Source organism: Elephas maximus, chromosome 20 (assembly GCF_024166365.1).
Source record: "Elephas maximus indicus isolate mEleMax1 chromosome 20, mEleMax1 primary haplotype, whole genome shotgun sequence".
Classification (NCBI taxonomy): Eukaryota; Metazoa; Chordata; class Mammalia; order Proboscidea; family Elephantidae; genus Elephas; species Elephas maximus.
The window spans coordinates 53,987,747-54,091,574 of NC_064838.1; the positions used below are offsets into that span (position 1 = coordinate 53,987,747).

The following is a 103,828-nucleotide window of genomic DNA, read 5'->3' on the forward strand; positions in this document are numbered from 1 at the left end:
GAAGGACTACTATTATTCTACATGGTTGTTGTTGTTGTGTGCTGTTGAGTCAATTCTGATTCATAGTGACTCTACAGGACAGAGTAGAACTGCCCCACAGGCTGGTGAGTTCTAACCTCCGACCTTCTGGTTAGCAGCTGAGCACTTAACCGTTGCATCACCAGGGCTCCTTATCCTAACTTCACAGGTTAGGAAATGGAGACTTGGATAGCCTGTCAGTTGCCAAGGTCCCAGCCAGGAAGTGGTGGGGCTGGAATGAGGATCCATTTGGAGCCTACGCTAGATGTGCATGATAGTCACCAGACACTACCGAAGTTGACATAAACACCCTGTTGCACATGGAGGAAACACAGCAAGGACCACCATAATGCAGACAGGGGGGCCATCCTTGTCTCAGGCAGTCCAGCAAGTCTAGGCAGCTTAGCTCAAATGACAGATGTAAGGTCAGGAGAAAACACCAGGAAGTGGGGTCCCTGCATTTCCTGCATTACACATTCCATCCCAGAGTTTGGGAGGATCAGCTCAAAGTGCAAAGGGGAAGGCCTAGCCAGAGTCCTGAGCCCTCCTCCCCAGAGTGATGGACACAGCTCTGGTCTGTCTGTCAGTCAGGCTTGTCTATCAGAGTTCACTGGGATCCCTGGATTATGTGAGGTCACTTTAAAACTGCTGACATTTCATTTGATATAGTATCATTATCATCATTAGGAAAATTAAATGGGTTTGTAAAATGGGTCCAAGCTTACTCAAGCTTATTTTTACACAGTCATGATCCATGAAGCCACAGATAGTTTGGCATATAGTCTGGGTCTTCTAGGCAATTATTCTCCATCAGGAAAGCACAGGCTCCTCTGAGGAGCTATTTGGAAGAGCATCCTAGCAGTGTGCAAACAGTAACATCTGTAAAAGTGAGAGAATGGAAAAGTAATTTGGTAAACTCTCAGACAAATGCGGAGACAACCTGCAGCCCCTGATCTAGACAGTTCCTGGGAGGCACAGCTCCAGGCCTCTCAAAATTTCAACTCTTCTCCATCCTTAAAGTCACTGTCCCAGGCCTGCTAATACGGCCTCCTAGCGAGCTGCAGGCCAGCCTGGACACCCCTTCACCTTTCCCGGTCCACCTTGGTCCTGTGCCGTGGGACCAGGCGTCAGTCTGAATCCCCAAAGGTTTACACCACCATTTGGATAAGTCCTCACTCCCTGGCTGGCCTTGGGGACTGTCGCAATCCCTCCCCACCGCCTGTCACCCTCTAACTCTCCGTCCTTTCACGACCTTGCGCCTCTGAACACCCTTATTTCTTCGCCTTTCCAGCTCCTGCGCACCCTCTGAGGCCACACGCGGATGGCCCCTTTCTGAGGCCTGCTCCCACGACCCCGTCGCTGCGGCACTGAGTCTACCGGGAAAGCCCCAACTCTCGAGCTCTCCAGGGGAGAGTGCGCCGCAGACTCCAAGGCACTGCTGCGCACTGCCCCGCGATTTCTTCTCAGGGCTGGAGCCCTGCTATTCCCACCCCGCGGAACGCTCCATCCGCTGAGCCCCGCCGTGAGCTTCCACCGGCCGCTTCGACCCCGGCGGGCGCATGCGCGGACACCAGCGGCTGTTTCCCGACGACCTCGCGGCTAGCGCGTGGACAAACATCCTTTCGAGCTGGCGGGAGCGCGCGGGGTTGTGGGGCGGGGCGGGCGTGTGCGGGGAAGGGGCGCGTGAGCCGCGCATGCGCAGCGGGAGGGGGTGGCGCGAGCCGAGCTGGGAGATGGCGGCGGCGGCGGCGGCGGCGCGGAGCTTGTGAGCAGCCGCCCGGGAGCCGCCGGCCCGGGTCCAGCGCCACCCGGACACCGCCTGCCCGCCCACCCACCATGGGCAACGAGGCCAGCCTAGAGGGCGGCATTGGCGACGGGGCGCTACCGCCCGGAGGCGCTGGCTCCAGCCCCGGCCCCGGCCCGGGCCCCGGCACAGGGAAGCCGCCTTCAGCACCAGCCGGCGGCGGACAGCTCCCCGCGGCGGGCGCGGCGCGGGCGACGGCCGGACCCCCAGGTCCCGGCCCCGGCCCTGGCCCAGGCAGGTAAGCGCGCGTCCTGACGCCCGGGGGGCCGGGAGCTGCAGCCTGAGACTGGGGCCCCGCAGCCCCACCATCTAATGTGGAGAGCGAGGTCTAACGTTCGGCTGCACTTTGAACCCTACCTATTCGGCTTGAGCCGGGTGGCCGCTGGAAGCGGCCCTCGGTTTCCAGCCGCCCCGCTTTGGCGAGGCAGGATGGCAAGTGCAGGGTCAGTCAGGGCCTGCAGACCGTGATTCCATCACGAACCCCAAATTCGCGTCCCCCCAACGCCTGGCAGGACCACTCAGGAGGGGCTTATGTAACCTCAGTTTGGTGCTCAGCACTGGGTAGCAGTGGAATGGAAAATGTTCTCCCGTGTCTGCTGGTGTTTGCATGTGTCCATTGTGTTGGGCCAAGGAAAGAGTACAATGGGAGTGGCTGTCAGGGAAGATAAGTGTCACTGCTAGGAACCAGAAATAAGGAAACAGTTGAACCGTGGACTTGGTCATGCGCTTTCCCTGGGCACTTAGTGGCTATAATCATCTTTGTAGGAAGGAAAAATGCCCACTGGACACCAAAAGGTACTTATTTAGACCTAGCAATATTGACAGGGTTATATCCTTTCACCAAGGCTTAGTGAAATGCTTTGGGGTGAAGGAAAAATGCTATTGAGTGATGTAGCACCAAATATTTTCCTGTTGCCTTATGATTTAGATTATGACCTCAGTCCATTGAAAAAGCTGAAACCCACATGGAATGCCTTAAACAGAACATATCTTATCAAATACTGTGTAACTGCTTATTTAAAATGTATGCCAACAGAGATCCTGCAAAACAATCAAATGGCAATGAATGCAGTGGAGGGAAATGCCGATATATTATAAATCAGTAGACCAAAAACTCAGGAAAGCTACCAAGAGACATCAAGATAAAATGGAAGGCATCATTTTTACACCAAATGAGCCTGGGGAGTAGCAAAACTGGGTGGTGGGTGGGTGGGGGAGGGCTGCTTCTGGCTCCATGTGAATCTGCTGATATATGCTGCTGTGGCTTTTCTGTGTGGGAGCACATAGCCTGTGAGAGAAGATAATTTTTTATTCTTCAGCTGACCACCTGTGTCTCATGTGTTTATCTCTTCAGGAGTCATTTCTTAGACAACTAACAGTAGTGATGGTCTCTTCGTAGCATGATACCTGCTGCAGACAGGCTGGCCTCTGAGCATCCCTTCTAGAGATGAGATTTGTCCATTTTATGTTAGCTATTACACTTTTTTTTTTTATTACACTAGTGCAGTTGGTAGCACACAGCTCTTCGTACTGCAAACACTGTCCATTTTGCTGCGTGTTGAGCTGCTGTTTGGGTTTTAGCTTGAGGGAGGCTCACCCAGGCTTTAGTACTGTCCCTCCAAAGGAAAGCGTCTACAGCTGAATGGGAGAGTGCTTTGGTATTGGGAGTTCTCTGTATGGGGGAATTTGGCATTTCTCTTCCTGTAGTCAAACAGGCTGCTTTGCTGGTGGTTTATCTGATGTTGCAGAGTCAAGCATATGAAATTTTGGAAAGATTTCGGCAGCTCAGAGGGACAGAAAGGAGGCTGGTGTCTACTGCTCATATTCCCTTTTAGTGTTTACTTCCTACCCTATGTGTGATTGCCACAAGGCAGACCCACAAACTGCTGCGGGTAAGGGGAACCATGGGATCCTGCTGGCCTTAGTAGTCACAGAATCTCTCACCTAGCTGTGGGAAAGGCTTGCGCATGGGCCTGTGGTGCTGAGGTCCAGTGGCTTTCCGGCTCAGGGGGGATGGTCTGGTTATTTATCACCAAAGCTCAGAACTGGGGACCCTTAGGAGGTGGGATTTACTCTTCTAGTTGTTATTCGGCTTCTTCCAGCACCGCAGCTGAGTAGCACCTCCATGGTCTGTCTCTCCCTCGGCATCAGAACAGCTTCTACTTCCTCCCACCAGAGCATCTCAGGTACCTGATGCCAAATTTAGCATGTTCTGAGATACTGCTGAACAGTTTGGCTCATTGATGGAGAAAAAGCCCTGGGCATGTGCTTCTGGGGATTCAGGAAAGATCATTGGCAAAGGGTTCTGTTTTTTTCAAGCAAGCTTGTGAATTTTGAGGCAATTAGAAACCTCTTAGAGGTGGGTGAGGGCCAGGTAAGGGGGAGATCATTATATTAAACTCAGAAGGGAAACAGAACTGAGGTTCTGGAGGAGTTGAATCCTGGATCTTTCCTGTTGCAGTAATACCCCTTGTCACCCCAGGCTGTTAGTCTTTTCATCCTCATACTGAGCTGACTTGGACTTTCTGAGGGAGCCACTCCAGCATTTGCAGCTAAAGAGCCTGACTCAAATTCCATGAGTAGCAGCCTTGCCACACCCATAATGCTGCCTTTCATATCATTTGAATGGGATGGAGCTTTGGACATCAGAAAGTCCCCTCAAAGTAGGGCTTTCTGGCTCTGGTTTCAGGGTCTCCATTTAGGTATGCTGTGCCTTTCCCAAGGAGTGTCAAATGGGCGGGGGGAGAGGCCGAACCCTAGCTCAAGCTCTGTTCTCCAAGCTGTATGCCCTAATGTGGGTTGCATCCTCCTAGAGGGAGGGATGGCTTTCATTTGTTTACTCATTCATTCACTTATTTTTATGGAGGTATGCATCCCTGTGGTGTCATTTCACATGTTCCTCTATCCCATATTTTTCCTGTAAAATGAGGGTTGTATACAGAGGCTATTCTGATTCACATTCCATTCTTTTGGCAAAGAAACTCTAGCTTTTTAAAAAAGGGTTTGTTAAGGGGATCAGGCATGGGGAGACTGGGAGTTCGGTGACTGTAGAGCCAGGCTTTGGACTAGTTTGGGAATCAAAGAAAGATGTAATGGATCACTCTTCTGTACTTTTTCTAAAGGTCTCCATCCTCTGAGTAGGGTTGTTCTGAGGTTAGGAAGGGAAGTTTCAGAGGCCCCTGCGTTATGCCTTTTCCCCCGAGTTTGGAGCCTTCTCCGGATGTGAATAAGCAACTGCTAGGAGATAGGATTTGGGGGCTTCAGTGAATCCTCTCCCTTCTCCTAGGTCCTGCATGCCTGATTAGGGCCTTTTCCCCTTGTTAGTAATGGGAGTAGGGAGGGGCAAACCCTGCTATATGTTGACTAATTGAGGGGAGTCTGTTCCTGGAGCCCGTGGGTCATGTGCAGTAAGTGGGGGCTGACTGCGGAGGTAGGTCGGCAAAACTGTCATAGCAGTCGTAACTACCATTACTAGGTACCTGCTTCATCACAGGCACTCTGCTAGGTGTTTTACACACGAATTCATCACTCTCCCTGCCTGGCCATGCAGCTCCTGTAGGCCTGGTTTGTCCTTACTTGTCCTTCCCGTTTGGGGACTTACTTTTTTAAATGATAAATGGAGCTGAGACCTGAATTCCTGCAGCAAGGGCTGAGTATCACTTTAGGACATGAGGCCCTTTGGTAAATTGGGACTTGGTAGACAATACAGCTGTTAGGGCTTCTGCCCCAGACTTCTCATTTGGGGCATGTCGTGCTGGTATTGATACTGCATTCTCAGGACTTGCTCAGGCTCTTTCCTGCAGAGTGCTCTGCCATCTCCATTCATCACCACAGTGGTAGAAGCTATAGCTGGGGAATGAATTGAGACCCTGCCCTTGGGACCTTGCCTGTGATAGGGAAGGTGGAATTCTGATGTTCCTTCCTTGAAGATTGGGCCTCTGGTGGTGTCTCTTGCCCCCTGGCATATTCCTAGCCCATTTGTTTTGCACTTTAGGTTCTGGTCAGCTGTACCTATGGGGATGGAGCTGGGAGCATGCCCCCTGACTCATCTGGGCTGTGCCTTGGGCCCTGAGGCTGGTCACAGGGCTGCTCTGATCTTTTATGGGTATCTGGGATCCTGCAGGGAGGCTTGCTTTGGTAGAGGGTCCTTACTTGTATCCCTACTTCTTTCTAACAAGAGGGTCATGTGGCGGCACATTGGTAGCTTCCACGGAACTCAGCGTTGCCCCTGGGATCAAATTCAGAACTGCTTGGAAAGGCCCGGGTTTCTGTTCATCAGGGACAGATGAAGAAGAGATTTTCTTTGAGAGGAAGTGGAAGGGTTGGCTTCTGGGGCTTGGTTCCAAATGTTAAGGAGATCAAAGAGCTTCAGCAGCTTGTCCGGGAGCTCCCATCCAGGACTGTCCCCTACACCCAGAGAAGCCCAGGCTCTCCAATGCCACTGGCTTGAGGAGAGAGCTGTCTATCCCAGGAATGCTGGAAGAACCATTAAGGTATTTGAGTGTTTGGAAGGAAGGGGAGCAAGGAAATTTCCTGGTAGTCACACTGATACATTCATGCCTACTGGTAGGTAATGAGGGTCATCTGCACTTTTTTTTATATGGGAGTGGTTGTAAGAGATTTCTGCAGTTAAATTCTACTTAAAGTAGAAAGATTGTTAAGTGACACTTTATCCATGCATTCAGGAAACCCTTTGCTCAGCGCTTACTGGATACCTATCCCTGGGCAAAATGTGATGAGGAACAAAGGAAGGAGCACAAAATAGGGTCTGCCCTTGAGGGGCTCACAGTCTGGTGGGAGAGAAAGAGACACTTGTCCAGATCCTCTTCCTTATATTAGAGTTTGTTCGTGCCTTCTCTTTGTCTCATAGAGTTAGGATAAATGACAGCATGATTAAAAGAGGTTGTATTATTTCATATTCTAAAATAGTGAGTATATATTTGTATGGTGTTTTACAGCTTACAAAACACATTCACAATGTTAACTTATTCTACTGGGAGCTCCAAAGGCCTAAGATGAGAGATTTGGAAGAGCAGCCAACTAGCCGACTGTAGCAAACTGAAATGCTGTACACTGAGCACAGCTGGAGAACCGCATTACTTCCCTGCCTCCCGCTCTGTGAAGATGGAAAATTTAGCAAGAGGATGGCAGGGCTTTGAGAAGGGAAAGGAATCAGGAAGTAGGACATTGGAGGAAAGGGCAGGATGGGGTGGGTTGGGGGATGATGAATACAGTGCAAGCATCCTGGGTAAGGTCAGAAACCCAGGTCTTAATCCTAACATTGCCCGAAATTGGCTGTGTATATTAGCCAAGTCCTCATTTTTTTATCTGTAAAATGAGAGGTTTAACTAGATGATCTAGAAAGTTCCCTCCACCTTTTACAGATTATTTCTGTAAGATGGGTAAAAAGGAAAGGCGATGCTTCCCATTTTTATTCAGCTGGATTGAGACTAGGAAACAAGGTCATGAGTCAAAAATACAACACGAAGCCTTTAGATTAGTTAGAAAAGAGGATTGCACTTCCATAGTGCTCTGGATCTTTCCGAGTGGACAAGATGACCACACAATCAAGCCTGGAGCTGGGAGAGGGGCTGGTTGGCACCCTACCTCTGGACTGCTCCTGCTAGGGAGAGGCTCTCATAAGGCTGCTGGCCTTCTTGTGCTGGGCTGACTGGCTGGCTGGTAAGGCTCCCACCTGGGCCTGCAGAGCCTGCTGCAGGCTCCCTGCTCTCAGCCGTGCTCAGGGCTTCTCTTCTGAGAGTTGTTCCACCTACATCCCACAGATGCTCTGGCAGCAGCCAGTATGCCCATGATTTCCAGGGAAGCTAGGGGCTGGCAAATACTTCATGATGGGGGAGGGTGGGGAGTGGAAAGGGCTGGCTTGAAAGAGGCTTTATTTCCGGCCCTTCTACTTGTTCCTCCTGTAAAGTTGGACAGACTCCTTCACTTGTTGAGTGAAGTGCTGGACGTGGTGCTCTCTGCAGCTTTTTCCACAGTTCTGTGGGTTCTGCAGGCTCAGAGTAGGCCTCCTCCAACGTCAGGGTCTGGCATGTGAGGCCTCTTCTTCAGGAGCATGGTTAGGCTCTGGTATTGGTATGCTTGCTCTGTCTGGCTTTATTTTGAGCATGTAATAGAGTTGCTATGAGTCGGAATCGACTCTACAGCAACGGGTTTGATTTTTTTGGAATTTGACCCCTAAATGGGTGCCAGAATGTCTGCTTTCACATTCCCTGCAGTCAGGAGCTTTGCCTTGGTGTGAACGCCTTAGTGGTTGGTGACCTTCAGTCCCTCCCAGAGAGGTGACTCCACTATTGGAAAGTTCTTCCTTCTTTCTATTTGTCTGAAATGAGTTTACTTATACCTCTTATCTTTTGGTCCTGACTCTGCCCCCTGGCCTTGCCTACTTATCTGCTCACAGGTTTAGCAGGTGCTCACTGTGCCTGCTATGTGCCGGGACTAAGGTTGCCTATGCCCTCACCTCCTCAACCTCGATCTTCTTTTCTGGACCTGAAATCTCTAGCTCCCAGGGCTGTGATGTGATTCTGGGACCCTTTACATTCCTGGGCTGCCCTGCCCAAGGCTGTCAGTATCCTAAGGACAGAGGCTCAGAGAACAGAGCCTAGGGCTCAGCATGTCACTCAGAGTATGAGTGATGTGGTCTGAAGGATGAAGGAACTTCACTTCTGCAGCCTGAGAACACCTTCCTACCCCTTTCTTAGAGCTCTCACACTTGTCTCACCTCATGCTGGGCATGTCAGCACGAAGGCTGGGGTCCCTTCCATCATGGGCTTGTGTACCCTCTGTGTAAATCCATGGGGATGGCATAGGCCTCTGCAGTGTCTTCCCTGGTTGTACTCGGAGATCCTTTCCAAGCTGATAAGACCTTTTTGGATGCTGACTCTTTCTCCTGATGTCCTGACTCCCTTCCAAGAAATTTAGGAGTTAGAAATGAGGAAAATCTTCATCCCAGATTGGGACTGAGATTTGTGGAAAGAGGGCAGAGAGCAAAAGAGCTTTAGTTTATTCATTTATTCAGCCTACTGTATGATAGGCACTGTGCTCGGAGCTGGGGTTGCAGCAGTGAATAAAACAAGCAAAGATCCTTACCTTCATGGTGCTCACATTCTACTGAGGGGAGACAGACAATAAAAAAACAAGTGAAACACATAGGATGTCAGATGAGAATAAGTACTAGGGAGAAACATAAAGCAGGGATGGCCTCTAAGGAATGCTGGGAGAGGGGAGTACCTGTTCTAAATGGAGTGGTCAGGCAAGTCTTCACTAATACCTGACATTTGAGCAGGGACCTGAAGAGGCAAGGGAGGGGCCCTGTGGATGTTTTGAAGAAGAACATTCTAGACACAGGAAACAGCTAGTGCAGATGTTGGCGGGGGCGGGGGGGTACAGACAGGAAGTAGGCCAGCGTGGCTGTAGTGCATGAATGAGATGAAAAGGTAGGAGATAAGGTCAGAAAATGAATGGAGAGCTCCCATGAAGGGCTCTGCTGGCCATGGTAATAACTTTGGCTTTTACTGTAAGTGAGATGGAAATTCGACAGTTTTGAGCAGAGGAGTGACATAGTCTGAAACAGGGAGACCAGTTAGGAGGTGAAGGTGGCTTTGTCTAGGGCAAGAGTGGAGTGATGGGAAGTGATTAAGTTCTGGATTTGTTCTGAAGATAGCGCCACAAGATTTGCTGGTGGGTTGGATGTGGGGTATGAGAATCAGGGCCATTAAGGATACCAAAAGGATACCGTCAAGGAATTAACTTTTCTTCCTACAAAAGGTGACAATGTGGAGGGTAATGCTGATCTACATCTCTGTAGAGGACAGACCGGAAGCAGATTTTAAAATTTATCTGGAAGAAGAGGTACCTCTAGGGCGGTGGGTCATTCCCAGAACTGTTGAACTGGGGGTAAGAACTAGGGCAGTGTGCTTATTTCAGGAACCATGCTGTGTGGCCTTCTTCTTCTCCTTTGGCTGGGTGAGCCTGTTTTCCAAACCCATGTATTTAACCTTGAGTGTCCAGTGTTGAACTCTCAAGGCCAAGGCCTTGCCAGCTCAGGTTTGGGACGGTGCTAGCTAAGATCAGTGGGAGAGGCAGGGCTGGATTGAAGAAGCAACCACCCCTTGCACACCAGCCATAGCAGCTCCTGTGTACTGCAGAGGAAACCCCTGTTTAGGCCTGTCTTTTTCTGGTGGGTCATGTTGTGCAGGCCTCTCCTGGGGGCACTGTTGGCCTTTGGCTCTGTAGGGTAAATGTTCTCAGGAGAAGCAAGTGCTCTGCGGATGAAAATTTCAAACACATATAAAAGAAGAAAGGATAATATAATGAACTCCCTCACTCAGCTTCAACAGTGATCATCCTTTTGCCAACTTGTTTCATCTATAATCTTCAAAAAACATTTTTTTTTTTTTTTGCCAGAGTGTTTTCAGTACAATCCAAACATTATTTCACTCATAAATACTTTAGGATGTACCTCTAATAGCTAAAAAAGGTTTTTTTTTTTTTAAAATTGAATCCAGTGACATTGTCATAGCCAGCAAAGTTAACTCTAATTTTTTAATATAACCTAATATAACCAGTCAGTGTTCAGTTTTCCTTGATTGTCTTAAAAGTGACTTTTTAGAGTTGTTTTTTTTTTCAAATCAGGAATCAAACAAGGTCCGCACATTGTATTTGGTTGATATGTTCTCTAAGTCTTTGACTCTAACGGTCCCCTTGCTGCTTTTCTTCCCATGCCATTTATTTGATGAAGAAATCAGGACATTTGTCCTGAGACTATCTCCCATTTTGGTTTTGGCCAAATTCTTCCTCATGGTGTTATTTTACTTGTTCTGTAGTCCCTGTTCATAGTTCTTGCAAACTGTTGGTTAGATCTAAATCAGAATAGATTCAGGTTCAGTCTTTTTTGGCAGGAATACTTTGTTGGTGGTGTTGTGTACTTTCTATTGCATCCCTGAAGGAGGCACTTGTCCCACTTCAGTGATGAAAAGAGTGATCAGGGGACTCAGGTATTATCAGTCTGATTTATCCATTATGAAGTACTCATCAAAAAAAAAAAATTTTTTTTTTTTTTTTGCTTGATAGTGTTAGTATTCAATGATGATTCTTGCCTAGATCCATTATTTCATTAAGGGTTGCAGAATTAACTGAAATTCTTCTATAAAGAAAATTTTATATCATTTGATTAACATGGAATTGTTTGTATAAAAAAGTGGGATAAATTCTTCCCCCGTTATTTATCAATTTTTAAAATAATGAGCTGAGCACCCTTGTTTTGTTTTCATATCGTTATGAGTTCACAGATGTAAACATATTTGATATATTTTAGTCCACTGCAGTTATTCTTTTTTGACGCTGAAATTGTTCCATTTTTGGCTAGTGGTAGCTCCTTGAGGAGGAGTCCCTACATGGCGTAATGGTTAAAGCATTGGGCTACTGACCAAACAGATGGCAGTTCAAACCCACTCAAAAAATGCCTCAGAAGTAAGGCAATCGATTTCTGAAAGGTCACAGCCTTGAAAACTCTATAGAACAATTCTTCTCTGAAACACATAGAGTTGCGATGAGTCAGAATTGACTCAACAGCAAGAAGAACAACAGCATCTTCGGGTTAGTTCCTGCACCCTTTTGACAGGATTCTAGTAGTTTTTAAAATAACTTTATACTTTTTGGCACAACAGTTGTCCCAGTTTCATCTTGTACATTTCCTGCCACAGACTGGAAATCAGCCATTTCTCCATGGAGCCCTGGCTCTTTTTAGTAGGAGATATGTTTGGAGACCACAATCTGGGCATGAGGGATGCTCATTGCTACTGGGATGTCATTGTTTATGTGCCCTTTATTGTATAGATGTGTGAAATATATGTATTTTTAAAAAATAATTTTTATTGTGCTTTAAGTGAAAGTTTACAAATCAAGTCAGTCTCTCACACAAAAACCCATATACACCTTGCTACACACTCCCAATCACTCTCCCCCTAATGAGACAGCCCACTCTCTCCCTCCATTCTCTCTTTTCATGTCCATTTCGCCAGCATCTAATCCCCTCCACCCTCTCATCTCCCCTCCAGGCAGGAGATGCCAACATAGTCTCAAGTGTCCACCTGATCCAAGAAGCTTACTCCTCACCAGCATCCCTCTCCAACCCATTGTCCAGTCCAATCCATGTCTGAAGAGTTGGCTTCGGGAATGTTTCCTGTCCTGGGCCAACAGAAGATCTGGGGGCCATGACCACCGGGGTCCTTCTAGTCTCAGTCAGACCATTAAGTCTGGTCTTTTTATGAGAATTTGGGGTCTGCATCCCACTGCTCTCCTGCTCCCTCAGGGGTTCTTTGTTGTGTTCCCTGTCAGGGCAGTCATCGGTTGTAGCCGGGCGCCATCTAGTTCTTCTGGTCTCAGGATGATGTAATCGCTGGTTCATGTGGCCCTTTCTGTCTCTTGGGCTCTCAATTGCCTTGTGTCCTTGGTGTTGTTCATTCTCCTTTGGTCCAGGTGGATTGAGACCAATTGATGCACCTTAGATGGCTGCTTGCTAGCGTTTAAGACCCCAGACGCCACTCTTCAAAGTGGGATGCAGAATGTTTTCTTCATAGATTTTATTATGCCAATTGACTTAAATGTCCCCTGAAACCATGGTCCCCATACCCCTGTCCCTGCTACGCTGGCCTTCGAAGCATTCAGTTTATTCAGGAAATTTCTTTGCTTTTGGTTTAGTCCAGCTGACCTCCCCTGTATTGTGTACTGTCTTTCCCTTCACCTAAAGTAGTTCTTATCTACTATGTAATTAGTGAATACCCCTCTCCCACCCTCCCTCCCTCCCCCCTCTTGTAACCACAAAAGGATGTTTTCTTCTCAGTTTAAACTGTTTCTCAAGTTCTTATAATAGTGGTCTTATACAATATTTGTTCTTTTGCAACTGACTGATTTCACTCAGCATAATGCCTTCCAGGTTCTTCCATGTTATGAAATGTTTCACAGATTCCTCACTGTTCTTTATCAATGAGTAGTGAAATATATGTACTTTTTGAAAGATAAAAATAGATCGTAAGTTCATACTGATATTTCCAAGTAGATTCCTATAGATGGGTTTTTACTTGATTTCCTTGGTTTCAGTTCTCTCTTTTCTCACATGGGGTCTCCATGAGTTGGAATCTACTAGATGGCAACTAACAACATCTCTTAAACGAAAAAAAACTCAGCTCTTAAAACGTTGGCATTATTGCCTATATGTGTTATTCTAGAGTGTGTGTATATATACCTGTGTGTGTATATATACCTATGTGTATGTGTATAGGAGCCCTGGTGGTGCAGTGGTTAAGCACTCAGCTGTTAATCAGAATATCAGTGGTTCAAACCAACCAGCCACTCCACAGGAGAAAGATGTGGCAGTCTGCTTCTGTAAAGATTTATAGCCTGAAAACCCTTTGGGGCAGTTTTACTCTGTCCTTACAGGGTCACTATGAGTTGGAATCGATTCGACAACAATGAGTTTGGTTTTGGTTTTGGTTTTGGGTGTGTGTGTATGTAAATATAGATATATGTATCTGTTTTTGTTTCAAAGTAACAAATAGATATTTTTGCTAACAATAGTACTTCTAAGTGTAGTTTAAGATTTCCTTGTGGTTCTTTTTGTCCTTAGGTTGTATCTTTCTAAGAATGTTTAGTCAAAGTTCTATGTGTTTTAGAATTATTAGAGATGATTCTTCTCCATGAGGTTATGCCATTAAGAGGATATAAAATTAGACTTTTTTCCCCCAGTTTGTGTTCAAATTGTAAGGCTTGCTTTTTGATCAGTTATTTTTGCCACCATCACACTGCACAATAAATCAGCCAAAACTCAGTTGCTTCAAACAGCTTTTTTTTTATTCTTATTCACATGTCTGCATGCTGGCTAGAATTCACTGATCTAGGCCGGGCTCAACCAGGCTGGGCTCTAGACTGTTGATGGGTCCAGGTCTGCCCGGCACATCTCTCATCCCCCTTAGACCAGCTGGCTAGCTGGGGCATGTTCTTCTGGTGGTGATGACAGGCATACAAGGGTGCATGCCTAGTCACAAAAATACATTTCAAGTCTTTGTCTATAACACATCTGCTAACATTACTTTGGTCAAAGCAATTCATGGCTAAGCCCAAAGTTAAGGGTTGGTGTTGCAGTTACTGTGGCTGTATATCACATTACCGCAAAACCTAGTGGTATAAAACAACCACTGTTTTGCTCACGGATTCTGTAGGTCAGGAATTCAGGCAGACAGAGATGACATACTTCCACTCCACAATGTCTGGAGCTTCAGGTGGAAGACTTGAAGACCTTTAGACTAGAATCATCTGAAGGTTCACTCACATGTGGCAGTTGTCTCTGACAACAGTTGATGCTGACTCTTAGCCGGGAGCCTCAGTGCCTCTCCAGGTGATCTCTCCACATGGGCTAGTTTGGGCTTCCTCACAACATGTTGGTTGGGCTCCAAGGGAGAATGTCCTGAAAGGGGAGACAGAGAGAGAGAGTGAGCCAGGTGGGGGCTGTACCATCTTTTATGACCTCAAAAGACATGCAGTGTCGCTTGCAGTGTCACTTTTGCCACATTCTGTTCATTGAGGTAGTTGCAAAGTCCAAAAAGTTCTGCCCAGGTTTCAGAAGAGGGTACATGGATTCCATCTTTTCGTTAATGGTAATGTTCAGGCTCTGGTAATGGCAGAGTGTATTTTCCAAATCCTGCTGAGACCGTTTTTGGAAAATACACTCTGCCACAGCTGGGAAAATGTAACTCTACCTCCATTGGGAAGAACTGTGAAGTCACCTGAGAAAGGGTGGCAATCCACAGAAGGTAAAGAGTTGAGAACAATAATGCCATCTTACCTACATGTGAAGATTGTTGAAATGGCACATGTTTTGTTACATATATATTTACCACAATTAAAAAAAAAATGCTATCTCCCATACCTTTTTATTTAAATTTTTAAGTATGGAAAACTTATATGTGATTCCAAAGAGAAAACATTAAGTTATACTGAGAGAAGTCTACTTCTGTCTTGTTCCCTCTACTTTATTCTCTCAAAAAATTTCTTTAATAAAAAAAAAATTTCTTTAATCAAAATTTTCCTTTTTTTTAAAATATATATTTTCAATATATATTTGTTTATCTGTCTTTTTTTTTTTTGCTTTTCTAGTACTTTTTTTTTTATTGTGCTTTAAGTGAAAGTTTGCAAAATCAAGTCAGTCTCTCATACAAAAACTTATACACACCTTGCTATGTACTCCTAGCTGCTTGCCCCCTAATGAGACAGCACAGCCCTCCTTTCCACCCTGTATTCCCCATGACCACTTCAACCAGCTCCTGTCCCCTACTTCCTTCTCATCTTGCCTTCAGACAGGAGCTGCCCACATAGTCTCATGTGTCTACTTGAGACAAGGAGCTCATTCCTCACCAGTATCATTTACTGTCTTATAGTCCAGTCCAATCCCTGTTTGAAGAGTTGGCTTCAGGAATGGTTACAGTCTTGGGCCAACAGACGATCTGGGGACCATGACCTCTGGGGTCCCTCTAGTCTCAGTCAAACCATTAAGTCTCATCTTTTTACGAGTACCGGTCTTTTTAATATAAAAGGCAGCAGACTCTAAAAGCTGTTTTGTACTTCTTTTTTTTTTTTTTCCACCACGTGAGAGGTTGGATGGGGGTGGGAGAATTGGGAGAGAGAGGGAGCAGAGATGGGAGTGGTGAAAAATGTTCAACTTCTGAATTTATTCTGAAAGTAGAGCCAGCAGGATTGCTGAAGGGTTGGCTGTAGAGAGTTAAGAAAGAAAGGAGTCAGGGATGGAGTGAGTGTAAGATCAGAAGTTTGTTTTTGGACAAGTTGCATTTCAGAGGCATCCAAGCGAGATGTTAGATATTCAAGTCAGGGCTGGAAAAATAAAGTAGCACTTCACCTGCAAGTGCTTTAATATTAATGACACCTGGTTCCTACAAGTGCCTTGAGAAAGAGAGAAGGAAGAGGAGAAAATTGAGGCAATACTGGGGTTACAAGAAGTGGAAATCAGGTACATGCAATTCAATAAACATTTATCTTATCAAATGCTAGAAATGAAAGCACTCAGCATGAGACCTGGCAATAAATGCCTATTAGTTTGTGCCAGGTTCTGTGTTGAGGACTGAGGCTATAAAGGCAAACAATGTAGATTAGCATTCCTAGTGCCTACCATAGAGCAGGCAAGTTTGAATGATACCTGATTAAAGGCGTGGTTCCTGCCCTCTGGGAGCTCTAACCCACTGTATTCCAGCCTCTGCGTCTTCATACACAGATTCTAAAATAGATACCTGACTTGGGGTTCAGAATGGAAAGTTTACAACTAGTCAGGACTGAAGCCCAGGCCACCAGAGGCCACCAGAAACAATAGAGCACACCCCTCACTATGGGAAGAGTCATCACTTTGCCTCTTTTGGCCCTCTGCTCCTATTCATGAAACTCTAGAAAGCCTTGCCAAGGATGTTAGCCTTGAGCTGGAGTAACAGTGGGGTGGGACAGGGTCCTCTTGGCAGATTTTGGGGGTTAAGAAGGGGCAGGAGGAAGAAGCTCTAGGCGAGGAGCCGCTGCTCTGGCGTTGTGATCTCCTGATGGGCAGCAGGCGTAGAGGTGCCATAATTTGACTCTGGGATGTGTACTTTTCTGGGCCCAGGGCTCAGGATACAGGCTGTAGCACATGGGGCTGGCTGGCTCAGGAGCCAGGAGAATAGAGGAGTTTACCAATGACCAAGCATTTGTCCAACTTCCCTCCTGTGCTGAGGGCACTTTTGCAGATGACATTGCTTAGTGCTGATTGCCTAGCAGTCTGAAATATACCACCTAGTGAGCAGGGTCAAAGGGGCTGTCCTGCCACGGCACTTTCGGAAAGCCGGAGAGCTGTGACACAGTCCGAGCCCTTGGGAGGAAGGGAGGAAGGGAGTAGACAGAACAGGGCGGCTTGCTGCGGATGCTCCCAACTTTATGGAGGAGTTCTACTCTGGGATCACTATGAGTCGGAAGCAACTCAATGGCAGCGGGTTAGTGGCTAATGACATTAAGTATCTTTTCATGTGCTTGCTGCCCATTTGTATTTCTTCTTTGGCGAATGTCTGTTCAAGTCCTTTGCCCGTTTTTAAATTGGATTGTTGATCTTTTTGTTGTAAATTGTAGGAATTCTTGTTTACAATAGCAAAAAGATGGAAGCAACCAAGTTGCCCATCAATGGATGAATGGATAAATAAATTATGGTATAATCATACAATGGAATACTATACAATGATTAAGAACAATGATAAATCTGTGAAACATCTCATAACTTAGAGCAATCTGGAAGGCATTATGCTGAGTGAAATTAGTCAGTTGCAAAAAGACAAATATTGTATGAGACCACTATTATAAGAACTCTAGATAAAGTTTAAACACAGAAGTAAACATTCTTTGATGGTTACGAGGGCGAGGAAGGAGGGAGGGGAATCTTAACTAACTAGTAAAAAAAAAAAAAAACTAGTAGACAAGAATTAATTTAGGTGATGGGAAGGGCAACACACAGCACAGGGAAAGTCAGCACAACTGTACTAAATCAAAAGCAAAGAAGTTTCCAGAATACAACAAAATGCTTTGAAGGCCAGAGTAGCAGGGATGGAGGTCTGGGGACCATGGTTTCAGGGGACAATCTAGGTCAATCGGCATAACAAAATGTATTAAGAAAACGTTCTGCATCCCACTTTGGTGAGAGCCCTCTGTGGTCTTAAGCGCTAGCATGCGCCCATCTAAGATGCATCAATTGGTCTGAACCTACCTGGAGCAAAGGAAAATGAAGAACACAAAAGATATATGGTAAAGATGAGCCTAAGAGACAGAAAGGGCCATGTAAACAAGAGACTCCGTCATCCTGAGACTGGAAGAACTAGGTGGTGCCCGGCTACCACCGATCGCTGCCCTGTCAGGGAACACAACAGAGAATCCCTGATGGAGCAGGAGAACAGTGGGATGCAGATCTCAAATTCTCATAAAAAGACCAGGCTTAATGGTCTGACTGAGACCGGAGGGACTCTGACGGTCGTGGTCCTCAGACCCTTTGTTAGCCCAAGATTGGAACCATTCCCAAAGCCAACTCTCCAGACAGGAATTGGACTGGACTATAAGACAGTAAATGATAAGGGTGAGGAGTGAGCTTCTTGGCTCAAGCAGACACATAAGACTACGTGGGCACCTCCTGTCTGGTGGCGAAATGAGAAGGAAAAGGGGGACAGGAGCTGGTTGAATGGACACGGGGAATACAGGATGAAGAGGAAGAATGTGCTGTCTCATTAGGAGGAGAGCAGCTAGGAGTGCATAGCAAGGTGTGTATAACTTTTTGTATGAGAGACTGACTTGATTTATAAACTTTCACCTAAAGCACAATAAATAAATAAATGCAAAAAATTGTAGGAGTTCTTTATATAATCTGGATGTTAAACTCTTACCAGATAAATGCTTCCCTCAAAATTTTTTCCCTATTTGTAGGTTGTCTTTTGACTTTCTTGATAAAATCCTTTGATGAACAAAAATTTTTAATTTTGATCAAGTTCCATTTATCTGTCTCATCTTTTGATGCTTGTGGTTTTGATGTCATATCTAAGAATCCATTGTAAGTCCTGAAGCAACACCCCCATGTTTTTCTCTAAGCGTTATATGGTTTTAGTTCTTATATTTAGGTCCCTGATCCATTTTGAGTTGGTTTTTGTATATGGTGTGATTTCTGTATTCTTGACCTCCATGCTTTCTGTTTGTTTTTCTGCAACCTGGTGATTCCAGCTTTTCCAGGCTGCCTGGTAGGACTCTCTCTTCACTCACAGCTCACATGTCCCAGCCCCTACTTTCCTTTTTCTCCCCATTGCAGATTTCCAGGAGGAGAGACTCTGAGAGATTCAGCATGGGCCAGAGGCCAAAACCAGCTCTGACCCACTGTGCAGCTGGGGCTGCATCATACAGAATCTCTGCAAGGCCCCTCTGCAGAACTGGGGGTGGTCTGTACATTCTCTAGGCAGATGCCCCAAAAGGTAGCCTCTAAAGTTGGCCATTTTATTCTACTTGGATCAACAATCAATGCCCATGGAAGCAACAGTAAAAAAAAATCAAATAATGTATTGCATTGGGCAAATCTGCTGCAAAAGACCTCTCTAAAGTTTTAAAAAGCAAAGATGTCACTTTGATGATTAAGGTGGGCCTGACTCAAGCCATGGTGTTTTCAGTCACCTCGTATGCATGTGAAAACTGGACAAGGAAAAAGGAAGACAGAAGAGGTGATGCATTCAATTTGTGGTGTTGGCAAATAATATTGAATGTACTGTGGACTGCCGAAAGAATGAACAAATCAGTATTAAAAGAAGTATAATCGGAATGCTCCTTAGAAGGAAGGATGAAGAAACTTTGCCTTGCTTACTTTGGACGTGTCATCAGGAAGGACTAATAGCTGGAAAAAGATAACACATTTGGTAAAGTAGAGGGTCAGCAAAAATGAAGGAAACCCTTGAGATGGATTGCCATGATAGCCACAACAATGGACTCAAACATGCCAATGAACAAGAAGATGGTACAGGACCAGGCAATATTTTGTTCAGTTATATGTAAGGTCACCAGGAGCTGGAGATGACTCAATGGCTACTAACAACAAAGTTGGGCAGGAAAGACTAAGATGGGAGGATATGAGCTTGGGGAAAATTCTGACAGGTGAATTCATCTTCCCTATTAGTTCTTCTCAGTACAAATCTACCAGGTACTCTGTGGAAACCCTGTGGGGCAGTTCTACTCTGTCCTTTAGGGTAGCTATGAGTTGGAATCAATTCGATGGCAACTGGTTTGGTTTGATTTTTGTATCCATTTTTCTTTCCCTTTCCCTCTTTCCTCCTCCACTCACAAGGCAGCATTGACCCAAAGCCACCTTCCCAGCTGTTTATTTTGCAGTGATCTGTTCATTCTTTTCTAGTCTGACCTCCAAGGGTCTCAAGGCTTTCAGTTCCTGTTTGTTCTCTGAGCTCAGCCCTGCTTCACAGTTGAACTTACAGGGCTCATCTTGGTCTCTGCTTTCATAGACAGTGGGATTGTGGTGCTCTTGCCAGTCCCTTTTAATGGTTGGGGTCAACTTTCGTTTTTATGACCTCCTCGGATCCCTCAGAGGCAGGTGTGGAAGAGAGGAGGAGGGTCAGTGGACAGGCCGCCTCTGCTAGGTGCCTCTCTTGGGGATAGCTCTCAGGCAGACTTAGGGTGGCCACCAGGCTCATGAAAACTTGTCCATTCTCTCTTTCCTAGGTCCTGTGCCAGGCTGTGGGATATAGTGAGCAAAACAGGCACAGTCTTTTTCTTGAGGAGCTAAGGGCCTAGTGGAGGGGTCACACAGTCACACACAAATTGAAATGCTGTTGAAGGACTTGGACCAGAAGCCATGAGAACTAGGGCCCTCAGGAAGTGATGCCAGGGTGGGGAGATGGGAGGAAAGTCTAAGGGGTGAGTAGGAGTCAAGGAAGCAGGTGAGTGGAAAGGCAAGGTGTCCGAGCCTTCTAGGCAGGAGAAGCCACTCATGCAAAGACCCTGAAGTTCATGTTCAAAGAAGCAGAAGGTTCCTTTTCAGTGGAAGGTGAATCAGAAGCATGGATGGGAGTAAAAAGAGTGTGTTCTGGCAGTAGTGCATATGGCCTGTTTCTAGCCAGGACATCTCCCTGCTGCTGTTGCTGGGATTGTTTTTCAGATGGAGTCTGCTTCCTGCATCTCTCTGGCCACTCCTTGCTCTTTCCTCTGGTCTCTAATAGGAGCTCACTGCCTCTGCCCAGTTCTGGGTTGTTTGTCCAGCTAGCCGCCCCTGCCATCATGGGAGTACACTAGAAAGCTGCCCCCTGAGGAGAGGTAAAGAGGTGGTAGCATTGCTTTTTTTTTTTTTTTGTAATTTTTATTGTGGTGAAATATATGTAACAAAACATCATTTCAGACATTTTTGCACATACAATTCAGTGACATTAATTACATTCACCATGTGCAGTAATCATCACTATCCATTTCCTAATTTTTTCATTTCCCTTAACAAAAACTCTGTACCCCTTAAAGCAGTGCCCCCCTCCCCCCCCCACCTTAGTATTACTTTTTAAGACACGTTTTCAAATGCACAGTCAAGTTCCAGTCTTTCTCCCAGGATTGGAGGCACCGTCAGGTTGGCTGCTGACCAGTCATAATCCCCCCTGTAAGTGGAAAGCTCACTGTCCACCCTTAGAGGTCATCTGCAGGATCCCTGTGGTTGGCCGGTGTGTGAAAATGCCCCTTTAAAACCTCTTCCGTGTTCAGCCTTTGTGGCTTTATCTTATACTCTGGAAACCTGGTATCCAGGTGAGACTGAGAAGGCCAGGTGAGCTAGGGTTAATGCCAGGGCATGTGCCCCAAAGAGTGGCTATCTTTGCCTGTGACTGATGCCTTAGTCCAAAAGCTTGGTGCTGGAGTAGAAGCAGGGTGAGATTTGCTCCCTCCTTTTCTCATGGCAGAGCATTGCTGAGCAGCTATCAACAGCACCTGGAGCTAGCTTCCTTATCAGCTGAGGTTTAGACTTCTCAAGGGCTGGAGCTCTGTCTCACCGTTCAAGGAACACAGCGAAGGAGTGAGGCTCAGAATCGGCCACAGTGAATCGTAGTCTCCCTGTGAAGAAGCCTTGGCAGAGGGTGGGACCCAGGTGTTTCTCCTGGAGCTGGGGGCTTGGTCTGGTCTGTCCTGCTGGGGACTCCCCTAAGGATGTTGCCAACTCCTCCTTCCTGGGCAGAGTATGCAGTAAGGGGCACCCTGGAATGAACCCAGTGGTCTTCACTGGTCACATCAGCCTGGGCCGGAGCTTGTAGACTTCCGTTGCCAGTTTGGCTGCAGAAGAAGCCCCTTGAAACCCCACCAGCACATTCCATACCCTTGGGAAACCAAGAACCTTCTTCTTCAGACAGACGCAATGGAGACCCGCAGACCGACCACATTGATCTGGCTGAGCTCACAAAGGGAGGAGAGACATGGAGGGGAGGGAATGGAGGTGAATTGGAGGGTGGGAGCAGGAAAGCCTATAAGTGGTGATTTCCCTCAGGTGACTGTGACACCACTGACCACGGGGATAACTGTGTGGTTGCTCAGCATGACTGAGGCATGGGGAGCAAGTTTATTACGTTCTTATCCCAGACCAGAGGGCAGGTCACAATGGGGCCTTGGCCTCCTGAGTGCCCAGTGGGGAGGGACATGCTGGGGGCACCAAGAATGGTGATGGACACTCAGCAGTGACTTTGGGAAGGAAACTTGCCTGGGTGGGACTCTTGCCCCTCTTTGGGTTCTGCACCCCACTTTTCAGCGATCTTAGCTGAGCAGGACCCTCACTGCCAGTTGGTTTGTTCTTTGTTTTTATTCCCGTGCTTTTTTTTTACGTTCCTTTTTTATGTTACTCTCCTGAATTCTAAGTTTTTACTATGTTGATGAGATTTTTCCTGGAATCTTTGTTGTTGTTAGAAAATTAAAAAAAAAATTATAAATGGAAGACATGAACACATTCTTGATGTAAATATTTAAATAATTTAGTCATAAACTGAATAAAACTCCTGCTTGGCCTTCCTCTGCCAGCATTATTACTTATATGTGCATCCTTCTAAGATTTTTCTCCATGTGGTAACATCTATGCATCTACTATGTATGTACACACACATACTTTTTTAAAGAAATGGGATCATGCTGAATATATTGCTTTGCAGCCTCCTTTTTTTCACCCTCCCACTTCTTAGAGATTCAGAAGTTCTGGCCCTAGATAACTTGTTTTTACCTCCTCCCTCCCTGAATCGATGCCATCTGTGGTGGCTTCAGGGGACTGTTGGCTACTGTTGGGTTCCAGGCCTGTCTCCATGCAAGCTTCTAGACCCTCTGTCCTAGCTAGATACCTACCTGTTTGAGGATAACAGGAACTACAATAGCACCCTGCATGGGTAGGATAGCAACCTTGTCGTTGAGGCTTTACCTCTGGACTTCAGAGAGCTGTCAGGGCCTTGTCCCTCTTTCTGGCTAGGGCCATCTCCTGAATGCAGAGGACTCTGGGAGATTCCTGGGTTGTGGTTTATTATTCATTTTGCTTTATTCACACCTTCTGTAGCCTGCTTTGCTCAGATTCACAATCATCTGAGCAGAAGACTGCTTGCAGAGGTTCCCTGGGAGCAGGGCCACGTTCGGTGTGAGAAATCACCTGCAGCTGGCATCTTGCCTTTCCCCTTGGTGCCCATGGCACCCTGCATTAGTACACTCTGCCTATGCCCCCTCAAAGACTCAGGCCCAAGTGTGAAGGAGGGTAGTCCTCATCTCCCTAGGTCTCTTCCCCTTTAAGAGCTTTGGTATTTGGAATTTTTTTCTAGTGCATCCCACCTCTACCTTGGATCAGACGTCCTCTCCAGGGTATCGTAGTGCTTGGGGTTATTCATTCATTAAACAAATATTTAAGTAGCTACTTAAATGGCAAGCACTGTTTAGGCAGTCCTTAGTGTTGTCTACTGAGTGCATCCTGCTCTCAAATTTCTTCTGTTTTTCTGGTTTCCCCACTGCTCGTGGGAGGCTTCTGCCTCTAGGTTTGCCCCAGGATCATGAATTCTGAATTTCTAACCAATCAAATCTCAAAAATTGTCCCTGCCTTTTAACTCAAATTCTATCCTATTAGGAACATTTTCATCTTCTATGAAATGCCAAATAGCCAGGAGGTATGTTTCCTAGAAACTGGCCCTCTTGGTGTGTTTCTGAGGAAGCGCTTAGTTTTATAGAGTTGGTAGTGTAAGAGCAAGGAGCCCTGGTGGTGCAATGGCTAAGCACTTGGCTGCTAACCACAAGGCTGGTGGTTCAAACTCACCTAGCAGCTCCGTGGGAGAAAGGCCTGGTTATCTGCTACTGTAAAGATTTAAAAAACCCATTACCATTGAGTTGATTCCAACTCATAGCGAACCGATAGGACAGAGTAGAACTGCGCCATAGGGTTTCCGAGACTAAATTTTTTCAGAACCAGGCTGCTATGTCTTCTCCCATGGAGTGACTGGTAGGTTCGAACCACCAACCTTTTGGTTAGCAGTCAAGCGCTTAACCACTGTGCCACCAGGGCTCCTCCCATAAAGATTAGAGCCTAGAAAACCCTATGGGGCAGTTCTACTCTGTCACATGGAGTCACTATGAGTTGGAGTTGACTCAACGGTTCCTAACAGCAGTGTGAGAGCAGGGCTTGGGTGTCGTAAGTTCCAAGGCCAGGTCCTAGCATTATTGCCTCCTGTCCTGATGACCTTAGGCTGCTTTGTTTCTTTCATTTTCAGTTTTCTATAGGAAAAGATGGAAATGGTAATATTATTTGCCCTGCATAGCTGTTAGATTAAATTACGTAAAGGGAGAGCCTGGCAAATAGAGTGAGCTGAGAACATAGTAGCTGCTGGGGTGGTGGTGTTACCATTCTGACTCCCAGGAACATAAGGGATGGAAATCATTACCTGTTTCATCAGCCAAAATTTTATTTTCCTTTTGTAATCACTTTTTATCTTCTAATATTGTGAATGCTTAATACATTAGTACACTGGTACATTCTTAGAAATTAGAAATAAATGTTGCATATTTGAAGGGTACAGGCTCATATATTCCTTTTTTTTAACATCCTTTGGAGATGTAATTCACGTCACACAATTCACCCATTTAACTATTCAGTGGTTTTTAGTATATTTGGAATTGTACAGCCAACACTACAGTCTAAGTTTAGTTTCATCACCCAAAAAAACCCTGTATCCATTAGCAGTCACTTCTCATGCTTCCTCGGCCTCCGGGCCTAGGCAACCATTTATCTATCTTTATAGATTTGCCTACTCTGGACATTTCATATAAATGGAATCATCCAATTTGTGGTCTTTCGTGACTGGCTTCTTTCACTTACATGTTTTCAAGTTTCATCCATGATCTAGCATGTAATAGTACTTCATTCCTTTTTTTGATTGGATCATAATCCATTGTATGGATAGATACCACATTTTATTTATCCATTCATCAGTTGATAGACATTTGCCTTGTCTCCACTTTTTGGCTTTGCCTATTATGAATTATGCTGTGGAGCAAATTCAGTGACGAAAATGGCACTACCACCAGGGCTCTCGGCTCTGTTTGCAAGCTCTAGCTTTGGCTTCACACTCCACCTTTTTTGCTAAGACATGGAACCATAAAGTGGCACTGACGGAGGTACTAATCTCAGAGACCAACTGCAAAGAAACCACGCTCTTACCAAAATCTCTTTAGCCTTCCCATCACTCGCACCATCTCCATGAAGTCGTGGAAAGGAAAGCAGAGCCCACTGGGCACTGCCGTTCCCATGAGCAAAACTAAGTCTCCTTAACTTCTGTAGACCCTTGGGAGGAAAATCTCATGTGTGATGTTCAGGCAGTTTTTACGATTGCTACCTGCAGTGCAGACTACCTCTTCTGTCCCTCCAATTTTCCTGGCCATACTTCCAGGTCACCTCTCCCTGGCTGGCTTTTCCCTGGAGCCCAGGGCCCTCCCTACCTCCCTTCCTCTTGTCATGGGGTCAGTGCCAGAATTTTCCTGACAAACCTCAGCAATCTTCAACAGCTCTTCTGCTGCTTTTAGACTCAAGTTCAAAGCCTTTAGCTTGCCATTCTAAGCCCTCTACCACCTGACCTGACCACCCCACTCAACCTCAGCTCCAGAGAGCCCTCGGTTCAGCCCTCTCTTCATCTAGACTGGCCTCCTCAGAGCTCCTGCATGCTCTACAAGCTCTCCTGCTTTCACTGTCTTCCTTGCCTACGGCGCCATCCCCTAACCACTCCCTCAGGCCCTGCCACCATCCCAGGCCAGTTCTTCAAAGCCCAGAATCTTGGATCCCCAATTCCTCCTCCTGAACTAGCACAGCTGTCGTTGTCAGCACCGTCTACCCACCATTTAACCTGCAATTCATACATTACATCCCAAGTGACTTGGTGCTGGGCTCCTTGCTTCCCACTGAGGTTTCTTCTGACTCCTGGAGTGCAGAGGGCCTCCCCCTGTGCAGTCCCCTGCAGCAGGCCAGGGTCTAAGCATAGCGTAGGCCTACCTCGGTGTTTATCTGGGCAAGCAAATTCAAGGTGTCTTGCTTCTCTTTACTTCACTGGGAAAATCCTTGAAAGCACAGTCAATGCTACCCACCCCAGAAAATTCTTAGAATAAGGTTATGCACATAGTAAATACAAACTGATGAGGAAGAAAAATGTTTGGCTTTATACTAATTAGTTACAGTATAATTAAAAACAAATGGGGTCAAGACTTCCAGAGTGCGCTTAATTGGAGAAAATTATAAAGAACAATCATTTAAAGTCTCTGCAAATTGACCTAAGGGTATACAGCAAATAGAGAAACCTTCACTCAAGGAATTCTACTGAATCTCGTTAAGAACAGAGAGTCTGTGGTGTTTGAACCACAACTTGCTCAGAATTGCTGGTTCCCATGATAACCTGTGTTTAACATTTTGAAGAACTGCCAGCCTGTCTTCCAAAGTTACTGCACCATTTTACATTCCCACCAGCAGTGAATTCCAGTTTCTGCACATCCCTCGCCAACACTTGTCATTGTCTTTCTTTTTGATTGTAGCCATTCTAATGAATGTAAGTGGTATTTCCTTGCGGTTTTGATTTACATTTCCCTAATGACTAATGATGTTAAGCCTAATTCCATGTGCTTATTGGATATTCAAAAATATATCTTCTTCAGCAAAATATCTATTTAAATCCATCATCCTTTTTTTAAAACTAGGCTTTTTTTTTTAGTACTGAGTTACAAAAGTTCTTTATATCTTCTGGATGATAGACACTAATCAAATATATGATTTACAAATGTTTTCTCCTATTCTGTGGGTTGTCTTTTCACTTCCTTGATGATACGTTTGTAGCACAAAAGTTTTTAATTTTGACCTAGTCCAGTTTATCTATTTTGTCTTTTCTTGTTTGTGCTTTTGATTTCATATCTAAGAAACTGTTGCCTAGCTCAAGGTCCTGATGATTTACTCTTTTTTTTTTTTTTTCCTAAGAGTTTCATAGTTTTAGCTCTTACATTTAGAAGTGGTGAGAGCAGATATCCTTGTCTTGTTCCTAATCTTAGGTGAAAGTATTCAATATTTCTCCATTAAGTATGGTGTTAGAGGTGGGTTTTTCTTAGACGTCCTTTATCAGGTTGAAGAAGTTCCCTTCTATTCTTAGTTTGTTGAGTGTTTTTATCACGAAAATGTGTCCAGTGCTTTTTCTTGATCTATTGTGATGATTGTTTTTTTCTCCATTATTCTATTAATGTGATACATTGTATTAATTGATTTTTAGATGTTAAAACAACTTTGTAGTCCTGTGATAAATGCCACTTGGTTATTGTGTCAAATTCTTTCTATATGTTGCTGGATTCAGTTTGTTAGCATTTTGTTGAGAATTTTTGCATCCGTATTTGTAAGAGATATTGGTCTGTAGTTCCCTTGTGATGTCTTTGTCAATTTTTGGCATTGGAATAATACTGGTCTAATAGAATGAGTTAGAAGTGCTTCCTCCTCTGTTTTTTTGGTAGGGTTTTTGAAGGATTGATATAAATTCTTCTTCAAACGTTTGGTAGAAGTCATCTGGACCTGGGCTTTTCTTCGTTAGAAGTTTTAAGATTACTAATTCAGTCCCTTTACTTGCTACAGGTCTATTTCTGTTTTCTATTTTTTCCTGAGTCAGTTTTGGTAGTTTGTGTGTTTCTAGGAATTTGTCCATTTCATCTAAATTATCTAATTTGTTGGCATACAGTTGTTCATAGTATTCTCTTACAATTCCTTTTAAAAATTTTCTTTAAGACCAGTAGTAATCTCTGTTAGGGTTAAACAAGATAATAAAGTGTCTTGCACAGAGCCTGTGATTTAGTAAGCTCTCAGTAAATACAAGCCCATCATCATCATCAGTCGTCTCATCCAGTCAGAATTCTGAAGCAGCCACAGACTTGACCTTGGTTGCACAAACATGATAGAGCCCTTACAGGCTAAAAGACTAGAATCATGCTGTAAGAAAAAGGAAAACCAGGAAAGAAGGAAGGAAGGGAGAAAAGACAAAAAAGCAGATACCCTAGTAATTCAGGCAGACTTTGCTGAATTTTTCTCTTTAGTGCTTTTAATTTAAAATAACATTTATGTTTCATTAATTTGTCTTTATTCTCTTTATAGTTACAACTCTACTGTGTACTCATTTGCCATTTAACCATTTTCATCCCACTTGGTCATGGTCTGTAATCCTTTTAATATGTTGCTGAATTTAGTTTATAGCATTTTGTTGAGAATTTTTGGATCTGTATTTGTAAGGACTGTTGATAGGTAGTTTTCTTTTTTTGTGGTATCTTTATCTGGCTTTGGTATCATGATAATGTTGGCCTCATAGAACAAGTTAGAAAGTTCTCTTCTTTTATTTTTGGTTAAGTTTGAGATAGATTGGTGTTAATTCTTCTTTAAATGTTTGGTAAAATACACCAGTGAAGCCATCTGATCTTGGACTTTTCTTTGTTGGGAGATATTTGATTACTGATTCATTCTCTTCACTTGTTACAGGTCTGTTGAGATTTTCTGTTTATTCTTGAGTCAATTTAGGTTATTTGTGTGTTTCTAGGTATTTGTCCGTTTTATCTCGGTTGTCTAATTTATTGACATGCAGTTGTTCATATTATTCTCTTATGAATTTTTTTTTACTTCTGTAGAGTCAATAATAATGTCCACATTTTCATTTCTGCTTGTAGTTATTTGTGTCTTTTCTTTTTTCTTGTCAGTTTAGCTAAATGCTTGTAAATTTTATCAGTCTTTTCAAAGATCCAACGTTTGGTTTTGTTGATTTTATCTATTGTTTTTCTCTTCCCGTTTCATTTATTCCTGCTATAACCTTTATTGGAGCCCTGGTGGCAGAGTGGTTAAGAGATTATAATTTTCTTCCTCCTGATAGCTTTAAGGTTAGTTTGTTCTTCTTTTTCTAGTCTCAGGGTGTAAAGTTAGGTTATCGATTTGAGATCTTTCTTCTTTTAGTGTAGGTGTTTACAGCTATAAATCTCCCTGTGAGCGCTGCCTTCATGGGCTGCTACCAGTTGAAGATAGACATAATGAGTGCGGTGTGGGAGAAAACTAAAGATTTTCCACCATTTAGTTGTCGTCTTTTTCTTTATTTGGTGTTCACTTAGTTGATGTAACCCTTTGACTGGTTTCCAAAGAATTACCTACATAGTTACCTTTACTGGGAGTCTTTTGTGTGTGTGTGTGTGTATAGATTGCAATTACTTTGTGGTGTCACTTGCTTTCAGCCTGAAGAACTTCCTTTATTATTTCTTGTAAGGCAAGGATGCTATCAATGAATTTTTTCTTCTTTTGTTTACCTGGGAATATCTTCATTTTGACTTCATTTAAAAAAATTATCTATTTTTACAGATATTTTAAAGCTCACTTTATATTTGTTATTAAAAAGATCATTGGCTCTGATAAGGTGGGGAATCAAAGACAGAGAGTAACGTTATGAAATGATGAAATATCAATGCATTTCTTAATCATAGTTTTTAAAAAATGCAAAGCCAATGGAGTAGAATAATTTGAGACATATTTGATATATTTTTAGTTGAACTAATTGTAGATTTACATGCAGTTGTGAAAAATAATAGAGATTTCTTATACATTCTTCCCAGTTTCCCCAGTTGTGATGTTTTCCAAAACTATTGTATCACAACCAAGATACCGACATTGATATAAACCACAGCCAATCTTATTCAGATTTCCCTAGTTTTACTCATTTGTGTGTACACTTATTACGTTGTATACAGTGTTATCACCTTGTAGGTTTATGTATTCACTATCACAGTCAAGATACGGAACAGTTCCAACTATAAGAATCCCTCGTGTTGCCCTTTTATAACCGCCCCCCTACCCCGCTGCCTCCATCTCATTCCTCCCCTCTAGCCCATCCTGAACCCCTGGCAACCACTGATCTGTTCTCCATTTAAAAAATTTTGTCATCTCAAAATGTTATGTATGTAAAATCATACCGTATGTAACCGTTTGGAATTGGCTTTTTTTCACTTACTGTCTGGTAGAAAAATTCCTCCCAGTTTATTCTTCTTTGACAAGATTATTTTAGTATTGTATATGCCTTTTCAGATAAATTTTAGGTTTGTCTATGTTTGTAAAAAAAAACTCTGCTGGAATTCCAATAGGAATCGCATTAAACATCTAGTGCTGCTATAACAGAAATACCACAGGTGGGTGGCTTTAACAGAAATTTATTCTCTCGCACTCTAGGAGGCTAAAAGTTCAAATTTAGGGTGTCAGGTCCAGAGGAAGCTCTTTTGTCTCTGTCAGCTTTGGGGAAAGGTCCTTATCAGTCTTCCCCTGGTCTATGAACTTCTCAGTGCAGGGACCCGGGTCCAAAGGACACGCTCTTCTCCTGGTTCTTCATTCTTGGTGGCATGAGGTCCCTCTCCTCTTTGCTTGGGTCCTGCTTCATTAACATAACTGCCTCTAATCCTGCCTCATTAACATCACAGAGGTAGGATTTACAACATAGAAAAATCGTATCAGATCACAAAATGGTGAGTCACACAATACTGGGAATCATGGCCTAGCCAAGTTGATACACATTTTGGGGGGACCACAATTCAATCTATAACAACCTATGATACAATAGTTGACATACTTTCTATGTGAAGTCTTCCAGTCTATGAAAATAGTATGCCTTTCCATTTATTGACATAGATCTTCTTTGATTTCCATCTGCACTTTAAATTTTTTGGCATACAGATCCTCTAAATGTCTTTTACTTTTATTCGTATTTCATTTTCTTTGGAGTGATCGTAAGTGGTATCTATTGTATTTTTCATTTGGATTTCTGCATGTTTCTTGTTACTATATAGAAATGTGATTGATTTTTACGTATTAATTTTATATTCTGCGACCTTGCTGAACTCAATAGTTCTAGGGATGTTGTTTTGTAGATTCATTGGGATTTTCCTCACAGATAATCATGTCATTTGCAAGTATATACCTTTTTATCTCTTCTTTTCTAATCTCTATGCCTTTTGTTTCTTTTACTTGCTTCATTGCAGTGACTACAGCTTCCAGCACTATGTTGAATAAGAGTGGTGAGAGAGGACATCCTTGCCTTGTTCCCAGTCTTACAGGGGAAGCATTCAGTATTCGCCATTAAATGGCCTGTCTGCTTAGAGTTCTGTCCTTAAGGAGCAGAAATGCACCGGGGATAGCATTTCTGGAGACAGAGCTGGGAGTGGAGAAGAGGGAGCAAGTTGTGGTTCAAACACCACAGACTCTCTGTTCTTAACGAGATTCAGTAGAATTCCTTGAGTGAAGGTTTCTCTATTTGCTGTATACCCTTAGGTCAATTTGCAGAGACTTTAAATGATTGTTCTTTATAATTTTCTCCAATTAAGCGCACTCTGGAAGTCTTGACCCCATTTGTTTTTAATTATACTGTAACTAATTAGTATAAAGCCAAACATTTTTCTTCCTCATCAGTTTGTATTTACTATGTGCATAACCTTATTCTAAGAATTTTCTGGGGTGGGTAGCATTGACTGTGCTTTCAAGGATTTTCCCAGTGAAGTAAAGAGAAGCAAGACACCTTGAATTTGCTTGCCCAGATAAACACCGAGGTAGGCCTACGCTATGCTTAGACCCTGGCCTGCTGCAGGGGACTGCACAGGGGGAGGCCCTCTGCACTCCAGGAGTCAGAAGAAACCTCAGTGGGAAGCAAGGAGCCCAGCACCAAGTCACTTGGGATGTAATGTATGAATTGCAGGTTAAATGGTGGGTAGACGGTGCTGACAACGACAGCTGTGCTAGTTCAGGAGGAGGAATTGGGGATCCAAGATTCTGGGCTTTGAAGAACTGGCCTGGGATGGTGGCAGGGCCTGAGGGAGTGGTTAGGGGATGGCGCCGTAGGCAAGGAAGACAGTGAAAGCAGGAGAGCTTGTAGAGCATGCAGGAGCTCTGAGGAGGCCAGTCTAGATGAAGAGAGGGCTGAACCGAGGGCTCTCTGGAGCTGAGGTTGAGTGGGGTGGTCAGGTCAGGTGGTAGAGGGCTTAGAATGGCAAGCTAAAGGCTTTGAACTTGAGTCTAAAAGCAGCAGAAGAGCTGTTGAAGATTGCTGAGGTTTGTCAGGAAAATTCTGGCACTGACCCCATGACAAGAGGAAGGGAGGTAGGGAGGGCCCTGGGCTCCAGGGAAAAGCCAGCCAGGGAGAGGTGACCTGGAAGTATGGCCAGGAAAATTGGAGGGACAGAAGAGGTAGTCTGCACTGCAGGTAGCAATCGTAAAAACTGCCTGAACATCACACATGAGATTTTCCTCCCAAGGGTCTACAGAAGTTAAGGAGACTTAGTTTTGCTCATGGGAACGGCAGTGCCCAGTGGGCTCTGCTTTCCTTTCCACGACTTCATGGAGATGGTGCGAGTGATGGGAAGGCTAAAGAGATTTTGGTAAGAGCGTGGTTTCTTTGCAGTTGGTCTCTGAGATTAGTACCTCCGTCAGTGCCACTTTATGGTTCCATGTCTTAGCAAAAAAGGTGGAGTGTGAAGCCAAAGCTAGAGCTTGCAAACAGAGCCGAGAGCCCTGGTGGTAGTGCCATTTTCCTCACTGAATTTGCTCCATAGTGTTACTTTCAGAGTGAAGGCTGATTCTGAGTTTAGCTTGGTTTATGTCCAGTCTCAGAACCAAAACCAGTTTTCCAGTATCACTAGCATGGTTTACTTCTGAATAATTTGTTTTGTTTTTTCAATAACATGTAGTTATTAGGTTTCTGAAAACTACTGGATTTGTTTTAATGAGTCACTTAGCATTTAACTGAAATAGAGAGGACTCCATCTGTTGCCTTTGCGTGGTCCCCAGTTCTGTTCTCTGTGACTGAGCTATAAGGGAAGCAGGAGAACTTACTGTTCCTGGAGCTCACAATTACTGGCCCTGCCTGTCAGGCACAAAACTTGTCTGAATAAAAATATGGGGAAATTGACCCTGCAATCAATCAGCCAGCCCATTGTGTTTGGGTGGGTGGGGGTAGGGAGCAGGAGCCAAGGGTTTCTTGTCCACTGATTTCTGCCACTTCTTTCTTTGGAGCACCCTTTACGCCTATCATTTCAGGTACACCCTTCGGGTGTCAGAAAGAGGCATATCTACTGCAGGGCTGGTTTCCTTGAGTCCTCTTGGCTTGCTGTGCCCTGATGCTCTTCTCTGTGACCCTGAGGTGGCCAGACAACTCATTCTGACTGCATTGGCTCTCTGAGAGTAGGTGGCAACACCTCAGGTCAGGAGGGGTCATGGGAGCATGAAATAGCACAAGGGGAAGGGCACAGGCTTGGGAGAAGAGAGACCGAGTTACCAAACCTGGCTTTGTCTTACCCATGTCACTTCCTCTCCTTAAATCTTGGTTTTCTCATCTGGACCTCCACTACAGAGCCATTGTGAGGAGCAACTGAAATGATAGATGTAAAGTGCCTGGCACATGCTAAAACATTTACCAGTTTCCTTACCCTCTCTCATGGTCTGGCTACTCTCTTGGGTGTACTCTCCTCTTTCATCAGCAACAGATCATTCTCATGTACAGAGTGAGAAGAAAAGTGTGGGATTCTGTGAGTCAGGGACATCCTACACAGTGCCCCATGGTGGGGCAGCAGCTCTGTGGGTATAGGAAGGACAGGAGCCATTTGCTCCTGGAGCCTCATGCTCTAGTGCCCAGACTAAGACCCTGGGTATCAGCAGATTGGCTATTTGCATATCTGCTTCTCTTTGGGAAGCTGAGACCTGGCCTTCCACACCTGTGGAAGGGCCTGGGCCCAACAAGTCATGCCCCTCCACTGCTGGCCCCTGCAGAACAACCAGCCTGTGAACAGGGGCCTCAGGCCCTACTCTGCTGCTTTCCTGTTCTGCTCTAGTCCTGGAGACATCATTCTCTGAGCTGTCACAGGAAGTGCCCTTGCCTCTGTGACTAGCTCTCATCTCTGCCTGTTGGTGATGTGCTGCCTAGCCAGTGTGGGACCTAGGTTGGCTCTTCCTGCCACTTAAAGTAGCTGCTTGGCTCTGTACGACTAGCTTTGCCTGACTCCTTTTTCAGTTTCTCAGCTACACAGGGCATTTCACAGGGTAGCCACCCTAGAGAGCACAGACTAGTTGGATTACATCATGATTACTGAATTAGCAGGTGATTGGAGCCTTGTCCAAGAGGGCCCCATGTGTGAGGAGTTCTGAGTGAACTCTGCTCCATTGCTGGGGACAGACCAGAGGTTGTTCCCTGAGGTGATGCCAGTAGCCCTGAAGGCCAGGGAGACAGATTTCCTGTTAGCCACTCTTTAGCAGGTCCTTGGTGAGCCATGGCTGCTGTCACTTTGCACTGAATCTGTAGTCCTGACTCAGCCCAAAGAAGTGACCCACTGACCTTGCCAGCTCCCAGCTATGTCAGAGCCCTCACACCCAGCTAACTTTTGTTTTGAGTTGGGTGCTTCCCTTTCCAGGTAAGTGCACAAAGTGGCTTCTCCTTCCCACAAACCAGCATCACTTCACTTTGACCTTTGAAGTGGAGTTGAGACCAACAGCCACTGACCAGGCCTGCATCAGCCTCCCCAATCTGCTTTAGCTTCTAAAATTTTAGCAAAATAAGATAACCCAGGCTTGACTAAAGCCCATACTCTGGACACCAGGGAGGCTTCTTGCTTCTAAATTGGTCATTGTTTCCAGGCCTTTGTAGTGGACAGAGTTAGGAAGTATGCATTTTAAAGGAAGATAACAATAAATAATGAATTTGTACTGATATTGCCAATTCCAGTTTAAGATTACAGGGGTTTTACTTTATATTTGTCTCTTTTCTGTTATGCTAAAAGCCTTGGTTCTTAACATTAACATAATTACTTATTTGATTTTTCCTACTTTCTGTCTTTATATAATGATTTCAAATTAATATCAATATTATAACTAACAATAAAACTTCTGAATGTAGTTTATAATTTATGGGTATGTCCTTACAGTATATCTCAATAAAAATGTTCAGTCAAAATGTCATGTTTTAGAGTGTTGGAAATAGTTCATTTCTGTGCAGTTATATTGCTTACTTGATAGAGACTTAAGTATATTTGTTTCTGTTTTTTTGTGAGGGAATTGTTTTGTTTTTGTTGGGGAGACTGCTTTTTTTAACTTAAGTTTCTATGTTAATTTACATAGTTCCAACATAAAAACTGAAATTACACAATAACACCAACTCTGTCCCTGGCCTTGTGCCTCTGATGGTATATTCTGGGAATCATCCAGTGGCAGTCCATCGAGACCTCCCTCATCCTTTTCACAGCTGTGTAGAATTCCATGATGTGACTGGACCACAATTTATTCAGCCAACCCCTGCTGAGGACATTGGGGTTGTTTCCTGAGTTTTCCTGTTACAAATAGTTCCGCGGCAAAATGCCAAGGGCGTGTGTCTTATATTTTTGTTTCTGGATCTTTATAAGCTCTGGGTCCATGTCTAGTTTGGGCTACAACTTGCAGAGAGGAAAACATGTTTTTGGAGCATTTGAGGTTGGTACTATAGATATAGACTGTGCTACAGATTTTTTTTTTTTTTTTTTTTACAGATATTTAAAAGATTGATAAATGAAGTTCATTTAAAAGGGAAACATATATTACAGTAATTTTACTTGAAGTAAAAGGGCTAAATAAATTGGTTGAAGTAGAAAAGTCTGAGGGGTAACTGGAGGAACAGATAGAAGGCTGCAGGAGGACCAAACTATGAAGATGGAACGCACTCCCTGGTGTTGGGTCAGGGAGAGAAGGAACGTCTACAGGTTTGTCAGTGAATGAGGTGGAGGCTGCCTCACGGCCATGACAACACAAATAGAGGGGGACCTCTGCAGCCCTTAGAGGCGTTCTTTGGTTTTATGCAGGGGTTTTGGGGGAATTCTCGAGTACTGCAGCAGCCTGGGGGACAGTTAGAGCAGAAACATGTACCTGATACTGAGACGAGATACCAGCAGCAGGAAGGGGGTCCAGAAACATGGTCTGCTCCCATGTCCCAGGCCTCCTGGATCTCCTCTCCTGCATCCTCCCCACCCACGCCTCTCGAGCCACACTGGCCTGCTTGCTCTCCCCACCTGCCATGTACACTCCCACCTTAAAGCCTAAGCCCCTGTTCTCTTTTTCCCCTGGGATGCACTTCCCCTGGGCCTTGGCACAGCTTCTCCTAGGATGCTTGTCTGGCTCTGCTCAGGTGTCCCCTCTTCAGAGGTGCCCCCTGATCCACCAGCATAGTCTCCCTCCTTCCTCATCCATATCATTCTTCAAAACACCCATCATACCCTGAACAAATCAGGTTCATCTGTTTGTCTTCTTGGTTTTTGCCTGTTTCCTGCATCATAAGGTGAGTTTCATGAGATGAGTGGTCTTGTCTGCCTTGCTCACTGCTAGATAGCCAGAGTCTGCAGTGCAGCCTGGTGCCAGGCGCCCTGTAGCTCCTGATAAGCATCTGTGTTCAGTGAAGCCTCACACTCACGCTGTTCTGACTGTCACTGGGGCTCAAGCCCTTCTGTCTCCCCCTCTTGTATTCGGATCTGTAGTCACCACGCCTTCCATCCCAGATATCCTCACCTTGTTCTGGGTGGCTTTCTCTGGAACTCCAAAATACCCTGAGTCCCCAACATCTTCTCCAGATGTTTCCTCCAACTTCTTCCAGGTGAGAGTCTGACCATGCCTGAGCACGCAGCATCCCCCTTAATGCTCTCAGCAGGACTGTCCAGACCGCATGTACTTGCTTGGTTCCACCTGGCCAGAGGGCAAAGGTTTCAGTCTGCTGCTTGAGCCCAGCTCCTCAATTCCTGTTCCCTCCTCTCATATGATTCTACTGCTTTCTCTCCCTCAGCATTGCCTGCTAGACTTTTCACTACTTCCCCGTTTCACTGAAAAATTTGGCATGAGAATCCCAGGCTTCCTTCCCAATCCACTTGCTGCCAAGCCAGGGAAGGAAGAAAGGAAGGAAGGACCTAATGTTTTTCTCAGTGCCTACTGTGCACCTGGCACTGCCCTTCCTCAGGCTGGAGGTGGCCCTGCCCCCTCTGTTGGCTCAGTCTGGTCCAGCACTCTGTGTGTGGTGGTTCAGGGCTTGGGTAGTTCCTCAGATGTTTGCCCTTCCCTTTGGGAGCAGGTCTCTTTAGCAACGCCTTACTCGTTACTCAGAGGCTAGCCATGTGCCATGGAGAGGGTGATCACACACACCCGGACATGCTGACACCCAGGTACACCACACATATGTGTACACAGCGTCTCATCATACTTTTATCTCGGAGCATAAGAAGGTGTTAAATACCACTCTCAGACCCACAGGCAGATGTTTTCATTATGAGAACACCTGTCTTGATAGACTTTGAGCCCAAGTAGGTGAGCATAATGCTCTCAACATGAGAAAATCTGTCAGATAGGAACATGGTATGCCCCTGCTCCTCTTCTTCCCAGACGCTGAGCACTGGGAAGAGGAAGGGAGCCAGGGAGGGAGCTCTCACCTGGGGGAGAGCCTCTCCTGACCAGGACTAGGTCCAGCCACCTGAAAGGGATTGATAGATAGCTCCTGGATGGGAGTTTTTGGAGTTAGAGTTACACCACATCTGGCTGAGCAGTGAGGCAGTCTTAGGATCAACCCTGAGGCAGAGGGATGAATAGGAAGGTGGGGTAAGGAGGACCTGGGGAGGGACAGGGTGGCACCTCCTACAGGAAGTCTCCCTGGTCCCTCACCGCATTGGGAGGCAAGCTTCCTGAGGGGCCAGGTGGGTGACTCGTCCACAGGGAGGGTCTGAGAATGAATCCCCAGCACTGCTCCAGCCCCCACAGCCTGAGGGAGAGGCAGGGGTAGGTGCTTCACAGGTGAAAATTAGATTTCTCCTTCTGACTTAGACCCCTCAGAGGTGAGAAGCGAGGAGGCTACAGAGGAAAGACTGCAGAGTTGGCAAAAAAGGAAAATAAGCCACCGGCCATGTACATTTTTCTGCTAGGCTGACACGGCGTGTGGAACAATGGACATGGTAAAGATGAAGGCTCGAAAGGTGGTGGACAGCTTTCCTTTTTAGATGTCCTTTAATGTTGCAGTGGGTATGATTTAGAAGAGGGGATGTCTTTCCTGCTGGAAGCTTGAGTCTCATGTACCATCATGAGATGACACATTGTCGTTCTGATTTCCACAAGCCCTGTAAAGAGCTGCAGTCAGTCAGCATGTCCTGAGCCTCAGCATTGTCTGGCATTGGGCTCCTGCCGTGTACTAAAAACTGAAAAACCAAACCCATTGCTGTCGAGTCAACCATATAGTACAGGGTAGAACTGCCCTACAGCATTTCCAAGGAGTGCCTGGTGGAGTCAAACTGCCGACCTCTTGGTTAGCAGCCCTAGCTCTTAACTGCTATGCTACCAGGGTGCTGCATGCTGGTGAGGGGAAAGGGTGAGGCCAGAAAGTACCCCAGGCACCACGAGGAGCTCTCCCTGTGTGAGCCCATGAGGAGTCAACAGGAAGGCATGGTGGATTTCTGGGAGGGTCTGGGAAGGCCCCATAGAGGGCTGGGCATTGGAGCCAGGTTTTGAAGGTTGAATTGGGTTTTAAGGAAGCGGCCTTCCAGAAAGAGAGTAGAGCATAAGCTGGTAAGAATGCAAGTCAGTGAGGAGCCTCAGGAATCCCTTTCTGAAGGCAATGCAGGGAGAGGGGTAGGAGGGCCACGTTGTAAAGCACTTTGAAGGCAGAGGGCCAGTGGATCCAGGGTGGGGTGGTAACCCTGGGTTGCAGCTGTGCAGTGTCACCACCTGTGTAGGGTGAGACTGGTGGCGTTGCCCTCACATCTCATTGGGCAGGAAGAGCCAGCACATAGCACGATGTGGTCTGCAAGAAGCTCTGAGGGTGTAGCTGTGATCATGGCAGCTGCCACTAGAAAGCCAGGCCTGTTTCAAATGGGCTTCCCAAGGGAGACTCCTGGTCAGGGCCTACCGTGTGTCTCTATCGAGTCCTTTCTCCCCCTAGACCTGACAATCATCTGCCTGAGAAGTCTTGTAGGCCCCAGGATTGTTCTAATGGCTCCCATCTCTTCCATGCCCAGTGTGTCGGCCACCACTACCACAGAGAGCCTCTGATTTCCTAATCAGTCACATCAATCCCTCAGTCATTCAGTCTCCAAACATTTACTGAGCCCTGCTCTGTGCCAGGCGCTATGCTGGGCTTTGAGGACCCAGTGGTAACCATGTGTGGAGGAAAGCCAGATAGCTCACTCCTCTCTGAAACCACTCCCCTTCCCACGTGTTGTCCTCCAGGGCTTTCTCTAACCGCCAGCCCACATTCATTTCTCCTTTTCTAGCCACCACCGCCAGTGCCCATCACACATACACACGCACATACTGAAGTATACACACACGCACACCCAAGTTCTAATTATTCTGCATGCGATAGAGCTTTATGTGTGAGAATACTTGTTTTGAATTCTTTTGATTGGAATAAATTTGAAATTACAAGGCAGAGGTAGAGGTTCAAAAGGTTTTGTTCTCATTTTATTACTTATTTTCAATGCCAGACATTGCCTGGCTCCACACTAGTACCAGGGATAGGTGGGGGCGGGAATGTTCCAACCCCTTCTGTTTTTTCACTCAGAGCTGAAACTAAGAACTATAGGTGATCCCCAATCACAATTTTCTTGTACCATTTTTGGGTCATAGATAAGTTTCTCATTATTCTTGTATAAAAAAACCCATTGCCGTCAAGTCAGTGCCAACTCATGGTGATCTTATAGGACAGAGTAAAACTGCCCCATAAGGTTTCCAGGGCTGAAACCTGTGGAAGCAGACTGCCACATCTTTCTCCCACAGAGTGGCTGGTGGATTCGAACCACCGACATTTTGGTTAGCAGCCATGCACTTAACCACTGCACTACCAGGGCTCCTTGCATAAAGACATAAAAAGCGAGCAGGCCCAATTTCTGGTTTTTAACATGGGTGAGCAGATGTTACTTTGGTGTTTCTTTCTCCCCGAAAATAGACAATAGACATAGTCTGAATTCCATTCACTTCCCGTGAGAAAGGAGTCTCAGGCCAGGAGGGGGTTTCCTTGGAAGTCTCACAGACCAGGCTCCGAGAAGCCTCATATGCTGGAGTATTTCCAGGTACATTCCCATACCCTGTGCACAGCAGGGGTTCAGCCACTCCATGCATTAATGATGCAGACACTGAGTTATCTCACTGGCTGCATTGTTGGCCCCTGTCTCCCTCCCAGCTCCTGGAGCAGGGCTTGGCATGCAGTAGGCCCTTAGCCATCCTTGTGGGCTGAGGATGGGCCCTGGCAGCCTGCTAGGGTAGGCTCAGTGCTGAGTCTTTCCTCAGCACTGGGCCTAAAGACAGGGCAGGAGTTTGCTAATGTTTCTGGGCCAGAGCCCTGGCTTCTGCCTGTTGGCAGCTGGGGTGGAAGGAGTGAGGAATGCTGCCTCCACTGGTCATAAAACCTTGCAGTTTTCACTTAACTTATCTCAACTTTCTGGTTGCAGCAGAATTTAGTAGACAGCTGACAAGTACAGCACTGTCCCCTTGGTAAAGGTCTATTGTAGTGGAATTTGCAGCAACTGGAACCTGGGAAAAACTGGCTCAGCTTTATGTAATGACTTCCCACTTCTGATTAGAGCTTCCTAGCTTCAGGAGCTCCCCCCTGAGTCAGAAAACTAGGTTGCTGCACAGCTCAAAGCTGGCCCCACATGGGGTCTCAATGCAGCTGTCCAGAAGTCGGGCTGGGTGGGGAGCAGGAGCCTAGGTGGCTTGAGCAGAATCAGAACTACTGGGCCACACTCGGGAGCCACCTGCCTGCCTCTTCCTCCCTTCTCTGGATCTCTTGGCTCCCCGCACTGGCCCCTCACCTCTCCTGGCTTCCGCAGGAGTCTCCTGCTGATGAGATGTTACCCAAGTCTGATGAATAAGTGGGAAAAAAAGACATGAGAGCGCTAATAGCAAAGGAATAACATTTCCTCCTTCTACTAAAGAAGCCAGCTCCTTTACCATGTTATGGTAAAACTCAATCTTTGGATCCTTTCCCCTTGGAAGTTGTGATAATTTGGCTAAATCAGATCTTTGTAAAAGATGAATGGTAGAAATCTGACTGTTTTACTCACCTAAGAGAAAAAATTGCTTTCATGTTTTAGCAGGGTCATTTCCTACAAACCATGCCCAATTGTGATTTATTTCCCATCAGTTAATTAAAACAGCCTGTGGAACTTCTGCTTCCTTCAACTGGCAAGCAGGGCTGCACCCACATTACATTCTGGGAGCCCTTGCCCTCATGGGGTACTCAGTCTGATCTGAGAGATAATAAACAGATAGTGCCCTGCAGTTGGGCAGCACTGGAACCAGGCTGGTGGGGGGCGCACAGGGAAGGAGACCAGGGAGGCTCCACATCTGAAGTCAGGTCCCAATGGTGCTATGGAGGTATCTGACTAGCCCTCTGGAAGACCTAAGGAGCACTGTTTACACAGTGGTTAAAAAAAAACAAACCCACAGTGGTTAAGCACTTGGCTATTTACTCAAAGGTCAGCAGTTCAGGCCCACCAGCTACTCCTCAGGAGAAAGATGTGGTAGTCTGCTTCCATAAAGATTACAGCCTTAAAACCCTGTGGGGCAGCTCTACTCTGTCCTGTGGGGTTGCTATGAGTGAGAAATGACTAAATGGCAGTGGGTTTGGTTTTTGTGTGTGTGTGATGGAGAACCTGTGGGCACGGATCAGGAAAGGAATTGACTTGTTGGTGAGCATCTAGGCCTCAGGTAAGGCCTGCACACAGGGTGTATGTGGGTGACAAGAGACAAGATGGGCAATCGGCAGGGGCCCACTGGTTAAGGACCAAATCAGCCACTGAGGAGTATGACCTGCATAGGTTTCAGGAGGTCTGGCTACCTACTGAAATCAAACAGAAATGTTTATGGTTATGTGCAGTTTTTCCTAGGGACGAGATCTTAGATTTTAAATCAGATTTACAAAGGTACCCATGCTTTAGAAAACTCAGAACTTGCACAGTTGGAAGGTCAGAGAAAGAAAGCATTTATTTTGGGTTGTAAGATGTCTTCTAGTTAAATATGGTGAATTAGAAACAGCTCTCTGTACTTGGATCAGGTGGACACTTGAGGTTATGTTGGCATCTCCTGTCTGGAGGGGAGATGGGAGGGTAGAGGGGGTTAGAAACTGGCAAAACGGTCACAAAAGGAGAGACTGGAAGGAGGGAGCGGGCTGACTCATGAGGGGGAGAGTAAGTGGGAGTATGTAGTAAGGTGTATATGAGTTTATATGTGAGAGACTGACTTGATTTGTAAACTTTCACTTAAAGCACAATAAAAACTAAAAAAAAAAAAAAGTCAAGGAAAGACTGAAGAACTGCCCAAGACTGGAGACTGAAGAGACATAAAATCTGAATGCAACGCCATGATTCTAAGCGAGATCTTTTAGCTATAAAGGAACAATTGTCAAAACGTGAATGCGGTCTGAGTATTACGTGGTAGTAATGTACCAATGTCAATTTCCTAAGTGTGATGGTTGTATGGTGGTTCTGTAGGAGCGTATCTTTGTAGAAAATGTACACTAAAGTACTCAAAGTGGTCATGCATCATGTCAACAAATGGTTCAGAGTAAAAAAAGTTATTCGTAAAAAAAAAACAGCTCTCTGCTCAGTCTTCTTTCTGAACTAACTGAAAATGGCAAGAAAATCAAGAAACAGAAAACTCTACCTTCAGCAAAACTAAGAAACACGCATACACCAAAACACAATAAATAAAGAATGGTTTCCAAGTATAGGGAAAATTATTCCAGAGTGAGGGAGAATCTTAGGAGGGGAAACTTGCCTCTGTGCAACTAGGGCAGAGAGGTTAGAATCTCAAGGTTCCAAACAAATAATTCACTTCTTAGACTGCTAGCAAAGCCAACATATGTGGAGAAGCTCAGGGAGTATTCTTGAACCCTGTGTGCTGCCAGGGAGTTACTAGGGAGATGGGGTTATCAAAGCAATTGAGGAGAGTATGGCAGCTGGAGGGTGGGGGAAAGGAAGAACTGTGGGTTACCAGCAGCCCTGCAGACAAAGGAAATCAAAATAAGCATAATTGGTATCCCTGGAAAACTGAACAGAATAAATGAAACACAAAAAAATATTCAGAGGTATAATAGAAGAAAACTTTTTTTCCCCCTGAAATAAAGGACCATATAAATCTATAGTTTAAAAGTACACAAGAAATTTCAGGAAAAATAGGTGAATTTTTTTGTTCTTGTAAAAAATATATATGTATATATTACATATATGTATATGTGTAACACAACATTTGCCAATTCAAAGTTTTACATTTTCAGATTTACAATTTAGTGATATCAATTACATTAATCATATTGTGCAACAGCCACCCATAATCATTGCCAAATTTTCCATCACTATGGAGAAATATGGTTTCCTAAACAATGGCTCCCTCCCCCCGCCCCGTTAACCAGTAATAAACTTTGATCTCTGTAGTTGCCTATTCTTGTTATTTTGTATAAATGAGATCATACAGTATTTGTCCTTTTGCAATTGACTTATTTCACTGAGCATAAGGTTTTCAAGGTTCATCCGTCTTGTAGCATGGACCAAGATTTCATTTCTCTTTATGGGTCAGTACTATTCTGTTGTATGAGTGTACCACATTTTGTTTACTCATTTATCCATTGATGGACAGGTAGGTTGTTTCCACCTTTTGGGTATTGTGAATAGTGCTACAGTGAACACTGGTGTATATGTGTCTGTGTTGCAGGTTTCAGGCCTCTTGAATATATACTTAGGAGTAGAATTGCTGGATTATATGGTAGTTCTTATGGTGCAGTGGTTAAGAGCTTCACTGCTAACCAAAAGGTTGCAGCTCAAATCCACCAGCCACTCCTGGGAAACCCTGTGGGGCAGTTCTGCTCTGACCTATAGGGTCACTGACTCAGAATTGACTTGATGGCAACGGGTTTGGTTTGGTTGTGTTTTTATGGTAGTTTTGTGTTTAACTTTTTGAGGAACTGCCCAACTGTTTTCCATAGTGGCTGTACCATTTTGCATTCCTACCCTCAATGAATAAGTGTTCCAATTTCTCTACATCCTTGCCAATATATGTTATCATCCCTTTTTTTTTTTTATCCTAGTGGGAGTGAAGTGATATTTCATTGTGGTTTTAATTGGCATCTTTCAAGTGGCTAATGGGAGCTCTGGCAGCGCAGTGGTTAAGAGCTTGGCTACTAACCCAAAGATCAGCAATGCGGATCCACCAGCCGCTCCTAGGAAACCCAATAGAGCAGTTCTACTCTGTCCTATAGGGTCTCTGTGAATTGGAATTGACTCAGTGGCAATGAGTTGGGTTTTTTTTTTTTTGGTTAATGGCTAATGACACTGAGCATTTTTAATGTACTTTTGGCCATTTGAATATCCTCTTTGGTGAAATATCTGTTCAAGTCCTTTGCCTATTTTTTGATTGGGTTGTCTTTTTGTTGTTAAGTTGTAGTTTTGTATCTTTTAGATATTAGCCCTTTGTGAGATATATGGTTCCCAAAGATTTTCTACCAAACTGTAGATTCTCCTCACTTTTTTGATAAAGTTCTTCGATGAACAAAAGTATTTAATTTTTATGAAGTCCCATATCTATTTTGTCTTCTGCTGCTTGTGTGTGTGTTTTTTTTTTAATAATGCCTGATAATCCATCATTAAAAACTAGACCCAATGGCTATATCCCTATGTTTTCTTTTAAGAATTTTGTGGTTGTAGTTTTCACATTTAGGCCCTAGATAAGGAATATTTAACCTTATATCTTGGTTAAGTTACTGACTTCAAAGAGAAAAAAAAAGAGTTCTGTTGCTTTGAGAGGAAGGGAGGTAATCAGGCTGACCCAGAGCTTTCCAGAGCAGTAGTCAGTGCTAGAAAACAAAGGGGCTTTATCTGCAAAGTCTTCAGGAAAAGAAAATGTGAACCCAGAATTTTATATCCAACCAAGCCTTTGTTCAAGTTTAATGACCACAAAGATATTTTCTGACTTCAAGAACTCAGGAAACATAGCTCCCATGAGGCTTTTTAAGTGAATAAATGAATGAGTGAATAAATGAAACTAGTAAAGTTCCATAAGATATAAATGGTGAAGTTATAATTAAAGGACCAGTAACCCCTCAACAGAGTCCCTGGGCTAGGGAAATTGCATCCATGCTCCCTTGCCCTCAGGTGAGCTACCATTCACACACTTACAGCCTGTTACGAGAACCGTGGTGCAAGAGACATTCAGTCTTTGGGAGGCCTTTCCTGATGCCTTCCAAAGTTACACTGAGCTTATAGCATTTGATGCTTCAACTGACTGATGTCCACATACCCAGGATAAGTGCCAACTTGACAGCTCTTGTGGCTTTGGGAAAGCCATGGGATGGAGGTAAAAGTGGAACTGAGGAGAACTGGTCTCTCTCTGGTGACTACATACATTCACTGCTCTCTTTTTGGTGAGGGGTAAATTTGGCCTGTAGTAGGCCTGGTCTAATTCCTGGACTTCCAGGAAGCTAAATATCACTTGAAGCAGGTCTAGGAGTCTGGTTTCGTTCTATGTCATAAATGACAAGTCCATGGCTTTTGTGCTTATGTGCCTACTTCTGGGTCTGTGGTAGATATCACTAATTGATGACAGCAGTCTTTCCCACTGATCTTTCCCAAACCCAGCCCTCCAGTCTGCACTATCAATTAATTAGGGTTACAGGAAAGTTACTTCTATTTCTTATCCTTGTTCTGGACTCTGGAGACTGGCTGGGCCTAAATGGAACCAAATCAGATTGCCTTGAGAGATGCTCTCAACTTAGTGGACTCGCTTGGGCCTCAGGGCTAGGGAATGAGGTCCCCAGGGCTTGCTCTCATTGCAGTTGTGGCCTGGCTCCCACCTCACTCCCATCCCCCTGGCGGTCTCTTCTCTTGCATTGGCAGCTTCCTCTGACCTGTGTTTGATGGCAGCAACTCTTGCTTCTACCACATTCTTCCATCTTCCCTTTTGCCGCATTCTCCTCCTTTCTGACCCATGTGCAATCTCATCCCAAACTCTTTCCTCAGAAACAGCAAAACAGCCAGAGCTCATTGCTTTAAACATGTTCTATGCTGGCCCATACAGGCCTTCCTTGGACCAGGTGAGGCTTGTTGTTTGGTCACAGGAAGAGTCCTAACTGTCAGACGTTCCTGTATGGATGGCATGAGTGGAGGTGGTGGGCACCCAGGTAACACTAATGGCTTCTTCATGTGGGTTTGCCTGTTCAGGGTTGTGAGTGCTTGATGCCCCCGTGCATCAGTACATGCCTACTGTAGAGACTGTCATCAGGCTGGCATGGTGTCTTGTCCCACCTGTACTTCTGATCTTGAAACCTGAACCTCAGTGGGACACAGCTTCAAGGGGCTGGGAAGTTAGAAAGGAAATATGCCAGTCTCTTGGGGAGTTCTGCTTACATAATGTCCCCCACCTTCCCAGGAGCCTTGGGTGTGGCACCTTCCCTCCCCAGCCAGCATGTCATCCCTTGCCTCCAAGAAAGCATCTCAGAAACTCATGGTCTGGTTTCCTATCCAATTACAGGCTCCTTCTGAGTGCTGTGGCTGAGCATTATGGAAAGCCTCACCTCTATGCTGTCATAGTCAGCCTTCCATGACCTGGGTCCTCCCTGTCACCTCTCTAAGTACACCTTCCACAGGGGAGTGCTGGCGGCAGGAGAGAACCTGGTTTGGTCAATCAGCCAGATCAGGGTTTAAGAATTTCCTCAGCTGTGGCCTCCAAACTGGTGCACGCTACAGGGCTTGGCACAAGGCAGCCAGCTGAGGCATGGGGAGAAAATATGAAAACTGCTATTTACATTTTTTTTTAATCTCATCCTTTAAAACTTTTCGATTTGGGATGGTATGTTTTATCAAATATATATGCATACAATTTATGGATAAATATTCATATGTTGGGGATACACAAATAGATTTTATTGATGGGGGTACATGATCAAAAAGACAGGAGGGAAAGGGCCACATAAACCAAAGACTCCATCAGCCTGAGACCAGAAGAACTAGATGGTGCCTGGTACCACCAATGACTGCCCTGACAGGGAACACAACAGGAGTCCCCGATGGAGCAGGAGAAAAGTGGGGTGCAGAACTCAAATTCTAGTAAAAAGATCAGACTTAATGATCTGACTGAGACTGGAGAGACCCCGGAAGACATGGCCACCAGACTCTCTGTTAGCGAAAACTAAAACTATTCCTGAAGCCACCTCTTCAGACAAAGATTAGACTGGACTATAAGACATAAAATGATACTCGTGAGGAGTATGCTTCTTAGCTCAAGTAGATACATGAGACTAAATGGGCAGCTCCTATCCGGAGGCGAGATGAGAAGGCAGAAAGGGACAGGACCTGGTTGAATGGACATGGGAAATCTGGAAAGGAGGAGTGCGCTGTCACATTGCAGGGAGACAACTAGGGTCACATGACAATGTGTGTACAAATTTTTGCATGAGAAGCTAACTTGAACTGTAAACTTTCACTTAAAGCACAATAAAAAAAGAGGGGGTGGGAATACAAGAGGCCACTGGCATAAAGGCTGGGATGGTCAAGAAATGTTTTCTTTTGTGAGAATTGGGATTTTTTTCCTAAGCCCAGACTTTCTGAATGCTCACATCCATTTCTGAGAGAGGAACTCTAGGACCTGGGACCAGGACCCTGGCATCACCATTCTGCAGCTGCTGCTTCTCTGCCTCAGTGCACAGGAACCATTGGGGTGGCATGATGGTTCTCCCTGGCATCAGCCTCAAAGGAAAAGGACAACCCGCAGCATTTGCCCAGCTGTAATTGCCTATTACAGAAAGGTCAGCCATAAATTTATCAAAACCTTGTTTGAAGCTGTGGGGCTCTTCCACTCTGGCTTAGAGAAACAGTTTCCTTAAGTTCACTCCCCTCTCAGTGAACAAAGATAGCCATTTATTGGTGTAAAACTTCTCTTTCAAATGTTCTACTGGAGGTGGCGGGGGGCATGCTCTAGAATGCTGCTTTGTGGACCCCAGCTTGGTTTCCCACTGGAGCCTGCACTATTTCCATCTTCCCTGCTTTTCCTTCCAGCCTGCTTCAGCCTGGACAGACCCACCCTGGGTAAAGTGACCAGAGGAGCACCAGGCTCCTTTCCACCATTGACCAGGGCAGCCATGTCTCTCTCTAGTGGCCCTGCTCCTTGTGGATGTGCTTGGTGTCTGGAGTACCTTTTGCTTTCTGGAGCATGTTGGCCTCATGTCTTTCCTGGGGGTTTCTGATAGTAGGGACCCCAGCATCTAACCAGTACAGTCTGGATTACCTCCCCTAGTCGTGGTCATGGTATGAGACAGGAGGCCACAGAGACACTGAGGGTTGCTGAGGGGGAAGCTGACTGAGCTGGCTCTGTGCCCTCTCACCAGCAGTCCTCCAGTGGCCAGGGGCTTCTTCCTGTGGTGGCACACAGCTTAAAGTTAAGATTCCTTTCTCATCAGTTAATGGCCCTAAATGCAGAAAGAAGGAGGGCTAGTAGAAATCTGGCTATTTCTAGGTCTTCTACCATTCTTGGTCATCTTCAAAAAATTATTTATCCCTAGATAAGGGATTTTTAGTCTTCCTGTGCTCAGCTGTCAGGCCTTTTGGAGGCTGTGTAAGCCACTTCTTCACATCTCTGTCCTCTCCCTCCTTCTCCATCAACTCATCCTCCTGTGTCTTTCTGCTCTATGGCAGTGTCCCTCTCCCCTCATCAGTCCTTACCCCTCCCCCCCAAAAAAAACCAAACCCATTGCTGTTGAGTTGATTCTGACTCATAGATGAATCCTTACCTCAGCCCTCCCCAAGTAATAGAGCTCCCTGAGGCTGGGAGGAACATTGGCCTCATGGGGCCTCACTGCTGCTGATCCATGTGCACGAGAACAGGTTTTCCCTGGGGTTGAGCTGGGTCCTGCCTGTGGGCACCTCCTCCCTGTTTCCTTGCTGTCTTCTCTCTTCTGCCCAGCAGTCACACTTTGGTGGAGACCTTTATTTGTACTCCTTAAGGAGAGCCTCCTGGAGGGCTTGCCTCATCCATTCTAAGGAGACCCTGGGCTATTCCAGCCACCCTGGCTCCCTTGGGACCTATGCCCAGGAGTGTGACACAGTCATCCCTGGATCTTCTGTCATGGACCAGCCCTTGTGTTCAGCAGGACAGGAATCTGCCCTCTACCAAGCTGGGCTTGGGCATTCATGGTATGTGGCCCTCCTGGGTGTATCCTTCTTCTCAGCCTAGGTACCTTAAACTCATCACAGCACATGGTATTGTTGAATGTCCCACCTCATGGGAACTCCTCCAACCCTGTGTGGTCATTCTCTTGTTCTCCTTTCAATGACTGCTCTCTTTCTGGAATCTCCTTCGCTTCCATAAATGTTGGTGCTCCCCACAGATCTTTCCTGGACCACTGCTTTCTGTGTGAGCTCATCTATCTCTGAGACTCACTCACCTGTGAAATGAACCCTCAACTCTACCGGATAAAAATATCTAGACTTACCCCAAATTGAACCCAAATCCTGACCCATATTTCCTAATGTCCCTTGTTGTTGTTAGGTGCCATCGAGTTGATTCTGACTCATAGCGACCCTATGCACAACAACAAAACACTGCCCGGTCCTGCCCTATCCTTACAATTGTTGCTATGCTTGAGCCCATTGTTGCACCCACTGTGTCAGTCCATCTTGTTGAGATGCTGATGATGTCTCTTGTGCACCCCCAACTCAACAAAGTGAAACACAAACTTGTGGTTTGCTGTTTAACTCCCTGACTTCCCCTGCCATTGACTTCTCTCTCTGGCTTCCCCATCTCAGTTAATAGCACCTCTCCTCCCTGGACCTCAGAACCCTTACTAGACCTTCCCTTCCTCTCACCCCATGGACTGTCACTTGTTTCCCTGCCTCCAGCCTCTCCTTCTCCTTCTCCTTGACACAGAACCAGCACACTCCTCTGTTTGAAAACCTTAGAGGCCCTGCACTCCTGGCCCTTCCCATTTTAGCTCTGAGCTTCCCGACTTACTTCATGCAGTTCAGCACACAGTTGCCAGGAACTGTTCTAGGTGCTGGGAATGGGAAGGACTTAGACCTGTGGTGCCTGTCATGCACAGCCACCCGGCAGAGCATGTCCTGGCACTCCTTAGGGCTTTTGCATGTGCTGTTCCCCTGCCTGGCTTTTATTCAGGGATAACAGCCCAGTTAGATTGTCTCCTCACCCAAGAAACCTTAGAACTACCTACAGGAGCCATCTGCCCCTCCCCTGGACCATGTGGCAGTTTGTCTTACAGTGATTTGTTTGCACATCTGTCTTCTTTCTAGACTGGGGACTCCTAGAGGACTGAATCCCTGTCTGATTCATTTTTTAAACAATTTATTTTAATGAAATATTAAATAGGTACTTACAAAGGATATAATAATACTTATAAAATATGTATAGGATATAAATGAACACCTGTGGACTCATCTCTCATTATAAGAGATAAAATTCCTTTATGCCATCAGTATCTATCACAGGGCCTGGCACTAGTCTAAGCGTCAGTAAATGTTTGTGAATGACTGAATATTCAAATGAATGAATGTAGTTGGAGTCATTTTCTCTGTGAGCCTCTCAGTGTTACTGGGCAAGCTCCAGGTTAAGTGGCAATAACTAAATGATGTCACTGCCCTAATTCAACCTCACTTTGGGAGCTCACTGTACTGTTCACGTATCTTTCTGTTCACTCCACTCATATATGCCTATTGATTGTCCACTCAATGCCCAAGTGTGGTGTTGGATCCTGGGGATATAATGAAAAGCAAGATTGTCAGAAACTCTTCCTAGGGAGATTCCACTTAAACAACTCTTCAGAAAAAAAAGAATCCAAGGAACCAGAATCCGAGTGCCTCTCACTGTCTACAGCTGCACAGTGCTCACCCAGAGGGGCACTGTGGGGCAGTGGTTAGGGAATGGTCTGGTGGCCTGGATGTTGGAATCTCAGCTCCACTAACTTAAGATATGACACCCTAGTAAATTACTTAACATCTGTGGGCAGCTGTCTCTGTAAAATGGGCAAAATGGTTCTTATCACATGGGTTTGCTGTAAGGCTTAAAGGAGTTAATATGTTACAGGTACTTGGCACATGATTGGGCTCATGGTGAGGGCCCAGTTGATGTTACCAGTGCCATTGTTAGCAAAGTGCTCTGCGTGTGGGGCTGGGGTGGGGCTGGTGACCAGGGAGGACCCCAGGTATTAATCTCTGCAATCCTCTCCTATGTAAGATCAGATCTGGGGAAGGGCGGAGGGCCTTGTCAGGTACATACCTTGTTTCTTCAGTTCTAAAACACCTTTGGGCCATATTTTACTGTTTCTAAGTCATGATGTGTCTGCAGTCCAGCCATTAAGGAAATACATGATCGTCCAGTGAGTGCCAGGCACTGTGCTGGGCACTAGGACACAGTTGTGAACAAAGCACACAGAGGCCATGCCCTCAGAAAGCTGGCAGTCTAATGCAGAGATCACAAGTGGTACACAAAAGCAATAAATACATTATACAATGAGCCAGAAGATGCTTAGGGCCTTGGAGAACAAAGGCAGGAGGACAGAAGCTGCAGTTTTAAATAGGATGGTCAGGGAAGTCATCCCTGAAAGGATGCCACAAGGAACTGAGGGAGCACGTGCCAGCAGAAGGAACAGTAAGTGCAAATTCCCAGAGGCACAAGTGGACCTGGCATAAGGGAAGAGGAGTGAGTGAGGGAGAGAGTAGTGGGAGATGAAGCCAGAAGGAAAGAAGCCAAGTCTTATGGAATCCTGTGGGTTATTGTGCAGCCTTTAGCTTTTCCTTGGGGAGAAGAAGGGGCTGTTGGAACGTTTAAGCAGAGGGTTGATGTGGTCTGACTTACCCATTTAAAGGATTATCCTAGCTATTGTGTAGAAAGACTGTAGACAGGCAAGGGTGGAAGCAGGAGTAACAGTGGCTTGGACCAGGTTGGGTGAGGAGGCAGTGAGAGTGGTCAGATGCTGAAGCCTACAGAATTTACTGATGAGTTGACATGGGATAGGAGAGGAAGAGAGGGGTCAAGGATGACTCTAAGGGGAGACTGTGGGAGGAGGGTCAAGGATGACTCTAAGGGGAGACTGTGGGAGGAGCATGTTTGGAGGAAGATCAGGGGCTCACCTTGGACATGTCAAGTTTGAGATGCCCACAAGACATCTCAGTGAAGATGTGGAGTTGGAAGTTAGACAAGTCAGGAGTTCAGGGGAGGTGTCTGGGCCAGAGATATGCATTTGGTAGTTGTCAGTGGGAGATGGGATTTAAAGCCTTGAGACTGGGTAAGCCTTGCAACTCAGGGACTGAGTATACTCAGAGAAGCTAATTGGTACAAAGGCCGAGCCCCAGGTCCTCCAGTGTAAGAGGTGTGGCTCTGGGGCTGGGAGATGAGGAAGAACCTGGAAAAGAGATTAGGAAGGTGTGACCAGGTGAGAGAAGAAACTTGGCTTCCAGTGGAGAACTTGTTTCAGGAAGGAGAGAGTACTCAGTGGTATTGAGTGCTACCGATGGTGAAGTGAAGAACTGAGAAGTGACTGTTGGATTTGACAATGTGGAGGTAACTGGTGACTGTGACCTGAGCAGTTTCTGTGGAATGGTGTTATTTCCTCCAGCCTGTTGGAATGAATTGAGAGAGAGGGAGATGAGGAACAGGAGGTGGTGAATGGAGATAACCCTTTCAAGGAATCTTGCTGTAAGGAGCAGAGAAATGCGGCAGTAGCTGAAGAGGGTCAAACTTTTTTCTTTTTTTAGGACGGGGGAAGCATGTTGGTATGGTAATTGAAATGATCCAGTAGAGAAGGAAGTGGATGCTCAAGGATAGGGGAGAATCTGTGAAGGTGAGAAGTGGGCCTTGGAAGCAGGAGGCAGGCAAACATCAGGAGACAGAAGCTGGAGGGCCGTGAAAATGCTAGTTCCTCGCTGTTGGCTCTGCCTTATCAGTGAGAGGGCAAGCCAGTTATCAGTGACGGTGAAGAGACAGGAGGCTGGGAGATGTTAGAAGCTTGATATGTTAGTGTCCTAAGGTTGCCATAACAACATACTACAAACTGGTGGCTTAAAACAACAGGCATTTATTCTCTTTTGGTGTTAGCAGGGCCATATTCTCTCTGAAGCTCTAGGGGTGGAATCTTTCCTCGCTTCTTCTAGCTTCTGGTGGTCTCAAGAGCTCCTTGGCTTGTAGATGTATCACTCCAATCTCTGCCTCCATCTTCAGACGGCCATCTTCCCTTAGTGTCTGTGTCTTTTCTTTTTATAAGGACACCATTTCATATTGGATTAGAGTCTACCCTACTCCAGTATGACCTCATGTTAACACATTACATCTGCAAAGACTCTATTCCCAAATAAGGTCCAAATTCACAGATACCAGGGGTTACGACTTGAACTTGTCTTTTTGGGGAGCTCAAATCAACCCCATAACATGTGAGGACCAAGAATGTGTGAGGAACCATCCAGGAGGATGAGAGAGTGAGGGCCCATGGGCAGGTAGTGGGATCACCAGGTGTCACGGTGGCCACTGTGTGGTATGTAGTCACAGTGGCCACATCAGGCCTGCGTGCAGGGAGCATTGTCCTCGCAGTGCAGACCCTGCCAGGTGCAGGAGGCATTGTTTGTTCACTCACTGTCTACACAGCTGAGTTGAAAATTAAGTTAAATTTGGATCCCTAATTGTCACATAAAATGTTTCCAAAAAAACTATGTTGTGATGCAACATTGAATTAAAAAGTCACTGTGTCCACAGAATATTGCCTGTCACGTACCAGGCAATACAAATACAGTGAAAATTGCAAAATTTCTTTGAAGAAACCATGGACCTTCACTGCCTGGGGAGGGTGCTGCAGTCATGTAATAAAGGCTGGAGATGCTGTGGTCACTACCATTCTGGGTCTTGTGACTGGTAGCAAAGATGGCCCAGAGAAGCTAGTCTCACATTCTAGTCTTACTGAAGAAGAAGGTGGCTGGCTGGTCTGTGAGTGGAAGGATAGGTGTATATTGTTCGTGGATGAAATACAGAGATGTTTGATGGAGATTTAATGCAGTGTTTCTTTTTACTGGAAGTCCTGTTATTAGACCAAGGGTATGTCTCTCCACCAGCATTTCCTCAGAAAGGAGGAAGAACTGCAAGTGAGTGTCTTGGAATGAGGGTTCCCTCCCAGCCTCTCCTGTCATGGGCCTGACACACCCTCCAGGACAGGCTGGGCCTCCCTAGATGGGCTTCGGATCTCCCTTCCGAAATGGCTTGTTCTAAGGTACCTCCTTACCACTTGGCTCCTGAATCTTTCTGGCAAGAAATGTCCTTCATCTGGGGGCAGCAAACTTAGAATCTCCTCCTGTTAGACCCTGCAAGGATTGGGGGCACTGGGGCAGAAGGGTCCGGGGTAGGCCCTGCCCCACGCAGCTGTACTGGGCCTCTACAGTGGCTCTTAGCCAGGCTGCCCTGTCTCCTGGGTACCAGCATGCCCCCAAATGAATATAGACTGAAGCAAGGGCAGCAAATACAGACTTTCAGAGAAATAAGATAAAGCAGTGCTTCTGGCATTTTTTGCTCAGACTCTTTCAAATTGGAAAAGAGGAAAATGGCAAAAGTGAACTAGTTTGGGTAAAAGGAGAAGGAATATAAGGGAATTGAATTTCATTCAGCCTGTTGGTTTGCCTACTGCTTTGTAAGACTCCCCAGCTCTACTGGCTCCTGTGCAGTCTGGCAGGCTGGGGTGGAGGTGGGGGAAGACACACTGAACTTCTCTTGGTGGTTTCTCAAGGGCTGGATCCCAGGATTCTGACTACAGTCTTGCACTAGTAGAAAAGTAACACTTCATCACATCTTGAGGGACTTTGCCTGGCATCAGGCCTACTGGAGGGATTCCAGAGGAAAGTTCCTTTGTGCCCTGGCAGGCCCCTGCTGGGGACAGCATTAGCTAGGCATTGAGATATGCCCCATCCCCAGTTCTTTGGGGTCAGCCTCTGAAGGGACAAACCAGGATATAACAGACCTGCCTGGGCAGGGTTCTGAACTTGGACTGCGTGTTGGACTCATGTGGGAAGGAAAAAGTACTGATACCAAGGTTCCACCCTCACAGATTCTGATGTAATTCATCTGGGGTATGATCTGAGCATCAGAATTTCTTTTAAAAATTTTTATTGTGCTTTAAGTGAAAGTTTACAAATCAAGTCAGTCTCTCACACAAAAACTTATACACACCTTGCTACACACTCCCAATTACTCTCCCCCTAATGAGACAGCCTGCTCCCTCCCTCCACTCTCTTTGTGTCTATTTCACCAGCTTCTAACCCCCTCTACCCTCTCATCTCCCTTACAGACAGGAGATGCCAACGTAGTCTCAAGTGTCCACCTGATCCAAGAAGCTCACTCCTCACCAGCATCCCTCTCCAACCCACCGTCCAGTCCAATCCCTGTCTGAAGAGCTGGCTTTGGGAAGGGTTCCCGCCCTGGGCCAACAGAAGGTCTGGGGGCCATGACCACCGGGGTCCCTCCAGTCTCAGTCAGACCATTAAGTCTGGTCTTTTCACGAAAACTCGGGGCCTGCATCCTGCCGCTCTCCTGCTCCCCCAGGGGCTCTCCGCCGCGTTCCTGTCAGGGTAGCCATCGGCTGTAGCCAGGCACCATCCAGTTCCTCCAGTCTCAGGCTGATGCAGTCTCCAGTCCACGTGGCCCCCCGCTCTGTCCCCATGGCTCACAATCACCCCGTGTCCTCAGTGTTCCCCACTCTTCCCGATCCAGGTGGGCATCAGAATTTTTAAAAACATCCTAGGTGTTTCTAATGCGTAGGTTTAAAGCCTTGATACTCAAAGTGTGCTTCGTGGACCACAGTAGAGTCATCACCTGGAAGCTTCTTAAAAATGCAGACTCCTAGACCCTACTCCAGATCTACTAAATCAGAACCGCATTTTATCAGGTTGTAAGAGGAGGCACTCGTGATCTTGCCACATGGCCTGGTGCTGAGGGTTCAAGTGAGAGACATTTGTTGGGGCTCAGCACGGGACATAGTCGGCACTCAGCAAATGGTGGCTTCGTTGATACTGCTGGATAGAAGGAGGAGGGTGGTGATGGGGCTTGGCAAGGTCACCCAACTTGGTAGAGGTCTTTGCAGGCTGCTTCTCTATGATGTGTCTCTAACGCACAGTCATTTTCAATGTCATTTCAGTGTTTCCCGGAGACTGGACACCAAGGAGCCCCTGGGTAGCCAGAGAGCAGCTTCCCCAACCCCGACGCAGGCTTCTGCTACTGCTCCCGGCCATGAGAGCCCCCGGGAGACAAGGGCACAGGGCCCAGCAGGCCAGGAGGCTGATGGCCCCCGCAGGACGCTGCAGGTTGACAGCAGGACGCAGAGATCAGGGCGGTCCCCTTCAGTGTCACCGGAGAGAGGCAGCACCCCCACATCACCCTACTCCGTCCCCCAGATTGCCCCCCTTCCCAGCAGCACCCTGTGTCCCATATGCAAGACCTCGGACCTCACATCGACCCCCAGCCAGCCAAACTTCAACACCTGCACCCAGTGTCACAACAAAGTCTGCAACCAGTGTGGGTTCAACCCCAATCCTCACCTCACCCAGGTAACTACCCTCTCTGCTGCCTCCCCACTACCTCATCACCACGTCTCTCCTGGTTCTCATTACCTTTTTAACCAACTCTCCTTTCCTGGTGGTTTCCCTTGGGCACCAGCTCCTGTGTCTTTCTGGGGGTGTGTCCTGGCTCTAAGATGTAGGCAACAGAGAACAAGGCCTGGCCCCATATCTCCTGGGGGATTCCTATACCTCCTGAAAGCTTGGGCAGAGCCTCAGGTAGTGAGTGGAAGATGCTTTTTGACTTGGTCCAAGTTCAGCCTGGAAAAATGGACTTGGTTAGGGTCAAAGACAGTCTTATGGACAACTTTTCCCCCACGGATACTTTTTTTGGAGAGAGCCATGAGCAGCCAGAGGGCCCAAATGGAGGCATATTTTCTTGGCCCTAGGCCGGCCTCTGCCCCTGACTGTGGGCCCTGGAGGGGGATGCTAGTGAGAGGAGCAAGGTTTTAGGGGTAGCAGGAAACTTCCAGCTGGGCTCTGGGAAGATCCTTTGGCCTTCATTTCCGTTTGCTAAGGACCTAAGGTAGCAGAGCAACCACCCTATCCCTAGAGAGATGACCTTGGGGTAGAGACCTAGGTCAGGGGCATTCACCCAGGTTGACCATGCTCTGCACTCACCAAGAGACCACTGCAGGGCCATCTCCATGAGACTGGGCCTCTCGACTGCCCCAGAGGAATCTAGGTCCACAGCCTCATCCTGGCTTTGTTCAGGATGCTTTGAGTTGCTGCGGGATGCTTAGCCAAGCCCATGGAGGCTCTCTTTGGTGACCTGGAGCCTGGGTTCTCCATGCCTGAATGCATCAGCTGCCTTTAAAATGAACTGAGCAGGTTTGTTGGCTTCCTTCCTCTCCTTAGAGGTGACCCATGGAGGTCACTGGATGGGACTCTGCCCTCAGGATGGAGAGGGGCTGACTGTAGGTGTCAGCATAGCCACCTCTGGGATCATCAGCAGCAGGAGTCATTCGGACCACGGGGGTTGTGGGGGTGAGTGAGAATAATTATTCACAGGTCGGGGTCTATTTGTGACATGAGGTGTGCTGCGGGTGTGGGATGTGTGATTTGCAAGAGGTAAGTGTGAGATTCCGAGGAAGGAGCAGCGGCGTGGGGAGATGACTCAGTGCATTTGGAGTTGCTCCTGGAGTGTGGGGGCTTCTGAAGTAGGCGTGCAGACTCGTGATTATTGCATCTGTGATTAGAAACAGGCCCATCCCCACACTGATCAGTTAGGTAAGTGTTTGTTGTTCAGTATTTAAAAGAAAAGTGTGATTAAGGCCAGGGAAGCTCACCTGTATATGTTTCTGCCAACAAGAAGCCAGAAGCACTGGGCCTCACTAGAGTAGGAAGGGTTGTCAGACAGCCCATTCTGCTGTGGGGTGAACCTGCCTTGTGCTGGTCTCGTCCCTCCAAGTCCCAGCTTCTCTGAGATGCTCCCTGGAGCTGCAGGAACTGGACAACTCTGGGTGGGGTGGACATGGGTGAAAGTAGAGCCACACATGGTGGCATCAGTCTCCTGGTGGGCATCCCAGCCCTTGCCACGCCGCAGGTTTTGCCTCCAGGCTTACCCAAGCCCAAAACCTTCAGTAAGGTGGGAAGAGAGCCAGTGTGGCTGTGCCTGGAAAAACAGCAGAGTGGGAGGACCTTGGAGATACTCAGTCCATCTGCCTCATTGTGCTGGTAGGAAGCTGAGGCTCAGGGCCAGGAGGAAAGGGGGGCCTCAAACTTACTGCAGATCTACACCGTTTGGTGAAGAGCAGGCCTTTCAGCCAAGTACTTTAGGAAAATGCTGGACTGGACAAATGAGATTGTTCTCTGATGTGAGACTTCTCAGGGCCTTCAGCATCTAGAACTCCAAGATAGAGCTGTAGCCAGCAGCCTTTCACAGACTTGTTTTCACAGATCACTTTAGAGGCTGCTGTTCCATGGCACCCAGTTTGGGTTAAATACTGACCTAGTCCATTCTCTGGGTTCTCACCTTGTCGGTACCCTTTTCTGCTGGGGTCTCCAGGCAGAACTTTTTCTTTCTGTGGTTTGCCTGTCAAAGAAAGTGTTCCTTGGCACATTTTCCTGAAGGGCTGGAAAAGCTTAATTCTCGAGCTGGAGAAGTTACCCTTTGTGGTTATACCAAGAGCAGGTTTACCACCCTGCTCATATTTCCAAGAGCTGAGAAAACACATTCATAAGTTTTGCTCACATACCTGCTGATGGATCCACCTTGGTCAGGCCATATCTGCCCTGGCCACTTCTCTCTCAACATGCTCCTTCTTGATTCTAAGATTGCTGTGGTGTTTCTGGGTGAACCTGCCTGGCCTGAGATTCTAGGCATGTGCAAGAGGCTGGCCCTAAAGGCAAAAATGTCTGGATGGCAGGAACTTGGGAAGAGTGACCTTTCCCAGGAAACCCAGCTTCAGCACTCACTTCCTTTTTTGGTTTCTCACTTCACAGGAGTGGCCTAACTAAAATGGAAAAGGGTGGGGATGCTGCCAGTTCCAGAAGAGATGTGGTACAGACGCTGGCCACTGGGGAGCATCACGGGGGCCCTGTCTCAGGAGAGTACCTATAACTGCTAATGTGGTAATGCTGAGCCCTGGGCTCCCGTGTCCTGCCTTGACGATCACCAAGGCCTCATTCGGGCATGTCAGCAGGCTTCACTGCTTCTCAGCCTCCCACTAGACAGAGGGAGGAGTATAGCAGGCCAGGAGAAGGATGAGGACATGGAGTGTTCCAGGGCCTCTTCGAGAGGGCTGATGAAGCTGCTCTTAGATCTTTCGCGATATGACCACGGAAAATGGGACTTTTTTGTGTGTGTCACAAGTAGAGAGAGAATTACTAGCTGGTTGTAACTCAAGTTACAAACTCAAATAGGAGCATGACAGAACTGTTGTGCTGAATGGGAGCAGAAAGGAGAGAAAGAACTTGGTACTACTGGGCCAGTGGTCACCAGGACTCAGTGTTTTTGTTTTTCTGTCTCACGATATCTCTCAGTGTCTTATTCCTTTAGCTAGGTCCTGCAAAACAGAAGACTAACCTGGAGATAAGAATCACACACACAAGTAGAACAGTCAGCCCCATTTGGCCAGAAGCAGTGTCTGAGATCTGGAATCACTGCTTTTCTGGCTGGTGGGCCAGGGCCCGAGCTTCTCCTGCCAGCCTCAGGGCTGCCAGATGGGTGCAGCACTCACACAGACATGGTGCTTGCTGTTCTGCCCAGGCCCAGGTTGGCCAGCTCTCAAGGCTGTAGAGAGAGGAGGCTGTCCTCCCATGTACTTTGCTGGGTACCTAATAGCCCGGAGCACAGAGACTAGATGGAGATTGGGGAAGGAGGACTCCCTGTTTGCAGATGAGGAGAGTAAATTTTGGAAAGTCTTGCTTTATTTTGGGTCATTCTGAGGCAGCAAACCCAGAAGCAGTGGCTAGGCCTCCAGTTTTCCTACCAGCAACTCCCAGCCTCACCTTCCCATCCACAGCCCGTTTTTGTTCAGGCTGAGGATGGCTCTGAGCAGACAGGGCTGTTCCAGCCACTCTTCGTGGTAGAGATCGTTTTCTTCTTGGAGTTGCCCATTCCTGGTAGCTCAGGGCAGGTGAATAATTTAACATGTTTGAAACCACAGTAAAGGACTGGGGGTTTCCTTTTGAGGTCCAAACATTTCCTACCACCCAAAAGAGACCCTCCCTGTGAGGATGCACTGACACCAGGAGGCCAGAGGTGTGGTGGCTCTGGGCTGTTGACATTTAAGCCCATTTAGTGCCCAGTGATAGCATGAAGGCAGGAAGATGGTTTTCCTCTCCTCTCTTTGGATGTGGCTTCTTCAACAAATATCTTAAACCTCCTGAACCTCAAATTTCTCTGAAGAAACAGGAGTACAGAGATTGGCCTCAGTGGCTTTGCTGATGCCCCATGCCTGCTCAGGCCTGTTAACTGCCCCCTCCAATCTTCAGTGCCTTACATTCAGGCCTGCCACCCCTTTCTCCACCAGGAAGGGAGGATCTTGTTGCCCTGTCAGGCTTCTATGCTGCTAGCTGAGGGTAGGAGACAAGGCGTGGCCATAAGCCAGCTGGGCGGAGGGTGGGAAGTCCAAGGTTAAGGTGGACATGGGGGATAGGAGTAAGCTGCTGGAGAGTATGAGCAGTGGCCTGGGGCAGGCACAGTCAGTGTCTGCCCACTCAGAGCAGCCGTAGCAGCATATTCTGACGTGGAGCTCCTCCAGATTGAATCTGCCCTTACCCTGGGAATGGCTCCTCCAGACTGAATCTGCCCTTACCCTGGGAATGGCTCCTCCAGATTGAATCTGCCCTTACCCTGGGAATGGCATCACAGGAGTGAGTGCTGTGTAGAGGGAGGGCTGACTATATGCCTGTGCTCCCAAGTCAGATCCCAGAGGCCTCCCAGAGCACCACCTGAAGTAAGGCTGCAGACTGTAGCTGGAAGGCCCACCCTTCACCCAGATGGGGAATGGCAGGGGCTGCCACCCCACCCCTAGCCTGCTTCCACCTACCTTGCTCTAGTCAGAATCACTTACAAACCGCTTTAAGAAGACTACAGAGAGTGAGTGTCGTCTTCCCTCACCTATTCCAAGGTCTGGCCTTTGCTAAGACCAAACTAAACTCCTTAACCCACTGTACCTCTCCCTGCCGCCCACCCCCCCCCCCCGCCACAGTGGGAAGCCTTGGGCCTAGGAAGTTACCCAGGGTGGGTGGTGTGGAAAAGAGAGGGAGACGATACAGTGGCTCTGAGCCTTTCCTCTACTGCCTGCATCCCACTCCTTTCCTGCAAGGGCGGGGGCGCCAGATGGCCCGGGGATGGTGCCGTGAGTGCAGCATGAATTCCTCCACAGTTGTTGCCAGCCTCACCCCCACCCTGTGCTCCTTCCTGGCCATACTGCTGCCTGGGCTACAGAGGAGTGAGGAGCAGGTGTTTGAAGGACATAGGACCACTGGCAGGCTGAGGAGAGATAAAGGTGTCCTCCCTGCTGGGCCCAGGAGGACGTGTCTGTACATGTGCCCAGCCGCCCCTCCCTACCCCCAAACAAAATGGAAGTGGATCTCTAGGTGGCAGGCCTTTCTCCCTCCCACCATATGTCTAGTCTTTGGGCAGTTTGCCTTCCAGTAGCCACCTTGACCCAAGCAATCCCTGCATCAATAAGAAAATGTCCCCCAAGCTTCAGTTAGTCCTGGGGCAGCCAACCCTGCTGCCAGCCACACTTCTCAGCGACAGGACCTTTGGCCTCTTTGCTGGGACCACAATAGTGTGGAGGCTGGAGCCACTGGGGCCAGGTGCAGAAGGGCAGCCTTGTTGGAGTGGAGGCTGCTTCATAGCAGGAGCCATCCGGCACGAAACTCTTTTGGCTATAAAGTTATCTAAGAACTGAATGTAAAATTAATTCGGGCAGAAAATATGGAATTTGGTTCCTAAAACACTTGCTTCTATACATGAGGGCGAAGGAAAAAGAATGAAAAGAAAATGGAATAAAAATGGAAGATAGAGAAAAAGAGAAATAAAGTGGGGGTGGGGAGAAGGGGAAGAAGGCATAAGACGAGAGAAGGCAGAAAAGGGAGGTGATGGAGAAAGCCAGAAGCAGAAGGAGGCAGAGAAAAAGGAAAGCTCGTTAGAGTAACCAGTTGCTTTTGCTGTTTCTACTATTCATTAAGGACCCTGGTGGTGCAAAAGTTAAGGACTTGGCTGTTAACTGAGAGGTTAATGGTTTGAACCCATCCAGCAGCTCTGTGAGAGAAAGACCTGGCGATCCACTTCTGTAAAGATTAAAAAAAGTGTAAAGATTACAGGTTGAGAAATCCTATGGGGCAGTTCTCTGTCACATGGGGTCACTATGAGTTAAAAATCGAGTTGATGGCACCTAACAACAGCAACTATTCATTTAGCCCTTCTTTGGTCTAGACAGGCTTACTGGTATCTACTTGGTCAGAGGGTGGCCACTCTCCCTCCTTCCCATCCTTCCCTCCCTCTACAAATGCTTTTGAATCTTTGTGATAGCCAGGAACTGCCCTGGACCCTGGAGAGCCTGGCAGAGCTGAAGCAGATGTGACACTTAGCCCCTGTGGAGCCTCTGGGCCAGTGGAGGAGGCAGCCCTCCAACTAATGACCATATAAACAAATACACAGCCACACCTGGAGCCAGGGTTGAGGAGAAAGCCTGGGGGCTTGGTGTGATTCTGTGATAGGACTCTCAGGAGCTTCTCTGAAGAGGGGATATTAGGCAGCAGGATGTTAGACAGGAGCTGAACAGGAGGCAGGTGGAGGCAAAGTAGACCTGAGGAACATGCTTGTTTCATGTGAAGGGCAGGGAGCAAGCCAGGGCCATGGCTGCTGGGGTGCCATAAATCAGGACCAGAGGCATGGAGATCCAGCTGGGCTGGATTGGGTCTCTAGATGTAGTGTCAAGGGTTTTGGAAGGTGGCAGTGAGGTCAGATGTGCATTTAAAAACACCCTTCTGGATCATTGTACAACATGGTAAACATAATTAGTGTTATTGAATTGTGCACAAAAATGGTTGAAATGGCCAACTCCAACTTTTTTTTTTTTTTTCAGTAAAAAACAAAACATCCTTCTGACTGCTGTGTGGAAAACAGCTCATAGAGGGCAGGGGTGAGGGCCAGGAGCCTAACATGCCAGGGCTGGGATGGCAGTGAAGGCAGTGGGGAGCCGAAATACATTCCTGGTGTATTTTGGAGGCTAAACATACAGGTTTTGGAAAAGGGTTGGACATGAGGATAAGGGATAGAGATGGAGAATCTCTTTGTTTGAGCCATGTCAAGTTGAAGGTACCTGTGAGACATCCAAGTGGTAGAGTTCAATAGGCTGACGAATCTAAAACCCTGGCACACAACAGACAGGTCTGGACTGGAGATCTGCATCAAGGATTCGCAAGCATATACTGACATATACGGGGGCCTGTCTTCCACCACTCGTCTGTTAGTCATACTGTGATGGCTTATGTGTTGCTTTGATGCTGGAAGCTGTATCACTGGTATTTCAAATACCAGCAGGGTTACCCATGATGGACAGGTTTCAGCAGAGCTTCCAGACTAAAATAGACTAGGAAGAAGGACCTGGAAATCTACTTCTGAAAAAGTTGGCCAGTGAAAACCTTATGAATAGCAGCAGAACATTGTCTGATATTGTGCCGGAAGATGAGCGACTCAGGTTGGAAGGCACTCAAAATATGCCTGGGGAAGAGCTGCCTTCTCAAAGTAGAGTCAACCTTGATGACAGGTATGGAGTAAAGCTTTTGGAACCTTCATTTACTAATGTGGCACCACTCAAAATGAGAAGAAACAACTGCAAACATCCATTAATCTGAACATTGACTGTATGAAGTATGAGTCTAGGAAAATTGGAAGTTGTCAAAAATAAAATGGAATGCATAAAGATTGCTATCCTAGGCATTAGTGAGCTAAAATGCATTGGTATTGGCCATTTTGAATCAGACAGTCTATGCCAGAAATGACAAATTGAGGAGAAATGACATCACCTTCATTGTCAAAAAGAACATTTTGAGATCTATGTGGAAGTACAGTGCTGTCAGTGATAGGATAATATCCATACCCCTACAAGGAAGACCAGTTAATATGGCTGTTACTCAAATTTACCCACCAACTACTAATGCCGAAGATAAAGAAATTGAAGATTTTTATCAACTTCTGCAGTCTGAAATTGATCAAGCATGCAATCAAGATGCATTAATAATTACTGGTGATTAGAATGCAAGTTGGAAACAGAAGAAGGATCAATGGTTGGAAAATATGGCCTTGGTGGTACAAATGATGCCAGGGATCGAATGATACGATTTTGCAAGACCAATGACTTATTCATTGCAAATACCTTTTTTCAGCAACATAAACGGTGACTATAGACATGGACCTTGCCAGCTGGAATACAGAGGAATGAAATTGACTGTGTCTGTGGAAAAAGATGATGGACAAGCTCGATATCATCAGTCAGAACAAGACCAGGGGCTGACTGCGGAACAAACCATCAATTGCTCATATGTAAGTTCAAGGTGAAGCTGAAGAAAATTAAAACAAGTCCACAAGAGCCAAAGTACTATCTTGAGTATATCCCACCTGAATTTAGAGACTATCTCAAGAATAGATTTGATGCATTGAACACTAATGACTGAAGACCGGATGAGTTGCAGGATGCTTTCAAGGATATCATACATGAAGAAAGCAAACTCAAAACCCAAACCCACTGCCATCGAGTCAGTTCCAACTCCTAGGGACCTCACAGGGTTTCCAAGGTTGTAAATTTCTGTGGAAGCAGACTGCACATCTTCCTCCTGCAGAGCCACTGGTGGTTTTGAACCACCGACTTTTTGGTTTGAAGACAGCAAAAGGTCGTTAAAAAGACAGGAAAGAAATAAAAGACCAAAATGGATGTCAGTAGAGACTCTGAAACTTGCTCTTGAACATCCAGTAGCTAAAGCGAATGGAATAATGAAAAAAAATAGAGCTGAAAAGAAGATTTCAAAGGGCAGCTCAAGAAGACAAAGTGAAGTATTACAATAAAATGTGCAAGGACCTGGAGTTAGGAAACCAAAAGGGAAGAATGTGCTCAGCAGTTCTCAAGCTGAAAGAACTGGAGAAAAGTTCAAGCCTTAAGTTGCAATACTGCAGGATTCTATGGGGAAAATACTAAACAATGCAGGAAGCATCAAAAGAAGATGGAAGAAGTACACAGAGTCACTGTACCGAAAAGAGTTGGTCAACGTTCGACCACTTCAGGAGATAGCATATGACCAAGAACCAATGGTATTGAAGGAAGAAGTCCAAGGTGTGCTGAAGGCATTGGCAAAAAACAAGGCTCCAGAAATTGACAGAATATCAATTGAGATGTTTCAACAAACGGATGCAACACTGGAAGCACTCACTCATCTATGCCAAGAAATTTGGAAGACAGCTATCTGGAAAACTGACTGTGCCCATTCCAAAGAAAGGTGATCCAACAGAATGTAGAAATTGTTGAACAATATCATTAATATCACACACACGTAAAATTTTGCTGAAGATAATTAAAAAAAAAAACAGTTGCAGGAGTACGCCAACAGGGAACTGCCAGAAATTCAAACCAGATTCAGAAGAGGATGTGGAATTCAGAAGGGATATCATTGCCAATGTCAGATGGATCTTAGCTGAAAGCCTGAAAGCAGAGAATACGAAAGAGATGTTTACCTGTGTTTCGTTGACTGTGCAAAGGCATTCAACTGTGTGTGGATTATTATGGATAACATTGCAAAGAATGGGAATTCCAGAACAGTTAATTGTGCTCATGGGAAACCTGTATGTAGACCAAGAGGCAGTTGTTCGAAAAGAACAAGGGGATACTGCATGGTTTAAAATCAGGAAAGGTGCACGTCAGGGTTGTATCCTTTTACCATACTTATTCAGTCCGTATGCTGAGCAGGTAATCTGAGAAACGACTACATGAAGAACACAGCATCATTATTGGAGGAAGACTTACTAACAACCTGTGATATACAAATGACACAACCTTGCTTACTGGAAGCAAAGAGGACTTGAAGCACTTACTGATGAAGGTCAAAGACTATAGTCTTCATTACGGATTGCACCTCAACATAAAGAAAACAGAAATTCTCACAACTGGGCCAATAAGCAGCATCATGATAAATGGAGAAAATATTGATGTTGCCAAGGATTTTATTTTACTTGGATCCACAATCAATGCCCATGGAACCAGCAGTCAAAAAAATCAAATTGTATATTGTATTGGGCAAATCTGCAGCAAAAGACCTCTTTAAAGTGTTACAAAGCAAAGATGTCACTTTGAAGCCCATGGTCTTTTCAGTCACCTCAAATGCATGCAAAAGCTGGACAGTGAATAAGGAAGACAGAAGAAGAATTGATGCCTTTGAATTATGGTGTTGGCAAAAAAAATATTGACTGTACCATGGACTGCCAGAAGAACAAACAAGTCTGCCTTAGAAGAAGTACAGCCAGAGAATGCTCATTAGAAATGAGGATGGTGACTGAGACTGGAGGGACCCTGGAGGTCATGGTCCCTGGACCCTTTGTTAGCCCAAGATCGGAACCATTCCCGAAGCCAACTCTCCAGACAGGGATTGGACTGGACTATAAGATAGATGATAATACTGGTGAGAAGTGAGCCTCTTGGCTCAAGTAAACACATGAGACTACATGGGCAACTCCTGTCTGGAGACAAGATGAGAAGGAAGAGGAGGACAGGAGCTGGTTGAACGGACACGGGGAATACAGGGTGGAGAGGAAGAATGTGCTGTCTCAGGAGGAGAGCAGCTAGAAACTTTCACTTAAAGCACCATAAAGAAGTAGATAAATTCAAAAAAAAAAAAAAAAGGATGGCGAGACTTTGTCTCATGTACTTCGGACATGTTTTCACAAGGGACCCACTCCCTAAAGAAGGACATCATGCGTGGTAGAATAGAGGGTCAGTGAAAAATAGGAATACCCTCAATGAGATGGATTGACACAGTGGCTGCAACAGTGGGCTCAAACATAGCAATGACTGTGAGGAGGGCGCAGGACTGGGCAGTGTTTCATTCTGTTGTACATGAGTCAGAACTGACTGGACAGCACCTAATAACAACAAGGGGCCTATCTTAGTTTCTTAGTGCTACTGTAATAGAAATACCACAAGTGGATGGCTTTAAAAAAATTTTTTTTTAATTTCTTACAGTTTAGGAGTCTAGAAGCCTGAATTACGCATGTGACTAATGGGACATCCTACCTTGTTTATTTCTACCTCTAGTAGCTGACAGTCAATGGAGTTCCTGGGCCTCTAGATTCTTCTGCATCTGTCATCTTAAGTCAGTGTTTGTGCTTGCATGTGTCTTTGTCTATGCCACTCTTTATATCACTCAGAAGGTTTAGGACACACCCTACACTAATATGGACTCATTACATTAACATAAAGAAAACCCTTTTCCCAAACTGGATTACATCTACAGGTATAACCAAAAACCAAACCCATTGTCTTCGAGTTGATTCTGACTCATAGCAACCCAGTAGTACAGTGTAAAACTGCCCCATGGAGTTTCGAAGGCTGTAAATCTTTATGGAAGTAGACTGCCACATCTTTCTCCCACAGATAAGCTGGTGGGTTTGAACCACTGAACTTTCAGTTAGCAGCTGATCTCTTTAACCACTGAGCCACCAGTGCTCCTTATTTCACAGGTATAGGGGTTAGGGTTCCAATGCATATTTTGGGGGGACACAATTCAATCCATAAGAATGCCCTAGGAAGAGGTACAGACAGAGAGGAGACGGAGTCAGTATCTGGGTTTCCAAACACTCAGAAGAAGAACTCAGTAAAGCTGGAAAGGGCAAGCCAAGAAGAGGAGAAAGGCCAGCAAGTGGAGGGCCAGCAAGTCCAGGACAAGAGAGTGTCCTGGGGCGGGGGTGGGAGAACCTGTTAGAGGAGCTCTCAGTGCTTCTCTGGGGTGGAACAACAGTACAACCAGGTGGGTGGACAACTTTTTTCCCCAACATTTAATTATGAAAAATTTTAAGCCTACAGAAAAGTTGGAAGATTTGTGCAGGAAACACAGATCTACCAGCTAAATTCACAATTAACATACAACTCTCCTGGCTTTATCATATATCCATCCTTCCCTCTGTTCATTCATCTCTCTGTCTGTCCATCTATCCATCAATCTTTCTGTTGAATTTCAAAGTACTTTGGAGACATTGTTATACTTCCCACTAAACTCTTAAACAAGTATATCATTAACTAAAAACCAAAAAACCAAACCCATTACCATCGAGTCGATTCTGACTCACAGGGACCCTATAGGACAGAGTAGGGTTTCCTTAGGGTTTCCAAGGAGCAGCTGTAGGATTCGAACTGCTGACCTTTTGGTTAGCAGCAGAGGTCTTAACCACTGTGATACCAGGGCTCCATATAATTAACTAGAGTTCAGTATTTAAGGTTTTTTTTAAGGCAAAATTTACATATAATGAAATGTCCAAAGCTTAAGTGTGCCATTCCATGAGCTTTGACAAAAGCATGCACCTGTGTCACACAAGCCCCTCTATCAACATAGAGAATATCCCGATCATCTCAGAAAGTCCCTGAAGGCCCCATCCCTATCCATCCTCGTCCCTGAATCAGAGACACCCACTGCTGTGACTTTTATCAACTACAGATAAAGTTTGCCTCTTCTAGAATTTCATATAAATGGGGTCATATAGAGTGCACTCTTTTGTATAAGGCTTCTTTCACTCAGCACAGTGGTCTTGAGGCTCATCCATGTGAACAACTCTTTTGAGAACCTTGGCTGAGAAGAGAAGAGAGCACAGACTAGCTAAGGAGGTGTGTAGACAGGAGAGGGAGACAACAGTACCTGTTTGAGATCTGAGAGGAGGGGGTGCCCATATCCCAAGGATATGAGAGGTGGAGTGTGATTGAAGGAGCGAGGCCCCAGATATTCAGTTTGGAGGACTCATCCTCTAATTTGGTTACTCTTTAACAAATAGGAAGCAGGGCCATCAGCTAAGCCAGAGGCAGGGAAGTGGAGGGGGACAAGAGAAAGTGGACCAGCCATTGCGGAGAGAAGCTCCCTGGAGAGATGAAATGAATTAACCAGGTAGCTGTGGGGGTCCAGAAGAGATTGGCAAGCATAAGTCAATATATCGTGGAGCCCACATGCCTGGTGCCTACTCAGCTGTTTGGGTGGAGGTATGCTAGATTAACCACTGTGCCACCAGGGCTCAGTTGAGTTGAGTCCAGGGATGAAACAGACACATGTCAAGGGAGCCCAGACATTTAGCAGAGTGGAACTGGAGTGACAGACCATAGACACAGCTGGGTAGGAAAGGATGTGAAGGCAGAGGAGCTCATGGATGACCCAAAAGCAGAGGCTCAGCGGGTCGGAGGTCTCCATAAGACCTAAGGGCTGCCACACCTGGAAAGCTAGAGGAGGATGGGTACAGGAGCAATTTTGAAGAAGGTGCAGTTTGGGGTGAGGTTGAGAGTAAGGCTGAGGGATGGAGTTGTTGGGCAGGTCAGCCCCATAGAGGATACAGGTCTCCTGCAGTGATGGTGTGAGTCAGTTCAATGGAAGCCTGGGAGACAAGAATCAAGGAGTTTTGAGCACAAGAGGCCAGGATGAAGGAGTCAAAGACAGCAGCAGCCAAGATGGAGGCTAGGAGGCAGACAGGTAGTGGGAGGAAGGATGGGGAAGACAAGGGCTGTGCTCCAAGGGTTCCAGGGATTTTTAAGAGGGGTGGCACAGCCACGTCGTGAGGTCCAGAGAGTGTAGCTTCTCCTGGAGAGGGTAGCTGGGGACCAAGAGGAGTGTGTGAAAGATAGTGTGTACGGGAGTTGACGGGTCATGAACTGGGGGTTTCACAGGGCACAGAGGACAGGACTGGGAGGGAGGGGAGGCTATCCAGAGCAGTACAGGGGGAGTTGAGGGACAGTGGGAAGTGGAGAGGCAGATGTGCCCAAGGATCAGCAAGAGGATGGATAGTTTCCCTCTCATGGAGCTCTAGACCAGTGAAGCCTTTCAGACCAAGCAGTGAGTATGTTCAGCCTCCCCTTCCCAAGTCCTGGTCTCAGATGCTGGGCAGGTCCCCGGGGTCTCCCTCAGGGTCCTGGCCTGGTGAGATTCACATCGACCTCCTTGTAGGCCACACCTGGCTGGCCCAGCTCTGGGTCAAGGTGTTCTTGCCCCATGGAACCCTGTGGTGTATGCTCCCTAAGCCCGAGTTCAGCCAGCTGAGAGTCAGTGGAGCTGGGGGAGCCGGGCGCTAGATCGGGCAGGTGATGTGTCCAGTGCTGTGAGGCAAGTGAAAGCCCAGGCCAGCCCTGCCTCCCTTCTACCCGCCTGTCCTTGTGGTCTAGGGTCCATACTAGGGTATGTGCCTCCTAGAGAGACCTGGCCAGTGACACACAGCCCGGAAAGGCTTGAAGTCAGGGTGCCCAGTGGGGCCCTCTGAGGAACCTCTGGATTTGGCAGAACAGGCAGGGTGCCTTTATAAGCTCGTTCTGTGATGTTTCCACTTGTACCAAAATGGAAAGCATGAATGCGCCATCAGGCATGATGTCAGTGCAGAGTGATCTGACACACTGAATGCCTGCATTCTGGGGGGAGAGGCGGGGCTCAGAGGCAAGCTGCCGCTGCTCTCGACCGGAAGGAAGGCTAAGTGATGTCTGCACCTCTCCCTCTTCCTGGGGGAGGAGGAAGAGAACCTGTTACTGCGGGGGGCCCTCAGAGCTGCCCAGCAGCCATGAGGTGATATGAGTCAGGCTTCACCCTGAGAGCAGGAACAGACTCACTGGGAAGCATCCTTTGAGGCCAGATATGGCAAGCAGGGCTGGGTCGTACCCTCTGAGGCGAGATGGAGGTTCATAGATCTCAGTGCTGTCAGTGACCCTGCAGAGAAGATGTAGAAGCCCCTCCTAGAACTTCGCCCACTCCCCTTCCTGCCCCCAGGCCCAGTGAAGGAAGCATCAAGGAGTGGCCACTGCAGACAGGCCATGGCTGCTCATTCAAGTTGTGGTTCACAGAGCCCCTAGACTGGTTCCCAGACCTCTGGATCCTAGGTGGGTAGTGCCCCTTTAGCTGCCATTCTGTTCCCTGAACAGTTCATGTAAGGAGCAGCTGGGAAAGGCTCTTGTGGGGGAGAAAGTCACTTCAAAGCCACAGAGCCCATAAGGCCCTGCCTTTCTGTATCCCCTGTAGTCTCCTGGCAGAATGGGCAGTGGCTTCCTACGGGAAGCTTCTGCTTCCCCCACGCCCAGTCTACCTCTTGGCCCTGTGTACCACAGTGAGCCTTCCCACCTTTATTGCTGCCTAGTGCCCACTGGGCTGGGGTGCATAGCCATCCATGGAGGCCCCGCCAGCCTTCTGAAATGGGTTTCCTTGCTGGCAAGAAGGGTCAGCTTGACAAAAGCTAGTGTCTCGCAGAGCTGTCTGTCTTGGGGGAGCCCACCTATGCCTCCTGGGGACATACCTGTGGCTGGTGGCCCACACATCTCCTGGCCATATGCCAGGTCAGACTCATGAAGGTATTGGTCAGCAGGACTCTAATAGAGGTTTTCTGTCACATTGGTAGAAAGCTGTTCCCCCTGACTCTGGTGGGCAGCTGGCTGGGAGGGTGCCAAGGAGCCACAGGGGGCCTTCTGAGCCAATTCCCCTGGCAAAGAGGCATCACTGTGTGTGGCTGAGAAAGGCTCTAGCTACTGCTGGTCCCAGGGCCAGGGGAGTCTGTCACAGGCTTGGCATGGATACCAAGCCTAGGTGGGCAGGTGGGCCAGGGGTGCACAGCCATTTCTCTGCCTGCCTAGTGTGTAACCCCCATCCCGCAGCACAGGTGGATGATCTTGGAGTAGGGAGGCAGAGGCTGAGGATGGGCCCTTCTCAGCAATCTCCTGGGGATCCAGAGAGGGAAGGCTTGCTGGGGCCGGGGAGCTTCTCAGCCTGTGTCCTCCTTAGGAGGCCTGGCGTGCTGGGCCCATCTGCCTGGACCTGAGCGGGGCGGGGGTAGAGGGATATGGTCAAGGCTCTTCATCATCGTCTGGAAGAGGCTGGATAGAAATAGCTGCACCCATCTGGGCGATGAGTCACTAAGGGGTGTTTCAGCGTTTCTTGGAGAGGTTCTATTTTAGGTGAGTCGCCTGTGACATAGCCTGTGATGTGTAAGGACTGGGGAAGGGAAGGTTCTGGTGCTGAGTGCAGGAGTTTTAGCACATGCCTTTGTCTGGTCATGTCTAGAACCCAAGGGAGGGTCACCCTGAAGTCCTAGGATAAGAAGTCTTACCACCAGATACCTCTTCTCAGTAAGTCCTACCTCAGGACATGCTTGGGTGTGGGCCTGGCACTTACTGCAAGAACTGAGTCTGTAGCTTCCTCTCAACCAGAGGCTGGGCCTCCTTCTAAGGGGGCAGGCCCTTCCCAGGGTCCCTCTCAGGATAAGCAGAAATGGCTTGCCCACGGAAACTTCAACTTTGATGGAAGTAAGCCCCCCTCCCCCTAAGAATGACCTTTTTAAAAGGGTCTTTTGGCTGGTTGTCAGGGACAGAAATTGTTTGCCTTTGTGGCTCTCTCTGCCCAAATGTAGACAAAGCAGCCTTGGGTCTAAAAAAGCACCAGGATGAGTTAAAAGTTCCCAGCTGGGGGGATGGCTTCACATCTCAGTGCCTTGGCACCACAGTCCTTAGGGGTTCTAGAAGTGGCCTTGGTCTTTGGGGGTTCTGCTAGTGTTTTATAGGGGTGACTGCCAGACCTGTAACTTGGACTACATGAAGCTGAGTGGCCTTTAAAAGGTACAGGAATGCAGGGACCCCAAGCCCTAGATCTCAGCAGAGGGCACTAGGCTCCAGGCTGCCCAGCCTGTGGAACAGGGGTTAGGCAGGGCTGTAAGGGCTGATCCTGCTGGCAGCACCGCTTCCTAGTTGAGTAACCCCAAGAGCCTGTCACAAAACCATCACAGACTTTGATTTTCTTTACCATTAGGAAAAAATGAGAGGACACCTGTGAGCATGCCCTCTGTGGTGCCTGACACAAGTGGGTGCTCGCTCACCAAAGGGCAGTAGCCGTCCAGCTCCAAGGATGCTGCCTCTGGGCTTCTGGGGCAAGACAGCCAAGTCCAAGCTTCCCAGTTGACAAGTCATGCATAGCAGCAGTGCTACTGTGTGGTCTCAAGGCAGAGAGCAGGGCTGGAGACTCCGCCGAGGGTAGACAGAATGGGTCTCCTGCCCTAGGGACAGAGATTAGACCTTTCTGTGGTGACTGGGGCGTCATGGTGCATTCGGAGCCTCTGGCAACCACAGGCAGGGGAGCAGCCTTGGCCCCCAACCTTAACTGTGGCCATGCAGGAGGACTCTGCCTCATTCACGCACAGTCCTGTGGCTTCAGCCTCATGGGAGCTGTGCCCCATATTAATAAGTTGTCAGGACTAATTCCACAAGCAAACCTCTCTGGGTTGAGCCCTGCTCTGTACCCCTGTGCTAGTCCTGAGAACACCCTGTCAGCCGGCTCACAGGCTGAATGGGGAGACAGGAGACACAAAAGTAAATTAATAGATAGTTTGGGATAGAATATACACTGAAGAAAATAAGCTAGGTAATTTTATACAGAGGACCTGGTGGGAAAAGGGGGTGTATTTTAGACTGTGCCAGGGAGGTCCTACTAGGGAAGTGATACCTGAGCTAAGACCTACACAACAAGCTGCACAGAGTGTTTGGGGCAGAAGAAATAGTGAGTACAAAGGTTCTAATGTAAAAATAAGCTCAGAGGACCACTTGGCCAAACAGGAGGCCCAGTATGTCTGGGTCAAGGGAGCCAAGGAGAGGTGGCAGGGAAGGAGGCCAGAAAGAGGCAGCTTGGGGTAGATCATGGGGCCTCCTGGGCCGTGGTAAAGAGCTCCCATGGTAAGTGCGATTGGAAGCCACTAGAGAGGTTTGAGCCTGTAAGTGATGTGCCCTGTTTTACATGTGGGTGTTTTTGGACCAAAAAAAAGAAAAATTATTGGCTCATGTAACTGGAAGTCCAAAGAGTAGACTCAAGGCATGGCTGAATCCAGGGAATTAAATGAAGTCATCAGATCTCCTCCTTTCTCCCTTTCTTGGCATCACTTCCAGCCATCTACGGACTTCATTTTTAGCATCTCTCTGCATGTTGGGAAAGGCGGCCACTGACCACTCCAAGGCTACATCCTTCTGACTGGCAGTCCAAAATGAAGAAACTCCCTCTTCTATTGTTCATTTACCAAATCACATGGAAGGGCTTCAGTTGGCCGTTTGCGTGGTCACAGGCCTGTCCCTGAACCACTAGCTGCAATCAGTGAGTGGCCTGGCTTGAGTCCTGTGCCTACTTTATCCAGAGAGGGGCCAGTGATAAAGTGATGTGGCTATCACACGAACAGCAACATGTGTCTTGGTTGTTCTGGAGGCACATATTATCCCACTTTGTTTAAAAATCTGTCTTCATTAAGGAAAAAAAAAACCTTGTATCATTCTGCTTACATCAGTCACTCATCTTACATTACTTTGCTCTCATTTTGCCCTCAAGTTTTTTTCGTATATATCTTATCTCCACATCGAGACTGTACGCTTCTCCAGGAATCATGGTTTCTCTTTATTCTCTACGCTTTCCTCTCCCGCCTATTACTGCTCACTTATTTATTCTTTCTGCGAAAATTTTATTGAATACCTATTGCATATTGTGCTAGGGCCATGTTTGGGGCCCTTGATTCCATGAAGTTCTCATTCAGGTCCTTGCAAAACCCAGCCACACTTTGCCTCCTGACTTTTATTTGAAAAGATTACGCTGGCTACTATTTGGAAATGGCCTCAAGGGGGCAGGAGGGGAAGGAAAGTGATCAGTTGGAGGCTATTGGGGTCATCCAAGCAGGAGGATGAGAGTGTTGATTGTGTGAAGCAGGACTTGGAGATGGAATGACGTACACGGATCTGGGGCATGCTGAGGAGCAGCCAGTGGGCTGTTGGGGAGAACGCTGGAGCAGGAGGGCCTGGGCAGATGGGTTGGTAGTTGGGAGCGAGGCCAGGTGTGTGGCTGCCTCTACTCTGCACAATACCTGGCAACTCCTAGAGAGCAGGGCAGTATCATCTGCCCTTTTCAGCCCCTTTTACTTCTTTCTCCCTGGCAGCCTAGAAACACCAGAGCAGAGCTTGGTGCTCCTGCCTGTGCTAGAAGCCGGCTCTAGCTGCCGTGGTCCTGCGCTGGCCTGGGCTATGGGCACAGCCAAATCCTGGCCACCCTGCTGACCACGGTGCTTTTCTCCTCAGGTGAAGGAGTGGCTCTGTCTGAACTGTCAGATGCAGAGGGCTCTGGGAATGGACATGACCACTGCGCCTCGCTCCAAGAGCCAGCAGCAGCTGCACTCCCCAGCTCTGTCTCCTGCCCACTCCCCAGCCAAGCAGCCCCTGGGGAAGGGGGAGCCAGAGAGATCCAGGGGCCAAGGAGGACCACAGCCCAGCCCCCGCCAGGCTGAGCCGGCCAGGGCGACCTCAGTGCCGGGGACTGCCCCAGCAGCTGCCCCTCTAGAGGTAGGGAGGGTGTCTCCTCAGCCCTCTCTCCCCATCAAGCCTTCCACAGCTGAGCCCAGGCCGCCTGCAGGAGAGGCCCCGGCCAAAAGTGCCACTGCAGTGCCCTCTGGGTCTGGTGCTGCTGAACAGACACAGGAGGGGCTCACTGGGAAGCTCTTTGGCCTCGGTGCATCGCTGCTGACCCAGGCAAGCACCCTCATGTCTGTGCAGCCTGAGGCTGACTCCCAGGGCCAGCCTTCTCCCAGCAAGGGGCAACCCAAGATCATCTTAAGCGATGCCAGCAAGGAGGCTGGTTCAAGACCTCCAGGCTCAGGGACCAGGCCTGGGCCAGTACCTGGGGCCAAAACTGAGCCTGGGGCTAGAACAGCTCCTGGATCAGGGCCTGGAGCCCTGGCGAGAACTGGGGGAACAACCAGTCCAAAGCACGGCAAAGCAGAACACCAGGCAGTGTCCAAGGCTGCTGCCAAGCCAAAGACCATGCCGAAGGAAAGGGCCACCTGCCCACTGTGCCAAGCTGAGCTCAATGTGGGCAGCAAGGCCCCAGCCAACTATAACACCTGTACTACCTGCAAGCTCCAGGTGTGCAATCTGTGTGGCTTCAACCCGACACCCCACCTGGTGGAGGTAAGCTGGACTAAGCATGTTCCCTGGGCCTTGGTAAGAGGCCAGGGCCTGGGGAAATTGGGGGCATGGGAGCCAGGAAAGGCTGTGGAGATCTGGGTCTGTGTCGGGCGTAGGGCTGCCCAGACAGTTAACACTGCAGAGGGACTGCTCTCCCTTTTATGACCCTGCCTTAGAGCTAGGTATTGCCAGGACATTGGTGGGCACAGCCCCAGTCCTTCCACTTGGAGAAAGAACTGGCACAGTGAGGGGTGGGGTAGTGGTGCTTGCTGCCTCTATCTGACTACCAGTGCCCTGAGGCTGGTCCCAGAGGGAGCCAGGCTCAGGAGGCCCCGAACTGGCCTCCCTACTTTTAGTTACCATGGGCATGCCCCAGTGAAAGACACCAACCTCCCCTGCTGAAGTAGGAAGAACCTGAGGTACCACCCTGCCCTCACTCTGTGACGCTTGGGGCAGGGGTGACTACAGGGGAGGGGAAGTGAAGGGCTGTGGGGCCGAGGCCTGTGTTGCCCACTGTGCCCCATGCCCAGGGCGGGGTGGAAGCATTCTCACAGTTCTTAGAGCGGGACAGGCCATGTCCTACTGCCCAGGCCCCGGCCCAGCCGGGTGGTATTCACCCTGGATTCTGTCTTCCAAGGTCATGGTATTGAAATCTACCTCTCAAAGCCACAGCCTCTGGTCCATATATTTTCCCCTGTCAGGTCTGGGCTCCCCTTGTGCTTGCTTGTGGAGATGCTTAGAGGTGTTCGTCTTACCCATGGGAAAGTTTGAGGGAGAGCCAAGGTTGGGGACTAGTCTCTGCACTCCTGGTTCCAGCAAAGGGCACTAGACATTGTACAGAGCTGGCCAGAAGGGAGCAGGAGGCCCAGTGTTTTCCGGAAGCTTGGAGCTCAGCCTGGAGTCTCAGAGGGTATGGAGCTACCCTGGCAGAACTTGGCCAACATGGGCCTGGAGGTTGCTCTAACACCCACCCTCACCCACTTGCCCAGGGCTACCCATATGAATCCCACCGTGGCTGCCGTGGGCACCCTGGGTGTATTCTCTTCCCAAGAGTGTCCTTGAGATTTGAGTTTGGATCATCCTGGCAGGTGGATGTGTTTCCCAGATGTATTATGTCAGGAGATGGTTGAGCCAAGACCCCTGCCTCCTGCACACAGGCAGCCACATGAGCCCTTTGGACTCCCTGGCTGAGCCATGCACGGGCAACAATAGAGCAGGGGGTGTGAAGTGCAGACCACCACTGGCCCAGAATGGGACAAGAAAGGTGAGTATGTATCGCTGTGACCTCTGTGGCACCTTGTCCTGATCTGTCTTGGGTCAGGCACCCATGGGAGCCACCATGGAAACCTCCTAGTACAACAAGGACTGTTTTGACCACCACAGGCCATACTTTCCAATATGCCTTAGGGAAGGGCAGCCCTAAGCAAGACAGATGACCTCCTTGTGTGGTGCCCGTATGGCCCTCCAGGCCCCACTCTGCCACTTCCCCAAGCTCTAGGTTCAGAGGCTCACTGGGGGGCAGCTGACCTGAGTGGCTGGATGGGAAGCATCAAGAGTTCATCAGACTCAGTGTTCTGCTGACTGCTTTGCCCAGAGACTACTCACTGCTGTTGGGTGGGGCACCTGATGCTGAGGGACCATGAGCCCTGTTGGACTGCTGAGCTGGCCAGCCTGGAGGAACCTTGTCCCCAAGAGACCTCCCAGCCTCCTTTCCCTCATTAAGGAGGTTGTGCACAGAGGAGAGGGGAAAACTGTCCCTGTCTAGAAGCATAAACATTCCTGACAGCTCCCTTCAGTGGCCCCTGAGCCAGGCCACAGGAAATGCTGATTCAGCCCAAACAGAAGCGTTTCAGTCATGTGCAGACTTTGGCTGAGGTATCCAGATTCTGATCTAAGCCTCTCGTTAGCTGCTTGGCCTGGCCTTCCTGAACTTTGGAGCTTCTGCCACTCAGTGATCAGCATTGCCTCCTACCCCACCCTGCACTGTGTACCACTGTCCCCATGGCCTGCCCCACTGCCATCTCCTTGGCCAGGACAGCCTTAGCTCCTCAGGGTCTGATGCAATCCATGGGCCTGCCCATCCCCGAAAGAAAGCTGATGGCTATCTCAGCTCCTCTCCACCTCAGACCCTCTGCTTGTCCTAACAGCAGTCATGGCCCAGTGTCTCTGACTTCATTCTCCTCATGGCTCTGTCTGTCAACACTGCTGTCCCCAGAGGGCCTATGGCTTCTCCTGGGGGAGATGTGGGTGGGCAGCCATGATGCCCCCCCATGGTTCCTACTACAGAGGCTGTACCACCATTCACCATCAGAGACTCCAGCCAGTGGCCTGGGTCATCCTCCTCTCTCCCCTTAGCACCCATTCCATAGACTAAGCCCTGCCACCTCTACCTCCCCACTGTCGCATGAATCTGGCCTCTCCTTTCCATCCCTGTGGCCACAGTCCTAGTCAAAGCCCTTGTCCTCCCTCATCTAGTCAGTGCCCAAAACCTTCTTTCAGTTCTTCCTGCCTTGGGTCTTTCAAGGGCTGGTGGGGAGGGCCTGGTGCTTAATGCCGCTTTTCTTCACTGAGGCCCTTAACCAGGCCAGAGGCCTTCTTTGATCTCAATGCAGACAGTGGCCACCTGGTATTCTGAGGAATTTTGTGCTTCCCTGTGACCTACTTTTTGTGTGCTTGGTTAGAGGCTCCTGATTTCTCAACAGGTGCTACAGACACTCTTCCTGCCTTAGGAGCAACGTGGCAGGGCCAGCAGGCCCTTCTCTAGGTTCTAGAGGTCAGTTCAGCCCTGGCTGCCCCTTGCCGTACTTACTTGACTGAGGATAGCCTGCCAGGCTTGGGATGACCATGCTGTGTCTTTGTATATGGTGTGAGGCAGTGTCTGCATTCAGGCTGGGAGCCTGAGGGAGGGACAGACTAGGGGAGCCCCACTCATATCTCCCCACACGCTGATTAGACCTACTGTGGTTCTGCCTTAGACCAGAGCCAACCACTGGATTCAATAGGTTTAGAATTTTTCTCAATATCTCTGAGCAGACAAAAACCTCTTACCCCCTTTCTAGAACATACAATAGAGGAAGCAGCAAAACTGGATCCCTTTTTCCCTTGAAACTTCCTCTGAACAAAAAAAAAAAAACCCACAGTGCTATTTAGTGAGTCATTTCATAATTAAGAGTTGTTGATTCCAAATTTTTTACCTGTTTATCTTTTTGCAGTATAATAGTACCCTTGGCTTAATTTTTAATTGGCTTTCAGTTCAAAACAGAGTTCGTGAAGAAATTAGTAGAATTGGAATTATTATAATAACACTGCCAGTTTCTTATTGTAATTGCCAAACTTACAGTCATGCCCTTGAGAAGTCAGGCCTTCCTGGGCAGAGGGCCTGGCACCTATAATCTGTGGGCCTGGGCTGGACTTATGCCGTGCAGGGGCGAGGGCATCTGGGCGAGAGGCCAGCAGCTGCCTCTGCTCCAGACCTGCTTCTGGGCTACCTCTGGGGGTAGTCATCTCAGGGAGCCCTGCCTCCTCCCCTATGCAATGGGGGCAATAATACCCCCTCTTAAGTTTCTGTGAGAGCCAGGTAAGATGATGTACCTCAGATGTTTATGGAAGGTCCAACACACAGTGAGCCCTGGAGCCAGGAAATTGGAACCAAAGTGTCATAAAAGAGAGTCTCTGTGGGAAAGGAAGAGTCCCGCTCTAACCCCTGACTAGTTGTGCATTGACCCTGTGGTAAGTGTGAGGTCACGGCCTTGCAAGGGACCCCACAGGGAATGAACATGTTTGGTGCTGGGGCAAGAGGGGAACACAGCCCAGCCACAAGGGTGCACATTGGGGGCACCAGAAGGATTCCTTCTATGGGATGCAGAGACCCAGAAAGGAGGAGCTTAGGCATGTCTAGGGATCAGGGAAGGGCAGGGTCACAGAGTCTAGAGAGGAGCAGCAGCACCATCATGGCCATGCCCATGGTCCAGGGTCCGAGTCTTAGGCCCTTTACCTTGGGCATCCTCTTCTCTGGAGTTCTCATCCACTGCTCTCTACTCTGGCAGTGGGGCTGGGGATATGTAGGGTCAGGCAGCTGGCCATAGAGTGTTGGTCAGGATGATGCCACTGTAACCAGACTGACATGCAGGCTAGCTCCACAAGTAAAGAGCTTGTGTGAGATGTAGTTTCATTCAGACAGTGGCAGACAGTGCAGGGAAATGCCCAGCATCTATTACAGCTCTGCTGGCTCCCCTAGCCCAGGGGGCACATTGGTAAAGGCAACAGGTCTCATCTGCCTATGGGATGCCCCACCAATGCTCTCAATCAACTCCCTTCTCTTATTGTAAATAGTGGCACGCTGAACCCACCTGGCTCCATCTGAGGCCATGCGTATCTACACCTCTCACTTACCTTTAGGTAATTATTGCCTTTGGGGAATTCAGACCTTCCTACCCCCAGAATGGAACTGGACAGAGGGAGGTGAGACATAAGTGGTCATTAGGACCTCCCCATTGTCCATTTCCAAGTCCTGTATCGTCTCCTGCCCATAGCTGAAGTGGGCAAGCAAAGGGGCAAGCAGGCAGCAGCTTCCCCAGGTCTGGGGCTGGCTTGGGCTGAGTGAACAAGAGTGTGAGAAAGAATGTGCAAGTGAATGAATGAATAAGGGAGTAAACACTAAAGTGAGGAAATGAATGAGTGAGTGAACAAGTGAGTGGAAGACCAAGAGAGTAAATGAGCAGGGCCCTCGTTCTAGCCCCTCGAATATTATTCAACCCTAAAAACGAACTGCTGATACATGCTGCGGCATGGATGAACTTGAAAACTTTATGCTAAATGATTCCACTTATATGAAATGTCCAGATGAGGCAAACCCATGAAGACAGAAAGTAGATAAGTGGTTGCCAGGAGCTGTGGTTGGGAATGGGTAGTGCCTTCTAACAGGTATTAAGTTTCCCTTTGGGGTGATAAAAGTGTTCTGGAATTGGATAGTGGTGATGTTTGCACAACCTTGTAAATATACTGAAAACCACTGAATTGTACCTTTTAAGAGGGTGAATTTTTTTATATGTAAATTATATCTCAGTTTTTTAAAAGTAGAGATTCAATATATTTCACCACTAGGGGGGAAACCCACGATGGAGGGGCAGCTGGCAGGGCTCTCAGCCAAGGAGACCCTGGTGGGAAGAGAAGGCTGCCCTAGCCCATTTAACAGGGTAGGTCACAGCTTCCTGAAGGACGGGTGGGGGTGCCCAGGACACAGTGTAAGGAGAGGAGGGGTGGGGGCTATCAGCAGCTGGACCAAAGGGCACACACCAAAGCAGGCACCGCTGTAACTACACTGCCAGTCCTCTGCTGCCCTGTACCCCAGCCCTCCGAAGAGGGCTGAGGAAGAGCCTCCAGCAGCCAGGTCAGATGTTTATTTTTAGCTCCTACCCTCACATGCCTCCTCCCGCCTGCCCACCCTTCCTCGCTGCCTACTATAGCCAGGAGCAAGAGGGCCGGCCAGCATCTCCTTCGGTAGGCTGGCTGCCTGCCTCTTCCAGCAAACGTGTGAAGGAGCTCAGCCCTGGGGAGCTGGTGATCACAGGTGACATGCTCTGCTGAGGGATGGGCCTCTGGGCTCAGGTAAGCAGCCTGATGCAGAGGCTGGCTCTGAGCATGTGGCATTAGGTCAACCTCCTCTATCCAGACCTCCTTCAACTCCAGCCCCTTCCAAGGTGCCCTTGCCTCATTTGGACTCTTTGTTTCTGGGCTGGCACCTGCAGGCCAGAGGTGGAGATCAGGGCTTGCCAAGATACCAAGGTGGGCCAGGCAGATGACCAGCCCCCTTGAGATGCCTAACCTGGGGTGGCAGTATGGAGTGCCCAAGGTCAAGTCAGGGCAGTGTTCCTTGAGCCAACCCCTTGCCAGGGCCCAGATCCTAATCCTGTCCTGCTGATTCTAGGGAAGGAACTGTTTGCTTACTTTCAGAACTCTTTCTTGACTTCTGATTATGTAGACAGAAGCCAGCACCCATGGGCTCACTGGAGTTTGTGTGGGGCAGACATAAAACTTCAGATAAGCTCCAAGGGAGTCAGCAATGGTACTAGGGCTGGGCCCTGTAGGAAATAGGGTGAGTGCATGTAGGGCCTCTGAAGTACCCCCCCCCACACACACACAGCTGGGCCCCACTGTCCCGTCCCTCTGCCCTGGGTGTAGGACTGGGGTTTGGGGCAGAGCACGAGCTCCAGGGCCAGGGATGCAGCCTCAAGGTCCTGAATAACAAGCCCATGGAGCAGACTTATCCCCCAGCACACACCAAGGCCCTATCACCTGCCCAGTCCGACTTCTGCTGGGACCTAGGGCAGAGATGTGTCATGTGGATCTTGGGACAGGAAACCAGGACAGAATCATTGAGTTGGCACTTGCCATGGTGGCCTGAGGATGCCAGGCTGAGGGCAGTCCACCTTGGGGGTACCAGGCTTCCAACGTCCTGCCAGGTGGGCTATGATCTGGCTTGGGCCCTAGGGCAGTGTGTGAGGTAAGGGTGCTGAGTGCTGGCTGACCTGGGGCTAGCAAGGGCCAAGAGCTATTTCCTCTCCTTGTCCCCTGGCTCTGTGACCCACCATGTGGTCCCATGTTTCCCATAATGGCCCATTCTAGTGGCAGAGCTACTGGTGGGAGCCTGAGTGTCTAGGCACCCAGGATGAGCCACAGCAGAAAGGTGCCAGACGCTCTGCACCTACAGAGTGAGAGCAGGCACAGATGTCAGTGTGGCTAGACCCCTGCCCTGGGCTACACTGTAACCCCTCTCCCTACCACTGTCTGTGGGCCAGGGCAGGGCTCAGATCCTGTCAAGGAGGAGCCCCAACCCTGGAGTAGGGTCCTGCAAGACATGCTGACAGCCTCACACCTGCAGTAGGTATCACTCACTCAGGATCCTGAGATTCTTGGATCTCCACCCCTGCACAGGCTGCTGGGGCTGGGCAACTTAGACTTGGTTCCTGGTATTCTGGGAACTTCACCATTGATAACCATGTCACACTTGCGATGACCTATTTGGGACTGACTTAAAAAAAAAAAAAAATTTTTTTTTTTTATAGGCTCCAGGACTCATGCTAGCCCCTGTCTATCTGTCTTAGTCATGACTTTGTCCAGCCCCCGTAATGGGCCTGACACAGAGCAGGTAACCTTGAGAGTAGAAGAATGACTCACAAGCACTTGATCCCAGCCCAGCTCTGAAGGGAGCAGGGCCTCTGGCCCAAGGGCCAGCACATAAAGTCTGCATGAGAGGAACAGCCCAGAACCCTGTACAAGGCTTAGAGGAGGCTTCCAATTGCGGGTCTTTGCTGTCCTTAGACTGGGTGACTTGGGCTGAGGGTTGTGAGGAGGGGAGGCTGCTCAGGTCCTCTCCCCCAGGCAGGGCTTCTTCCAGACAGCCTTTCCTAGTCTCAGGAGTCTGCGTCCTGCCCAGCACAGACCTTACTTGGGGAAGGGTGTGGAGAAATCAGGTGTCTGCCGCCTGAGAGCTAGGAGGCAGGGGAAAGACAGTGTATCCAGGAACTCTTCACATCTGGACCCCATTCCTGGTCTGCAGGACACTTAACTGCTGGACTCTAAACCAGCGCCCTGGAGGCTGTTTTCTTTCTGGGTGTTATGGATTGAATCGTGTCCCCAAAAGTATCTGTTGTAAATCCTAACCCCTATACCTATGGTTATAACCCCATTTTTTTGTTATGTTAATGATGCAGTATTAGTGTGGGGTGTGTCTTAAATCAATCTCTTTTAAGATATAAAAAGAGCACATTGAGCAAGCAAGCAAGCAGAGACGGGCGAAGATAGATGCCACACCACATGAAGATCACCAAGGAATGGGGAAACAGAAGCTAAGAAGAGATAAGGACCTTCTCCCAGAGCCCTCAGAGAAAGAAAGCCACCCTTTTGTGGTATTTCTGTTATAGCAGCACTAGGTAACTAAGACACTGGGGGTGGGCCGCCAGCTCCCCATCTTCTCCAGACCCTGTACTGCTTTTGTATCCCCACCCCACCCCCCGCCCACACACAGTACTGTTCTTTTTTTCTGGCGGGGCTGAAAAGTTCTTTACGGACTTAGGGAAGGGACCCGGGTTTTTAGTTTGTCACTTGCATTTTAATTATGGTGCATCTTAGTTGTGGAGATGTTTATCATTTGGGGGCAATAAATCAGTTTTTTTCTTCTCATGCCTTTGGTGTCATGCTTTGAAAGGCTTTCTCCTCCCCAAAGTTACAGAAATAGCCATCTTAGTTTCTTAGTGCTGCTGAAACAGAAACACCACAAGTGTGTGGCTTTAACAAATAGAAATTTATTTCCTCACAGTTTAGGAGGCCAGAAGTCCAAATTAAGGGCGCTGACTCTAGGAGAAGGCATTCTCTCTATCAGTTCTGGAAGAAGGTCCTTGTCTCTTCAGCCTCTATTCCCCAGTTCCCTGGCAATCTTCATGTGGCCCATATCTTCCCCTCTGTTTGTGCTCGTTTTCCTCTGTGTCTGATCTGCCTTTCACAGAGTAAAATCTGCGAAAGCTGTGTAGTGTGGAAACCCGTTAGAGGAGGAAATCTAAAATATTTTCCACTAATAGTGAGTGATAGAAAAGTGGTAAGACTGCATCCTATCAAAGGCGGAAAACTTGCAAGACCTGGAAAAACAAGGTGGTCCCGTGGAGTTCCAGCTCTCATAGGGTTTCACTATATCTCAAAAAGGGATTGGTTTAAGACATACCCTACACTGATACGGCCTCATTAACATTAAAGAGAAAACCCTAGTCCGAAATGGGATTACATCCGCAGATATGGGTGTGAGGACTTACAATAAATAATTTTGGGGACACAATTCAATTCATCACAGTCATGTAAATATTTTCAAGTACTCTGTGATTTTCATCAACCCCCTCTCGTTTCCTTCTAGAAAACCGAGTGGCTCTGTCTGAACTGCCAAACTGAGCGGTTGCTGGAAGGCAGCCTGGGAGAACTGACCCCACTGCCGGTGCCCACGTCACAGCAGCCCCCTGTAGGGGCCCCTCATCGTACAGCTGGAACAGCCCCTCTGAAGCCGAAAGGGCTACCAGCGCTGGGCCAGCCATCAGGCCCCCTGCCCACTAAGGCTGGCCCCCTACCTGCCAAGGCCAGCCCCCTGCCTGCCAAGGCCAGCCCCCAGGCCAAGCCCCCCAGGGTTTCTGAGCCCAGTAGGACCCCAAGCAGTGCCCAGGAGAAGAAGGCAGGAATCCCAACTAAAGCTGAGCCCGTGCCGAAGCCACCTCCAGAGACTACCCCACCCCCTGGAACTCCTAAAGCAAAGAGTGGGACACGGAGGACTGAACCTGCCACCCCTGTCAGCAAGGCTGTCCCGGAAGCCCCCAAGGGTGGGGAGGCGGAGGTTAGTCCCATTCACGTCCCAGGGACCCTAGCTGTTAGGTGAACAGTCTCAGGAAGGGCTTGCCTCTCCTGGGGGCTGAGAATGAAGGCCTAGGGCCACAGGGGAGGGCAAGGACACTCCAGCAGGAGCAAAGCCTGGATGAGGCTCTGGTGGGTCTGGAGCCTGTGAGTTCCAGCCTGGCTCTGAGTCTAGTATCTTGTTGGATCCTTTGCTGGGTCTTGCTACCATTAGATCTAGTGAAGTTTCTCTTTGAGAACCTAGGGCTGCTGGGGGTTTGCCATGGAACCTGTAAGTTATTCGAGGCCAGAAAGATGGGGTGGGTGATAGGCCCTGAACCCTTGGGAAGTAGAAGGACCCTTACCCAGGGCCCTGGGATTCATGGAGAAGGTTGGGTTTCCTGATGAGCTGTCTGCCATGGAGAGTCAGTGACTGCTTCTCTCCCTACTGCAGGAGCTGGTAGGCAAGCCTTACTCCCAGGACCTGTCGCGGAGTCCACAGAGCCTCAGTGACACAGGCTATTCCTCTGACGGCATCTCTAGCTCCCAGAGTGAGATCACAGGTGTCGTGCAGCAGGAGGTGGAGCAGCTAGACAGTGCAGGGGTGACAGGGCCACGCCCACCCAGCTCCTCAGAGCTCCATAAGGTGAGGAGCAGCATGCGGCCCTTGCTGGAGGCCCAGGGCCTGGCCCCTAGTGGCAAGCAGAGCAAGCCACTCAGCAGGAGCAATGGCAAAGAGCAGAAGCGGCGGCCACACTCCTTGTCCATCATGCCTGAAGCCTTTGACTCTGATGAGGAGCTTGAGGATATCCTGGAGGAAGAGGAGGACTCTCTTGAGTGGGGACACCAGAGGGAACAGAGGGACACTGCTGAGTCCTCAGATGACTTTGGCAGCCAGCTGCGGCATGACTATGTGGAGGACAGCAGTGAGGGTGGCCTGTCCCCACTGCCACCCCAGGCCCCAGCCCAGGTAGCAGAGCTGACTGATGAGGAGTTCATGAGACGGCAGATCCTGGAGATGAGCGCTGAGGAAGACAACCTGGAGGAGGAGGATGCTGCCACCTCTGGGCATGGCCTGGCCAAACATAGTACCCAGAAGGGCGGCAGGCCCAGAGCCGAGCCCACCCAAGAGTCAGTAGCACTGCCGAAGAGGCGCCTGCCCCACAATGCCACTACAGGCTATGAGGAGCTGCTCTCTGAGGTAGGTCCAGCTGAGGCCACTGAGGGCAGCGGGGCCCTGCAGGGTGGGCTCCGCCGCTTCAAGACCATCGAGCTCAACAGCACGGGCAGCTACGGCCATGAGCTGGATCTGGGTCAAGGTCCTGACTCTGGACTGGACCGAGAGCCTGAGCTGGAGATGGAGAGCCTGACAGGTTCGCCTGAGGACCGCTCCCGTGGGGAGCACTCCTCGACACTGCCTGCCTCTACGCCCAGCTACACATCAGGCACCTCTCCCACCTCCCTGTCCTCACTAGAGGAGGACAGCGACAGCAGCCCCAGTCGCCGGCAGCGGCTGGAAGAAGCAAAGCAGCAGCGCAAGGCCCGGCACCGCTCCCACGGGCCCCTGCTCCCCACCATCGAGGACTCCTCTGAGGAAGAAGAGCTGCGTGAGGAGGAGGAGCTGCTGCGAGAGCAGGAGAAAATGCGGGAGGTGGAACAACAGCGCATCCGAAGCACAGCCCGCAAGACCCGGCGGGACAAGGAAGAACTGCGGGCCCAGCGGCGACGTGAACGTTCCAAGACGCCACCCAGCAACCTGTCACCCATTGAAGACGCCTCCCCTACAGAGGAGCTGAGGCAGGCAGCAGAGATGGAGGAGCTGCACCGCTCTTCCTGCTCTGAATACTCACCTTCACCCTCCCTCGACTCAGAGGCTGAGGCCCTGGATGGCGGCCCCTCCCGGCTCTATAAGTCAGGCAGCGAGTACAACCTGCCCACCTTCATGTCCCTTTATTCACCAACTGAGATGCCCTCTGGTGGCTCCACGACTCCTAGTTCTGGCCGGCCCCTCAAGAGCGCTGAGGAGGCCTATGAGGAGATGATGAGAAAGGCAGAGCTGCTCCAGCGGCAACAGGGCCAGGTAGCAGGGGCCCAGGGGCCCCATGGTGGCTCCTCTCAGCCCACGGGCCCTCGAGGCCAGGGCTCCTTTGAATACCAGGACACCCTGGACCATGACTATGGCAGGGCTGTTCAGCCTGCCTCAGAGAGCACGTCAGCCAGCCTGGGGGCAGCTGTGTATGAGGAGATCCTGCAGACATCACAGAGCATCGCCCGGATGCGGCAGGCCTCCTCGCGCGACCTAACCTTTGCTGAGAACAAGAAGGAAAAGCAGTTTCTGAATGCTGAGAGTGCGTACATGGACCCCATGAGGCAAAATGGCGGCCCTCTTACCCCTGGGACCAGCCCCACCCAGCTTGCTGCTCCTGTGTCCTTCTCTACCTCTACCTCCACCTCCTCTGACAGCAGTGGAGGCCGAGTCATTCCTGATGTCCGTGTCACTCAGCATTTTGCAAAGGAGCCTCAAGACCCCCTCAAAGTACACAGTTCTCCTGTATCCCCCAGTTCTGCTTCCAGGGAGGTTGGAGTGCCCTTTTCCCAGGGCTCTGGAGTCCCAGCAACCACGGCTCTGGCTCCCTGTCCCGCTAGTCTGCCTCGTGGGTATGTGACTCCAACCTCCCCAGCAGGCTCTGGGCGCAGCCCTTCGCCATCTTCCACAGGCCACAGCTATGGACAGAGCCCAACCACTGCAAACTATGGGTCCCAAACTGAAGAGCTGCCCCAAGCCCCCAGTGGCCCTGCTGCTGGTGGGCAGGCTGCCAGAGAGAAGCCCCTTATAAGTGGTGGCCAGAGCAGCATTTCCCAGTCTTCATGGGGATATTCCTATTTCGTGGGCTCCAGCCCACCCCTGTCCCCGTCTTCCCCCTCAGAGAGTCCCACTTTCTCCCCTGGCAAGCTGGGCCCAAGGGCCACAGCAGAGTTCTCTACACAGACGCCAAGCCCAACCCCTGCCTCAGACATGCCTCGTATCCCCAGTGCCTCCACCGCAACACCCATGGTGGCCCAGGGCACACAAACACCCCACCGACCCAGTACGCCTCGCCAGGCATGGCAGCAGTCCCCTCAGGAGGCTCCCTTTATGGTCATCACACTGGCATCAGACGCCTCCAGCCAGACCAGGATGGTCCACGCCAGTGCCTCCACCTCCCCAGTGTGCTCACCTACTGGCTCCCAACCCACCACCCACAGCTACAGTCAGACAACGCCTCCAAGTGTGGCTCAACTGCCTCCAGAGCCACCTGGGCCACCTGGCCTTCCACGGGCACCTAGTGCTGGTACGGATGGGCCCCTGGCCCTGTATGGCTGGGGTGCCCTGCCTGCTGAGAACATCTCCCTGTGCCGGATCTCCTCCGTCCCTGGGACGTCTAGGGTTGAGCCAGGCCCCAGACCACCTGGCAGTGCCGTGGTAGACCTTCGCACAGCTGTCAAACCCACACCCATCATCCTGACTGACCAGGGCATGGACCTGACGTCTCTTGCTGTGGAAGCAAGAAAGTACGGCCTTGCCCTGGATCCAGTCCCAGGACGACAGTCAACTGCTGTGCAGCCTTTGGTTATCAACCTCAATGCCCAGGAGCAGACCCATGCCTTCCTTGGTACTGCCACCACCGTGAGCATTACCATGGCCTCATCTGTGCTCATGGCTCAGCCAAAACAACCTGTGGTCTATGGGGACCCTTTCCAGAGCCGACTCGACTTTGGCCAGGGTGCAGGTAGCCCTGTGTGCCTGGCCCAGGTCAAGCATGTAGAGCAGGCTGTTCAGACAGCCCCATATCGAGGTGGGCCCCGAGGAAGACCCAGGGAGGCCAAGTTTGCCAGGTATAACCTGCCCAACCAGGTAGCTCCTCTGGTCAGAAGGGACGTTTTGATCACACAGATGGGCACTGCCCAGGGTGTTGGCCTCAAGCCAGGCCTAGTGTCAGAGCCTAGTGCCGAGCCCCACCAGGCCACCCCTGCAGACCTTCGGCCACATGCTCTGCCAGGTGCCAGGAAACCACACACAGTGGTGGTGCAGTTGGGAGAAGGCACAGCAGGCACTGTGACCACACTGCTCCCAGAGGAGCCAGCGAGTGCCCTGGACCTCACCGGGATGAGGCCTGAGAGCCAGCTGGCTTGTTGTGACATGGTCTATAAGTTCCCCTTTGGCAGTAGCTGCACTGGCACCTTCCATCCTACCCCCAGTGCACCTGAGAAGGGTGTGGCAGATGCTGCCCCACCTGGGCAAAGCAGTGGCCCCTTCTATGGTCCCCGAGACCCTGAGCCTCCCGAGCCCCCTAGCTACCGGGCACAGGGAGTAGTTGGGCCTGGACCCCATGAGGAGCAGAGGCCCTACCCACAGACCCTCCCTGGCAGGCTGTATTCCTCCATGTCTGACACCAATCTGGCGGAGGCTGGCCTCAACTACCATGCCCACCGCCTTGGACAGCTTTTCCAGGGTCCCCGTCGAGACTCAGCTGTGGACCTCAGCTCCCTGAAGCATTCCTACAGCCTGGGCTTTGCAGACAGACGCTACCTAGGGCAGGGCTTGCAATACGGCTCATTCACAGACTTGCGTCACCCCACAGACCTTTTGACTCACCCGCTTCCCATGCGGCGCTACAGCTCAGTGTCAAACATCTATTCAGACCATAGATATGGCCCACGGGGAGATGTAGCAGGCTTCCAGGACGCCAGCCTAGCCCAGTACAGTGCTACGACGGCCCGTGAGATCAGCCGCATGTGTGCCGCCCTCAACTCCATGGACCAGTATGGCGGGCGGCACGGCAGCAGTGGTGGTGGCCCTGATCTTATGCAGTACCAGCCCCAACCGGGGCCTGGGCTTAGTGTCCCACAGGGTCTGGCACCTCTCAGACCTGACCTCCTAGGGAACCCTACTTTTCCAGAGGGCCATCCCAGTCCTGGGAACCTAGCCCAGTATGGGCCTGCAGCTGGCCAGGGTACAGCACTCAGACAGCTGCTGCCATCCACAGCCACTGTGCGTGCAGCGGATGGCATGATCTACTCGACCATCAACACCCCAATTGCTGCAACGCTGCCCATCACCACCCAGCCCACGTCAGTGCTGCGACCCATGGTGCGTGGCGGCGGCATGTACAGGCCTTACGCATCTGGTGGGGTAACAGCTGTGCCGCTCACCAGTCTGGCACGCATGCCCCTGATTGCCCCCCGGATACCCCTTGGGCCCACAGGGCTGTACCGGTATCCTGCACCAAGCAGATTTCCCACGGCTTCCAGCGTCCAACCTGCTGAGGGCCCTGTCTATTTGGGGAAACCTGCTGCTGCCAAGGCCCCAAGAGCTGGGGGCCCGCCAAGGCCAGAGCTGCCATCAGGGCCTGCACGGGAAGAACTGCTTTCCACAGCCACCCCTGCTGCTGTTAAGGAGGCTGCAGCAGCCCCAACCCCAGCCCTGCTGACTGCCCAGAAGCCACCAGGAGATGCTGCTCCTGGGCCTGGGAGTGGGGCGTTGAGCCGGCCAGGGCACGAGAAGGAGGAAGCGTCACAGGAGGAAAGGCAGCGGAAGCAGCAGGAGCAGCTACTACAACTGGAGCGGGAGCGGGTGGAGTTGGAGAAGTTGCGGCAGCTGCGACTGCAGGAAGAGCTAGAGCGGGAGCGTGTGGAACTGCAGAGGCACCGTGAGGAAGAGCAGCTGCTGGTGCAGCGGGAGCTGCAGGAGCTGCAGACCATCAAGCACCATGTGCTGCAGCAGCAACAGGAGGAGCGGCAGGCTCAGTTTGCACTGCAGCGGGAGCAACTAGCACAGCAGCGCCTGCAGCTGGAGCAGATCCAGCAGTTGCAGCAGCAGCTGCAGCAGCAGCTAGAGGAGCAGAAGCATCGGCAGAAGGCCCCCTTCCCTGTGGCCTGTGAGGCGCCTGGCCGAGGGGCTCCGCCAGCTGCCGCTGAGCTGGCCCAGAATGGCCAGTACTGGCCACCTTTGACCCACGCAGCTTTCATTGCTGTGGCAGGACCGGAGGGGCCCGGGCAACCTCGTGAGCCTGTGCTGCACCGGGGCCTCTCCAGCTCTGCCTCGGACATGTCGCTGCAGACTGAGGAGCAATGGGAGGCAAGCCGCAGCGGCATCAAGAAGCGGCACTCCATGCCACGCCTGCGGGATGCCTGCGAGCCTGAGTCGGGGCCCGAGCCTGGCATGGTCAAGAGGATTGCAGACAGCAGCATGCAGACAGACGACGAGGATGGGGAGAGCCGCTACCTCCTGACTCGGCGGCGCCGGACACGGCGGAGTGCTGACTGCAGCGTGCAGACGGATGATGAGGACAGTGCCGAGTGGGAGCAGCCAGTGCGCCGCCGCCGGTCTCGCCTTTCCCGCCACTCAGACTCAGGCTCCGACAGCAAGCACGATGCCTCTGCGTCCTCATCGACCACCGCCGCTGCTTCGAGGGCCATGAGCAGTGTGGGCATCCAGACCATCAGTGACTGCTCTGTGCAGACAGAGCCCGATCAGCTGCCCAGGGTCTCTCCGGCCATCCACATCACAGCGGCCACTGACCCCAAGGTGGAGATCGTCAGGTACATATCAGCACCAGAGAAGACTGGCCACGGGGAAAGCCTGGCCTGCCAGACGGAGCCGGATGCACAGGCTCAGGGTGCGGCTGGACCACAGCTTGTAGGGCCAACTGCCATTAGCCCTTACCTGCCTGGCATCCAGATCGTCACCCCAGGGCCCCTGGGCAGATTTGAAAAAAAGAAGCCAGACCCCCTGGAGATTGGGTACCAGGCTCACCTGCCCCCTGAATCCCTCTCACAGCTTGTGAGCCGCCAGCCTCCTAAGTCCCCCCAGGTCCTGTACTCGCCAGTCTCACCCCTGTCCCCACACCGGCTCCTGGACACCTCCTTTGCCTCCAGTGAGAGGCTGAACAAGGCTCACGTGAGTCCCCAGAAGCACTTCACGGCTGACAGTGCTCTCCGCCAGCAGACGCTGCCTCGCCCCATGAAGACCCTGCAGCGGTCCTTGTCTGACCCTAAGCCCCTCAGCCCCACCGCGGAAGAGTCTGCCAAAGAGAGGTTCTCCCTCTACCAGCACCAGGGGGGGCTGGGTAGCCAGGTATGGGCACAAGGGCTGGTCCAGGGTGGGACAGGGGCCAACACCTAGCCTGGGGCTTCTCTTGGGGCGGGGATGGAGTCACCTTGGCTCCAAAGGCCCAGAAAAGGGAAGCAAGGAATGGACCCTTTTATATGCACATCTAGTGGAGCCCACATCTCAGCAAGGACAGCCTGGGCATATACAGGTGCACACACAGGCTGCATCCAGACACCCTGCTGGAAACTTCCACCTCTCCCTAGCACTGTCTCTTCCCCTAGCACAGAGGTCCCATTGGCTGGCCATGTTGGCCACCTCCTCCTTCAGGCCTCCTCAGCTCTCACCTCCAGGCTGGGCCCCTCCCACTCCAAACCTTATCTGTGGATGTCTCCTGGGAAAGTCGTTTTAACATAGACCTGGCTTCAGTGCTCCCTACTTCCCAGCCCTGGCCTGGCTTCCATTGCCCCACGAGGAAGCCCAAACCCTTTGGCCTACCTAGCACACTGCAACCTAGCTGGCTGTAGCCTGTTCTCTGCCTCTTCTTGTTCCCTGCCCCTGCCTGGCCCTCAGTAAGTCTGTTACACATCTGTCTCCCAAAGACAGGGACCCCTGGAACATAAACTTGTCTGTGTCTGTGGCCTTAGTTGCCAGTGATATCTTGGGGCTTTATGAGGTGGCCTAGCTCGGGCTGCAGTGGAGGTGAGGGTAGGGAGTTGTGGAGAGCCTGACACCAAGAACTCTGAGTGTTAGGCTGAGGAGGGTGGGCTTTTCCTGAAGGCTCTAGGAGCTTCTGAAGGTTTTAGGCAGATGAGACAGGACAAGATGGGTATTTTAAAAAGCCTCTTGGGCAGGGTACGGGCTGGTGGGCTAAAGGAAGCCATCATAGCAGTAGCCCTGGGGAGAGGAGGTTGGAGCCACAAGCATTATGAGGTATACATGCCCATTTTCTGGGCGTGATGCAGAGAGGAGATAGGGCTTTGGGGTGAGGTTGCAAAGGTGATGAACGGGGGATATGAATGGTTCGGTTCGTGGTGTGTGCAGACCAGATAGGGCTAGGGATGGAGCAGGAATCTGGGCTGGCAGGGAGGGACAGGTCAGAGAGGCACGGTGGTCTTGGCTCCAGACTAGGGTAGGACGGAGGTCCCGTGGGCTGGCCATGCTGTGGACAGGCTGTGATGGATACTTGTGGGTATGTGGCCAGAATAAGATGAACAACAAAGTAAGAAGTTCAAGCTAAATTTATTCCATTAAAGGCCCACCCTTCACTCTGAGACTGGGGCGACACTGTCTTCCTTTTATGACATACAGTAACAGTAGGTGAGAGCTTCTTATGTAATTACCTCGCAAGGTAGAAAGTTAAAAGCCTGACATTAGTCCGCAGTATATTTTTGGGATTTGGGTGGTCCATAAAACCCAAAAGCCTGGGGCATCTTGGGAAAGCTAGGAGTAAGAGGCAAAGGGAGGACCAAGGGTATACCTTTAGGTAATGTGGAGCACCTGGGGAAGGTGAGGAGGGTCCCACAGTGGGCAGTGTTACAGCACCTTAAGCAGGAAGACATGCAGATGGAGCCAGGGCTAGAGAGGACCTAGAGGTCTGCTGGTGACCCCAGGGAGCAGTATCAGGGTGACAGAGGGATGCAGAGAAAGCTAGGGGCTTGGCCAAAAGCAGAGCCCAGAGGGTTTGACAGAGGGTGGTGGGCAGGCAGCAGAGCAGTATCACTTTAGGGAGGAGTACAGGAGGCAGAAGACTCTGCTTGTAGCAACTGACATGCAGTCAGCATTGGACCCTTCCCATGATTCTCTAGGGAGTTGGTAGGCCCGGGACCCACTCCACTCCTCCTGTCCATGGCCCTCCTTCACCCTTGGTCCCCGTCAGCTGCCAGGACCCAAACCCAGAGCTAGACCTGTACTCTCTTACATAGTCTCCTCACCTCAGTGGAAGGTGGAGGGTGGCAGGCCACTGGAGATAGGGCTTCTCAGAGCCACATGTGGAAACTCACTGTGTGCCAGACCAGTGTTGGTCCAGCACAGAGGAGAATCTGCCCCATTCCTATCCTCCCACTGCCCAGAGTGCTGGGAAGGAGAAGGCCTGTCAAATGATGACAGGCCTTCCCTCCATGGCAAAGAAACCAAGACGAGTGGGTGGGCAGGGCAGGCCTGCAGGCTGCATGGTGAATCAGGGTATTGATACTGCGGGGCCTGGCCCCTGCCCCAGTGCAGGCCTGAGCTTGTACCCCCCACAACCCACCAGGCCGCCCACACCTTGGGTCTCAGTGCTGCCCGCCCTTCCCTCTGTCTCAGGTGTCGGCGCTGCCACCCAACGGCCTGGTCCGAAAGGTGAAGCGGACACTGCCCAGCCCCCCTCCAGAGGAGGCTCACCTGCCCCTGGCCAGCCAGGCCCCCCCACAGCTCTATGCGGCCAGCCTGTTGCAGCGTGGGCTGGCGGGACCCACCGCCGTCCCTGCCACTAAGGTTAGCCTGCTCCGGGAGCTGGACCGGGACCTGCGGCTGGTGGAGCATGAGTCCACCAAGCTGCGCAAGAAGCAGGCAGAGCTGGATGAGGAAGAGAAGGAGATCGACGCCAAGCTCAAGTACCTAGAGCTGGGCATCACACAGCGCAAAGAGTCTCTGGCCAAGGACCGGGGTGGCCGTGACTACCCACCCTTGCGTGGCCTTGGAGAGCATCGTGATTACCTGTCAGACAGCGAGCTCAACCAGTTGCGGCTCCAGGGCTGCGCCACTCCCACTGGCCAGTATGCGGACTTCCCTGCTGCTGCTCTTCCGACCGCCCCCTCCGGCTCCACTGCCTTCCAACAGCCCCGGTTCCCACCTTCAGCCCCTCAGTACTCTGCAGGCACCAGTGAGCCAACTCAAAACGGTTTCCCAAGCCAGCAGGCGCCCACCTTCCCTGGCCCCGGCACATACCCAGCACCTGCGTATCCTGCTGGCACCAGTTACCCGGCTGAGCCTGGGCTGCCAAGCCAGCAGGCTTTCCGTCCCACAGGCCACTATGCAGCCCAAACGCCCATGGCAACCACACAGAGTACCCATTTCCCGGTCCCAGCTGACAGCCATACCCCCCACCAGAAGCCACGCCAGACATCGCTAGCTGACTTGGAGCAGAAGGTGCCCACCAACTACGAGGTGATTCCCAGCCCTGTTGTGGCTATGTCTTCGGCCCCCTCTGACACCAGCTACAGCGGCCCAGCAGTGAGCAGCAACTATGAGCAGGGCAAGGCTCCTGAGCTGCCCCGGGCCAGTGAGCGTAGCAGTGTGAGCCAGAGTCCAGCCACCACCTACCCCTCTGACTCACACTACACCAGCCTGGAGCAGAACGTCCCTCGGAACTATGTGATGATTGAGGACATCAGTGAGCTGACCAAGGACAGCACCTCCACTGCCCCTGATAACCAGCGCCTGGAGCCCCTGGGGCCGGGTGGCAGTGGACGTCCAGGGAAGGAGCCTGGAGAACCAGGTGTCCTTGAGGGCCCTGCACTGTCCTGCTGCTATGCCAGAGGGGAAGATGAATCTGAGGAGGACGCGTATGAGCCCCGTGGGAAGGGTAGCCATCACCGCAGCATGGACAGCAACGGCCGACCAGCCAACGCCCACTACTACAGTGACAGTGACTACAGACATGGAGCTCGAGCAGAGAAGTATGGGCCCAGCCCCATGGGGCCCAAGCATCCCTCCAAGAGCCTGGCCCCGGCTGCCGTCTCCTCCAAGCGCAGCAAGCACCGAAAGCAGGGCATGGAGCAAAAGATCTCCAAGTTCTCACCTATTGAAGAGGCCAAGGATGTGGAGTCAGACCTGGCCTCCTACCCTCCACCTGCAGTCAGCAGCAGCCTGGGCTCTCGGGGCAGGAAGTTCCAGGAGGACATCACCTATGGGCTCAAAAAGAATGTGTATGAGCAGCAAAGGTACTATGGGGCATCCAGCCGGGACTCAGTAGAGGACGATGACCGCATGTACGGCGGGGGTAGCCGGTCCCGGGCAGTGTCTGCATACAGTGGGGAGAAGCTGTCAAGCCACGACTTCAGTGGCCGGGGCAAGGGGTATGAGCGAGAACGGGAGGCTGTGGAGCGGCTTCAAAAAGCAGGCCCCAAGCCCTCCTCCCTGAGCATGGCCCATGGCCGGGCACGGCCCCCAATGCGGAGCCAAGCCTCGGAGGAAGAAAGCCCTGTGAGCCCCTTAGGGCGGCCCCGCCCCGCTGGGGGGACCCTCCCTCCTGGGGACACCTGCCCACAATTCTGCTCTAGCCACTCCATGCCTGATGTCCAAGAGCATGTCAAGGACGGACCGCGGGCCCACACATACAAGCGTGAGGAGGGCTACATCCTGGATGACTCCCACTGCGTTGTTTCTGACAGCGAAGGTAATGGCAGCCTAGGGTGATTTCTGTGGACGCTTAGCACCTGGGGGGCCTTCCTGTCTGTGGGGCCCTGGGCCCCGAGATGTCCCAGCAGGGATTCGCCTGGCACCTCACCCAGTGAGCTGTGCTGCAGGCTGCCCTCCTTGCCTGACCCACCAATGCCCCTGGCCCTTGGTTGTGGGAGGGTGGGCTTGGGGCTCCAGTGCTCTGTGTGTGGCCGTGGTGCACACTCTATGGTTTCCCTGCATGGCTTCAGCTGGGCCTCCCCCTGTGGCCAGCCCCAGGGGTTGATGGTGTTCTGTTTTTGGTCTCTGAAGCATATCACCTGGGCCAGGAGGAGACAGACTGGTTTGATAAACCCCGGGATGCCCGCTCTGACCGGTTCAGGCACCACGGGGGCCACGCAGTCTCCTCCTCCTCCTCCTCCCAGAAGCGAGGCCCTGCCAGGCACAGCTACCATGACTATGATGAGCCCCCTGAGGAAGGCCTGTGGCCACATGATGAGGGTGGCCCAGGCCGCCACACCTCCACCAAGGAACACCGGCACCACAGTGACCACGGGCGGCACTCAGGTCGCCACACTAGTGAAGAGCCGGGCCGGCGCACTGCCAAACCACATGTTCGGGATCCGGGTCACCATGAGGCCCACCCTCACCCTCAGCCTGGCCCTGCCCCAGCCATGCAGAAGAAGGGTCAACCTGGGTACCCCAGCTCTGCTGAATACTCACAGCCATCTCGCACTCCATCGGCATACCATCATGCCCCTGATAGCAAGAAGGGCTCCCGGCAGGCACACCCTGGGCCCCCTGCACTGCAGCCAAAGCCAGAACCCCAGCTGCAGCCACAGAGTCGGCAGGCACCTCCAGGGTCACAGCAATCACAGCCGCTACTGTCCAGGCCAGGGCCCTCAGCAGCAGCCTCACGCCAGCCACAGACACAGCAGCAGCAGCAGCAGCCCTCCCAGCAGGCCCCGTCGCAGGCTCGGCTGCAGCAGCAGGGCCAGCCAGCTGCCCGGAGCCCAGCCCCTGCTGCCAGCCAGCCAGCAGGGAAACCTCAGCCAGGGCCCACAACAGCCACAGGTCCCCAGCCAGCGGGACCGGTAAGTAGGACCCTGGTACATGGGGTGGGGTAGGGGTCTAGAGCATGGGTACTACCCAGGGCTGGCACTGCACCTGCAGCGTGGACATCCCATGGGCTCCAGGCTGGGCATGGACAGGGTTGACAGGTGGCTTCTAAGATGTGGATTCTGTGTTGCAGCCCCGGACAGAACAGGCAAGTGGCTCTAAAGGGACAGCCAAAGCACCCCAGCAGGGGAAGCCTCCTCAGGCTCAGCTGCCTCCAGGACCTGGACCTGCAGGTGAGCCCACCCCCCAATACCCTTGGCTGTGGCCCAGGGTACCTGGGCTGCCCTCCCAACCCCCTTGCTCCCTGAGTTCACCCCTCTATATGCCTCCATTGTTCCTTGAGAAGGTGCCCAGTGGGCTGCAGACCTCCCCAGCAGAAAACGAGGCTGGGGTTAGAATTCTAGAGCTGTAGTCACCAGATCTGGGGCCTCAGAGACCAGGCAGCTCTGGGCAGAGACCTTCTAGGTACCAGTGAGCCCAGCACCAGGACCTTGGCTTCTTCCTCTCTCTCCCTCCCCCTCCCCTCCTTTCCTCTGCCCTTTCATCCTCTCTGCCTTTTCCTTCCTTCCTCTTTACCTTCTTCATCCTCCTCTTTTTCTGCTTCCTCCCACTCCCTCTCTTCCTATTCTTATCTTCCTCTCTTTATTTCTCCATCCTCCACCTCACTGTCCCATCTCACAGGGTACCTGGCTTCAGATTCCCTTATGGCTGCTTTCCCACCAGACCCTGCATGGTTCCTGATGGTGGTTTCTTTCCCTTTAGGCATGAAGGCTGGAGCCAGGTCTGGTGGGACCCCAGGGGCTCCTGCCGGCCAGCCAGGTGCCGAAGGGGAGAGCGTATTCTCTAAGATCCTCCCTGGTGGGGCAGCAGAGCAGGCTGGCAAGCTGACAGAAGGTATGCACTGCCCGAGGCTAGGTCCGTGTGGGCCGCTGCTCTGGAGCCCTTCTCTGGTAGAGGTTTGGTCTGGGGGATAACTCCAGGCACAGTCACCTAGCCACAGGCCAGTCTGAGGGCCTACGTGCTGAAGGTATGCACTGCCCAAGGCCACGTCCGTGTGGGCCACTGCTCTAGATCCCTCCTCTCCTAGAGGTTTGGTCTGGGGGATGATTCCAGGCACAGTCACCTAGCCACAGGCCAGTCTGAGGGCCTGTCTGCTGCTGTGCATGGGCCTCAAGCAGCCCCTGCCCCTCTGCTGAGCTTGGCTTCTCTATGTCCAAATGGCCCTACTGGGAGAGGGATCTGGCCCAATTTCCTGATGCCTCTCTTCTGTTTCCATGTCACAGCCGTCTCTGCTTTTGGCAAAAAATTTTCCTCATTCTGGTGACCGCGCCCAGCAGGGTAAGTGTGAGCTGCCTGTCCTGGCCTCCCCTGAGAAAGGCCTGAGGTGCTAGTATGGGGGCTGTAAGTCCCAAGGGGTCCTCTGAGTGGAGTCTGGTCCTCAGCCATTGGTCCTCCCTACAAGTGTGAGAGGAGGATGAAGCGGAGGAGGGACACTACACACAGAGCCCCCAATACGAGGCCTGCTCAGTAGAAGTCCCCAGCAACGAGTAGGCAGGGCGAACATCCCCTTATCCTTCTCTACCACTTCCTTAAAGCACCCACCCCAGGGCCCTCACAGCCTCAGGCTAGCAATGGGTTGTCATAGGGACCTCTGGGATGGAGTTCCTCCCCAACCTTTCGCTGTAAATGCTCCACAGGCTCTTGAAGAGATGAAGGAATATAGTATCATTGCTGTGGAAAAATCTCTGAAGTCTGAGGCTTGGGCGCAGCTCTGGACTCTGTGTATAACAGTGAGTATCAGGACTAGGGTGCTATGGAGCAGGGCTGGGTGAGATGAGGCCAGGGTGGGGCGGGAGGGGTGGGTAAAGTGCCCGGGCCTGACTGACCAGACCCACCCAGTTCCTTCTAGTGTGAACTGGGAGGGGCCTGGTGGGTTCTTTCACCTGTGACAAGACGAGGCAGGGGCCACTGAGCTGCTGAAATGGTGGCAGATGACTCAGGCTGTACCTCTTCGGGGAGGACACAGCAAGTGAGTGTGTTCCACAACTTGAGGTCTGTGTGCAGGGTCCTGAGTCCAAGCCATTCTGGAGTAGAGGGTGGCCTGTGGCTCCTGGGGCGTAGGAAGCATGCCCCTTACTTAATGCTTTTGCACCAGCCAGTTGGGAGAAGCTGGAGCCCCAAAACCCTGCAGAGCTTAGCAGCCCTGGGCATGAAGTCAAGACACAATTGGCTTCACAGGCTGAGCTCATGGCCCACAATATGGAAGAATAGAATGAGTAGAAAGGCAGACAGAAAAGGGACAGAGAAGAAAGGGAGGTCACCTGAACAGGCAGACTCGGCCCCAGACTAGGTCAGCCCAGGGAGAAAGTAGAAAGGCCTTGGGGTGGGAGTCCTGGACCTGTCTGGGCTGCAGTGGCCAAGGCACTGCAGGTGGCCAAGGTGGGACGCCACCTCTTGGAGCCTTTCCTGACCCAGCCCTACCCTTGTGGGGAGAAGGGACAATATCCAGAATGGCTGGGAGGGACACCTGGCTCTCAGTGCTCTGTGCACAGCCAGGGACCACCTCCTCCCACCATCCCATAGCCCTGGAGCTCTCCCCCTTTCACCTCCTTTGCCATTTCTAGGCCACTTCTCATGGTGGGCAGACGTGTGTATGTGGCATCTGTGGCCAGGGCCAGGCAATCAGCAGGTCACTTTGAGGAAGCCTTGGGGCCAGCAGGGGTCCTTGCCCAGGCCAAGCCTGCTCAAAGCAGAGATGGAGTTGGGTGTGGTGCCTCAAGGGCAGCCTGTCTCTGGAGGAGCAGTGCTGGAACGAGAATGCTCAGTCTTCTCCTCCATCCACCCATTTATTCAACAAATGTTTGTCAAGTCCCAGGTATGTCCTGAGCCCTATCCCAGGTGCTGGGAGTACAGCAAACCATGTCCCTGCCCTCCAAAGCTGACCGTCTGTTAAGGGAGACAAAGAATAAATAAATTAAAGAAAAATAAATAAAAAGTAATTTCTGAAGGTGAGAAGTTGTATGAAGCCAGTGAAGCAGGGTCATGGGGCAGCGGGGTCTGCTCTAGAGAAGGTGGTCAGAGCTGAAGGGCTGAAGGTGTGTGAGGTAGGGCCTGATGGAGAAGAGGCTGCTGTGGGACATGCCTGGGTGTGGGGACAGCCCCCACAGAGGTTCGGGATGAGACTGGTGGCCTGCAGGGACAAGCAAGAGGCCAGCACAGCTGAAGCCACAGTGGAGGACAGTCAGGGGTGAAGTCAGGGGCAGGAGCCAGCTGGGGTGGGCATTGCAGGCAAAAGTAAAGAGCCTCGAATTATTCTAATTACAGTAGCCACAGTGCAGCACCCCCAGCGGTCTTCCTGCCTTCACTCCATGACAGCAGGGTCCCCGCCATTTTCCCACTCAGCTGGATTATTTCCTAGGAGTTGCCTTGGAACAGATGTGAAATCAGAAGTGGTGCTGAGGGGAGGGGAATGAGGGGCCACTGTGCCCAGTTTCATGGCAGTACTGACCTTGGGTTTGGGCCCAGGGCACTGTCACTGGGGAGGGAAGGGAACCACAGGAGTGGCTTTGTTCTGGGTCCTGCCACATGGTACATGTGGGCCACTGTGACCACTGACTTTGTAGTTAAAGGAATCCCCCTCAAGTTTTGGCATTTGGCTAATGATTGGGCCAAGTAGTCAGTGCTACTGTGAGTGTCTTCTCCTGGTATCTTTTGTGGCTCTTCCAGAGGTGGGCTTGGAGTGGCTTGAGCAGGGAGAGGCTTGCCATTTAAACAAAATCCCACATTTGCTCACTCTTAAGCAAAAAAAAAGCAGCTTTTGTTACATTGAAAGAAATGCCCCTTCCTGACCAACCGGACTCTTTCTTCTCTCTGTGACCTCAACCTGCCCACGCACTGCCCCTCCCTACCCCCCCACCCCCCCCACCCCCCCGCCAGCCTCAATGGTTTGGGAGCCTATGGTAAGGAGTTAGGCTCCAGAACAACACTTGGCAGACTCGGCTGAGAGGAGTGCAAGGGTGGAAAGCAGCGGTCCACAGTTCTTGACAAAATCCTTTTTTCTTTCCTTCCTTCCTTCTTCCCTCCCTCTCTTCTCTTTCAAGCATCTACAATCTGGCAAACCCTGGCCCCGGGACTCAAAACGGGTGAGACGTGGCAGGCAGGCCCTTGGTCGAGGACAGGATGCTTTCTAACAGCAGCTGCCTATGGGAAGCATCTGCTGGACAAGTGAGACCTCCAGCCCCGGGGGGCTTTGATTGTCTTTCTGGAGACCTTCCTCTCCTCAGGGCCCTCTCTGGAAACCCTGCCACCACCTGGTTGTCCTGCCAACCTTCCCACAGCCGCCTTTCTGCAGCCTGGCCAGCCAGGCTTCCAATGAGTTATACACAGAGTTTGGGCGCACACTGCCTGTTTCTGACAGACACTGCCCTCCCTCCACGACGCCAGAAGTTTTTCCACAGCCTTGGAGAGGGGCTTTGACTGAGGGCTGGGGGCCCTGGGCTCCGTTTCCTTCACATTCCAGCTGGCCCGGATCCCTCTGTGGCCACAGGGCACTGCTCCCTCACCCTGCCCTCTGGGTGACTGTGGGGGCAGACAGACCTCCATGTGGCCAGTGTGGGGTTGGGAGAACTTTACAAACATTAGGACCTAACACTGTCTCATTGCTGAAATAAGAGGCCATAGCACCGAAAAGCAGTGTGGGCGCTGGCTGAGGCTTTTCCTAGCCCATGGGTGGCAGTGTGCCACCATCTCAAAGCCATCCCCCCACCCCCAGCCATTGTGAGCATCCCGGCGGCACCATCATTGTCTTGACCAGCGGGCTCCTCGTCAGTACCCTGGGGATTTCTTTTGATTTCGAGAACAGCCTTAATCATTCCAGCTTGATTTACATGTATACCTCATAAACATTTTTCTTTTGTTTTTCTTTCTCCTCTTTCTTTATCTCTCTTTGCTCACCCCCTTGCCCCTCTCCTCCACCTCCACCTTGTGACTGATGGTTTGGTTTCCTCTCTGCTCTGCCCCTGCTAAGCACAGGGAGATACTGAGTTAGAAGCAATAGTGGGCAGCAGGCCACCAAGAGCACAACCCCAGGGCGAGGTCTAGGGAGGCCCCTTAGCCCGCCTCTGTTTACTGTGCAATTCTAGTCCTTCTTAAGCCATCACCAGTGGGCATGCTCAGAGCAGAGGGGCCAGGGCTTCTGCCAGCCAAGGGAAGGGCCCGGAGCCCTGTGTGCGGAAGCGTGGTGCCGTCCATCTACCTGGTGGGCTGGGCGAATTCCTCCCAAGGGCCCTTTCCCAGGGGGACTCCCTTCATCTTGGGGACAGCCACAAGTCTCTAATGTTCTATGCAATGAAATATAAACCCTCAAAGACAACTGTTAATATTTAATAAATTCCATGTTATGTATAAGGATTTAATTGCAAACATGCAATTGAGAAACTGGATGGATACGCTCATATCACTCCCCAGCCCCCACCCTGACTCCCACCGTGTGTGTGAAGTTCTCAGTCTGTGGCATGTTTGACCTGTGGCAGGACTTGCTGCTGCCAGGTGAGTCACCGCCTGTCCCACAGTGGAGCATGCACAGCTTGCAGCCTCTTTGCACGATTTCATCCATTTTAAATGCTTGACCCTCTTGCTTGGAGTTCTTTTTGCCTCAGAACTTTTCCTTCAGGAGTTATTCTAGCTAACTTCTGCACGAGCTAGTGAGGA

At 49.6% G+C, this 103,828-nt stretch overlaps 1 protein-coding gene across 1 annotated transcript; it reads left to right on the forward strand.

The window, feature by feature from the left end:
• Positions 1–1,735: 1,735 nt before the first annotated feature.
• Positions 1,736–103,562, forward strand: BSN (bassoon presynaptic cytomatrix protein). Its single transcript, XM_049862740.1, has 12 exons — positions 1,736–2,060; positions 56,098–56,506; positions 75,283–76,167; positions 85,067–85,534; positions 85,985–92,647; positions 94,925–96,998; positions 97,313–98,094; positions 98,253–98,352; positions 98,882–99,013; positions 99,403–99,457; positions 99,817–99,909; positions 102,220–103,562. Exons 1-10 carry the CDS (start codon positions 1,855–1,857, stop codon positions 99,441–99,443), a joined length of 11,760 nt encoding a protein of 3,919 aa, XP_049718697.1. The 5' UTR covers positions 1,736–1,854; the 3' UTR covers positions 99,444–99,457; positions 99,817–99,909; positions 102,220–103,562.
• The last annotated feature ends 266 nt before the right edge of the window (positions 103,563–103,828 follow it).

Bases quoted from the DNA above. Each gene is read 5' to 3' on its own strand.
- BSN (XM_049862740.1), top strand. From the start codon at position 1,855: ATGGGCAACGAGGCCAGCCTAGAGGGCGGCATTGGCGACGGGGCGCTA. The intron at 92,648-94,924 runs GTATGGGCACAA...CCTCTGTCTCAG, and splicing joins AGGGGGGGCTGGGTAGCCAG to GTGTCGGCGCTGCCACCCAA. The intron at 96,999-97,312 runs GTAATGGCAGCC...TGGTCTCTGAAG, and splicing joins CGTTGTTTCTGACAGCGAAG to CATATCACCTGGGCCAGGAG.